The sequence below is a fragment of the Panicum virgatum genome, chromosome 1N (assembly GCF_016808335.1).
Source record: "Panicum virgatum strain AP13 chromosome 1N, P.virgatum_v5, whole genome shotgun sequence".
In the NCBI taxonomy this organism is placed as follows: domain Eukaryota; kingdom Viridiplantae; phylum Streptophyta; class Magnoliopsida; order Poales; family Poaceae; genus Panicum; species Panicum virgatum.
Genome location: NC_053145.1, coordinates 5,032,870 through 5,145,242, shown reverse-complemented (window position 1 = coordinate 5,145,242; position 112,373 = coordinate 5,032,870). Strand labels below are relative to the sequence as shown.

Sequence of the window (112,373 nt, the reverse complement as noted above, 5' to 3'; positions counted from 1 at the left end):
CCATGATTGCTATAGTAGGTCTATGCAAATATTAGATGAGGGTTAATTTATATAGAACCTGAAGCTAAAATAATGAAAGTAAGGAATTACTTTAGTTGCTTTTTCTGCAAAATAAACCACCAGCCAAATGCCTTGCATGTCTAGATATGTGGGCTAAGTATACCCAAACGTCGGGTAAGTCTTGCTGAGTATTAGTTGCTCAGGGTTTGTTGTTTACTCTATTTCAGGTTTATGAGCTAACTAGGTGTCATATCGGTGGGCTCGATGTGGCGCCTTGTCTTCACGTCTCGGTAGTTCTAGAATTATTTAGTTCGTTTTATTGGTCCTCTAGCAAAAATACTTTGTAGGTTAGATTCTCTTCCGCTGCTATCTTTTCTTTTGTAAATTTTAGATTTAAAGCTGTTTTGTAAAAAGCCTTGATATTATTTACTATTTTTGTAAGATTTTATCGTGCTGGTACCTTCTGCGCTCGCCTTCGTGCGAGACTTCTGGTGTGTTTCGATCGGCCTGTGGGTTGGAAACAGCCTGTCAAGTTACACTTAATTAAGCTAATGCGCCAGATGATGGCAATTACGCTTAATTAAGCGTTTTAACTCGGCGGGTCTGTCACAGCTGGTATCAGAGCTGAAATGCACCAGGGGGTACCAGCAATATTATTTTGGTGTTTTCAAAACTAAAAATAAATTTCAGAAATCTACGTTCCTTTGCGATTAAGGGATTAGGAGAGATTAGATCGTAAGCCCTATATAGTGTAGGTTATGTCAGGTGGCTGTAAATATAGTTTCAACTAACTCACAGGCATTAAGTAGGTGTGAATATATATATTGTGGTTTTTCTGCAGGTACACTAACCCCGTTTACGTAGGAAAGACTAATAGTAAACGGCTAGTATATAGGTAGAGTACGTACTGTGCCACCGAAGGATATCCGTATATTGCCATAGTTGGATTGGCAAAAATATTTTTCTTTTGTGAGGACGTGCATGTCATCCATGTATCATGTCATACATTTGTTTTGCTTTGTGTGTCATGTCTATATAAATTTCCTCACATATTACTACATCGCTTTTTATAAGCCGGTTCATAGTCTATGCCAGTCAAGTTTAGAAATGAAATTTGGTTTATGGTTAATATGGTTGAACTCTGTTTTTGTATAGCTGTTAAGAAAAACTTAACGCTTTTCTACGTTAGCTTGGAATCGCAGTTTAGGAAAGTTGGCTCAAATTCGTGTATTACTTAAGGTATTCTAATTTGTGCCAATTTTCATCTTAAAGGTAGTTGACCCAGGAAAAGTGAATCCAGTTCTTGTTGAAATATATATATGTATATAGAACCATCTCTGTCTATTTGCGGGCGGTATTTTAAAATTGTTAACAGTATATGAATTGACCTATGTCTCTTGTAAAACCATCGAGAAATTTGGAATTTGAACATAGGTATTACTCAAGTAAAGCAAAGTTAAACAAAATAAACCGTTGAGTTTGGCAGAACTTTGAATACCAAAGTTTGAGCTGTTTAGATACACCCCCTAAATATGAGAGATTTTGTGTTCACCATTTAGGATGTACGAATTATTAAATCTTGTTGTCTTGAGAATCAAAATAAGGATGCTAGTCTTAAATAAAATTGTTGGTCGTTTTTCTTGATATACCTTTCTCCACCATAATCAGCTAACCATGTCCCATCTGTCGTTCCATGACCATTCTATTTTTATCCAAATATTGATGTTTTCCACTATTTTTGGTCAATGTTAAACTGATATCGTACATCCTTGTCCATAGATCATTCGTTCAAATGCATCAAAGCGTCCTGGTCATTCTTGATTACTAAAACCACCATGTTGTTCTTCTAGTATGAGTATTCGTTATTACTAATCGCCTTGATTCCTATACCTAAAGCGGTTTCGCTTGCATTCTTGCTCAAATAAATATAAATAAATTAGAAACTTGATCACATTCAGAATAGTCATCCCGCACTAAAAAGGGTCCCATATTTGTTGCATGGCAACCACGCTATAGCATCACATCAGATTGCATTGTTGGGACATGCAAAATTAGGAGAAAAAAAAAATTAGTGGTAGTTGGGCTGACCATGTGGATTATATGCCTTTGAATGTATTTTCTGGCTGCTCTCTAATCTCTTTGTATCCAATCATGTTATTCGGGTTTTATTATTGGTTCTTACATGGTGGAGATTTGTCCCACGCCCTATAGTGCCGCGACGGGATCTAGGGCCTCGCGTGTGCAGCCGCCACGTGATTGTGCCACTGGGTGCGCGCTGGTGCTTAAGTGCGTGTGGATGAAACTACATCGACACTTCTTTGTGCAATGTTGGAATCGTTTTTCCTCTACCTTTGTTCTTTAAGGGGGTAGGCCCTTGGGGGTGTAAAAATGCGAATGGGGTGTTTTACGTGGGAGTTTATAAAGTCCACTAACTTGCATAGCATCTTGCATCATGCAACTTAAAAATAATAAACAACTTGGGCGAGAATGGTCTTGAGCAAAAACTTTCCCTGACACTAATGATTCATGTTCCCAACTCAAGAGAATTCGATCCTTTCAAAAACATCCTTGATTTAATCCATTCTAATCAATTTCCATTGAGAGTCTCTTCGTGTATTCTACTTGCACTAACCTGTTATGTTTTCCTGGTGCCGCTTAACCGATGTTCGGTTCCTTGTTTGACCTGGTACAAGTGCCTTTGAGCGTTTTTCCTTCTTCCAAGTATTTCCTTGGTTTCTTTTAAAAATGTCCAACTCTCGTGAATCTTACACAGTTTCTAGAGGTCAATCATCGACCTTTGCTTTCCCTTTAAATCTCGGGACGAGATTTCTTTAAGGGGGTAGGACTGTAACACCCCGGATACTCCGGCCATTGGCCCGGAGACTCCGGGCGTGGAGTTTTCATTTCCATAATTTAGTCATCTGGACCCACAATCATTTAAATAGAATATATCACTCTCTCTCTCTCACTCACTCTCACTCTCTCCCGTGACCTCTCTCTCCCTCATCTCCCTCACGGGCTCTCCCTCTCCTCCCTCTCCCCTAAGCTCTAGATTCCAAAATCTTCCATTTCAACTTGACTTCAAGGCCAAGGGAGCTTCACTCGGCGTGAGAGAATCATCTTCTACAAGTATTCCACCTTGGGGCGACATCGTTTTCAAGTTTTCTTGCAAGAGGAGCTAGCTCAAGGTACTATAAGCTAGGGCTCGCCGATTTGGTTGTTTTAGGATGTTCTAGGTGATTTCCTTTGGTCAATCATCTCCATATGCATCCTTCAACTAGGATTCAAGAGAGTTTCAAATTTGGTGGGGTGGTTTTGTCACAATCAAAATTTCAGTTTTTAGGGCGAAAAGGCTGTCAAGCCCAGAGACTCCGGGTATAAGCCCGGAAACTCCGGGTTTTGAAAACTCCGGGCGAAACTCCGGGTATAGGCCCGGAAACTCCGGATTTGGGAGTCCGGATACTCCGAGAAGGTGCCCGGTTACTCCGGAAAATGTTGTCCCGGATACTCCGGGTATATTCCCGGATACTCCGGATTTTTGGTCTCGAATTTGAACGGTGGTGAATGTAAAACTAGGTTTATTAGCTTTATATTTCCATGCTCGGTAGGATAGAGCTATAAAGTGTGTTGTTTGACAATTTCTACATGTAATTTTAATGGTGCTAGATAAAATACTTCTATAGTTTAAAAATGCATAGTTGGAGTTAGGAGAATTCTAAAAAAAATACAAAACCAGTTGGGTTAACTTTGTGTAGACTCACGTAAGGTTTAATTAACCTCTGCCGGTGTAGTTGTTTATAGTTAGACAATATCGACCTTGTGCTTGTATTGCTCCACTTTTTATTGCATTATCCATGCATTCATACATATGCATCGTTGCACCTCATTTAGGTACGCTAGATGTACGACGTGTGGACGTGAAGCACGCGGTGTGGAGTCGAACCACAAGACGGTGTTTGGCGGATATCTCCAGAAGAAGGAATGGCCCTAAGAAGCAACCGAAGACCCGGCCCAAGGTTGGAAGGGCCCATGGCCTTGATAGCATTAACACTGACTTAGTGTTACCCTCAGGCAAGCCCCGGTGCATGTCCTATTATTTTAAATGATGATTCACTATGTATATGTTTTATCTATTACTTGTGCATTACGTATTAGGGAATTGATTGAAACCCTAGTTGCATAATCCCTAGGTTTACCTTGGGTTTACTAGTAAGTCTAGGTCGATAGCGGTGCTAGGCTAAAAGAGTCCGGTAGAAGTCGAGTGGCTTCGTGTCACTCGCGAGACACAGGAAACTTTAGAAGCCGAGTAATTGCCGGTTACTCGCGAGATACATTACTATCTTTATACTTCAGTATTGGTGGAATGGATTGTAATGGATATGGAGATATGAGACCGGGCGGGGATGATGGATAGGTATGGCAGCAGGACAGGGTTCCTGGGTGTCTTAGCCCCGTCTGTGTCGATTAAGGACCGGTGGATGTGGCAGTGCTGATCGGGGATTGAATTGTACTAACCACATGCCGGGAGTAGGAGGTAGTCGAAACCGGTAAGCCGAGTACTGCCTTGCTTCGAAAGTACAGGAACCCGCACCCAACTCCTGGGGCGAGTCGAGTAGTCGCGGAGAATTGGGATGCATATGTTTACTTTTGGTGGTCTCACGTTGAGCTCGACTGACCATATGTCGTTGGGCTGGTTCCTGTAGTTCGAGGCGGGGAGGGGAATGGTTGGCATGTATAGTCCGACGGGGCAAATACGTGCCGTGTTGGTTAGGTCCACCTTGCAAGGTTAAATCGGATCGATTCGCCGTGTCTCGCGGTTATGAGGGCCTTGGTCTCTTTGTCACACCGTAGCAAAAATATAGAATGTGAGTTAGGTATGTTTATATAAAATATTAATCTCATTGAATTATTTTGCTTGCATCACCATGATTGCTATAGTAGGTCTATGCAAATATTAGATGAGGGTTAATTTATATAGAACCTGAAGCTAAAATAATGAAAGTAAGGAATTACTTTAGTTGCTTTTTCTGCAAAATAAACCACCAGCCAAATGCCTTGCATGTCTAGATATGTGGGCTAAGTATACCCAAACGTCGGGTAAGTCTTGCTGAGTATTAGTTGCTCAGGGTTTGTTGTTTACTCTATTTCAGGTTTATGAGCTAACTAGGTGTCATATCGGTGGGCTCGATGTGGCGCCTTGTCTTCACGTCTCGGTAGTTCTAGAATTATTTAGTTCGTTTTATTGGTCCTCTAGCAAAAATACTTTGTAGGTTAGATTCTCTTCCGCTGCTATCTTTTCTTTTGTAAATTTTAGATTTAAAGCTGTTTTGTAAAAAGCCTTGATATTATTTACTATTTTTGTAAGATTTTATCGTGCTGGTACCTTCTGCGCTCGCCTTCGTGCGAGACTTCTGGTGTGTTTCGATCGGCCTGTGGGTTGGAAACAGCCTGTCAAGTTACACTTAATTAAGCTAATGCGCCAGATGATGGCGATTACGCTTAATTAAGCGTTTTAACTCGGCGGGTCTGTCACAGATTGTGCCGCACCTGCTGAATGCATTGATTCGGTGATCAGAATTTGATTCAGAGCTGCTCATACGAGTATTATATTTAACTGCGGTTCCTTCGTCAGTTCGTCTAGTTTGCCTGACCTAACAGTGATTTAGTATTACTCATGGGTGTATGTTGTTTCAATGATCGAGCCGCGAGTCACGAAGATAATGAAAGAGCAAACACATCTCGGAATAGCTGCATAACGATGAGCAGCGCATATGAACACTAGTTAGTTTTGAGCTTTTGAGTTTTGAGTGCCATTGTTTGAGCACAATTCAAACACCACGGCTTCATTGTCACCAGGATTCAGAGTCTTCTTTCAAAAAACCAGGATTCAGAGTCACTAATCGAACAGGCTGCCTGCCACCGGACTGAGAAAGCAGCACACCCCGGCACACGAGACACAAACGCACACGCACACGCACTCAGCCCAGCGGCGACGGCAAAACGGCAGCGTCACGAGCAGCGAGCCGCCATGAGAGACAGACCATCAGGACCATGTCCATTGTCCAATATGCTTGCAAGTTGCACACACACACACACACCCGCCTCATCATGCCGCTGATTTTGTCTCACTCCATCTCTCCATCTCGTCCCCTCTCCCCTTCTGCCTGCTGCAACCAAGAGACCTTCCAAAACCACTCCTCTCACCTCCTTGCCATGTCCTCCCCGGCTTCTTGCAAGAACAGGCCGGCTGCCCCGTTTTGGTGGTGTGAGAGATTGAAGCTGCCAGCATGATCTGAGGGCCCAAACAACCATCGGTTTTCAGGGTTTAGTCATACCGCAATGCGAGGGGAAGATGCTGGCTCTTAAGGATTAGTGATAGTTTGGTGACATATGGGGTTGAGTGGTTAACTGGAGGAGGAATTCTTGGGTCTTCTGATATGGCTTCTGAATTTGTGAACATGCATGCTTGGTCAGTCATCAGATCATGTTGCAGCTTCACTCTCTCACCACCACCAAAGGATCATCTGAAATTGATTGTGCAAGCTCTTGTCGTCTTGTCTTTTGATCTTGTCTCCATGAATATGCTTGAAAGGTATACAGATTTGCCAATCTTTTACTGTTTATCCACGAATTTCCTTTGCCTTGTAGATCTTTGTCTCAGTCTCATCATGGTATTTTTTTTCTCTTCATCAAGTGGTCTCATGGTGCCTTCGTTTACTGGAACAGCTTATATTGAGAAAGTTTAAATTACTTTGCAAATGTTTTTTTTCTTTCGTTAAAAAAAAGCTTTGTGATTGTTTTCTTGCCTTGAGCAGATTTTTTTCTGGAACAAGTCTTGCCCACAATTCGGTCAATTGTTGTGGTTCTTGTTCCAAACTCACAATGAACATTGTGAGAATTTTGCGGCCTCGACTCTTGTTCCAAACCCCAATGAACATGCATGAAAGGCAGTTATCTTATTCTCAACAATTACCTTCGTTTGATCAAAACATCATGTTTTATCATGGTATTTCTATCTCCGTCGAATGTTTCGTACTGGTGCTTCACTTTATTACAAGACAACGCTGCTTACTTTGCAGATGTTTCTTGTTTTGTCTGTAAATGAACAACACAAAGTGTAATCTACTTCAATTCTGCATCTAGTTCACACTGGCTGCTCAAGCAGCTGGTGGGTCCATGCTTCAATGCTGTTCATCTGTCTCCTCTAGAATTCAGTGCTACCCATCTGTTCTATAGAATTCCGTGATGCTTCAGTGAGGCTTTTTACAGTCCAATAGTTCAGACAGAAATGTGCACACAAGAAAAGAAACAGATATGGCGCAAAAACTACAGGTAATTTCCACAAGTACATCTGAGTCCATAGCATGAGAAACAGTATCGCTGCAGGAAGAAACTACACTGATATTCAGCTTAACCAAATATACATGTTCACGTTGACACTCGATCAGATTCCTTGCCCCCAAAAGGCCAAGCAGCTCAATGCTGCCCTCACTAACAAAAACATGTAACAAGATTCTGGTGTTTGTGCTTAACAGCGACACACATCATGCTTCTCCTTTTTAGGCGCCCTGTTCAGTCGCAATAACACGCACATTCCATGGAAGAGGCTCGGCTGATTCGCTGTGCATGCTGACCCCTGTCAGGACCCGGAAAGCTTCTTGCCTTCTTCCAATCTCAAAGTCACCTGTCGTCGTTCATGCTGGCCATCTGCCCATCTACGGGGGAATCATGCAGAGAATTTTGACTTGTCGGGTTTAAAGAAAAAGGAGGGAAAGAGATTCTTCGGTTTCTTTGTTTAACTCCAGTGGCGTTAATCTACCCTATAAAGATCATCAATTCCTAGCATTTTTCCTCATTTGTTTGCAGGTTTAGGGAGCTCCATTATTAGTTTTGGACTGCACGTCATGAAAAGGACAAGCATGGAAGTTGACTGAAATATTAGATGGTGGCAAAGTTCGCTTTTGGTGGGACAATTGCCGTTACACTAGGTGGTGGAAAATTAGGTCTAGTGTCATCTCTTTTCATAAGTCAAAAACATAGAACATAAATATATCAATTCAAAGGAGGCCATGGATGGAGATTTATACAGGCAATATTAAAGTAACCTAAAGCCCAACGAATACTTAGCAAGTGGAATCGAAATCCAACCGAAGTATAAACGAATAAAATAGGATATCAACCTTATAAGAATTTCGCAAGTAATTTTCTTCTATGGATTTGGGAATGTGAAGATGTGAAAGAGTCAAGTTTGTTCATCTAAGAATCCCAAAGCAGTTATCAGCCTGTCGCCCCACAGAAGAACGAGGGGAATGAAATGTATGAAACCATAAAAAACCCATATTGGCAGCTCATCTTGCAACACAGCCAGAGAAGTTAAGCAACAGCAACATAGAGCTGCAAACTGCAAAACAAAATATCATACACATCCATGGGAGTTTGTTAGTTCCAATTTTCCGAATTCCAATCACTTCACTCGCACCAGCAAGGAAGTCTAAACTTATTCAAGACTCATCTAGCAAAACATGATGCCAAGCCTCTATCTCAGTTCCATCGATCCATAACTTTGCAATGTTACACAATGGTCCAAAACAAAATGACACGTAGGCTGACAGGGGCAGTTGAAGTTCTGAAGTAGCTCCGTAGCTTACGCATCGTCGAGAGCAAGGACACCTGGGAGCGGCTTGCCTTCCAACAGCTCCAAGCTCGCACCACCACCGGTCGAAATGTGGCTCATCTTGTCAGCCAGCCCAGCCTTCTCAACAGCAGCAACAGAGTCACCACCGCCAATGATGGTAGTGACACCCTTTGAGGTTGTAAGCTCAGCCAACTTCTTCGCAATGGCCTGAAGAAAGAAAAATTGCATAAGACACCAAAACAATCAAGCAAACAAAAAGGAGAACCCAGAAATCAATTGATGTATGAGAGGCTATATTACATCAGTGCCTGCGGCAAACTTCTCGAACTCAAACACTCCCATCGGACCGTTCCAAATAATAGTCTGGGTGGTATCCAATGCATCATTGAAGGTTTTGATGGCATCAGGGCCAACATCAAGACCCATCCAATCATCAGGGATAGCAGTGGCAGGAACAATCTGTAAAAGATGTTCAAGTAAGCATCAAAGTTAGATGAAACTACTAGCATGCCATGTGGCTGTACACACTGAACTGCTCATATTCGTAATTTGTTGCACAAGCTGTATAATGATTACTACAGTTTTCACAACCAATCTCAGAAAGTACAAATTTTGCAAGTGCCATGGAGGTTTTAATGTGTAGAAGGAACAAACCTTGCTCTCAGCATCAGGTGCAAACTTGTCAGCGACTACAATATCAGTGGGAAGCAAAAGAGAAACACCCTTTGCCTTCGCCTTTTCAATAAGTGAGGTTGCAAGCTCAAGTTTGTCTTCCTCCACAAGAGATTTTCCAACAGCATATCCCTGTGCCTTGTAGAATGTGTAGATCATACCACCACCAAGAATGAGGATATCAACCTTTGCCAGCAGAGACTCAATGACCCCAATCTTGGTTGAGACCTTGGATCCACCAACAATGGCAGCAAATGGCTTCTTTGGGTTGGCAACAGCTCCGACGAGATAGTCAAGTTCCTGGGATAATCAAAACTATAGTCAAACCCACTTTTTCTTCCAAAAAAAAAACTCTCCTAGACTTCTTAAAGTACAAACAAGATCTCTTACCACGGATACAAAATAAACATATATTCAAAATGCAAGGAATCTATGTAAATTAATGGCATCTTCCTCTGAACTATATGTAAATTATGCTTGCTATTAGAGCATCTCCAAGAGTCTTTCTAAATTTCAATCTCTAAATTATCATTTGGAGAGCCTTGTGCATATAAATGGCTTTCTATATCTTTTCACTCTCCAACCAGTTTCTATATCTTGTGTACTCTCTAGAAAGCCATTTTCGTTATCTATCTTTGGCTAGAGAGAAACGAGGAATGGAGGATGGCTACATTTGGACAACCACTTCGAGATGCTGTTGGAGGGTATTTTTCCATCAAAATCTCTATTCCTAACAATGAGGAAAGATATAGAGTCTCTTGGAGTTGCTCTTAGATGTTATTAAAAAAGGGCGTACCCAGTGCCGTAGGCTTCCCGCACTGTGCGGGGTCTGGGGAAGGGTTGTTTTTAAGCCCCAAGCCTTACCCACACAAATGTGCAGAGGCTAGGGCTCGAACCCGGGACCTTCCGGTTACAGACGGTAGGCTCTACCTCTGCACCAGGCTCTTAGATGTTATTAGACTGAGCATTTTAAACTACATGTAATTCAGGGAGCATATATTGTACATACATTTTACACCTTTCTACTTACAGAAGCAGGACCTTATTATGGAGGCAAACATACCTTGGTATTTTGACTTACAGTGGTAGGGAGACACATAATTAGACTTGGTAATTATAATGGATGAGGAATTTATACAGCAACTGCTACAAGGGCAATAAGAAGCACTCCTACTAGACATGTCAACAGGAAACCCACTTCTACTTTATCTTTTTACTCAAACATGCTGGAGAGGGTGTGTAAACAAATTTAGATCATGAGCAGGGATGAGATTTTATTACCTTCTGCATGAGGAAACCAGCAACAGCAGGCTTCAAAAACTTGGTAACTCCTTCTGTTGAAGCATGGGCTCTGTGAGCCGTGCCAAAAGCATCATTTACATAAAGGTCAGCAACAGATGCTAGCTTCTTAGCAAAATCGGGGTCATTCTTTTCTTCCTCCTTGTAGAATCTGACGTTCTCAAGGAGCAGAACTCCACCTTCCGGCAAAGCAGCAGCCAATTTCTCAACCTCCTCACCAATGCAATCATTGGCCATCACCACCTATATATGCACAATAAGAGCAGCTCTTAGTTAAGGGACAACAGAAAACATAGTGAGATAATGTCAAATCATAGCATACATCAACACCAAGGAGCTCAGATAAGCGTGGAACAAGAGGCTTCAAGCTGTACTTCGGGGTGACACCTTTCGGACGGCCCTGGAAATAACAGCAGCAAAATACATCATAAGAAGTCATGCTTCTTGCCACATTTGAACATAAATGATTGTCATGTTACTGATCATAGAAAACATCACAGCCACAAAGATTGTTTAAGAGCGCATGACCGTATGCTAGTTTCAATCAAAGTTTAAAAAAAAAGTACTATGGGGTATCTTGTTGCCCACCAGGTATCAGGTTCCAAATATACTATCATACAATCTGATGGACAGCATGCTATTATTTCCCATACAGTTCAATGAATCAAATGATGTTTGCAGCAGAGCCAAAAAAAAAATTTAATGATTGATAGACCTGCTTGTGTGAATCAGAAAAAGCTCAAAGATTTTGCAAATGGGCTTGGTTCCGACTAACTATCTACATTTTGGTCTATAAACCAGGATTCAATGATGTACTATAAAAATGGAACTTGCTTTAGCTGAAAGCAACAGCAAAGAGACACACCCATGTATTTGACAAGGAGGAATAAACAATCCACTTAAATAATATACTCCCTCCGTCCCAAGATAAATGTAATTCTAGGACCGAACACGTAAACCAATGTTATGTGCAAATTACCAAATTGCCCCTTGTCTTTTGTAAGAAAAATCTAGACATTGGCTTCTCTTTTGTATGAGAAGTTTCCGGAGACTGTCTTTTGTGGTTGCTAGCTCAAAGTTGCATTCTTTGTGGGACAAATTTTGAACCAAAGAATTGCATTTATTTTGGAACGGAGGGAGTAGCAATCTAACTGTCAACCCTCCATGATGTTAATTCTTCAATATACAGAATTATTAAAAAACAGAATGGTGGCACTAGAATCTGTGTTGGAACATGCTGATCTTCTAATATAAAGGCATACTATCTGTACAACTGCTAGCTAGATTATCTTGAAAGATCGCAACCAGAATAGTGGCCAATCACAAATCACAAAATCAAAAAACAAGACTAAACAGATAGTGCTAATATCATATATCAGCATATAGTCCGTGCTGCATGCTCATTCATCGGCTCATCGCATTTAAGTATTTAACTGCAATAGCTACAATTGTATTAGCCGTAAATGAACTCCAGTAAGGGCAGTTGATCAGCGTTGCAGGCCAAACATAAACTACAGATCCCAAACTAAAACTTGGTCACCTTAGCCTCGAGATCACGGCACACCCATATCTAACCACAGCCGCCACTCATGCACTGCCATAAATGTAAGCACAATACTTTTCTGTCACGACCATGATTTTAAATCCCAAATTGACTAAATCCAAAACTCGGCACTATGATCATGCTAATTGCTAAATGCCACCGCATCCCATCCGCCCCATCCTCCACAGACGGACAGACCAGCACCTCAGTTTGTACAAATCAAAGCATTGAGCAGACGGTACGTGACACAGGTATGTGGGGGGCGGTCAGCATGCTCACCAGGTGGCTTGCGAGGACGACCTTGGCGCCCTTCTCGAGGAGGAACTTGATGGTGGGGACGGACGCGCGGATGCGGGTGTCGTCGGTGATCTTCTGGGCGTCGTCGAGCGGCACGTTGAGGTCGGCGCGCACAAACACCTTCTTCCCCTTCAGATCCGCCTCCCCGAGGGTGCCGACGCTCCTCTTGGTCGCCATCACTCCCTGCACGCACGCACCAAGAGAAAACCCGACGCCGCGGGGATCAGACCCGAGCCCGGAGCCCGACGGCGGCGGATCCGGGGGCAGGCTCGCGATCGGAGGGGGCGACTCACCGCGGATTGGATTGGAAGAACCGGATCGAGTCGGAGGCGAACGCGACGAGGAGATCAGTGGTGGTGAGGCGAGGTGAGCTTTGGATGTGCCAATCAGAATGGGGTGGTGATCGGTTTCTTTACAGAGGAGGAGGTGGGCTTTGTGTCGCCACGGAATATCCGGGGCCGGGACGCCGGGTGCGGGGGTGCGTGCAGCTGACACGTGGGGCCGGGTGAGGCGGGCCCCGGGTGGCAGTGGGAGCGCGGCGTGTCTTGGAGCGGGGGGTAAAGAGGCCAAGCGGGGCGGCGGGGGCGCGGCGCCTGCGGATTTCCTCCTGGGCCCACGGATTGGGGACGGACGGTGTGGATTCGACGGTTTTCACTGCGTTCGGCTGATGGTGAGACTGGAGCTGGAGCTGCAGTGCTGTGAAAAAAAATATTGTTAATTGATTGGTGGCTGGAAATTAGAGTTGGAAAGATATGAGAGGAAAACACTGTAGTGCTGGACCCTCACCACCAGCCGAACGCAGTGTTTGGGACGGGAGGAGGGGGCACGCGGCGGAAAGGAAGAAGGTTCTGGAAGGAGACCGCCGATGCGTGGAACTGGAAAGGCAAGGCCAGATGGGTTGGGCTTGGCCGCTTGGGTGGCCGCTCGTTCGCGCCCGTGGGCTGTCGAGCTGGATGAGGCCGGGGGACCATTGATTTGGCGCCGACTGGCTGCTGCTTCCTATGCCCGGGGCCCATGGGATCGGATTCGCATGCCCCGCCTCGTCGGTCGTGTTGGGATCGAAGGATTAGAACTAATTAATTCAAATAAATAATTTTTCAATAAAATAACTCTTAATATGTTTGGATCCAAGAGTTATTTAGTCTTTAAAGTATATTTTCTTAATTATTAGAATCATATTACTTCTCTTGCTATGGTGGTCCCCACTTGAAATATCACAAATAATCACTTTTTGGGTGGGATAGTTTTTTGAAGCAGCATATTTGAACTAGCCCTCATGTTTAAAAATTTTAAACTATTTTAGTCTATTTTAGGCTAAAAATAGCTTTAAGTCCTTGGATCCAATCACGCCCATGAAAGTCGAGAACAGCTGCCGAGCTCGTCGACCATCGGCAGCCACAATTCTTCTCCGCTGCGCAGTTCGTCGGCGGCGATGTTAGGCAACTGCTCGGGCGGGCTATCTGTTTTGTGAGGTTGATGAGTGAGCACCTTTGGCATCGCGAAAAGCCAGAGGCCAGTTTGCTTGACGGTTGGCTTGATGCCGTGTATTATTTCCACAACAGGTAGAGTCCGTTTGGTGCAGCTTCATTCCTCCCCCAGACATGCACTGTAGCGTATTGCGTAGCACTGTTGTAACAAGAAGCTCACCTTCTCTATCCGTCCTAAAATAACTAGGGAAAAAAAGAGGACGACAAACCGGTGGAGCTAGAAATTGTGACTCCTTCGGTTCCTGCGCGCTACATCACTCGTCTACAGTGGAGAAGCTGGAGCCGGGCGCAGCTGCATCAAATGGCCCTGTAACATTTCCGAATGTCCGAACCAGCCTCCTGGAAATGGGAGGACTCGTTCCATTGAAATATGGATCCTGCCGCATCATTTTCAGCGAATAGATCTCTTTGTAGTGCGTAGAGAAATCGTCTCTAATATTTTCATGCTTGTTTCTATATTATGTTTGAATTATTTTTTGTGGAAAATATAATTAATAATTCTAGCTGCTGTTGTTGTGAGCGAAACATCGGCTCACGCTTGAAACATGTACAAGAAAACTTATAAGAAGCAGCTCAAGTGGATGGTGTTTTATCGGCATTTTGCCACAGAGATATCCATGTCAGAGCATCTCCAGCAGTTTGGCAAATCGAGTTGCCATCTTTGATTTTTGGCAAAAACATTAAAAATACTCCTCCAACAGTTTGGCAAAAGACTTGACAATTTTTGGTAACTTGGGAAAAACCAGCCTCCAGCGCGTAAATATACGCGCGCGGCACGCGGTTGACATCGTGGTTTCTAGTCAGGTGGGAGGGTGAAAAAAAGAAATAAATAACAGAGAAAGTTTCTTGATTTAAGTTTTCAAAAGGTGGAAGGGCATAAATATAATTTTGTTTCTCTCTCAGGGTTCCTGATGTAAGTTAGATCTGGATTTGGCAAGTGAATTATGTCAAACTGTTGGAGATAAGCTCTTTTTTACTTGGCATATCTTTTTAGAAGTTAGCAAAATACAAGATATGCCAAGTAAATTATGGCAAACTCTTGGAGATGCACTTACAACTTTTATTATGCCAGCCAAATAGATCCAAAACGATTAGCAAGGTTGTAACGTGTTTCTTGAAAAGTTTGCAGGAAGGTTGCAACTTTTTTCGTCGAGAAAAGGATTGTATGCAGATTTAATCTTCTCTCCCTTTTTTTATCGGCCAGACGGGACGGGCCTAACTGCTACAAACCCAACATTTTCGGAGTAAAAAGGCCCAGCCCATAATGTAAGCAATTGCAGCCCAAGGAAAAACCCTAGCAGGAAGCACCGTACATGGCCCGTCCCATCCAACCGTCCCAGATCCTCCACCCTCCCCATCGGACGGCGGCCGCGCCACGCACCCGCCTTATAAGAAAGATAACCACCTAGGGTTTGCTTCCACCACTCCTCCCCTTCCAACCCCAGCACCCGGCGGCGGCGGCGAGCGGCGGAGATGACGACGAGCCTGAAGAAGAACCGGAAGAAGCGCGGCCACGTGTCCGCGGGGCACGGCCGCATCGGCAAGCACCGGAAGCACCCGGGAGGCCGCGGGAACGCCGGTGGCATGCACCACCACCGCATCCTCTTCGACAAGTACCACCCGGGCTACTTCGGCAAGGTGGGCATGCGCTACTTCCACAAGCTCCGCAACAGGTTCTCCTGCCCGTCGGTCAACGTCGAGCGGCTCTGGTCGATGGTGCCCGCCGACAAGGCCGCGGAGGCGGCGGCCGGCGCGGACAAGGCCCCGCTGGTGGACGTGACGCAGTTCGGCTACTTCAAGGTGCTCGGCAAGGGGATGCTGCCGCCCAAGCCCATCGTCGTCAAGGCCAAGCTCATCTCCAAGGTCGCGGAGAAGAAGATCAAGGCCGCCGGCGGCGCCGTCGTGCTCACCGCATAGGTCTTTTTACATCTTGTTTCGTCTATCTGTGCTAAGAGAACTTATGAATTTGTTGTGGATTCTGAGTTTTGAGAACCCCCCCCCCTTTTTGTGCACTTGGTAACGAATGCCAGTTCATTTACATTTCAGATTGCCTGAGATCTGTTGCTGCAAGTTATGATCCGTATAATTGATTCCCGATATATCATCCAGTGCTGTTTATAATTCATTACCGTGTCGTGCTGCTGATTGAAACGCTGTGAAACGTCTCATTCGTTCGATGCGTCTAACTCTGCAGGATTGGGTGGGCAATGTTCTGTTCTGCAATCTTACATTCAAAGTAGAAAGCGAATGTTTTCAGTCCTGAGCCGTAGATCTTAATCTCGGTATCATGTTCTAGCTTCCAGTAACAAGACTGCATTTATATCTGGGAGGCATAGTTGGTGGTCTGTGTATGTGATCTGCTGTTGAATTGGGGTTTATTATTACATTTCTGTTATGGTGCCTTTTGTGATATGTCTCGAGATGGCATGACATTTGTAATTTGCTTCTCACAAGTTGTCTCATATGATGCCACATATTTTGTGATGTTGCATTTGTAATCTGTTTGTCATATGATGCCTCTAATTTTGGGATGATGCTTTTTGATTATGCTGTGGCCGAAGATGAAAGCTATTCAATTATCCCTTCAAAAAAAGAAAGCTATTCAATTGCTGATTTGGCACTGCGTGGGATTGTTTGTCTCCTGATAATCAGAAATTCCACAGTGATCGTGCGGGCTGAGGCTCATCCACTCTGAAAACATGAGCTGTGCCCATCGTGCGGGCTGTTTATGTTAAATCTTTGGAAATTCTTCTTGCATTATGTCCACAATGCTGTATTTCTATGCTCGGGGCCGCTTTTTATTTACAAGTTGTTTGACACAATCCTTTCTATGCTGTGGTCATACGCTATGCACAGGCACTCTGAAAGTTCTCCATTGTTCAGCTTTTGTCACTGTAGGCTGTTTATGTTATGATTATCGCCTCATCGGAAAATCAGCAGTGATCATGATATAGTAGTGCTGTAAATTGTGGTTGAGTCGTGGACTCGTGGTTGCCTGTGTTCTGCAATCTACGTAGAAGGCTCGTGTTGCAATGAACTAGAGTGAATCTTATCTTGTTGCATACAGATCATTCTACCGTGCATCGGTGCGTGTATTTCTGATTCGTGCTTGATCTGAACAGAGTTGGCCATTTGCTCGAAATATGTTGCCTTAGCTGCAAACTTGATGTTTACGAGAACTATTCAACTCCCTGGAATCGATCCTGTATTTCCCACCACATGGAAAAGTTTGATGATATGTGGGTATAGAAATCGGTGCCCGCGGACCGCATCACTTGCAATTTCTCGATTCATGAACGCAAAAACGGAAGTCGATCACTTTGCCAAAAAATTTTGAAAGAGAATCTTGCTAATTTGGAGCATTAAATAAAATCTATTTATATTTTTTTTTCACGGATGAGTTGTAAATCGTGATACGAATATAATGAGTCTAATTAGTTTATAATTAGCGAATGATTATTGTAGTGTCACTGTTGCAAATTATGGATTAAGCAGGTTCATTAGATTCATCTCGCGATTTATAATCCGTGCAAAATAATTTGTAAATAGATTTTATTCCAAATATTTGATGTGACGTTTTTTAAAAAATTTTGGAATCTCACTGGGCCTGAAAACATTCAACGAGAAAAGGCACAGCAGGATCCGGCCCACTCGAACAGCGGCGTCCTTCTCCTTCGCCTGCTGCTGGAGCTGGACGACGCCACGTCGAGCACCCAACCCCCTTGCTCCCCTCCGCGGCCGCACCAATGGCGACGCCAACGGCATCTCCCCGCTTGCCCCTCGCCTCCTCCTCCTCCTCCGCCGCCGCCCGCGCCTTCTCCTCCCACAAGCGCTTCATCCGCTCTCCGTGCTTTCCCCCGCGCCGGGGGGCCCGCCTCCGGGCGGGCTCCGTCAAGGAGTGGCGCGAGTTCGAGGACGAGGCGGGCGCCGCGAAGGAGTGGAGGGAGTTCGAGGACGCCGTCAGGAGGAAGGACCTCCCCCGCGCGCTCCGCTTCCTGCAGTCCGTGGAGCCCGCGGCTGGGACCGCGGCGACGCAGGTCGTCGCGGTGCCCGTGCCGCCGGGCCGGGACTGGGAGGTACTCGACGCCTGCATCGACGCCGACGACATGCGCCTCGTCGGCCGGGCCTACCAGTTCCTCGTCGACCGCGGGGTCCTCGCCAACTTCGGCAAGTGCAAGAACATCGGTGAGTTGGGACCTGGGACGCAATTGGGCATTGCCTTCGCAATCTAAACATGGCGTCGAACTAAGTTCAATTTTTAGTTGTTTGTGAAATGGGAGTGTAGGATTTGACAAGTGGTGATTTGGTTGGTGTACTGACTAGTGACTTGTATGATTCAAGCCTTATGAGTCATGATTTGAGCTTGGCTTACGGTTTATCAGTTAACCTTTACAGTGGTGTAGAGATGCTGTCGTTTCATTCAGACTGCCATTCTGATTGATAGTGTTGCATCTCATTTGCTGCAGTTCTAGAAGGACCAAGAGAAGTGACACCAACTGTTTTAAAGGAGATGACGGGGTTGGAAGGTGAGGATTAAGACAGTATCCCCTCACTTCTACTGTATCATCCTTCACACAGTGATTGCATGGTTACCAGTTACAGCAAGGCAGGATGTTCATACTGCAATTTTATTTTCTAAAATAGGAAAACTTGACTGCGACACTCTTTAGCAAAACATAATCAGAAATCAGAACAAGCTGATAGAGCTGTTTCAAAGGTCAGCTCATCTATTGTGACTTACCATCGCGAGGGTATAAATGTTTAATTTTTTGTTTATTAATCTCTTCAGCTGCCAAACTTGCACCAAAGAAATGGGGTCTTTCGGGAAGTTCTCCTTACGTTCTTGTTGGATTTCTTGGAGGTGTATCTTTTCTACTAACTCAAGGGATTGATCTAAGGCCTAAATTGGGTGCTGTATTGGCATTAGCAACAGCTGATGCAATCTTTCTTGGTGGTACTTGTCTCGCGCAAATCTCATCTTTCTGGCCTCCATTTAAGCGCCGAATACTTGTACATGAAGCAGGCCATCTTCTTACTGGTATGGCTTACCTTTTCCTACCTGTTTGTTGCCCCATGTTCTTCTAATTGCTGCCCCTTTCATGATAGTAGTTTTTACTATATAAGTTAGTCAACATGTAATTTGTGATTTATCTGACTTCAGAGATTCAATGTTGGCAATGTTCCTTACTAAATTGAACTTATGTGTAGCCTATCTAATGGGTTGCCCGATACGAGGAGTCATTTTGGATCCATTTGTGGCATTGCGAATGGGCATTCAGGGACAGGTACATCCATTGTTAATTTCAATCCTTGGCTATCTATCTATCATGCATTCATGCTTGGCATTTTGTCTATTATCCAGTGAAGCAGTGTAATTTTTGTCACTTCAAAACTTCACTGCACCTTTTTCAGGGCTACACCTTAATATGAATTTGTGCATGAGGCCTTTTCTGTTTTGCGGTATTTGTAATCCACAGTGCACAAGGTTCTGACAACTAGTGAATTAAAAACAGAAGCGTCTAGTGTTGAAATTGTGATGAATAAGATTCTGTATCTTTTCTGAATAAATACTGTTCTCTTGTTTTTATTTGGCTCGCCTTATTACTTGTAGTAGATTATTAGATTTTATGTTGTACACATGTGGCACATTCCTTTTTCTTCTGAACTCGGCTATGCCACCATTTCCTTTTGCCTTTATCACCTTATGCCTTTCATATAGATATCACACATTATAACACTCTCATGGACTCGTGATTCCATACCTCTGCAGGCAGGGACTCAATTCTGGGATGAAAAGATGGAAAAAGAACTTGCTGAGGGACATCTATCAAGTACAGTATTTGACAGGTACATAGATGGGTCATGTACTCATATAATTGAATATTGGGACTTGGAGTTCTCGTGCAACATTTGACTTTTCTTAAGTGCAGGTACTCCATGATTCTGTTTGCCGGGATCGCTGCTGAAGCACTTGTTTATGGGGAGGCAGAAGGTGGAGAGAATGATGAGAATTTGTTCAGGAGTTTGTGTATTCTACTTAACCCGCCGCTTTCTGTTGCACAGGTTTGTTTGTGTTCCTCTGCTGTTACTACATCTTACGTGATTCTGGATAAACATATATGATCCATGAATATTTAGTACTTATCTACTGCTTATCAGATGGCAAACCGAGCTCGTTGGTCAGTCATGCAATCTTATAACCTTTTGAAGTGGCACAAGAAAGCGCATAGAGCGGTGGTCAAAGCACTGGAAGAGGGACATAGCCTCAGCGTTGTGATAAGAAGGATAGAAGAAGCCATCGCCTCTGACAGATAGCTTGTTGAATTGATCATATGTTCCTATTAACCAAGGTTTCCTCGACAGCTTGCACCAAAGGTTGGTGCGTGTTGAAACAAGACGGTGCTGTTGAAAGCAAGTGGTGCAATTCTCAAGGTGGGTAAGGGAGGTCAAAGCATCTGAGGGACCAACGAGATCAACTGATACATTAGAGATTTGAAGGAACTCAAAAATCCATTTCAATATGTGATTAGTGTATTGCAGATATAATAAATATACATAGGAGAGATTGATTCTTGATGGATATATGAACATAGGTAGGATTAGAAATTGCTGAACCGAGAAGCAGAGAAAAACAGCAGTCAGGATTGTGTCCTTCCAATAACAAACTGAGGATACATTTGACAAAGGAGGACAACAGCAATCTGGCATTTGTATTGTTGCTAAACCCGTGTATGATTCTGCAATCTCAAAAACAATTAATGTACGTACAGTATCTGGCTGATTGGCCATGCATGTTGCTGATGACCATATCCTTTACAATTAATTGTGTTGTGCAGCATATCTCGAAAGATCACGCATATCTGCACCACTACAGTTACTTGTTTATATTCTCCAAAATATACAGCATATATATCTCGAAGCTAGATCGTACGTTTTCAGTATTCACTAGAGTGTAAAGTTTCTGTTCTCCACGTTTGTCCGATGCATCTCTAATCTCATCGGCACATATACCACTACAGCTGAGTGTTCTGTTTCACCATATCTTGAAGATATACAACCTATATTGCTTCAAGATATACACAACTGAGCTGTCTGTGTCCGTCCCCTAATAGGGGGCCGTTTAGTTCCCAAAATGAAAATTTTTGGATGTCAAATCGACTGTTTGACCAGATGTTGGGAGGGTTTTTCGGACACTAATTAAAAAACTAATTTCAGAACTCACCTGGAAACCGCGAGACGAATCTTTTGAGGCATTTGACCGCATCATTAGCACATGTGGGTTACTGTAGTATTTATGGCTAATCATGCACTAATTAGGCTCAAAAGATTCGTCTCGTCGTATACATTCAAACTATGCAATTAGTTTTATTTTTTAACTATATTTAATGCTCCATGCATGTGTCCAAAGGGGAGGTTAAAATTTTTGGGCGAAAATTTTTTGTAACTAAACGCCTAAACGGGCTCTAAAGCATGTCAATTTTTCAGTTATGCTCAACATGTTCCATATAATATATAAAATGTCTTTGAGCCTCTTACATATACAGCAAGGAGGGAGCCAATTCCATTTTTTAATCTGAATCTCTCACACAAAGTTCAGGTGTTGCTGGAGCTAGGGGTACACCAAGATCCAATATGAGGAGCGGCAGTGGGGCGCCTGTGGTGACTATCTTATTTGTTTTTCTCTTTGGATGTCTCGCACTGGGTGTGGAGTGTAAGTGTATATAAACATAAAACCTTCTCCTTTCCTCGTACGAGTAAGCTTAACGACTATGTAGCACACATACATCGCATTAACAATAAGCTTAATTAAACTGTCAGGTCGTTCTCTGTTGCTCGAGGATGGAGGAAGAGGAAGCAAGAGCTACTACCCTCTAACTACCCGGCCGTGCCATAACGACGCTGGCTCCGTCAACTCTACCATGGACGACGAGAGCGAGCTGACGCTGGTGTTCTGCACCTACAAAGGCGTCCTGCAGTGTGTGGGTGAAGAGCCCTGCTATTGCTGCCAGTCGCAGCAGGAGCCACAGTGTGCACAGTCGGCGAGTGCAGGGCCAAGTGCCCTGTCTGCAATCCCCACTGCCCACCTGAAATGGCGGCGGAAGGCCGGTCGTCGTCGCTGCATCTATCGATCGATGATAAAAACCTTAAAATCGTCGAAATAATGGGCAGGGAATACTAGTGTTCATTCATATGTGCCTGCCGAGGGCCTGCTTAGATAGATCTCTGAGATAAAACCGGCGAATTTGGATTGGTGCTCTGAATTTTGCTTGGGAGATCTGGCTTGGTTTTCTTCAAGAAAACGAACAGAGAGGACGTCGTTCATTCGTGTTTATGTTATGAATTCAAAACCTGTCTTGTTACTGAGTTGTGCGTTCATATACGAGTACGACACGTTGCCATTGGCTGTTTCCTTCCGGTAACAGAGTGCCCATTTGTGAAATAACGCCAACTAACAGCACTCTCTGGATTGCTGCTAATAAACATTGTATATATCATTGTACATATTATATAAAATATCTAGTATATTTTTTTGAAAGAAAAAATATCTAGTATATTATTCTACCAATTATATAACATATCTTTGAGATTGATCATATATATACTGCAATATCTACAAATAACTGACGTGTTATTCTCCGCTTATGTCCGATGCCCCTCCAAGTATTCGTCAGCATATCTCACCATCAGTTTAGTTGAGATTTTGTGTCTTTTGCTGAGTGTCTATATATATATATATATATATATATATATATATATATATAAAGATCCGAAGCCATTCCATATGGTCTAATCTGACTCTCACACAGTTCAGACGTTCGTAGAACTATATACTAGGTAAAAAGATCCAACATGAAGGGTGGTAGAGTGTTTGTGATGACCACCTTGCTCGTTTTGCTCTTTGGATGCCTCGCCGCGTGCATACAAGGTAAGTCACACAAAGCCTTCTTGTTTCCTCGTACTAAGGACTGTCTGTGTCTCCATGCTAAGAATGTAAGCATGCGTGGGTTCGTCCTTAAGCCCTCAAACAGTTTTTTTTTTGGTGGGGGAAACTCAAAAAAGATCTACTTGCGGGCTTGTGTGGACGAACCTGTTGTTTGCTTCCATGTGTTTGATACCACACTAATAGTAAAGCTCAAAATGTACCAAAAATAATTTCCAGGCCGCTCCACACTGCTCGACAATGGAGGCGAAACGAAGATCTTCCCAAGAAACAGCCATCTCACCTCCCCATGCCCTAGTTCGAGCACGGGCAACTCGACCTCGCCGGTCGACGACGAGAGCAACAAGATAAAGCTGGTGATGTGCGTCTACAAAGGGCTGCGGTGCGTGGTGGGCGAGCCCTGCTTTTGCTGCGCGCTGGAGCAGCCGGCGCCGCGATGCTACTGCACGCACAGCGAGTGCGAGGCCAAGTGCCCGTTCTGCTACCCCCCGCCGTGCTCGCCTGGAGCGGCGGTGGAAGAAGGCCGGGCAGTGCTGCCAGCCGGGAGCAGCAGCAATGCTACCTAGGCTAGGCCTGTAGTGATCATGGTAGCAGCAGGAGGTTGTTACTTGTGCGTGATCTTGCTGTCCAAGTTTTTGTTGATGCTCTGGATGGAATGGAAATAATGTTGTGGACTTGTGGTGATGCAAAAAAGTTTTTTTTAGAAAAAAAGGATTGAAAGCACCTGTGTCTTTTTTTTTTTCTTTTTGAAAACGAAGGCACCTGTGTCACTGCTTTTGTCTCTGGCGGATATGTCTTTTGTTTTCTGAACATTGGATATTTTTAATTTACTGTTATCTTGTTGATGCTCTTCAGTCCAAGTTGCTTAGCTTTTCTGTTCTGAACAGACCTACTCCCTTCGTCCCTAAATAACTATTGCTTTCGCTTCCCGAGAAATAACTTTGATTAATTTTATATAAAAAATATTAATATTTATGATACATGATTAATATCATTAGATAGATTTTTTAATCTAGTTTTTTAACAAATTTATTTGGAGATACAAATATTGCACGTTTTTTTTCTACAAATCAAGTCAAATTCGTGGCACACACACCAACGACGACAGTTAAAAAGGGACAGAGGGAGTAGTACTTTGCTTTCATATTTGTTTTTGAATTCGAATTCGAAACTGGTATATTGAAAAGATACAAGGAATTACCACGAGAACAGAAAAAAAAGATACTCACTCTGTTCCAAATTATAAGTCATTCCAAAAATCTTGGAGAGTCAAACCATCTCAAAGTTTGACCAAAACTATATAAAGAAACACAAATATTTATGACATCAAATAGATATACTATAAAAATATAACTAATAAATAATCTAATGATACTTAATTAGTATTGTAAATATTATTATTTTGTTGTATAAATTTGGTCAAATTTAAAAAAAAATTGACTCTCCAAAATTCTTGGAACGAGTTATAATTTGGAATGGAGGGAGTAAAAAAATAAGCCTGCCCAGTTCGCTCCTCGGCCTGCGGGAACTGTTGTGGGCCGTAGATAGTCGGAAACTCAGCTCGATCTTCTCGACGGCCCGCCCACGTCAAAACACCGAGCCGAAAATGGAGCGCGCGACCCCTCCGGCCGCCGCCGCCGCCGGCGTCACGGCCACCGTCGACCTCTCCCCTGCGGCCACTGACCTTGGCGGGGCGCACCTCCTGCCCTGCGGCATCAGGCAGAACGGCGGCGCCCCCGTCTCCGACTACTTCAAACCTAGGAGCACAGGTCCGTGCCTCGGAGTCGAACCTCTGGTTTCCTTTTATTCCCCCTTCATTTGGATGAAGTGTTGGTGTCATGGTGTGGCGCGTGCAGGTGTGGAGGTGGAGGGGGTGAGGGTGGAGGAGGCATTCTTCCGCGGGAGGAAGCTGCAGGGTGCTACCCTCGCACTCCCGGATGGCTACCGGGGTGAGGCTCAATTTGTTGCTTCTTCTTTCATTTAATCCTACAAGATGTGTGGGTTTATCATCAATCTGAAAGCTTTTGGGGACTTCTGGTAGATTTCATAGCAAATTAGCAATTGGATTGAATAATAGTCTGATAACACAGTGGTATAGAATCTTTGAAATTGTGACTGGCTGCACCCATATTGCACTCCTTTTAGGTAGACTGGAGGAATTGTTGTGTGTGACACTGATAATATTGAAGCTTTCTGTGCAACTTTTGATCTTCTAGCAGTCCTAAAAATTATTTTCAAGTAAATTGTTCTGATAAGGATTGAATTGCGACTCAAATGCACGCTAAAAACTGTGAAGGAAACCTTTGCAACAAAACCTGAAGTTTCAGTTTGAGTTTGACTGCAGAAGTGTTCCCTGAATGGTGGTATGGTCTCTTTTTTTATCTGAAATATGACCTTCTGGCTTCTTGGTAAAAATGCTAAATGTCTGGGGATACTAGTTTTGCATGTACATCTAGAATCTAGATGCTTATTGATGGTACGTGGCGATTGGTGGTCATGATCTGCTGTTCCAGATCATCGATAGAAATTGTGAATTTGACAGAAGTGCGGAGCTGCCTTATGTTATTGGGGTCATCCGACCCCAATGAAATTTTGCAAAACATGTAGAAATATACTGTTCATAAGCTATGCTGACCCCACTGAGTGATGGAGCAGACCCGGTGGTGATTCTGCCTGGCTTCTCCCCTAGTTTATCTAGTTTATAATGCTTTGAATATTCTCTGTAGGTTATGTATTGGAGAAGAAGAGTGGAGGAAAGGATACACAGAATTCAGAAGGTGAAGTGAGTAATTTTGTATCACGTGCAGAATTCCAGAACATAACCTACTGGAATCATGATACCACACCATCAGCAGAGGATTCCCTCCCAAGGTGCTTTCATTGGCTAACTATTGCAAATGCGGTGAGTATTATTTCTTCACCTCAGATACATCATTCTGTTTCTTGTCCACTTGATATACATTATTTACATTCGTTTGTCTGTCTCTACTGCCTGTGGTTAGGCATGACATATGCTGTAGGCCATCAAAACTAATGACTGAAACAGCTGAAATATCATCACACAAACTGACAGACACTATCCTAATTTTGGTTTCCTGTTCATACAGATGCACAAACCAGTGACAGCTGAAGAGCTGGCTAACATGTCAGCAATGCAGAATCAGGACGGCTAGCTTATGCTGATTATGATTTTCCTGTATGATGTAACTGTGGCACCTGTGGGAAAAGTCTCTACTCAATGTAATATCGGCTTAGCAAACCATCATGACAAGCTATCTACCTGTCTAACAAGTGCATACTTTTCAGCGCATCCACTAGGGTTAACCGTACTCTGCTTCAGGAGATCTGCCTTCAGTAGCATGATAATGCTTGGGGTAATGTAGACTATGTGGAACTATTGTGTTCATTTCTGCAATACAGACATTGAAGTATCAATTATCTGTGATACTGTGGAAGTGCGACAGTGTTGTGTTGCCTTTGTCTGTCTTAATGATATGATTGCAAATAATGATTTCAAAAAAATCAAAACTCCTTTTGAATCTTGATTCTTGAAGAAACATATTTGTAAATGTCAAATAAACATGCATCCATATGCATTTTACTAGAGCTTTCAGTAATCAACTCTTTCATGACCTGAGAAGCCTTGATGCAGTTGAATCACACTGGAATTACTTATAGATTGACCACTGGTGGATTGCTGTAGTATTGAAAAGGCTCAACTTGGTAGTTAATATCGTACGATACTTTGTCAGGCCTCTAACAGATTGCAGCCAGTGGGATTCATCGGGCCCATCAGCGAATATTACACGATGGGCTCAATCATGATACTGAACTCAATTTTCAACAAACTAACTGCAAAGTTACATCAGATTGCAATGTTGCAATATAGCTGCGCAGATACCTCTTTTGACACAAGTCAGGGGATTACAAAACCGTGGACGTTCATGTTCTAACCCAGAGTGCTAAAAGAACAGGCGGTACGTATTTGAATGGGGTAGCTCAACATCTGGTACAAGGCTCTACCACTCTAGCAGAACTAGGAGAAAGAATAAAACAAAAACAAATCTCTCAACACTCTACTTGGGCCGTCTGTTTCTAACCAAAAGAGCCCCAACTGAAAGTGCACGTTCTCTTTTCATTGCAAGCTATCAAAGAAGCCAGGGCCAGCCTTTGCCTTCAGCTCATGACCAGCATCTTTGCCCATAGCAACCATGTCATCAAAAGAGTACGGCCCACTTCTTGTTGTCTCATATACTGTAAACATAATCATAAAAGTGACAAAGTGTTTCTTTCTGTGATAAAATGCAATGAACTTCTTTCAAGATTTTTTTTTCGTTAAAAAAATGAAAATCAAGGATACCTTTAGATCCATCAGGTGAGGCCAATAGACCTCGGAATGAGCAATTCCCATCCTTATCACGATAAGCATAGGCCGCAATTGGAGTTCGGCAGTTACCATCAAGGACCGCCAAGAATTCTCTTTCACATGCAACAGATAATCTGGTATCTTCATGGTTCAATGAGGACAAATACTCCATCTACAAACAAAGGGGCAAATAATGAACTGCGTCAAGTATCTAGCATGACCTATCTAGATGCGTATGATTTATGTACATTGCAGAATAAAACAGAAATGTGTACTCAGAAATTAGACATATTCTCGATGTGCTGTAAGTTATAGTTACAAATATTAAATACTTTTGGAAAACCCAAAACATGCAGCATGGTCAAGAGTTAGGACAAAGCAACGATAAATAAAATGAAGATTTCACTAGGAAAATAAAAATGCGAAGAGTAGCAATAGCATGACAAAGAAAATAATATTTTAAAACAAATCTGTGGTGCCTTAACAACATTATCTGACAAAGTAATATGGTTATGAGTAAAATGCAACTGACATCCTGAAACTTTCCCGTGATTCTAACTTTTTAAGTGCTTCACTCAAGGTCCATTACGGACCCAGCTTCTCAATTTGAGCAAACCACTTAAACAGTTGAAGACCCAGATTCTCACTCTGAGAGTTTATTGGCCTAGGTGAGGATACAGGAAAAGTTTAAGGACCTAAGTGCACTTTATTCATGAACACAAATGGGCACTTGAACTTATCACTTAATGAAAGGTGCATTCGATGTTAGGTGGCGAAAATATAGAAAAGATGGCATCAAATTTGTATATGGAATCATGCAGGCACCTTTTTTTTATCTCATCTACCAGCATACTAAATACTTGACCACTTACCATTTTGTCATCATTGCTACGGCAAGCTATTCCAATAGCACCTTGGGCAACTGCTGGAAGCATTTCATCCACTGATAATAAAGATGTTGCATTTTCTGCCACATTTAGCCGCTTTAGTCCAGCCAGTGCCAACAATGTAGCATGGACCTTTCCATCCTTGAGTTTCCCTAACCGTGTCTGAACATTTCCTCTGAAGTTAACTACCTGAAAACCATTCAACACTCTTAAGATGAATACCTAATCAGATTATCAGAATACACTTCTAAGTATATGTAGAAGACTGAGACTAGAGTCTACAACTGGACATGATCCTCTTTATAACCAAAAACATGAATTGTGAGAATAACTCCAGGCAAAGCATCTTTTTACATGTGCAGCAATGAAAATACCCACTTTAAATCATAGAAATCTAAAATATACATGCATAGAAATCTAAAAAAAATACATGTTTATAAAAGAGTTGAGAACTGCAGTTGACAGAATAGACGAAGAAAGAGCTCAGCCAGCTCACTCTCTACTATATACAAGGAAAAGCACCAAATTCGCGATACTAGGAAGTATTTATAAACACAGTGAATCCGCTAGCACTAAAAATAGTGCTGCTATTTGCATGTCGCATTATTGAAGGCATGGAGCAAAGACACAAGAGGATTCACGATTATTTTGAGAGCACTAAAAGACAAAGACAGTTAATACAGGGGGGGGGGGGGTAATAGTGTGATGAGTGCAACAATCATACTTACTTTAAGTGATGGATATCTACGTAGAATCTGAGATTGTCTCCGCAGGGAAGCACTTCCGACAATACTACCAGCAGGAAGCTCTCCAAGCGAATTTGCAGTCAAGCTTATGAATGCATCTCTGACATCCTCTCGTGGGAGGTTACAGGGCAATATTGTTCCTTCAGGAAGATATGTTGGGACATCTTTCATTGAGTGAACCGCAATGTCAATCGTTCCATTCAAGAGTGCTTCATCTATCTCCTTGGTGAATAAACCCTTTCCTCCAATATCTGCAAGAGGTTTGTCCAACACAATGTCCCCAGTGGTCTTTATGATGACAATCTCAATAGCCCCCTCCTCAGCCAACTCAGAGTGTGCAGCTTTCAGTTTGTCTCGAGTTTCATAGGCTTGTGCAAGAGCAAGAGGACTGTCCTAAATAACCAATAACACGAATGACATATTTGCATATTCCTTGCAAGATACTATAGTCTAAAAAAAACAATTTTAACTAAACACTGAGAGGAACGATACACTTTGACTGTAAACCGTGATTTTGTTGTGGGTTTTTTCTCAAGAAAAAGAAAACATCAAAATGATGTAGGAGTCATACATCACTAAGCCTAAACAAGGACAAAGACTACGACATGAAACTGCTTGCTAGTTTACATAATACGCAGGAACGGCATCTGGCGTTGACCCAAAAATAGTAGGGGCAACATGAAATGTACAATTATGCCGAGCCCATTCCTTAGGGGGTGTTTAGTTGGTGAAAAAGTTTGGGTTTGGGTACTGTAGCACATTTTGTTGTTACTTGACAATTAATGTCCAATTAGGGATTAATTAACGTCATTAGATTCATCTCGTATGAAACAATTAGACTGTGTACTTATTTATTTTTTTCAACTACATTTAATACTTCGTACATGTGTCCGATGTGACGGGTACTGTAGAAAAAAATTGGGAAACTAAACGCTGCCTTAGCTTTATCAAGGTCAACGGCCAGTTACTACTGATCCCGAACTGCATCCAAACGGAGCTAAATACGCATTGCTAAATATCCTCAATACTCCGTGCGAATTCACCCGGTCCAAAGACCCGATAAGTTCAGAGCCACAGCACCAAATCCCAATTCCCAGTGGAACTGCTAAAGACAGGATCTCCCGGACATCTGCAACGCATTTTCAGAACCAAATCCACCTACCAGAACCTAAAGCCACAATTTTTGCCAACATAACCCCAAATCCACTCCCCCGTCCCAACCAAAGAAACCGCAGAAAGGGTCGAGTTCAAACACCTTCCACGCGTCCCAATCCGGATGAGGGAGACCTTGGCCTGCGCGGCGGCCTCGACGGCGACGGCGGCGCGCACGACGGGGCGCGCCCGCCGGCGCGGGCCCGCGAGGCAGGTCGGCGAGCCGAGGAGGGAGTGGTGCGCGGTGGTGCACCTCAGCGACACCATCTCCGGCAGGCTAGAGAGGAGGGTCGGAGGACTGCGCGGCGGAGGGAGAGCGAGATGTGCAGAGGGGATGGGCTCTGCCGAGGGGCTCTGGTTCTGATCTGGTTGAGCTGCTTGTTTATGCTCTCGGCGTGGATGAGGAGGAGAGGATAATGTGTCAGGTTTGGCCAACCACAGCGAGGGCTACTCTGCTCATTTGCACGGCAATCCGCGCAAGTAACGGGACGCCGGGACGGTGTGCCCTCCAAGAAAAGGTAGTTGTATTTAAGGGTTAAATTTTAGCTCTATCGTATCATACCAAATAGAAGGACTAAACTTCGGTTTATAGTTCCTAAATTTTTTATGGCACTACAGTAACTTTAAATGTTTGATCACTAATTAGGAGTATTAAATGTGGATAACTGATAAAACTCATTACATAACCCCCGGGTGAAATCGCGAGTGCTATAGTAAATAACCTCTAATGATGAATTAATTAAGCTTAATAGATTTATCTTGCGATTTTCACTCCATCCGTGTAATTAGTTTATAATTAGTCTATATTTAATACTACTAATTAGTGTTGTAAAAGCTCCCAAAAATTTTGTGGGAACTAAAATATAACCTAACTATAAAACTAATTGTAACACTAGACAAAAAAATAAAATAAAATAAAAACAAAACAAGACCCCACACATCGATCCTTAACGAGATCTAACAGTCCACACATTGGTGACTTGTGCAAATACAAAATCTAAGTCACCTTAAAAGGAGTAAATCTCGAAAACTAATTGTAGAAGTCCAGAATTAATTCACGAGATGAATCTATTCAATCTAACTAATCTATAATTAGCACATTTTTACCGTAGCATCACATCAGCAAATTATAGATTAATCAGATTTAGTACATTCGTCTCGCGAATCATCCTATGAATCCACCCACGTTCAATACTTCTAATTAGCAGCTAAACATCTGATGTGGCAGAGGTAAAATTTAATCCTGCGGGTCTTAGCGAGAATAAATATAGCGGTAAATTCTTAATTTGTTGTTTTGAATTTTCATCATTATTCGTGGATTTTTTTATCTTTGGAAAATAAATTGCCAGCAGAACACCCATTTTATCATCTTTCTGAACAAGTTTTTTTTTTTGCAACACCTTGCGGACCAATATACATTACATATGGATCTTAAAGAACATTTATATGTAGGTATGATGGTATTGTCTTCAAAGAAATTATCATTATATTAAAATATAACACATTACCAGAAATGGTTGCGGCGTTGCCGCATGTGGCAAGTGGACGGGTCATGTTTATTTGGTTTGTTGAGTATGCATTCTTGTTTGTGCATGTACTTATCCCCTCGGCAGGTGACGTGTTATTAGGACTATTTTTTAATTGGAGGGATAATTAATATTAAGCTTTAAATTGTGTAATAAAAAATTGGATATTTGTTGCTATAATGTTCACACATAATTGAAAAGTAGTGGAAGAATTGGTCAAGAACTTAAAGGGCAGAGGATCGTAGTAAATACAGTGATGATGCACCTGTTCGAATGTATTAACAGGAATTGATATATAAGCTGGGAAGGTACCCCTAGGAAGAAGACGAGGAGGATCACAAGGTTGATGTGTTAACACATGAGAAAATGAAGTGAGAATTATTGACGCCCACAATTGATTAACATATTAAGAAAATCAATCAAAGTTGTTTATTAGCACTTGGTAATATGTAGTGAGAGGAACAAAAAAGTCAAATTATTTCACATTGAAATGGTCCATACGAAGTTTATCTATTTTGGCTTGTGTGCTCCATATCTGAACCCCTGTAATCAGAGACCTGTCTACCGAAGACAGGCAAGAAAACCGCAGGAATGTTAGATAGGAATATATATAAGCATGAAGCTTGTGTTATACAACTTTAATTAGGAGATACATACATGTGCTTTTATGTATTACCTTCCCATGATCGCAAGTATCTCAACCTGAATGAATACAAAACAGATAGTAATGAAAATAATACAGCTAGTAGGCTACCATAGTTGTCTCCGATGACTAAGCTGAGGAAAAAATTTTCTCACCTCCAGACAGACAGTAATGGAATTATATGAACTGTGAACTAACCTAAGAACACATAGCGAAGTGAATATGAGCTGTGTATTATGATTGCAGGAGGCCCAACTTCTGCAGATTGCTGGAAATACAAAGACAATGAGGTTCTCAACTTAAGCCATTGATATGATGGCATCACCTTACACAAAATTGTACAGCGGCTTGATTGCCCCCAGTATATCAAATTGAACTTAATAGTATATCATCTATGGGAGATGGTAGCTGTGCAGAGGCAAACTGTCCTATGCTTCAGCAGTGGCGTTTAATTTTCCCAAGGAACTTATGGTCATATCATGAGAAGTACGCTAACACCAGGATATGTCTGAAACACATGTTAGTTTAATGTGCGTCAAAAGTTTCATGTCTGAGATTTTTTTTACCTTAGGCAAGGATAGTAACCTGAATTTCACCGATTCCTATTTTCTTCTTTTATCAGTTAGATTCTTGCTTCTGCAGAAAATCTAAATATGATTATTTGATCAGTAATTGAAATAGCTGCATAGACAAATCATCGAGCACATGGTGTGCATGGAATGGTTGCAAGAGAAATCATCATAGTCTGTGCTCGACTGCACATGGAGCTTATGGACCTCGAGCTCTGGATCTCCTGCACGCACATCCACACAATCCGACGCGAGCGGCATCTTTGCTGGGCGTGTGTTCGGCGGCTACTGAGGCTCAAGGAGAGGAGCGCATCCAGGGTGCTTGAGAACGCTGCAGCGGCGAGACAGAGTCACGGTAGATGTGGCAAGCCGTGCCGTCGTGGTGAAGAATTCCTGCATCGACGGCATGGTGCTAGGTCTTCGACCCGGCGCCGTACTTGCGGTTGGAGAGCGTGGGAGAGGCTGTAAGGAAAATGGTCCTATTAGGCTATTGTTTTGTGATTTTGGTGATTGAGTAACAACGCAATCAATGGAACTAATGAGTTTGTCAAGTGAATAATTATAGATCCCAGGGATAATTAAAAAAGGCCAAACAAAGCTAAACACGAAGAAAGAACTCAAAGAAAGATTGAAATGGACGAGTTCTGCTAAAGTCAGTGGCACCGGATGATCCGATGCAGGGGCACCGGAGTATCCGGTTGGCATCGGATAAACCGACGCCGAGACATCGGTGCAATTTGCAGCACTGGCGAGGGAAGAGCCAAGTGGCACCGGATGATCCGACGAAGCCAAGTTGAAGCGTCGGAGCAATCACTGGAGGATGTACCAAAGAGCATGTCAAGTGTGTTGAAGCCAAGTCTTCAGCACCGGATGATCCGACGGGCACCGGAGTATAGCATCGGAGCAATGACGTCAGCAGACAGCCGAAAATTCCTTCAGCACCGGATGATCCGACGCGCACCGGATGAACTAACGCCACCCCATCGGTTTATCCGGTGCCTTCTACATCAGCTGTCAGAGACCCCAACGTCTACCCTGTGGCTCAGTGTGACCGGATGATCCGGTGACCCACCGTCGGTCTATCCGATGCTACGCAGAAAAGTTGGGTAACGGCTCCCAACGGCTCTCTCCACTTTGTGGCCTATATATATGCCACCCCCCGGCCATTTGAAGTTTAATGAAGTTACTACAAGCCTCAAACACACCCAAGAACATCTCCAAGCCATCCAAATGCTTATTGATCATATCTTTAGTCCTTAGCACACATTTGAGAGTGTTAGTGTTAGGTTAGCTTTTTAGAGAGTGAACAAGCAAGGCTTTGTGTCTTTGTGCTGCGGTTCTCTTGTGAACCGAAGAAGATATCTTGGAGTGCCGGCCCCTTGGAGCTTTGTGGCTCGCCGGCAACGTCAACGACCCTCTGACTTGGTGTGGAGCGGCGTGGACGATCTTGTGCGGGGGATGTAGAGACCCCCATCCTTTGTGGAGAACCTCCTTAGTGGAAATCGGGATCCAGGTGACCGTGGTTGAGTCTGCGGAAGAGACTTGATTACCGAGAAGCGATACTCTTAGTGAGTGCTTCAACAATGTGGATGTATGTGTGCCTTTGTGGCTAACCGAACCACGAGATAAACACCCGCGTCGAGAGTTTGTTTCCTCCTTTCCCGCTCTTTAAGTTTCCGCATTTCATATTAGCAATCTTTGTATGTCTTTACTTTCATAGAGTAGTTTCTTGATAGGAAAGGCTATAGGTTGCTAAACTCTTTTGGAATAAGGGTTTCACACTAGAATAACTTTAGTTGCACATATAGATAGCATGTTTTAGTTTAATATTGTGCAATTTAGTTTGAGCCATAGATTAAAGTTTTAATTTGCCTAATTCACCCCCTCCCCCTCTTAGGCTAGAGCACCCGATCCGGTCTTTCAGAGGCAGTGGGGGACGAAGCAGTGCGAAGCGTTGAGAATCTCGTAGTTCGAGAGGCTTGAGGCGTGCGGGTGTGCTTCCTCCCTTTGGACCTCGCCTCCTCCAGCACGGTCGGCAGCCGGTAGGTGAGGCCGCAGCGGATGAGGAGCTGCCGTGTCGAGTTGCCCGCCGGGTAGCTGCGCCCAGCCGCCGCGGCGCCGTTCCGAGCCGCCGCTGCGCCGCGCCTCCCGCGGTCCTGCCAGGCCCCGAGCATCCTGTTGGGCCGCCACGCCGCACCGCGCAGAGCTGCTCGTCGAGCCACCGGGCCTCCCTTGCTGGGTCGTGGTCTTGCCCCGCCTGCGGCTGCCGCGCCTCGCGCTCCACTTGGCCGCCCCCCGCGGCCGTGGCCAGCCTCGGCCTGGCCTCGCACGGGCCTGGGGCCACCGCGGGAAGGGAGTCGGCGCCAGGAAGATGGCATCGGTGGGTTGCCCGTCAGGGAGAACAATGGCGGGTGCTGCAAGCAGAGGGAGGAGCAGCGACGCGGTTGGCAAAGGCCAAAGGGCGGCAGGCGGCGCGGCAGGCGGAGGCGCCTGAGCGTGTTCGCTACGATTCGCGAGCGCCGCGAATCCTTGGCTTAACAGGCATGAGGTCCGCGCCTAACCAGATCAAACGGTCGATATCACAACTTTACAAGATCCAACGGCCAGTAGATTAGCGGGCGACGTGGCACGATAGATTCGCCCGATTTGGTGCAGGAATCGTATTTAGAGATTATGAAGATAGCATGAGAAGCCATATAAAAATGGTGGTAGAATATTATATTTTTAGCAAGATAAGATCTTATGTTGCTGTGATACTTCATTTATAAAAATAGTGTTGTCAGTACTAGAAATGATGTATTTATATAGGTTTCATCCGTTCTTTTTATTACAAGAATAGAGTCTCATATTGTAGCAGGTTAGTGTGTAAGATAATGTTACCCGTGTAGAAGGAACTGGTGGAACGGGTTATGATTTGATTTAATTAAAATTCGAGAGTTTTTCTAAATAAAATTTTGAGAGCGGACAAGGCCAGGGTGTTGATTTTGTGAAAATTTAAGATTTTCTTTACAAATGTTGGAATGTAGGTTTTTTGTAAAATTATCTTAGAGAGGAGTTCGGACTACGGGTTAATTTCGTTAAAGGTCGAGTACTTTTACACACACGATCTGAACCGTTCGCTTGGCCGATCCGACGACTGAGATCACAAGACGTGGCCACGCTGTCCGGCCACATCTTTTATAGTGCTGGATTTGTAGTAAGAGATATGTAGCATATGTTTGAGATAAATCATGTTTTCTTATCTCTAAGGTGCCTATCTTGAAAAATAATGAAATCGCACTAAGAAATTATCGCAAAAACTACCATGGTCGTTGAAAGTTGCCAATCACAGGATCTAAGATATGGTTGACTCTAATTTTACTTCGATGTAGCATTCATGGTAGAGGTCCTATCATGTATCTTGGATGCATATTTCTGCACTTAGCTACATTTTAGTTTCATTGAATTCAATATTTATAGTTAAATATCAACAGTTGTTTCCCTGGATCAAAATAGAAAATGAAGACGTCAGAGAATGACAAATTCGGAAGTAAGGAAGAAAAATCAAGCTGAATCATAAATCATAAAACAAAGAAAAAGGAAAAAGAAGAGAGGCGGACAGCCGGCGATGGTCACGACTGCCGTCACGGCGGTCGCCGGCGCCGTGCCGCCGCCTCCGAAAGGAAAAGCTGTGACTGTAGCCTCAACACTACCTCCCACCCTCACCAGAAGGCATCTCCTCGTTGCGGGCGCCACCGCCTCCGCCCTCCGCACGGCAGCCGCCTCCGCTGCGCCCCCCAAATTCGCGGAGATCCCCGACTCCGGCGGCGTGAAGGCCCTGGACCTCCGGGAGGGTTCCGGTGAGGTCCCGGCCGACGGCGACCAGGTAAAAGCTCGCCTCTTTGCACTGATTGCTGTTTTAAGCACCATTCTTGCTTAGCCAAATTAACCGGTTTTACACCTTGAAGATGCTCTAGTTTATCAGTTTTCACTCGATGCTGAGTGTTGATTGTCACAAATTCACTAAATATCTGCTTATGATGAAGAAGCTGCAAGCGCATGGAATGCTTATGCAGTACTTTTTTGCATGTATTATTTTTGAGAAATGTGTATGAAAGGCTCTAAGGTTCTTCTCACTTATATGAACTACATAGGTTGCAATTCATTACTATGGAAGATTGGCAGCAAAACAAGGATGGCGCTTTGATTCCACCTATGATCATAAGGACGAGACTGGTGATCCCATGCCGTTTGTCTTCACCATTGGGTCTGGAAAAGTGAGATACAGATTCCATTCCAACTCGATGCAGAAATAGTGAAAAAAAACCCGGAATTGTATATAGAGTATACCATACGCTATACTGCTTCAGTTTTGGATAAAGATCTTACCTGAACTTTGAATTCTTCCACTCTAAAGTCTCTTGGGTGAAGTTTGATATTACACTACTACAGCATAGCATTGATATTCCTATGTTCTTGAAACATGCATAAGGATCCCATCTGATCTTCCATATGTAGGGCTACACTTATTCTATTGTGGAGTATATATATATTTTTTTTTCTCGAACACGCAGGAGAGCTGCGCATCATTATATTAAGAAGAAGAAAAAGAGGTAAGAACCCTTACAACACCCACCCACCCACACACACACCACTAAGCCAACAAACTAGAAACACCTATGTCACAAAAATACATCTGACCTCGACCTGCACAATCACTATTGTGGAGTATATTTATTGCAGGCTATTTTTATTTTGGCATCTCAGTTGCTATGCATCTGTAGGAGCACGAACTATATCTGCTCTTATGTATTTTGAATTCCCTGATAATTGTTCGTGCCCATGGTCTTGACTCTTGACATCTGACAAAAAAATAAATTACATGGGATGTCTTTTTATGGAATCATGCTGTGTTGAGACTCCAGCTATATAATACATTGATCTTGCAGGTTATACCTGGTATTGAAGCAGCAGTGAAGTCCATGAGAGTTGGTGGTCTTCGCCGTGTGATCATTCCACCATCACAGGGATATCAGAACACATCACAAGAACCTATCCCTCCTAACGTAAGTCCCGTGCTGTCAATATTCTATGTTTATTATTATATCATGTACTGGTGATCAACTGAAGTATCTCCAGTCTGGCCAACTCCTAATCAAGTAATCATTACTTTCTGTTGCGTGCACAATTTATTGAAAGATGGCTTCATAGCGGTATATTCCTTGTTGGTATATTCCCTTGGGATGCATGGGCGTGCTTGGATTCAGAAAATACTTCATATCCATCTTTGAAAGATATAAATGGTACTGCTACCTGGACATAACTACTTACTAATTTGGCCTGCTGTTTCATGTGCAGTTCTTTGATCGGCAGAGGCTATTTACTACTATATTCAACCCCACACGTCTGGCAAACGGCGAGGGTTCCACTCTCGGTACACTTATCTTCGACATCGAGCTAATCAACATTAGGCAACGCTCATAGCTGTTCTGCTTTGCAAGGATAGAAGACTGATCAACCCCTCATTGAAATCTTTTGGCTCCATGCTCATCACTCTTGTGACTGAAAGAAACTCTATGCAAGAATTGGTTCATGTTCTGTGCTTAATCCCTTCTGTAATACATGTGAAACACAGTAATATACTATTACTGATACACAATACAAAGAAAAGTCAAGTGAGTGCAACCCTGAAGATCAGATTTCGTTGTCGTGCTCCTGAATGCCCCTTCTGTAATTTGGGGATTTACACGGTGTACACTGCAGCATAGGCTTTCACATCAGCAAAAAGTTGGATTACATGAAAATAACCTATACTGGTAGTTCAAATCTGACTTGCACTGCATCCTCTTATACTTTTTTTCAACAGACTGGTAGTTGCTTTTGAAGAGCAGAATATTGGAAGAGAGATTCCAGTGTAGAACACATGGCTGTTTGATACTATAATGTAGTCATAATTGTTATCGCTACTTCTTTCTCTGATTTTGGGCACAAAAGGAGTAGATGCGTTGTCATATTTTAAGCTTGTTGATACAGCTCTTTCAATTATGTTGCCACATGATTGTCCGGCCCGTGGAACACACACTGACTGATGCGCACACTTGTGTCGATAGGAGGAGGGACGGTAAGCACGAAAACTATGGAATACTTTCAAAGTCTTAGCGGACGCCTTGCAGACTGCTTTTTAATTGGAATTTCCATTTTCAATTATTAGTGGCCATCCTGAAAAAAGGAAGAATTATCTTAAAGTGAAAATTTCTATTTTCCCCTTTTTATTTTATTTGATAAGATTCAGTGTGTTGAAGCTGCATTGCATCCATGTGAAGCTCCTTCAAGACTTCAAGACTTCAACAGACTAGCAGTTGCTCCTGAAGAGCATATTATTTGACAACAGATGCCTCTCATCTAATATTCTTTATATACCCTTTTCAAAGCTATTATAGTCGATGTCATTTTCAAGTGTTTTGAAACGGATTTTTGAAGTGGGATGCGCGCCTGTTAAAGCTACTGAATTTTTTCTGCATATGAGAGAGAGAGAGCAAAACTCCCAATGCAATATGGAAACACACAGTTAACCAGGGGCGGAGACAGGGGGGCGGGCAGGGGCCTGGCCCCTAATGATCCCGTAGCACCATTATCAAAAGGGGAAATTGGTCTGTGGCACATCCCCAAATGGTGATTTTGTGCACAACACACTCCATTCTTTGAAATTATGCACAGCACGCTCCATTCTTTGATTTTTGTCTCCAACACACCGCAGCACATAAAAGGTCTTCTTTGCCCTTGCAAAAACCGGGCCCACCCGTCAGCTCTCTCCCTCTCCCCCGTCAACACACTCCCTGATCTCTGGCCACCGGATCCGAGCCGCGACGCGTCGCCGGGGAGCTTGAGCCTGGGGCGGATCCGCGCCGAGCTCGGCGCCGAAGGAGCCGCCGGCAGGGCGGAGCTGCTGCTGCTCGCGCCACCAGGCTGCCCCTGCTCCGGGTGCGGCGGAGCAGCCGAGGCGGCTCCGTCCACCGCCGCCGCCCGCGGATCCGCCATGGGAAGGGGAAGGAGTGGGAGGATCCGCCGGCCACTGCACGCAAGCTGCAGCTCCGGCGCCCGGCACGTGAGGGAGCGGAGGGGCGAGGCACTCGTAGCCATGCGCTCGCCGGCGCCGCGGACAGGGTGCCCTGCAGGCCGGGGAGGACGAGGAGCTCGCGGGGCCCCTACACGCCGCGCCGAGCTCTGCCGACGCCCCGGGCGGCCATCCGCCGCCGGCGAGGGAGAGGATGGAGGGGGGCGCCGTCCGTCCACCCGCTGCCCCCCGCCCCACCCGCTACCCCGGCGAGCTCCAAAGACGGCGCGCCTCGCTGGGAGAGGGAGCGGAGGAAGGGTGCCGCGGCCCTGCGGCTCGCTGGAGGCCGTCAGGGGCCTGCCTCGCCGAGCGCCGCGCCCACCTAGCCTGCCTCGCCGCGTGCCGCTCCTGCTGAAGCACGCGCCGGACCGTGACGCCGGAGCTTAGGCGCCCGTGCCGCCATGCCGCCCGTGCCTGCCCCGACGGCCTGCTGCAGCCACATCGGCCTTGGAGGCGCCGCCGCCGGCCTTGAGCGCGCGCCGGCCTTGCTGACGGGGGAGAGGGAGAGAGCTGACGGGTGGGCCCGGTTTTTGCAAGGCCAAAGAAGACCTTTTATGTGCTGCGGTGTGTTGGAGACAAAAATCAAAGAATGGAGTGTACTGTGCACAATTTCAAAGAGTAGAGTGTGTTGTGCACAAAATTTGGGGATGTGTCACAGACCAATTTCCCTATCAAAAGTGGAACTTACCCCCAGCAGCAACCTACGGCAAGACTGTTGCCCCCCCAATCACTGCTTGGCCCCCAATGATCAAATTCTGGCTCCGCCCCTGCAGTTAACTAGACTTAACGTAAGCTGTTGCTCTCGCTAGACTTGGATCACGAAAGGTTGAAGAATCAAGGATCCCATCAACATATGCTAAAGGGAGGCAAAAGCTAGCCAAATATAGTCAAACACGTAGTAATAGCGTTGTGTGTTTTCCGGGGGAAGGGCCGAAGGGCCCACTCGCAACAAGAGCATTAATCCAGGGGTCATTTTGGTTAAACTCCAGACAAGGAAACTTCCCTTCTCCACGAAAGAGAGATTTTTGATGCGAAAGAGGGAGAGAGGGAGGAGCTTAGTTTAAGCGGCTGCCTCCCCGTCTCCTGTGCCCCGGCCCCCGCCCCCACGCGCGCGCCACCGCCTCCGATCCGAGCTGCCGGTGAGTCTCCTTTCCATGAGCAGTACCACTTCGCTAGGTTCTTGCCGAGGCCGGAGCGTCCCGCTTGCCCGGTCCTTGGATCCGTCGCCCCGGCGGCGCCAAGCTCTGCTCTGTTTTTTTTCTGTTGCGTCTTGGATGCGCTTGCTTCCCCCTCTCGCCCCCCCCCCCTCCCCTTGTGCCGGTGAATCCTTTTGTGGTGTTCGCTTAGCTCCGTGCTGAGGGAGGATCTCGGCTCGGGGGGTTCACTCGCGGATCACCGGTGGGCGCCGGCGGGGCCTGGTACCGTCCGCCGGCGCCGGCGGAATCGAGCGGACCGGCGCCGCCCCACGCGGCTGAGAGCGTCTCAGCGCCTCGACGTGCCGCCCGCGCCGCGCATTCGTTTCTTGGACTATAGTTTCTTCGGAGAAACGCCCGCTGTTTAGAAATTGAGCATGGGATCTGGAAGAGCTTGTGGATTGTGATGTGGACACCGCGTCTATACTGACAATCAGTTTGCGAATAAATAGTAATTCTTTCTTATGAAAAGGACTATGGTCACTGTTTAGTTACTTGGGATCTGTGTGCTGCATGAAATGAACAGTAGGAATCTGTAGGCAGCGATGCCAATCTTCGTATTTCCTTGGGGGCGGTACGCATAGCCGTAAACTTGTTTTTCACAGGCTGCAGTAATAATTCGAGAGTACCAAGCAGTAGAATATCTGAGTCTCTAGGCGGTGCTGCTAGTGTAGAAGCCATTTTATGTAATATCTTAAACAAGAGCTAGCTGGCTTGCTACCTACCAGTTACATTATAGATATTTGTGCTTGTTCATGTTACACATCACCAAATTGTATTCTTTCTTAATTTGCAGCCTACAGAGTCAGCCCAGGCAACCTCAATGTTCCTTGTGAGATAACATGTCTGAACAGCAGGAACGTGTTAGCAAAAGCTCTTCCTCGAGTATTAGCAGCAGTACTCAGGAGAGTGAGGAGGAAGTGACCATTGGTACACTTATAACTGAAGCAACAAACACAACAAACAGTGGGAAGAGCCTTGGAAGGCGCCTGTCCCACTTAGATTCGATCCCAGTACTACTCTAACTGTTGAGTAATATGTTTTTTTCTGATAATGTTGGCGCCTTTGCTTTCTTGAAGTTTACCTTTTGGATCTACCATATATTCTAATTGCAGAAAATTATTATTGAGTTGTTTACCATAAGATGAAGGGCGGGCTTGGTGCAGCGGTAGAGCCTACCGTCTGTAACCGGAAGGTCCCGGGTTCGAGCCCCAGCCTCTGCACATTTGTGTGGGTAAGGCTTGGAGCTTAAAAACAACCCTTCCCCAGACCCCGCACAGTGCGGAAAGCCTACGGCACTGGGTACACCCTTTAGTTGTTTACCATAAGATATAACATGCCTATGTAGCATTCAATAAAGATATTTGGCAATAATAAACAATGTGGTTTCTTATATAATATATACTCATTTTTATTACAAAAGTGTTCTGTATTTATCAATACAACAATATTATCTATCTTCGTTCTATTAAATCAAACTACTGTTCTGTTAGTTACACTACTACCCCTTGTACCAAGTTTACTTATGTCCTTAATAACAGCACACTCCTCGAGTGAATGGGAAAATTCCAGATTTTAATAATGCGACGATAGATCATGAATCGTTATTGGAAAGGTAAATTCTTCATTATATTCTTGTTTTTATCCTCTATTTTTTGTTTTTAGTTATTCAACTCATACTTTTTTTCTGATAGATTGGGCACGTACGGCTTAGCTGAATATCAGATAGAAGGAGATGGGAATTGTCAGGTTAGCTTTTTACATGTTTGGCAGAATTACTACCTCAATTCTATGAAGAAAATCCAATCAGCGCATTTCTATTATATTCTAAATCAGTCACCTAACTCTCTGTAGATTAATTGCTATATAGTACATTCGTCTCCATTTGTACTAGTAAACTTAGTAGGTCAGCAGGAAATATTGCTTGGATCTAGCCCTTACTTAGGCAGTGATGATTTATTATATCTTCTTCCCACTGAGCGTATCGGAGTATGATATTTCGGTACATCTACAAGGTTGAATTTTATTGTGTCTTCAACCTTTCTCCTTTTTGTGTATGTGTCTTTGTTACAGTTCCGAGCCCTGGCAGACCAGATATTCCGGAATCCTGACTATCACAAACACGTGAGGAAGGCAGTAGTAAAGCAGGTCACATCCCTCATTCCCTCTCTGTTTATCTGATATAGCTGATATAACTTGTTATTGTATTGTATAAGGAAATAACTTGATATCTTAGTTACTATCCTGAGGTATATCTTTCTGTTTTAGCTAAAGGAATTCAGGAAGCACTATGAAGGCTATGTACCAATGGAATATAAGGTTTATCTGAAGAAAATGAAAAGGTTTTGGTCCATCCTGGATTCAAGATGCCTAATAATCAGTTATATGAACCATTCTATTTATTGTTCATGTTTTGATGCTGGCTTTCTTATATATGACATTGTAGATCTGGGGAATGGGGAGATCATGTGACCTTACAGGCGGCTGCAGACAGGGTAACATAGCACTTTCAGCTATGAGTAAAACATTTTATCTACAGGTTTTGGCATTATTTATCTTGTGGTCTCTAGTTCTAGCTGTAGATTCATTGTGATGTTTTCTTAATAGTTTGCCCTAATAAAGTCCATAGACACTTTAATATTCTACTCGTTGCATTCATAAATAAGTGATGTTTTGAGTTGCGTCATGTAGTCCAACTATCTAAATTTTCATTACCCATATCTCTTTACAGGTTAAGATTTTAAAAAAGAATATATAATAGTAGAGGAAATTTCTCACCAAAGTTAGTATCACAAGTATTTTATTTTTTCTTTACTCTGTAAAATATTACAAATGGAGATTAGTGATCGAAGTATCATGAAACATTTTGATGACTGTTGAATGTTTTATGTCCAGAACATCACTTATATGTGTCTGGAGATAGTAATAAATTGTGTGTTTATTTTATGAATAATTCTTTAATCGTTGCTTTCAAAATGTTTCCATTCATCCATTGAGTAAACCAATTGTTAAATTATTAGTAGGCATTATATGTACTTTTTCCTAACGGCAAGCTTTTCTGTTGAATCAGTTTTCTGCTAAAATATGCCTGTTGACATCGTTTAGAGACACATGCCTAGTCGAGATAATATCCCGAGATGCCACTCCCACAAGAGGTCAGAGTTGGATCCTGTTTTCTCCAGTTATCAATTACTCCCTGTGTTCCAAATTGTAGGTCGTTTTAGCAAATCTAGATACATAGTTTTTGCTATTTATTTAGACATAATGTATATCTAGGTACATAGCACATGCAATGTATCTAGAAATCCTAAAACGACCTACAATATGAAATGGAGGGAGTATGTATCAATTTTCTATCATCACTCCAATCTCCTTGTTATCGTGATTTTCTGTGATTATAGAGCTTTGCTAAGTTTCTAGAATACTTTGTGCAGAGCTTTGGCTTAGTTTCTGGTGCGAAGTACATTACAATTCATTGTATGCAATTGAAGGTGACCTCCTAGATACTTGATTGCTTCTATTCCATCAATTTTTACTGAGATTATTTCTTGTCACACTAGTTCATCTGATCTCGTACTCATGCTTTCAGATCTCCCAACACGCAAAACTAAAAAGAAGCACTGGCTGTTCTAAGCTTCAAGCTTTGTAGGCTCCAGCAATTTATTGGATCTGCTCTGGGTCCTCTCTACGTAGTCCAGCAGCATCTGTAACCGTAGTTTTTGTTAACGTTGTGAGCTGAAATGTGATCTGGAAACTCATGTAAGCTTATGTACAGTGAAGTGCAAATTTTTACTAGTGCAGTTTTGGGCTGTCTGCCTGTTCCTGTGTCTACTGCGTTCTGAGGAGTGAGGACTGAGATGTTGATGCTGTGCTATTGCTGCTGCCGGCGTGCAATTCGTGCTGCACTGCAGCTCACCGGCGCGTACAGTCTGTTGGGATACAAAAACTTTTCCTTTTGATGCTAACGCTGAGCGATTTGCTTTGAAGTTTAGGCCATGAACTTTTGACTGAGGCCTCAAATTAATTTCAAGCATAATGGATCGATGGTAATTATCTGTTTATTTTCGGGAAGGATGCATTTGGTTTTCAGATCCATCGTTGAGGATAGCAACAGTTGGAATTGTGGACCCTTCACCTTTGTGGATACCTTTGAACGTGGGCCGTTCTGTTTTATCCCATTTGAGTTTGCAGTTTCGACGTCTCCAAAATGTTCCACACCCGTAGTCCCTTGTTCGGCCTGCAGAAACACTAAGTGTTATGAATGGAAATTCCACTTGATCTCATTGTAATCCTTGTAATCCCCTATATATATATGTAACCTTGAGATCAGTAAGAGATTGTCAATTCGCTATTCTTTTTGTCTCTACAATTTCTATTCATAACACGTTATCAGCAGATCTAAGAAAACTAAGCAAGAAAAAAAAGAGAGGAAGTGATCACTGGCAACATAAAAGGGTAAGATGGCTCGACGTTTGATTCCCCTTGATGCTGGATCCTCCCTCCCTCGCATCCTTCATGCCCGCCATCTTCGTCGCCTCATGCATCAACAGTTCGTTGTACTTCTCCGGGCACCTGTGCATTGTCCTCAACGCGGCAGGGACCGTGGTGCCCCGTCTTCTCGCTATGGCTTCTTCAACCGTGTAGGACGGCGCCACGACAATAGCGCCGCTGCCCGCAAAACCACCTGAGCCGACAGCAGCGACTCGAGCACCCTCGCGACTCGCCACGGACCTCCGATGATGTCAGTACTATGCCAGAATGCATTCTGGTGTAGTCGCCGCGCCATTGAGAGTTCCATGGATGGACTGCAAGGGTGCGGCTATGGTGCCTCTGAGGAGGAAATCCGGCGGTGCAGCCGGTGTTGGAGAGTACAGTGGCATCGCCGGCTTGTAGTCCGGCGAAGGCGATGGTGAAATGGCGCGACGCGGCGAGGCCATGGCGAAGCCATGCTCTATTGATGAAGGACTGTCCTCGCATCGTCCAGCCGTGGCAAGGGCAGTAAGATGTCACCATGTCCGGCACCTCCGGCGGCAGCCCATCGGGCTGTAGCCGCACCCTTGCAGTCCATCCTTGGGACTTGCAAATGACGCAGCGACACCAGAATGCGTTCTGGCGCAGTGCAGGTGTCGGGCATCACCGGAGGACCGCGGTGAGTCGCCAGGGTGCTGGAGTCGTTGCTGTCGGCTCGGGTGGTTCTGCGGGCAGCGGTGTTGTTGCAGTGTCGTCTGCACGGCTGAAGAAGCCATAGCGAGGAGACCGGAGGCCACGGCCCTCGCCGTGTTGAGGACAGCGCACTGGTGTCCGGAGAAGTGCGGCGAGCTGTTGATGCATGAGGTGACGAAGATGGCGGGCACGAAGGTTGCGAGGGAGGGAGAATCTGGCATCAAGGGGAATCAAACGTCGAGCCATCTTACCCTTTTAAGTTGCTGGTGATCACTTCCTCTTTTTTTCTTGCTCAGTTTTCTTGGAGCTGCTGATAACGTCTTATGAATAGAAATTGTAGAGACAATGAGACTAGTGAATTGACAATCTCTTATTGATCTCAAGGTTACATATATATATATATATATAGGGGATTACAAGATGGATGTTATGGCTAACATTAGTGCAGTCCTTGAATTCTCTCTCTAATATCAGCAATAAAGCTCATTCACGCCCTTAACCATGGCTGTTACAATAGCCTTAACCATGGCTTTCATGGCCTCAACCATGACTGCTGTATTGATGAGATCAAATAAAGACATACTGTAACACTAAGCATTCGAGGCAGGATCCTTATGCAAGGAGGTCACTGGATAATGCTGCAGAGTGCAGACTAATAGTTCAAAACACAGCAAACCATCTTACAGCAGAAACACTGACTGCAGACAAACAAATGTGTAGATCTGCTTCTGAAATCATAAAAAAATGAACGTCACAGATACAAACCATCACACAACATTCAGCTTTACTAACTAAAGACTGCCCAATACATGTCAATGCTTTTCAGCACATCGCCCTCAAAAAAATGCTTTTCAGCACATCTATAAACACAGAAGTATACAGACAACTCTTTGCCATAGTCTTTCACAAGTGCGACATGTCGGTTCCAGTTTCAAAATTAGAAGCACCACAAACTGGCTGCACATACTTGTCCTGTTTGAAGATAAAATCAAATTCAAACAAGGATCATCCTCCTGAATACAACCATGTTGAGTCAAGTGTTATGTGTCAAAAGTCAGTGGCATGAGACATTATTCGTTCCATAACTTAGCCTCTGAAGGTTTGTATCGGACATATCCGTCATCCATCTCTGTGGTCCACCATCATCGCCCATGACATTGTATGCATATGATGAAAGACCGATGTTCTCGCCACATGAGCTAGCCTTTCCTAGGTTATATAACCTTTCTGTTCTGGACAGCACTACAAGGATGGAGAACGTCGAGAAGCTATTGCCAACAAACACATCTGCTCTCGAGCACACCTCAAAGTCGATGGCAGACTTTATAAGGTATGGTTGCCTATCATAGATGTCAGTAACTCCAAGTTTCTTCTTCTCATAAGCAACCATACCCACTCTCCACCCGCTGGTTATTGAATCATCTTCAAGAAGGCTGTCAGCTACTGCCAGATAAACGACGACTGGTCGGCGTAGATCAGTGATCTGTGAGACCTTATGAATGATCTCTTCTTTACTGCTGCAGATTTCATGTGACTTGGACCGCTGCTCCCACTTCTTGCAATGTATCATCCAATCCTTTTCTATCCTCATGTGAACAGCAACGTATGGTATAGGCAGATTAGTGGAACCGTCTCTCCTCTGCTTACTATGAGAAACCCCAGCTTCATGTCTTGCTCTTTGGCCCGCCTCTCTAATCTTGGATATGACCTTAACCACTTCGGTTTCTATCTCAGGAACTAAGACAAGGCAATCAAAGATTTTGGCATAGTCTTTGACTGGCCAGTGGTCAGGCCACAAAAACGGATGTTTCCCAACAATTTCAATGACTTCAGAGTCATCCGCCTTGCCCCCTATGAATTGCTGCAGTTGATCCAAGTCTCTCTCTACCGTCCACCTTCTACCACTTCCCTTTTGGAGTTTCAAAGGCTCGCTTCTATTCAAAACTTCTGAATACCGAGCTAACCTTACAAAGCCATGACAACGCGCATTGAACTTGCTAAAGTCAAACACCTTGTCAAAATCGATCGGCTGCAGCAAGTCAACCTCTTTGTAGAAGAGTGAAGCACTCAGGCTTGGCATTAGAAGAGACCTGTTCAGGAATCTTGCAGTCAAGCATGCCCTGGCGAATGCAATTTTCTGATTGTTCAATCCCCATATAATCTGTGGGACCTCAACAAACTTGTCTCGTCTGATTCCAGGAAACAAGTCAGGGACTGTTGACTCAAAAAATTCTTCCTTCTCAGACGAGTTTATGGCAAGAAATGGAGACAAAATTGCTCTCAATACAATAAGGACAATCACTATCAGAAGGCCTTTGCAGATGACAGGCCTTGCGGGCAAGCTAAAGAGCTTGAGATGCTTAAGCTCTAGTAGGATGTTCATCGAAACACTCTTTCAAACTCTTCTCATCCCACGCAGTCCTTTTATCATCCAACCATGAAAATTATGTCAATACCAACACCCGTGCTGCATAATGAATACTACGCAGTCCTTTTATCATCCAACCATGAAAATTATGTCAATACCAACACCCGTGCTGCATAATGAATAACTATTTTCGGAAAATTTCAGGTGAAATGCAAGCGATGCGGCAACTTAATGGAATCAATAGGCAAAGACACTTGCATTTGTAACTTCACTATTTTCCCAAGCCACCGCTGGCAACTGGCAAGTAGGAATCTTTCAAGCATTAGTAGCAGCAGACTTGTTGATGTTTCCCATTGTGAATTTAGTACCTGCTCGACCAAGATACTGCAGATATAGAGGAAACCAAAGAAATTTCAATCCTGTGATCTGATACAATTTCATTTCTAAAGAAAAAAAAAGGTAGCCACATAAAAGGACATTTTTCCTAATTGCATTTACTAATGGATATTAGCACGCATAAGAGCTAATTAATGCACTTATGTAAGCTAACATGGAAAGTAAAAGTTTGAGAAGATGCCCCATGGATCAAGGACCCATTTGAGCCCTTGTGCATGCTCAAGAGCCACCCGCAGCATTGAAAAGCAGCTGGAGTCATAAATTCCTCCCAATTGCAGATGCACTTACACCAATTGGGCGGGAAATTGGCAGAAAGGCACCTACTCGAGTCGAGAACCCAAAAAAAAAAACAGTGCGAAATGAACCACACCCCCCAACGTATAGTTTATGGGTTTCTCACCAGCAGTAGGAATCAGCACGGATGGATCCGCAAGGGGGCTCGGCGAGGAGGAAGAGCAGGACTCCTCTGCCGTCGCACCTCCTGCCGGGCGGCGGTAACCTCTCCTCTCCACGGCGAGCTCGCCCGGCCCCAGAGGGGAGAGGCGGGGTGTGAGACCAGCGGCTGGCGGAGGAGGCGCCCGATCTAGGGGGTGGAGGTGGGTCCGGTGCCCCCAGAGCCGCGACGCGCCGGCGGCGGCGGGGGAGAGGCCGGCAACCAGCGGAGATCGCAGCGCAGGCGTGGAGGTGGGGGCCGAGGGGCTCGAGAAGACGTGGTCGCGTCGCGCGAACGGGACGGAATCCTCTTTACGAATTCGTGTTTCTGTTGCCGTAGAGACTGGCCCGGCTGTCGGAATTGGGAGTGGGGTGGAATCACTCGCCCAGCCGAGCTGGGAATTCGCCTCCGATTCAGCGATTCGGTTGAAACATGAAGGGGGGAGGAGGGTGGGTAGGTAAAGGCAAGGGCTTGTAGGTCACACACAAGTTTTTTTTTTGTTTTTTTTGAGTGCTGAAGAAAAAATTGGCAAGAATTTCAGTGCACAGGTGGCAGTCAAAGATTTCAATGACGTTGAAGAAATTTTCCATGTTCTAAAAAAGCCCCTGTCGGAGTGTCGGTCTATGGTCTTGCAAAGAATTGGATAGGCCTCACGAGGAACACTTTTGTGTGCAGTACCCGAACAATTCTCGTATTTCAAATGAGTCCACTTTCGCTCTGGCTTGTCAGCCAGCAGTGCCTTTCTCTTATATCAAATCAGCATCAGCTACCAGCCACCAGCAGAATTAACAACAAATCAACACCAGCTACTAGCCACAGCCAGCCGAACAAAACGTTTGACGTGGAAACAATTCTCGCGTCCCAAACAAGATTACTTAGTCAGACGAAGGGCCTAGAAATTGCTCTCGCCCTTATCCAGTTGCTGATACGTGTTGCATGAATTGGACCAGACCAACCTCCTCTCTCTCTCTCTTTTTTTTTTGAATTTGATTTAAGCAGTTGGACCAGATCAGCCGTTGAATCCGTCATAAACGAAATCATAAATATGGAAAATTTAAAATGCTTTCGCAAACTCATTGCAAACCTCCTACAAACTTGTTTGCTGGTGATGATGCAAAGGAGAGTCCAATATTCCAAAACAAATCCTTGTGCAAAAAGATAGACTTCCTACTTCTGATGATGTGAGATCCAAAGGAGCATGTCAAGGCAGGGACAATGTACAGCTGAAGAAATGAAGCCATTCACAGACAGAATGTAATCTAACAGCGAAAATGAAGTTTATTGAGAGGGAAAGAAGCTATAAGGCTTTACATATCAACAGAACAATTTGTGTACAGAACAATGGCTATTACAACACTTTTTGTAACCAATTACTCAATTGCATGCTGGTGTGGTCTTGATCACTGATGACCAGACGACCTTGCAATTGCAAGTCATCTGCAGCAGGCAAAGAGGAGCTCCTTTGCAGTCCAGGTCACCTCTGCAAGATCCTGCAGTGACTCGATCGTCTCTTTCTTCAGTGGGAAAACCTTCTCCATGCATTCTGTCAGATTACAAATGGTTGGCTTAAAACGATTCAGCACGCGATAGATCGCAAATATATATTTTTTTAAAAAAAAGAGAGATTGCAAATGCAATGAAAAATGAGTGTTGCTAACTTTGGAAATGTACCTGGATGTCTCACAACATTCAACAGGGACAGTGAAGCAAGCACCCTCTCCTCCAAAACTCTGTCATAGCTTAAGCTATCTAAAAGCTTAGGCGCAAGAATGGAGCATGCTAGAGGCTGGAAATCGTTGCATCCACGCAGTGGTGAGAGGGAGCTGCTCATCCATGTTATGGTGATGAGACAGGATCGACTCAGACTCGGGATTCCATCGGATATGCAGTTTGACAGTGCCATGAGGAACCTTTTGCCCCCACTGTTCAATAACATTGAGGCAAGTTTCTTCAGACGTTCTTCAACCACCTTTTCTTCTTCCTGGTCAATAGCACAAACATGATCGTTAAAAGAACAAGCAAACATAAACTGATTTACTCAGCAAATTGTAAGGTAATCAGAAAACATAGTTTTCAGATATTTGAACATACCGCTCGAACGCTCTTATCTTTGAATATCTCTGTTCTCCTAAAGGATTCAAAGAGGGAATCGTCTAGACCTGCTCTCTTTAGTAGCCATGCTTCTGCTATGGGTTCTCCTGAAGAAGAAAACCGCCCAGCCAAGATTAAAAGCGCACGAGCACATTGTTCTTGGACCTTTCTGCTCTGTGAACTCTGCTCCAAAGCAGCTATCATGGCATCAATCGCCTCCTCTCTGTATACGCTGTACTGCAAAGGATCGCCCTGCAAGAAAACTGCTGTATGGGACTGTACAAAATATTGATAGCTTGTCTGATCAAAGGAAGAAAAGATTCATCTGGAGATGGTACCAGGAGATCAAGCTGGAGTAGCAGGACAGCTGCTAGTGGATGCTGGACAAGAGGAGCCTGCTGGAGATAGACCAGCAGAATATGCATTGTATTCAAGCAGCCACTATTTTTCAACTCCCTGAGGAACTCCACAATTTTGGTTGTTCTGTTAAAAGAAGGATGAACTAGTTCAATCTCAGGGATATTTTACAGATATTTTTCAGAATATTAATGTTACTGCCAATATAAAAGTATTTCACCTATTAAGGCAGACCAGTTCACTCATCAAATTAAGGGCTGCAGCACTAGCCTTCTTTTGATTTCCAACAAGAAGTTGAACAATCGGTTCCTTCTTCAGATTATCGGCTAAGTAGTGTCTACAATTGCCGTCAGCTCGAATACATGTGGTCAAGAGAGCAATGCAGTGTCGGCTCTCGCGAGCATCACCAGCTTCAAGTCTGCTAATGAGGAGGTCCAAACCACCTAGTGCAATCATCTGCTTTGCATTCTCAATGTTTCTATCGACATCAAACCCCATAAGAAGCTGATCTAGGAAATAGAACGCAGCAATTTTTGGTGCGCATTTTACAGAAGACAGAGATTGCACCTCATCACCACACTCCAATATGTGCAGTACTAGTGGTATCCAGTCCAATGATAGCATCTGCTTAGCTTTAGGCTTCATCATATAGAGCACTATAGCGGCCTTCAGGAACAACTCGTTGCTTCTCAGAAGTCTTAAGAAAACCTCAAGCTGTGGATCTGCATTAAGCACAATTTGTCTAATCACCTCGTTACCTAACACCAACTTTCCCATTATCAAGATAGCTGACTCCAGTACAGCATCGTCTTTGGAGGTGAATGTAACCTCGAGAAGCCCTTGAATAAAAGAGGCACATGACAGCAGGTTTACAAGATTAGGGTCCCCTTGCAAGGTTGAACATGCTCTGGCAACTTCGTGCACAGCATCCTCGCACTGCCTAAGGTTGTCTGAATTGGACACCACAGAAATTGCTCGTTCTAGAGTCATTGTTAGCTCGTCATTGTCCAACTCTTTCTCGACAGACAAAACTTCCTTCTTTGCTGTCTTAGGATGATTGATAACATTCCTACTTATATTGCCTTGACAGGAGAATAGTAGAAAAGAGTATGATTTCCGTTGTGTAGGTGCTGTTTCCGGAATAGCACCTTCTTTCTGAGAGCGGTAATGCTTTTCTTGGAGCCCCATTTTACTCTGTCTACTCAAAACAGGCTTAAGTTAAATAACTTCAAAGGTCTATGCAGGAGTAAAGATTCATATTCCATGAGAAATGAGTATTGGAACTTTAGCATGCTTGAAATATAAATGTCCTGGACGATAGAGAAACCATAGGAGACGTTCATGAAGCTTCCATTTACATGTATAATAATGCCTGGTGCAATTGCTACGAAACAGAATTAACAACAAGAATATACTTGTTTTCCTAGTGTTGCATTATCAATACTAGAAATCATATTAAAGTCAGTAAGTCTGCAACATAACGACACAACAAAGTGAACAATAAGATTGGATGAACAGAAACATCTAGAAAAGCTGTTTATCAGACACCAAGAACAGTAGCCAAATTTTAGAAAACACTATATTAACAGTGTTTTTTTCTAAAACAAGAGAAGAATTTGCTATCATCATTTTAATCCAATATGCAAATCTCAAATCAAGATCGAATTTTTTTATTACTACCTGTGAAATCAAACAAGGCACAAAGGACACACTGTTCTTCAGTTCAGTGGAAACTTTTTGAACAGAGCAGTTCAGTGGATGCTAAAAATAGGACTGTGGTCCCTTGCCTACAACCATAAACAACTAGGAATCTAGCCAAAATTTCATTGGACCCACGGCATAGAAAACAAATATGATACTGTACTGAGATCAAATAGCTGTCTCCTTGGCTCCATTTTCAGATTGGTAATCAGTGACCACGATTCGTCACTTGTAACACCCCAGGTATTAATCACCCATAATTAAGACTAAGCCCAGCCATTAGTTTTGAGAAAAACCTAAACGATAAAACTCACTGATCAAATTTTGTTGGCTCAGTTCAGTCGGACCGGTCTGACCGGTCGGGGAGACCGGTCTGACCGGTTGAACCTGTTTTGTGGGTTTTGGGCCCACATCATTTAAATCACTATTCTCTCTCTCAACAACTCACTCACCCTCACCAGAGCCAACTCGAGCCCAAGCTCCCTCTCCCTCCCCTCTCACCCCAAGCCCTAAACTCCTCAAATCCTCCCCTTCCTTTGATTCCCAAGGCCAAGGAAGGATCGAACCGGCGTGGGGGAGCTTCCTCTTCGTGATTCCCTCCCTGGGGAGCTGAGGATCCAAGTTCTTCGCGGGGGAAACACTCACCCAAGGTATTTTAGCTTGTGATGGTCGATCTCTAATTCTAGATGTTTTTAGGTGGTTCCCTCTGATCAAAAACCTCTAAAGGTATACCTGAACTAGTGCCTAGAAGGATATTGGAATTAGTGGGCGATTTTTGCCGCGCCAAGGATTCTAGGTTTGATCTGGGCAGGACCGGTCTGACCGGTCGGAGAGACTGGTCTGAACGGTAGGGGTCCGGACAGTCCGGCCATTGGTTCGGATACTCCGGGTTTGTGGTGGTCTAGACATTCCGGGTTTAGGCCCGGAAACTCCGGACTTGGGAGTCCGGATACTCCGAGTAGGTGTCCGGATACTCCGGATTTTTGGTCTTGAGTCGCACACAGGCCAGACCGGTCTGACCGGTTTGGTATACCGGTCCGACCGGTGTGGCAGTGGCTGAGAGGGGTTAGTAAGGATAGTTAGTGCAAATAAATGAAAACTAAGTTGGGTTATTGATTACTTATAATTTTTGCAAATCATGCATTCATTCTCTCATATCATATGCATATGCACACGTGTAGCAGCCGCAGCGGAGGAGATTGTATACGAGGTGGTTGCGGAGTCACAGGAGCCGCAGGGGCAAGCCCCGCAGCAGGAGGTCCGTGGGGAGTCGTCCCAAGGCCCATCTCACCCTAGCACGGAGCAGCAGACTCAAGGCAAGCCCCGGTGCATGTCCTATTATTTTAAATTATGACATCTATATACGTTTCTATTACTTGTGCATTACGTTTCAGGAGTTGAATTGGAACCCTAGTTGCATGATCCCTAGGTTCCCTTGAGTTATACTAGTATGTATAGAACGATAGAAGTGCTATGCTTAATGGTTCTCGGTAGAAGACGAGTGATCTCTGGTCACTCGCGAGAAATAGGATGATTAGAAGTCGAGTAATTTCCGGTTACTCGCGAGATACAAGATATATTACTATTTCAGTATATGAGTTGTTGAATTTGATATGTAATGAAATGGAGAATTGAGACCGGACGGGAATGATGAGGATATGTAGGTATGGCAGCAGGACATGGTTCTTGGGTGTCTTAGTCCCGTCTGAGTCGGTTAAGGACCGTATCGTTGTTGGCCTGCTGATCATGTTTGAATTTCTACTAACCGCATACCGGGAGTAGGAGGTAGTCTAAATCGGTAAGCCGAGTACTGCCTTGCTTCGAAAGTACAGGAACCCGCACCCAACTCCTGGGGTAGTCGAGTAGTCGCGGAGAAATGAGGATGCATTGTTTACTTTTGGTGGTCTCACGTTGAGCTCGGCTGACCATATGTCGTTGGGCTGGTTCCTGTAGTTTGAGGCGGGGAGGGGAATGGTTGGCATGTATAGTCCGACGGGGCAAATATGTGCCATGTTGGTTAGGTCCACCTTGCAAGGTTAAATCGGATCGATTCGCCGTCAGTCGCTCTCGGATATGAGCATCTTGATCACTGCGTCGCATCGTAGTGTTATGACGAGATGATGAGTATATTTATATACATATGATGATGAACACATTGAATTATTGTTGATTTCACCACCATGTTTGCTATAGTTGGTTCATGCAAATATTAGAATAGAGTTAATTTGTATAGAATCTGGGGCTAAAATACTGAAAGTAAGGAATGACTTTAGTCGCTCTTCTGCAAAATAACCACCAGCCAAAAACCTTGCATGTCTAGATATGTGGGCTAAGTTATACCCACTGGTCGGGTAAGTCTTGCTGAGTATTAGTTGCTCAGGGTTTGTTGCCACCAATTTTTGTTACAGGACACCAGGACGTGGATTTCTGCCCCTGCTGTGTCAAATTTATCCGCCGTGATGCAGAGGGGTGGGAAGTGGTGGAGCGAGACCCCTAGACTAGGGAGTTGTCGGGTTGCACACTTGTGGGCAGGGAGTGCAACCTGCCTGTTTTGTTAGAACCGGTCTGATCGGTCTGTGGACCGGTCTGACCGGTAGTCTCGGTGGGATCCATGCAGACCGGTCTGACCGGTGGTGTAGGGGCAGAACACTAGTATAGTTCTAGGTTCTTTTCCATTTGAAATTTGGCTACTCCATTGTAAAGTTGTAAATTATTTGGTTTATGTAAAGTATGTTCACTATTTGTGTATTTGAACCCAGTTTGTAAAACTCGTTGATTATTATCGTATGTCACCTCTTTGTATTTTCAAGTTTTTGTCATGTTTGTACCATCTGCGCCCACCTTCGCGTGGGACTACCGGTGTTGTTTCGATCGGGCCGTGGGTTGAGAAAGGACCACCAAATTAAGCCGTTAAGCTAATGCGTCCGATGTATTCAAATGACGGCCATTACGCTTAATTAGAGTTTTAATTTGGCGGTTCCGTCACATCACTTTTCTAAAAGATGCCAACACTAATTTGACACGCCAACGAACACATACTACTATGAGGTTAATCATCATGAGAAGTTAAAGGAACTGTTGACTCACATGAGCAAGCTTCTCCGTCTTCAAGGTCACTAAATTATCATTCAACTCCGCATCCAAATCCAAAACCAATTCAGTCTCATCGTCTAGCTTTGCATCTTTGACATCATCCAGCTCCAATGCCGTACCGAAAACCGCATTGTACCTGAAAAAAGAACAAGACAACTTTTCTTTTAAAAAAAACGAATACTAACTGACCGGTTACAAGCTGCAAACTTCTTCCCAATGAAATCACAAGTCGTTGCAATGTTCACCCACAAGTTTCTATTGATGGAGCTCCTGCGCACCGAAGCCGAGTGCTTCTCGCAGGCATGGATATTTCCAGGCACCGAAGGCAATGGCACAGAGGGGAGAGGTGGCGCATCGGCCCCTGACTTGAGCCACTCCTTGTAGTACATTGCAAACTGAGCCGTGCCACTGTCCATGTGATCGTTGTACAGCCTCTGCAGGGTCTTCATCCTCCTGCACCGGTCGGCGGCGTCCCAGTCGGCGACGAGCTCGACCTCCTTGGTGAACCAGACCTTGAGGTGGAGCAGGTGCGGCAGGAAGACGTGGTCCCAGAGGTCCGGGAGCAGGTCCCGGCGCGCGAGGCCCGGCGCGTCGGCGAACACCTGCAGCAGGTGGCGCGCGGCGACGCGGTCGTTGCGCTCCATCCGGTAGACGACGGAGAGGTAGAGCTGCGCGCACGCGGCGAGGTGGGAGTTGGGCACCCCGCAGGTGGTGGTGGTGCTGCGGCCTCCCGCGGCAGCGGCGCCGGGGCGCGGCGAGTGGAGCGAGGCGACGACGCTGAGGAGGCGGATGGAGTTGCGGAGCGAGCGGATCTTGGCGTCGCGCGGGGCCGCGCCGTCGGCGGCGAGGCGCTCGATGCTCTCGATGCCCAGCTCGAGGTTGGCCAGCACAGCGCGCCCGGCCGCCGCGTCCTCCGCGGCGGCGGCGGCGGAGGCGGGCGCGAGGCAGGAGGCGCACTTGTCCCGCAGCCCGCTCCGGAACTCGGCGTCCTTGAGGAACCGCCCCGCGTACGCGGCCAGCACGGCCACCACCGCGCTGACCGCGCAGCTTCTGCCGTCGGCGCCTTCAACTTCGGCCGCAACCACCTCCCGCTTTCTGGCCGGCGGCGGCGGCGGCGGCGACACGTGCCTGCACGACCTCGACCTCGACGCGGCGCGCCGCGGCGAGCGGGAGGCGCGGCGCGGGGCCGGCGGCGCGTCGTCCTCCTCGACGCGCTCCCGCGCGAGCAGGTCGCGGAGGGAGGACGGCGTCGGCGGCGTCATCATGGCGCTTGGGCGCTTGCTGTCTGGAGCATCCGCCGCGCAATCGCTCGCTCGCGCCTGCGCTTGAAGCGGGAGGAGAGGGCTCAGCCTCAGCTCATCGGCTGCGGTTGGCTGCCTGACGAGTGGAGTAGTAAATGGGAGCGGGGGAGGCCGCTGGCCCAAGTTAAAGCGTGGGCCCGACGCTGGCGCCTGGGCCCCACTGGGCCGTGTACCCGCGCATGCAGCGGTGCAGGGCAACGGGTCGGTCAACGGCAACGCGTTCCGTTTTCTTTTTTCCCGCAGGTCCGTATTGCATGGCACGAATAAAACAGTGGTAACGGCAACAGGGAGGCGTGCGACGTGAACAGTGAACCCGGGAGGTGCATTTTGAACAACCGTGACTCGAAGCCAGTGCGCCCTAGCTACTTAGCACAACCTAAGCCTCGATCAACTTGGAGTAAGATAAGAGGACAACTAAGCCGAGTATGGCCGTGTTTAGATGTTGTAAGGACAAAACGCAATTTTTTTGTAAATCGCTTGCATGGTGTACTAAATGTAGTTGAAAAATAAATCGCATTACACAAATGGATTGTAAATCGCGAGACGAATCTAATGAGCATAATTAGGACATGATTAGATACTAAATTGCTACAGCAATGCTACAGTAACATGCTCTAATGATGGATTAATTAGGCTCATTAGATTCGTCTCGTAGTTTACAGACATGATCTGTAATTAGTTTTGTGATTAGTCTACATTTAGTACTTCAAACGTTGAAGTTTCTTTTGCAAAAACACAAAATGCAAAGTGAACTAAACACACTCTATATTTGTCTTCCACTGCCGGGGTTGGAAAATGTTAAAATTTACCAACATTTATATAAATGTTGGTAAATTTTTAGAAATCCTAGAAAATCAATTTATCCGTTCACATCTGAAATTTACAAATACCGGGACGTGACAACCTCGTTGGCCTACCAGGTGATTCGTCGGTGTACACTGTTTGCTCACTGCCATGGAATATCTTTACTTACAAGCGATAGACGGTTTAGTAGGTGATCAAGGCAGCCAGTGCGGATAAAAGAAACACATAATGGAAACTCAGGCCTGAAAATGTAACGAAACGATTCGGAGATGGATCGGGGACACAAGGATACAAGCATATTTTAAGTTAGCTAATTAATTACGATGAAACTTGCACACAACACGTAATGGCACGGGTCTCTCCCCAAAAGATTCAATTCAAGCGCAGATGCACACGCATCCACGCATGCAATGCAAACACGTTTGTGTGGTACGTACGTGCCGAGACTAAACAATCCAACGTTAATTAATTGTTCATGTTACTAACGCGATCTGACGCCAAAGGATACGCCACGCAAGCGACAAGCATGTATGGAGCCTGAGGGGGTGGTTGCTGCGTTGGTTCCCGTCATCGTCACTAACCAAACAGCATCGATCATATCACTACCACGCCAGTTAACAACTAGTAGGACCAGTAAATATTCGAAAAAAAGTTAACAATTATTAGCACGACACGATCGAGGGAGCTCGTCCTGTGAAGCCATAGTGATCGCGTGGTAGCTAGCTCGAGACATCCAGGAATATAGATGAGCAGAAGGCCCGAGGCCCGGTAGCCCGGCCCAAGCACGGGCGACCCGGCATGGCCCAAGCACGGCACGGGCCCGAAGACACCGGGCCCGGGCTAGGGACGGCATGGGTGCCGGGCCGGGCTTGGGCCGCCAGGCAGGCTTGTCGGGCGGCACGGCCCGCAATTAGTGGAAGGCACGGTAGAGGTCCGTTAGCTTATATATAACTATAATTATGTATTTATATATGAACTTATAACTTGTCATTTGTCAATAAGTTAACTTATAGATGTAACTTATGTGTTTTTTTAATATTTATGAACTTAATGATATTTGAGAAATGATATTTAGCTTATACGATTCTTTAAACATTTGTGAAATTGATATCTTCATATGTTTATGGGCCATTTGGGCCGGCCCGGCACGTCATTTTGGCCGGGCCATTTGGGCCGGCCCAGCACGAAAATAGGCCCATGGGCCAGCCCTGGGCCATTGGCCAAGCACGAAGCCCGGGGCAGCCCGGCACGGTGGCACGACGGGCCAAACTTGGCCCGGCACGATCGAGCCGGGCCCGGCCGGGCGGCCCGTTTGCTCATCTATATCCAGGAAGCAAGCGGACAAAGCAAGGCTCGCGCTCCTGCGTTGCAAAAGCAAACCAATGTGCCGCCCGGCCTAGTAGCTACGGCACACTCCGGTCAGCATACACTGGTGATGATGAATTGATGATTGATGAGAGTGTTGCTCACTGGTAGTACCAGGCAGTTGTTTTGTTCTTTTTTTTTTAATAGCAACATCTGCTGAAGACAGTTTGGGCTGCTGCTGGACTCGAAGGCATGTTGCCATATGTTTGTTCACAGCGTTCAGAGAGTGATTTGTCTGGTTGCTTGTCTTGCTTGAGAACTGTGACTTGAGATCAAGGTTATTATTATTCAGGCATAGGCACCAGTGCTGTGCTGGGGGCTGCGAGGCAGATAGATCGAGCCAACAGGTGGAGGACACCTCGGTCGGATCCTATGTTTTTTTTGTCCCCACTCGTCTACGTGCTCCCATCGTTCTAATTTATATTCCAAATTATATATCATTTTTGTATATCTAAATACATGTTTCTCTATATATCTAGACATAATAGTAGCTAGTTGTGGACACGCAAGCAGCAGGAACTCGAACTCCTTTACCTTTTCCTTCCAAAGGTTCGTCGAAGAAAAATAGTAGTTCCATGCATGCATGTTGGCGATGCACATGATGAGGTGGTGGTGGATCGATACGACTCATGGCGATGCAACGCAAGATTACTTCGCCCTGTTCACCGGTTCAGCGAAACCGTGTACCGGCCCGCACCCAACCCAGATGGACCCGCCGTTCCGGTCCCTAGCGTGGGTTGAAGCCGGACCGGTATGGACCCCACATGAAGGAGGAGGTGGTCCACTGGTTTGCGGGTTCGACCCGTGAAAACCACGGAGGCCGCGGAAGCCAAACCCTACGCATCGAGGCTACAGCGACGGGCGGCGACCGGCGGCCGGCGACCGTGACGAAGATGCCGCGCGACGGCCTCGCTCGAGGCCTCGAGGTGGAGGCTGCACTCGCGGCCGAGGCAGCGTGGGAACTAAAGGAGGTTGTTGCATCCATGGATGGGTCCTTGAATATGGATGCGGACTCGACGCTGGATCTCTCCATCGAGCTCGGCGGTGATGGATCGATCTCCGCTGACAAGGTTTGCCTTCCAGCCTTCTTATGTCAGATGGCTTCCTTTTTCTTCCATGTTTGCTCCTTGTTCCAGGATTGTCTTCTACGATGAACCCTAGCTCAGTTCGAGCCCAAGATTCAATCTATAGGAAGTCACTTTCCCTTTCTGCCGTTCATCTAGTAGCCGCTTTGCTGCGTTAGTTTGAGATGCGAAACTAGGTGGGCAGTGATGGGAAGGATGGATTGTGCCTTGCTGCGCCTTTTTTTTTGGGCTTGCTTGGATGAACACCTCACTTGTGAAATTGTTGTGAGATTTTTCTCCTTCTTTGACGAACATTCACTTGTGCAAATTGTTTGGTTCAAGGAATTTGCGCACTGGAAACAGTCCGATTTGTGGAAATGTGTTTCAAAGTTCCTTGCTCTGTAGATTAAGTTGGTAGACCAGTCCAAAGGTTGGCGTGTTGAGCTGATACGTCCTGGTGATGAACAAACATCATTCGTATGTGATGTTGTGTGCTGTTCTGTCTTTTATTAAAACCCTTGAAACTATTGAATCTGCTGTTGTAAGTGGATATAGAGGGTTTCTTCTTTCTTGCTGGTGGGGGATGGATAACTCGTGAAAATGGCAGCTGATGAATATTAGTTGGAGCAGTGAAACAAATTTATCGGCAGGTAAAACAAAATTTATCTGGTTGTCTTCTGTGTTTCAGATCATCAATGTTTGTGATCCTTATCCCTTTGTAAGAACTTTGTTATTCCAAATATGTAAATAGTTAAATGGTCTATGTAACAATGATCGAAAGACCTAGAATTATATATATGTCGTTTTGCTTTTTTTTATTTCTTTATTTGAACATGTAAAATACAATACCTTAAGTTTTCTCTTGCAATTTATGGACTGCAAGGTAAATATATATCACCTTTTGTTGTATGATCAACATTGATATAACATTCTAACTTTTTCTTATTACCTGCACGGCTTCAATATAGAGTCACATGGGGTGAAGAAAGAGACGCAAGCTCAGTTTATCGATTTTGCTCCTCTTGTTTCCCGATGGAAATATCAGCATTGCAGTATCCCCTAAAGGAGAACCTTGAAGCCACAGAGATTAAGGTATTATATTTTTTTTACTTCTCTAGATATGCTGTAAGATTTGTGAACATGATGCTCTGAAAAACATATAACTTGTAATGACTGTTCTTGGAGTGGGGGGATTGTCAGGAACGATGACACAATTTTTAGGCTGAAATTGAAGAGCACGTGGGGACCATCAACCCAAGCAAGCAGAGCTGAAGGACAACACAAGAATGTGCTTAGCCACTAGTCTTATCTGCATCTTTAATAGCTTCTGAAATCTCAACTTGTAACTGATTACATATAATGTTATGGACTTATGGTCGAACCTTTTCGGTTAACGTTGGTTCAGTTTTAGTCTATCAAGACAATTCTAAATCAGTATTTATGTTGTAGGGCACTGTCATTTTCTTTCATGTTGATAATTCAATTATTCATTATTCAGTTTGCTTTTTTTTCACAAAACTGAAGCTGCAGCTTTAATTGCGAAGGGATCTCGGCTCTAAAGCATTCAAGTTTCAGATTTAGCTGCTAACTCAGTTTTGTATTAATTATGTTTACATTCATTTTTCAGGCACCAAGTGCATTAGTTTGGGTCTGTGCCTCTGTGGACTGTATGGTTCCATTTCCTTTTCATTTGATGGTAGAGGGCTTCTTTGTTTAAACATATGAACTGCATTTTCTCAAGTTTCCACTTGCACTTTAGCAACTTCAAGATAAATATCTATCACGTTTTTGGTATATTATCACCATTGATCCAAAAAAAATTTAGTGCCCGCATGGCTTAATTAGTTACAAAAGAGTCACACGGGGGTGAAGAAAGAGATATGAGTTCAGTTTGTCGCTAGACGGATCTCGCACAAACAGCACAGCACGCCAAGCACGGGTATTCAAGTTGTTAGTTAACTGCTACCCGTTGCAATCCATGAAACCAGTCAAACCAACCCAACCTAGCATATTAATTTAACCCAACAGCAACCCGTGCAAATCCAACCCACACCGGACCAATATATCTTCGTTGGGTTGGCCCGGTAACAAACCGGAACCCGGGGAAACCAGCCCATGAACAGGGCGAAGATTACTGCAAGTTGGCGAGGAAACGACACGGGTTCCGCCGTGGCGGACGGATCGATCTGGAATCTGGGCGCGGGCCTTTTCACCGCCTCCGGTTTTGGCCGGGGACGCGCGTGCCGGCCAAGCTGCTGCCACCGCGGCGCGTACCCGTGACCCTGCAGCGCCACTGCCACGGCATGCGATCCGGGGGCCAGAGCTATAGATTATGCAACCATCTGATCAAGTAGGGTTTAACAATCCAATGCATGCATGGGCCTCTCTAGCTCATCGAGTCATGCATCATCGGCTTGCTTAACGATGCTAGTAGTAAGATTGTAAGAAGCACGGTGTCAGCTGGAGAGCTGAAGATGTCATCATCATCATCAGAGCCGAAGGTTTATTTGTCCCGTCATCAGAACTGAACTGTGCATGCAAATGCAGCCATGCGTTTGGTTCTCCAGTCCGCATGGTTGGGGGTGGCCACCAGCCCGCCCACCGTGCATGGACCGCCGGCACCTACAGCTCGGTTGGCCGGGATCGTCCGCGTCCGCGGCCGGTGCGCCCCTAGGAACCTCGTGTTCCCTCGCGCGTCTTTTGCCCCGAGTGGGCGGGCGGGGCGGGCCTGCCCCGCCCCCGATTCGATCTGAAGGTGTCAGATCCTGTGCCCGCTCGCTGTCGCTAGTACTGCCAGTGCGACCTGCCTGCCTGCGCGTCCACCTCCCGTCCCCTACCCATGGTTGGTTCTTGGTTGCGATCCGGCCGTAGCCTGTAGGAGCACCGTTTCGGATGGAATTCAGGTCGATCGGTAATTTGAAACCTCGCCGTCGTCAATACCCGTCGCCGGCCGCCACGGCGTGTTTCAGGCCGGCCGGCAGGGGATGCAGGGACGCATGGCCCTTGGCCTTCTGGGTTGTATTTAGTTCCTCCAAACTTTCCGTCACATCGAAACATTAAATATAGCACATGACGCATGCATGAAATATTAAATGTGGATAAACAAAATAATTTATTGCACAGTTTGAATGTACGTTGCGAGATGAATCTTTTGAGCCTAGTTAGTTCATGGCAGGACAATATTTACCATATAAAAACGAAAAGTGCTATAGTGCTTTTCAACTTCACTTTTCACAAACTTTTTGTATCTAAACACAGCCCTGTTCAGTTGGCGGCGGCGCCTTGAAGGCCGCAGCTACCGTCGATCGGGTGGCGCAGGCAAGAGTGGCAGCCGCAGGCCGGCCCTACCGCGCGCCAGGGCTGTGGCCGTCGTCGTCGTCACGCGGCGTTATTGCAGGCGGTGGTGCCAGCGGCGCTGCAGGTAGATTCGCGGTACATGGCGCCGGCATGCTTCAGTCTGTGGATTCCCTGCGTGACGTGACGTGAAGTTTCCTGCGACCAGACCGCCACCAGGCGTCCAGGCAGGCACTGTGATCCTGTGAGCCAACATCTCCTCTGCGCCCGGCGCTAGCTGCCCAGCAGGCCAGCACGGGTACGGGCCGCGATGGTGGCGTGCGCGCACGCCGACGGCCGGGCAAGGTTCACCAAACTGGTGGGAAGCGGTCCGTTCCGGTTTGGTCCGGTATCCAATTGGCCAAAATTCAAAATTTAAATTTAAATTCAAAAAATGAAAAAATTCCAAAAAATTCCTAAAAATACTTCAAGGTGCAATGAATCTAATAGTGTCAAATTTTCTCAAAAATTCGTTCATTTAGTATAGTTTGCGGGGATTTAAAGTTAAATCAAAAAAAGAAAAAAGAAAAAAGAAAAAAATGGGCCGGCCCATTAAAGCCCACCGGTCAAACCGGCCGGTAAACCGGTTGCACGGGAGCTTTTGAATTTGAATTTGAATTCAAACCGGTCAAAACCGACCGGTAAACCGGTCAAACCGGCCGGTAAACCGGTCGGAACCGGTTGCATGGGATTTTTTGAATTTATTTGAATTTGAATTTGAATTTTGGCCAATTGGATACCGGACCAAACCGGTCAAACCAGTCCGGTAAACCGCTACCGGTCGGAACCGGTTGCATGGGATACCGGACCAAACCGGTCAAACCAGTCCGGTAAACCGCTACCGGAGGACGGCGGTTTGACCGGACCGGTCGGTTCGATTAACCCTGCGGCCGGGAGGGTCCAGTACTCCACCGTGCCTGTCGTTCAGACCTCAGGCTCTGCTACAGAAGTCTGCTGCTCGCGCTATCTGGCAGTGGCAGCTCTCGTCTCATCTCATCTCGTTCGAGATGAGGTAGCAACAGTCCCGACTCCCGACTGACCAACAAGCGGCAGCTCACAACGGATTTCAAGGTATGGCTACCAATCCCATATTTGCTGAAACGACTAATAAAGATGGAACTGGTCAAAAAAAAAAAGACAACGGCGAGGCAGCGAAAACCACAGCTAATTTTTTTTTATTTTGAACATGCCATGGACAATTTTATTTTAAAGAAACGGAATAATGCTGACTTGTATTGACACCACGCACCATCAACAGTTGATGTGGCCACATACACCACTTCGGCCCCCCGCTACAGCGCAAGCTTGTCCAGCGACGAGCGGAACAAATAACAGCCAGCCAAGGGCTGGTCACCGATTCACGAAGCAGTGCTGGATGGGGTTTGGACACTCGATTCTGTACTTACAGATGCTGTGCGCATAGTCGATAAACACGCACCGCCTCCGAAAATTCACATTGAGCTGGGCAAGACCACGACCATTTTTAGACAGTTCATGGTGTCAGGGACGCGCTTCTCCAACTTCTCGCAAAGGCTCTCTCTACTCAGAGTTTTCCTCAAGGTGGATAAGCTTCCCGTCGATTTTCCTGCGAAAAGGTACCACCACGCAGAGCGTTAGTAAATCTAGGTGACTTTTGCTTTGCGGATTCACATGTAATAGTAGGATGTGGAATGTGAAAACTGATCCATGGACCATGGACACCATCTTGTACAAGCAGATGCAATCAGGACTGCAACAGACCTTTCATGGAGCGGTTTCTCATCAGACAAAACCTTCATCAACCTTTCCTCAAACGGCGTGGCATGCCAATTGACTTTCTGGTCCTGACAACAGAAAAGGACTGGGGTAAAAAAAGTTTTGCTCTACTTAACTAACTGCGCTTTTGCAAGGCAAGGCGGGAAATAGATGAAAGCATACCTCCTTGTACTTGGTTGTGGTGTTTGGAATTCCATTACCATCCCACGCCTTGGGCAACACAGGGGTAGGATTGTCATTGTCCCAGTTCAAACCAGAAGCTGTAAAGATAGGCACATCGAAAATGCTCTTCTCAAAGCATAATTCTTTCCAAACCTTGTCTTCAGTGTTAGCGTAGCGGTGGCTCTCATCATCTGCAGATGTTTGCTTTAGCCAATAAGAGAGGCTTGAAACACCATGCTTTCCATGTTCTGAATTTTGGTTCGGTGGCTCTCCACTTTCAAACAGCTGTTGGTTGACATCCTGACCCTTGGTTTCCTCTGGAGATATGACTTCATCCAGCTCTTCACAGCTGTCGTGAAGTGGCAAGGATTCAGATTTTGGTGATTCTGTCTGTGCGGCAGTTGAACTTGCAAATGTCGGCGGAGGATTCTCACTGAAATCTGCGCTCAAATTTCTTCTCTTCGGAGGATTGGATGCTACCACAGGCGACTCAGCTTTTACTTCCATCCACTGTAGCTTATTCTCAATTGGTCTCAGAACAGGGTAAATGAACTGCCTGCTGGCCCTTGCACGCTTTCCAGGCTTTGAAGTCCCCATACATGAAGTGTATAATGTTGCAGGAGTCTGGATGTCAACTCTGAGCACCAAAGGGGTTGGATAAGGTGAATCACTAGAATCAGTCTTCTGGTCAATGATATTCTCAAATGAATGATTGTCCTGTGAGGATGATCGATATTCTGATTCCACAGGCTTTGAAGTCCCCATACATGCAGTGTATACTGTTGCAGGAGTCTGGATGTCACCTCTGAGGACCAAAGGGGTTGGATAAGGTGAATCACTAGAATCAGTCTTCTGGTCAATGATGTTCTCAAATGAAGGATTGTCCTGTGAGGATGATCGAGATTCTGATTCCACCCTGAGAATTCCCTCATCAATGTTCTGCTCATGAATCAGCTTATCAGGCTCGTCAATTTTTGACCTGCATTGAAGGGAGGGGGGGGGGGGGGGGGATGCAGAGTCATAGTAAATACACTAGTCTACAAGGATTCATACATGAAAAAGAATGAAGGTGGTTATTTACACTTCGGATAAGTTCCCTTCGAGTAGGTTTGTCTCTCTCATCACTTGCACATTGATGGATGTGTCATCGATCTGTTTGTAATAAAAAAAAGAGAGAAGATATCAGACTGAGAAATATAGAACAACATTGCAGAGTGCAGACACAGTCCTTACCTCTTTAGTTTCTTCTGAACTACCTGAGCTTGGAACTTCGAGAATTTCTGGTGGAGTTTGTGATATTGTGCCACAAGATTTAAGATAATTTGCCTAGTTATCATCAAACATCATGAAAATGCATTTTACTTGGGTTAGCAATCATGTAATGTATATGAAATTATGAATGTAATTGCATGTGGCTTCAAAATACAAATGAAATCACAAAAGGTGAAAGGTGATAACAGTTATGCAAATAAAAATATAAAACATAAACAAAATGGTCATCCGTAAAGTTTTCAAGCCAGAATATCTTAGCCACAAGTTCACAAGTTACAACTGGCAAGACCCAACCTACATATACTATTATAATCTGATTTGATCTCAGGCAACCATCTCCCACGTATCTATAAGTATAAAAAAAATATATGTTTTAACAAGAGTGCACCAGAAGGGGGTAGTAAACAGATATGCATTGAACACAATATCTTAATATACTATCACAGTGTCTGAAGGTCAAAAAATATAGCAGAAGCTGACTGCGCACATAGGTGTAGGTACTCATGAGGGGAAAAGAAAGAGCTTCTGTAACTCTAGCTTTCCAATTATCTTTTCAGCAATGAGGCAATCACTTTCATTGGAAAAGAAATAGCAGAATATGTCATGGCTTTAAAATAAAAAATAGTGGTAGTATTTTGATCAGTTGATATGTGCGTGTTAAAAAAAAAGAACTTACAGGGCTTGCTGCACACTATTTACATCCAGTAACTTTAATCAGGGTGTCACATATGCTGAATCCTTTCAGAAAAGATCACAAACATTGACTTGGCATAATAGAGGGAAATTTTCTACAGCTAAGAGTCAAAAAAGGCGTAATTCTGGTCCAGTTGTAGTCCTAGCAAAAAAAAAAAAAGAACTTACAGGGCTTGCTGCACACTATTTACATCCAGTAAATTTACATAGGCCAGAGAATCAGGGTGGCATATATGCTGAATCCTTTCAGAAAGGATCACAAACATTGACTTGGCATAGGTCATAATAGAGGGAAATTTTCTACAGCTCAGAGTCAAAAAAAAGGCGCAATTCTGGTCCAGTTGTAGTCCTAGCACTGTATATTCGAACTGAAACAACACGCCATCATCCCAAACTTCTGCATGATAATCACCTACCACCTAATCCTAACTCACACATTCCACACCACTTTGCCTAGGAATACTTGTAGTAGCAAATTAGTAACTCTAGTGCAGGTAAAGTACAGTATGCCTGTAGCATGATAGGCACCTGAATTTAACACCTACAAACTATCCATGACAACAACGGAAGCAGTAAAGACATGACAAAGAAATGGAGTACAATGCATGTCCGATTCAAGTTTCGCCACTACTCGTCTCCAGTAAGGACTGAATCTACTATATTTCCACACATTAAGAAACACAGAAGAGCCAGGCCAGTACCTCTCTCAGGAACTCCTGATTGACTCCTCCGCCATTAGCCGCCTCCACATCCAGCCTTCCACTCGCTTCAATTTCTAAAAAAGATGTTACCAAACCCAAAAATTAAGAATTCCGTAACATACCTAAAGTTCGATTGAAACAACAAAACTTGGCACAGAGAAAACACAAGCCATACTTTTCTCATCATTCAGGAAGGCGTCCCCGAGCCGGCTCTCGCGCACGAGTGGATCCTGCAGAGAGCAAACGCGCAAGGAGAATCAGAATCACATATCACCACCACCGGCACCAATAACCGAACGGAGAAAACCGAGACGCGCGAGGAATTGAGTGGTCGCAGGCGGACTCGCTTACCTGGAGATCGCCGGACCGGTCGGGGCCGCCGCGGAAGCAGGAGAGGAAGCAGCCCATTGCGGCGCCGGAGCTGGGGAGGAATCCCAACACACCGCGCGTACTGACCGCACCGCCGCCTACGCTGAGGGTTCGGGCTGGCTTGCTAGGGTTTCGGGATCGGGGCGCGGAGGAGCGGAACTGGAAAGAGTAGGCGAGGGGCGAGGGGGAAGCCGCCGGTTGGCGGAGGCAGCTGGATTTGAATCGACGCGGAGGGCGAAGAGGGAAAGTGAACGGTAAGATCCAGCCTGGTCTGGGCTTTGTGGGCCTCCGACTGCTGTTGTTCCAGATCAAAAGGATTCATGGCCCAATCGCGAAGGCCTCCGGCCCTTTTACGTAACCACAGTTTTTTTATATAGTTTGGGTAGATGAGAGGGTACCTTACTACCTAACCACTTCGATTAGTCCCACACCGCTTGCTTTGCAGAGAAGAGCGTGGCTTACTGTGTTCTTATGGGTGGGCAACTGCGGCGTCACAACACACGGAGCTGCGTGGTGAGCACAGAGCGAACTATTCTTTCGCCTTTTACTAAAGAATACCGTGTGCTCGCCACACAAAACAGCATACCCTTATTTTTGGAGGGTGCTCACTCTAGCGAGGGGGCGCCCAACAATTCAAAATCTAATTTTTGGAGGTTAATTCAAAATCTTTTTTTTGGAGGTTGAGCGAGAGGGCGCCCAACAATTCAAAATCCAACTTTTCTTTACGTTTTCAATTTAAATATAAATAAATTCGTGTCGTCTTTGGTTTACAGGTCGTGAAGTTGTACACTCTTCTGTTTTTGGCTTCTTGCAGCAGCATCTGGGATGTTTTTGTCACTCACGGTTGTAGGCTTCTCGCAACAGTCTTCAGTGATTGTTCGGTCTGTCATCTGTGATGTGTTTTTGTCACTTGCGGATGGGCGTGGTGACTCAGCTTACGTGCAATGCAAGAAGAGTGCGTTTTGGTTTTGAGTTAGCAGAGGTGAGACGTTAAGGCTATGTTTGAGCAGAGACAGTCAAACATGGAACTGTGCAGCGCAGCATGGGCAACAGATCGGATGCATATCCTCACGGGGCCTGGACTCTGGACCATCCATTGCTTATCCAACTAATGCAATGCAAACGTTTCGATCCCCTCTCGCAGCAGGATGATGCAGCCAGTTGAGGCATGTTTTGTTTGGTTACCCATTGCACGAGGCATGTGTTTTCCTGCATATACTTAAATTTTAGGGGTTTCCATAATAATATTCACGTGAGCCTATCTTATTTATTTTTCAAATTATGTGGAGTTTCAAGCTTGGACATGAAACTTTGTATGGCATCATATCATAACCTCATCCACAAAATGCTGAGTTCTCTAGGAATTTTTATATTGCAATTATTTTTTTATTAAAGTTAAAAAACCAAATGAGGCCTTATATATGATTCTAACTGAGTTTTTTTATTCACATATTCATCCACCTTTGCTTCTCATCTACTCAAACAACAACAAATCATACCGGATGCGCGTTCCCGTGTGTAACTAATATTATGCGAGAGGAAGAAGGCCAAGGGAAAAAGATAAAATCGGTCAAACATTCATGGAGTAATTGAACTCTACAGTTCTTTTATATAGGAAATTCCACAAAACTATAACCACAAAAATATTACCATTTCCTCTCCCCTATTTTCACACTGTGCCGCAGTACAAGGCTGTTGTTGTTGATACTTGGTAGTACCACCCTAGGCCAGTCAGCAACTCATCACCTTCACAAGGCACTCCTCGCAGAAACTCCGGTTATGTCTTCTCGCTGCTTCTCTCTCTTTCTTGCTGCTACAGGAAAAAAGGGAGAAAAGCATGCGACCGCCGTTTCCGGCGGCGATTCCTTCGATCCCCTTCCTCTCCGGTGGCCGGACCGGCACCGGAGATGGAGGTGGATCTGGGAATCGCCGTGCGGATGTGTATAGTCTAGGTTTCTATTGTTCTAGGGCTAGGGTTTGCTCGCCATTTGTAGATGGTGGAGCTAGGGTTTGCCGAGGGAGCGGTGGTCCTCTGCGGTTTGTGTTTCCGGGTGTTGTCGGCGAGGCGGTGGCGGCGGCGACGTCGTGGAATAATGCTCCAACTCCTCCTCGCCCCGGCGGTGCTTCACTCCGGTGCCGCCGGCGAGTTTGGGAGCTTTTGTTCAGGAGTCCGGGCTGGAGCTACGTCGTCCTTCAGGTGATGTTGTTCCTGGCCCTTTTCGTCAAGGATGCGGGGTGTGCTGTGGGTGTTGCGGATGGTGGCCGGCTGGATCTGGCTCGTGTTTCCCATGGCGACGGCGGTCGTCAATGGCGAGTCAAGATCCAGGAGCTGGAGGCGTTGGGGCGCAGCCCCGGTCGATGCGCGACCGCCGAGGGCTTCTTCTATTTCGACTCCAACAAAAGCCGATGTGCGATGGGGACTTCTTCAGCTCACGGGGGCGCTCGTCTTCTTCGACGGCGGTGGTGACCGGCGACGAAAAGCTAGATCGCTGGTGGTTCGCGAGGGATCCAGGGGTGTGGTTGTAATTTTTCTTTTTTTCAAGATCCTTTGTGTTGTTTGGCTTGGACAGCTGTCCATATATCCTCTACGTGCGTATCTGTACCCGTATGTTTTCCTAACCCAGTAATACAGATACGTATTATATATTAAAAAAAACTCATCACCTTCACGGATCGGAGAGCCCACCCACCACCAAAGGACCAGAGGACAAATCCCACCCGCAACCACAGAATCCTCTGTCCACGTGGTCTCATCCCCACCCTTTATTTTACCCCACCCACACGGCCACACTCACCCCAAGCCAAAAGCCGCAACTGCTGCAAGCTGAGGTCGCCACCACGCCCCCCGAGAGCCGCGCGCCATGCCCCCGACCCCGACCCCCGCCGCCGCCGCACCCGGCGCCGCCGTGGCGCCGGAGCAGGCGGCGTTCCGCCTCGTGGGCCACCGCGGCTTCGTCCGCGTCAACCCGCGCTCGGACCGCTTCCACGCGCTCGCGTTCCACCACGTCGAGCTCTGGTGCGCCGACGCGGCGTCGGCCGCCGGCCGCTTCTCCTTCGGGCTCGGCGCGCCGCTCGCCGCGCGGTCCGACCTCTCCACGGGGAACTCCGCGCACGCCTCGCTCCTGCTCCGCTCGGGCTCCCTCGCGTTCCTCTTCACCGCGCCCTACGCGCGCGGCGCCGACCCCGCCACCGCGACCCTGCCCTCCTTCTCCGCGCCCGCCGCGCGGCGCTTCGCGGCCGGCCACGGCCTCGCGGTGCGCGCCGTCGCGCTCCGCGTCGCCGACGCCGAGGACACCTTCCGCGCCAGCGTCGCCGCCGGCGCGCGCCCGGCGTTCGAGCCCGTCGAGCTCGGCCTCGGCTTCCGCCTCGCCGAGGTCGAGCTCTACGGCGACGTCGTGCTCCGCTACGTCAGCTACCCGGACGCCGCGGGCGCGCCCTTCCTGCCGGGCTTCGAGGACGTGAGCAACCCCGGGGCGGTGGACTACGGGCTCATGCGGTTCGACCACATCGTCGGCAACGTCCCGGAGCTGGCGCCGGTGGCCGCGTACGTCGCCGCGTTCACGGGTTTCCACGAGTTCGCCGAGTTCACCGCGGAGGACGTCGGCACGGCGGAGAGCGGGCTCAATTCGGTGGTGCTCGCCAACAACTCCGAGAACGTGCTGATCCCGCTCAACGAGCCCGTGCACGGCACCAAGCGCCGGAGCCAGATACAGACGTTCCTGGATCACCACGGCGGCCCGGGCGTGCAGCACATCGCGGTGGCCAGCAACGACGTGCTCAGGACGCTGCGGGAGATGCAAGCACGCTCCGCCATGGGCGGCTTCGAGTTCATGGCGCCTCCGCCGCCCAACTACTACGACGGTGTGAGGCGGCGCGCCGGGGACGTGCTCTCGGAGGAGCAGATCAAGGAGTGCCAAGAACTGGGGGTGCTGGTGGACAGGGATGACCAGGGGGTGTTGCTCCAAATCTTCACCAAGCCAGTGGGGGACAGGTAAAAAAAAGTCATCTTTTTTCAGCGTTTGCATTGCATGCTGCATGTCGAATTGCAAAAGGAACACCTCGCAAAAAAGAATCGCAAAAGGAACAATTTCAGGTTTTTAATACTCAACTATTGACTGGTTGCATGCATACTAGCTACTTTTTGCATGTATACAGAAAGGTATGTAACATGAGATTCTGCTGGACTGGAACTCCTTTCATGGATTGTGACAACTCTAAAAGGGAACTGAAAACTGAAAGGGGGTGTGCAGAGTGACAAGTATATGTGCGTTGCTTCTTGCAATCATATCCTATCTCTCAACTGATAACATACTAATCATCATCGATGGTAATTTTCACTTTAATTTTGAATCTTGGTTAAAGATGTCAGGGTTAATGCTCTAATATGGGACTCAGTGCACTTCTGTCCACACCAATGCTATTGTCATTTCCTATACCTCTATGTGATTCTGGATCTAATTGGATCTGGAATGCCATACAGGCCAACGTTTTTCTTGGAGATAATCCAAAGGATTGGGTGCATGGAGAAGGATGAGCAGGGGCAGGAGTACCAGAAGGGCGGCTGCGGCGGGTTCGGCAAGGGAAACTTCTCACAGCTGTTCAAATCCATTGAGGACTATGAGAAGTCCCTTGAAGCGAAGCAAGCTGCTGTGGTTCAGGGATCCTAAATTAGGAGCTTGAAGATCACCAGTTGTAGTGCTTTGTATTATGGTGCAAAACAAAAGACGATGCAAGAAATAGATGTTGTGGTTGTTGAATATATGAAGTAACCATGTTATAATCGGTGTAATAGGTGGACGAGAGGAGAAACCATAATATTGATGATACATTATTTAGCATCTTTGTTGTCCAAGTTTGCATGGAAATAAAATGAGGATCAGCATGAGGAACGCTGATTCTGTCCCTGGGATGCTTGTAATCAGCTGGTGCTATTTTTTGTTTATCAGAAGCTAGTTGACCCTTTGCATCTGTCCAGGTAACCCTGCATCCTGATCTACAGCAAATTGCATTCAGCAACCTGAATTCCTGAAAGAAGCTTTCAGAAGTAAAACCATATGAGTCCATATGGCTGGATGTATCAGGTATTAATGTTCTCATCTTGAGTTCTGTGACATTGAGTTGCCTAAAATGGACTTGGCAACTCGTGATTCAATTGCATTTTGCCAATCATCACTCATCATGTGCCATTAAAGACGTCTCATGCAGAGTAACACAAACCTTTATGAAGGTAAGCGACATTTACCAGAAAAGTACCAAACCATGTCCAATGTGGCATGTATGCTTGAATTCTGTTAGAACAGAGACAAAAAGAAAGAGGGTAGCACACCTTATTCGCAGGAGCAAAACAACCTGGAGAACATGTAAGCATGGCAACCCTGCAGAGCATCAAGCAGAGGGGTGGTCTGTGATGACTCAACGACATCACGGTTTCTCCATTTCTGCACCATCCTTTCAGCATCCAGTGCAACCTGGTGCTGCAGCACTGAAGCAGCAAGCGGACTGATCAAATTGAGCCTTGTTGCAGCAGATCAGAAATCATCCCTCTTTCTTTCCCAAAAAAAAAGAACACATCCCTCATTGTCACAAATGTGTGCCAGCTTTGCTGTCTCGCTGTCGAATCCATCCAGTCCACATATCAACCCAAATTTAGGTGCATGGTGAATTGACACGCTCTTAGAACTGAGGAACATCCGCCGAAGATCAGCAACCAGTGCTAGCATCATAGTTAAACTCAGCGACCAAGTACAAGACTAGAATGCAAAAGACATGGAATGGAGATAACCTGTAAAAGTTGATCCCCTAACGCCAATTATCTCTTCAGCATATTGCAGTGGTATCTTCATTGTCTATCTAATCTGAAAGCCAAAATATGTAACAGCAAGTTCTGCAGATGAGACTGGGAAAGATAAACCTTTAGTTTATATTTTCTGAAAAGGAAAATGGCATGGAAACGAAAAATTCAAAAGAATTTGGGTATAACAGCTGAAAATTCAAAACAAACAAACAAGATGACAAAATATTTTAGCTGTAGCTACAGGTACAGCATAAGAACGGTTATTAACTCATCGGTTGCCTGGCTGATATCTGATGGGTAAGAGTCACAGAAAGATGGACCATGTCATACAACAATCTACTGCCTATTGGGTTACCATAACCTCGCTGATAAGATAACAAAAAGTCCTGGTTCACCGCCTGAGGGTAACCCTCGCTACATGTGACAAATTAAGGTAAAAGCAAGACATAAAGTATCACTAATAATAGACACATAAAGAAGACAATGAGAAAAAAACATGTTTGGTGTTGAAATATGCAATGCATACTTGGAACATTCTAGAAGATTGTGAAATTTACAAGAAACTAACTTTGCAATGCATGAGGATAAGATCATGCCAAGTTAAAAAAGTTCTGTAAGAGTGGAGAACAAGTACGAGTAATAGTTATCATACTTCATGGTGAAATTTAGAATTCTCTAGAAGAAAGATATTTGTATGATAGGATAAAGATGGAGAAAATTCTAGAAATGTAGAAGAGTGTAGAAGGTGGACACATGACAATACCATATGAACCATGAAGTCCTACAAATAGGGCTGTCCCTATAAACCATGGCATACCATGGCATAAGAGGTCTCAAGTACGAAATGACAAGGTTGCTATGTAGTGTAGTGGTGTCATGGTAGAATAGCCACATAAAGAGTGTAAGTGTCATCTCGTATTATATCAAATTAAGTTGTGAATAAAGACTTGAGTTCCCTTGTAAGTGTTAGTCTCCCAATCTCTAAATATTTAGTATATAAGTTGTGATCTATCGTAGGCTGTCTCTGCCACCTGGGATCATAGGGTCTGGGCTTCATCGTAGAAAGGCTCTGCTTCCCAGAACCCAACTTCATGTGTTGGTAGGCTCTCCCACCCGGAAGCGAGAAGACGAATGGACCTTATACACTAAGTAGCTATAAATTGAAAAGGCTAACCGACTCTAGATTGAGTTGGTGTGTGTTAGGTGTAGGTACTCAGCTTAGTGGGTATTATGGCCACCTCGATTCCCAACATTTGGTCTTTCCATCCTTGATGCCCTGCCCTCCTTGACGGCGGCACCTTTCTCCTTGCTACCACTTTGTCTCTCCTTGGCACTGTCATTCCTCTCCTTACCATTTTCCACCTTGTCACCTCATTCTCCAGTTCTTCAATAGTGTTCTCATAGTTTGCAGCAGCAACAATATCCTCACCCTCCAACTCTTCTTCCTAAATGTCATCATCCTTGGCAGCAGCAAGAGCAACGATATTCTCATCACTATCACCGAGATCGTAGTCAGGGAGGATTTGCTTCTTTGGGTACTTTGCCCCCAATTCTGCATCCATCGCAGACTTATCCACTGGCTTTGGCTTCAACTTCTGCTTCTAGACCTGCCCGCACTGTCCTGCTAATCACACTCCAGTTGTGAAACATCCTACCATAAAAGTTGCCAACCACTATTTTGTTGTTTTTGGTGAAGGTAGACTGAAGATGCTCCATCCAAGCGGGGAAACGTGCAACTTCCGGAATCACAAACATGATCTGATAAAGTGCATTGACAATGTCGTCACGCTCTTCCTTCACCCGCTTGGACTAATTAGTTAGTGTGTTGTGTGTGTGAAGGAGATCAGTGAACCCAAGCTTCACGGTGTTAATACATCTCCACCATAGCTGTAACAGAACGGGCCAAATGCCAGTTGGGCCGGGTTACTGTAGCGACATGCTACTGTAGCACGACGGCAGTTTAGTCCCGTACTGAGAATAGAAATGAACCCAGACCAGCTTAAATACCAGGCCCTGGGAAGCTAAATAACTCCGGTTGCAACCTTTTGCGCGAAGCGAGGACGAAAGCGCAAGAGAGTTATTTAGCAGGTGTGATTTACTCAACGTGCAGAGTAGATCTTAGCCGTTATCCCAGGGTAGGTCGTTACAGTGGTATCAGAGCCGACTCTCGCGGTTTCACGCCACATACGGGCAGAAGTGCGCGGGCATGAGCACGGGCGCGTGGTCGCAAATGCCAAGGCATGTGGACGGGCGCGTGCGAGGCACGGACGTTGCACAGGGACCGTTGGCACTGGACGCACGGACATGGCACATGGGACCGTTAGCACTAGACGTATGGGACGTGGCCAAGAGAGGAGATCCTGGTGGTATTTAGGTTGGTCTGGTACTCGACGGGGACGTCGAGTCGGGGGATGATTGTAACAGAACGGGCCAAATGCCAGTTGGGCCGGGTTACTGTAGCGACATGCTACTGTAGCACGACGGCAGTTTAGTCCCGTACTGAGAATAGAAATGAACCCAGACCAGCTTAAATACCAGGCCCTGGGAAGCTAAATAACTCCGGTTGCAACCTTTTGCGCGAAGCGAGGACGAAAGCGCAAGAGAGTTATTTAGCAGGTGTGATTTACTCAACGTGCAGAGTAGATCTTAGCCGTTATCCCAGGGTAGGTCGTTACAATAGCCACCTTCAAAGCTGAGCTTCTCCCATTCATGCTTGTGGTCCTCATCCAAGTGTCCGGTGCCTTTGAAGAATCGCCATTTGTTGCCATTTAGGAATCCCAAGAGGTACAGATCATATAAGGAGAAGACGAAGATATCATCTTCTGGCTGACCTGGTGTGACAAATTGAGGTGGAAGGCGCATTATGATTTTAAAGAACCCGCCATCTGTGGTGCGCTGCACCGTGTGGTGCTCACCATCAAAGTCAACTTCAAAGGGCTCAATCATACCCGCTAGCAGCTGAAGAACCCACTGAATGAGATCCTTATGCCCCTAAACCATAGCCTCCGGGTTCCTCCATAATTGCCACACCACGGCTGGCACCTGTTGGAGAGTGAGACATTAGAAATAAAGAAGAGCAAGTTTATTCAGAAGCAATCTACCCAGCAAGCAAAACGTTACCTATTTAGAGCCATATGCTAATTTCAAATGTTAAACTTTAGCGCTATCCTATTTGGATCTAGGCTAATCAAATACTAATAGGAACCTATTAGCCCCTTCTCCACATCTAATATTTTGCCCATCTCCTAAAGACGAAACTTGGACGGAAACTCAAGCTGTCATTGAGGCACGTCGCCTGAAATTCCCTACCGTTAGATTTTACATCAAGTGTGGTGATAACCTGGACATAGTTAGGGGCATGTACCCTTAGCCATCTCTTGACTCTTCTCGCAGCGTCATGCCTTTGCGATTTCTCGCCTCTCGGGTGGCCGGCGGCAGGAACAGTCCTCTTCCCCGCCGTTGTGCAGCCATCCACGTGCCGCCCACCTCCATCTGCTCCTTCCTCCAGTTGTGGCACACAAGTGGAAGAGGCTGTGTCGCATGGCAGGCAAGTACTATCCTTGCCTCCCTCAGCGTGCTTCACTGCCTCCACCTAAGGAATGGCACTAATGCTCTCTTCACAATTCTACTTGGCCCTCAATATTTTTAGTTCAAAATTGTATAAGATTGGAGTCCATCCCTTATATTATCTAGACTAAAAATTAAGACCCTTTACCACCCCTACCTCCTCCGCTACTCTACGTCGTCCGCTCCGAAAAAGCATCCCCACACGAACATATATCCGTGCCCCGAAGCCGAATCACCCTCCACTGACACCACTGCTCAAAGTTGGGAACCGGTGGCTGCAGCAGTGCAGCTGCACGACATGGCATACTCGCAGCACTGGGCTGTGCTGTCATGCATGTGACGGACGCGGGAAGGCATATAGCCAACCATGGTGTCATTAGGAGAGAACAGCAGTGCTTCCCCTCTCCTAGGCATCTCACCGCCCTAGGCTTCCAGCCAATAACCTTCCCCATGACCTCGCCAAGTCCCTGTCTGCCGCTGCACCCACCGCCCGCTTGACGAAATGACGTAACCCCCCTAACACGTTGTAGCAGACCTCTGCTACCTCCTTGTTATCCTAAGGGAACACGCTCGCCATTCGCCAAGATAATCCATGACATGGTGACTTGGTGAGCACCCCTGCGCATATAGCCTGCTGTTAATAAGTCATCTTCGCGCCGGAGATAGTCGTTGATGCTCTCTCCACCTCCAAGCTCCACTTTCAATCTGCCTGCTTCCCACTCTTGTATGAGAGCTATATTTTAGCAGTGTATAATCAGATTTATCCTCACCTGATCGGGACTTTTTGATGGTGCAAATCCATTATGGTCAGAAGCAACATATTCAATGAAATAGGTCAGACACCAGTAGATTTCTAACATGGATGATAGATTATCTCTAACCCATTAACTCTCGTAGATTCAATCTGATATTAGACATTGTACTATAGAAGAATTGCTCGACAAGGAACCTTGCCCCTACGGTGAATTCTGGAGGACAGTAAACTCAAGCTGTAAGTAAAAGATCACCACAAACAGCAGTTTATTTCTGTTAATTATCTTTTTTATGACTTTCAGGGGACCAACCCTGGTAGAGGACCCATAAAAAAATGTTGGAGGAGCCTGTGGATTATGTGGACACTATTGTCAGCTATCTCACCGCGTTCACTTACCAGCTATAGGCTATTGTTATACATAGTTGATCATGTTAAAGTTGGCAATGTATGCTATACAAACCACATTCATATACAAACTATGGAAACCCCAATCAGGACCATGAGATCCTAATCCAATGGCTACTATGGAGATAGGTTATTTTTAGCACTTAAATCCTCCCACCAATCCCTTCTAATCTTACTTTGTGCAAAGGGTCAATTACCTATGTACTATTATAAAAAGTTCACTTTCCCTGTGCACCATCGGAAATTTGGAAAGTTCTTCAGTATCCTCCAACGAAAATTTCTTTCCCTACATACCACTCCGTCTATCTTTCCATCTGATTCTTTCGTTTGCCGTCCTGACATGTGGGCCCGATCTCTACTCTCTCTTCTCTCTGTTGCTTCGCCCCTCCAACCCACGCGCCCGCCGCTCGCTGCGGCCAGGGCAGAGCTCGCGGCGGCGTGGGCGGCTGCGGCGGAGCTCGCCCCCATGCGCACCGGCGGCGGAGCTCGCCACGTTCGCGCTGCGCCAGGCCGACGCCACGGCGGCGCTTACCCCCTCGCGCGCCCGCAGGCTGTCGCCGCCCCGCGTCCAGGTTGAGCAGCACCGCCGGCCTCCTAAGCAGCCGTCACCCCTGCGCGCCTGCGGCGGAGCTCACCCCGACGCGCCCCCGCAGCTCGACGCGGCCAGGGCAGAGCTTGCGGTGGCCGGGGCGGAACACTCTCCGCACGCGCCCGCGGCGGAGCTCAACCTGGACGTGGGGCACCGACGGCCGACAATAGCGGATGCGGCGGCCTGGGGGAGCGGTGGCGGCCGAGCGCGGTGCACGGCCGGGAGCGGGCTGCGGCCTGTGGGTGCGACCGCACGACGGACTTCAGGCAGCGGCGCCAGCGCGAGTGCACGACGGCCGGCGGGCGGCTGCGTGGCTACGCGGCGGCCGGCGGGTCAGTGGGTGTTTGTGCGGCGACCGACAGACGCTTGGGCAGGCAGCCAGGCAGGGAGCTACCTGTTGGGCCGTTGGGCGGCGAGCAACGGAGTGCGAACGCGCCGAGCGGCGGGCGCAGCACGCGTGGGGGCGAGCTCCGCCTCGGGCGCGCGAGGGGGTGAGCGCCGCCACGGCGTCGGCCTGTCGCAGCGCAAAGCGGCCGCGCGTGGGGAGATCTCCACCCAGGCTGCTGCGAGCTCTGCCCTGGCTGCGGCAAGCTTTGGGCATGCGCGGGGTGCGAAGCAATAGAGAGAAGAGAGAGCAGAGACCGGGCCCACATGTCAGGACAGCAAACGGAAGAATTAGACGGAAAGATGGACGGAGTGGTATGCAGGGAAAGAAATTTCTGTGGGATGATACTATAGAACTTTCTAAATTTCTGATGGTACACAGGGAAGGTGAACTTTTTATAATGGTACATAGGTAATTGACCCTTGTGCAAAGCCCCCTAGAAGGATTAGGACGGTTCGGTGCAAAAACTCATCGCGATCTCCTGCCGTCGCCGCCCATCGTCACCCTGCCGAACCCTGCTCCGGCCAGGAAATCGCCTGCAGACCGCCAGGAGCCACTGCTGTAGGGCTCATTGATCTAACCGCCAGAAAAGCTTTGGGCTTTGATGATCTAACCGCCAGCACTAGATGTTTTGGTTGGGTTTTGAGCGATTCGAGAATTCAGAGAGCTTTGGGCTTTGAGCTTTGGTGTCTGAATTTGTTTTGCTGTCAGGCTGTCACTGCTCTGCACTGGGGGGTGACTGCCTGACTGCGGCTGCCGCTGCGCCGCTGGGCTCGGCTCGCCATGCCTGGCTGCGTTGCCTTCCTGGCCAGATGGCGACGTGCTAAGGATGGGCGGCGGCGAACTGGCTAGGGCGGCGGCGGAGGCGGCGGCAGGAGATCGCGATGAGTTTTTGCACCGAACCGTCCTAATCCTTCTAGGGAGTTTTGCACAAAGTGAGATTAGGAGAGAATTGGTGGAAGGGTTTAAGTGCTAAAAATAACCTATCTCCACAGTAGCCATTGAATTAGGATCATTGGAGTTTCCATAGTTTGCATACGAAAATGATTTGCATAGCATATGTTGCCGTTAAAGTTCTTACAAATAATTATCTTTGGATGAGCATATCCGTTATTAAATTTACACTTTATATATGCTTATACATGTATACAAATCTTTCTATTTACTGTATTGTCAGGAAAAGGAAAGTTGATGATAAAGGTTCATGTTTATATTAATGCAGTCTGTTTATTTTCAAGGAAATGCTACTCATTATTTTATTTTATAGGATTCAAACTGGGCACTATTCCGTTCAAAAATAGAACACTTCGTTATTATCAGGTCGGGCCATGGCAATTAACCTTAGTTACAAAGTGAAAAAGAACCATCTTAGAGATTTAGCTATGGTTCTTATTTCTAGTATTTTTTAAGTCTGCCCGGATTTTTGGAGGTGCTAATGCTGAAGTTTAGTATTTTTGTACATTAGCACTGGTCTCCAAACAGACCCTAAAAGTAAAACTCAGTTCGAAAATCCCGAATGCCGATGGTGGGATTCTGACATGAGGGCGGCGAGATCCGACGGGAGGAGCCTCTGCGCGTGGGGAAGAAGACGACTTGACCGCGAATAGCAATCGAACCGTTTTTCCCACTCAACAGTGCCATGATGGATAAATAACTCCAACTCCATCAGCTCCAAGATTTGGTGGAGCGCCTCTTGAGGAGCTACACAAAAAAAATTGAAGTGAAGCCAGCTTTTTGTGGAGTGGAATGGAGCTACCTATTGTATTTGGATATTTTTTATGGAGTGGAGCCAAATTTGGTGGAGCTTGTTAGAATAAACAACAATTTAGGGATGAACAAATTAATTCCGACAATCATAAAAGAAGCAACATCAGGTGACATGGGTGAATAAACTACTGTCACTACACAACCTACTGCTAGCGACATGAAGAAAACAAGATCAATTAGCAGAGATAGTTTAGACATTCTTACAGTGGGCTTGTCGGCACCGAAACGATGCAAAAATAGACGAAGCAGACCTCGATGCAGACTAGCAACTCCGGCTAGAGAAAGCAAACGAACGGCGAGCAGTCGCGACGGCGCTTCCCAAAAACCTTATACGTCCCCTACCCCGTGCAGGGACACGAGGAGACGTGGGCTTCGGAGATCCTGCTCTCCCGACGCCGATGGCACATCGGCGACGGGATGGGGAAGACTGAGGCGGCGCAGCACGAGAGTACGAGGAGGAGCTGAAACAGTGTGTACTGAAGACGACGTCTCGCCCCCAATATATAGATCGTCGCAGCTAAGGAAGGTAATTAGCCGCTTAAATCACAGCACTAACGTGATTGACCTGCCCGTTTAGTCGACCATCGTAATTCAAACAACCACAATTTTCTCTATTCATGCAAAACGTGATTGACCTGCCCGTTTAGTCGACTATCGTAATTCAAGCAACCGCAATTTTCTCTATGCATGCAAAAATATTGAGTAGCAAAAGGAAGCTACGCGCGCATGTCGTGCGCCCGTGTATTTCGCCACGCCACGCGAGGCGAGCAAGCGCGCGTGTGGGGCTTCCTTTGCCTCCCCTCAATAGCTTCAACCAAGTGGAGAATTTTGCCGGACCATTCACGCGCATGTCGTGCGCCCGCGTATTTCGCCACGCGAGGCGAGCAAGTGCGCGCATGTGGGGTTTTCTTTGCCTCTCCTCAATAGCTTCAATCAAGTGGAGACAACTCAACTATTTAAGTTGGTCTCACTCCACCTAGAGTAGTAAGGTGGTACTAAAGTTTCCCACCACCCCATATATATGTGAGTGAGTCTTTGGGATTTATTTGAAATTATTATTTGAGCCAAGCCCAAAACTTCTAACAGAGCCGAGTGCTCCCAAACTACTTGCTGCCATATATAGAAGAATATAAAAGAACAGCATTAATGATTTGTGATAGAGGAAGTCGTGGCAACATGCATGATTGGCAAGCATGCATCATCTGGGGCCGGCACCTGCTAGCACTTGAGCATGACACCCAGCACCGAAATACATCGGATCGATGTTGGTACGTCCATCGGCCACAAAGACGATCCTGATTCTAGTTTATTTTTTCTTTTAAAACGGATAGTTTTATTTTTGAGATTGCAGATTTTTCTCATCCGATCCCTATTGCATTCATGCCATCAATTATCAGGGTGTGTGAGATAGTACGCTGGATAAGTAAGCTGTCCAATATTTTAGGGTTATATCGAGCGTCTTACTGTTAGCATTACCCAGGATGTAAAAATTAAGCCCTCAACAAGCAAGTTCCACGCACGAAGCTCACCTTCTGCACGCGCTCCCGCGGTGTCGCTGCGATGGACGCCAAGAAGGGCAGCGGCTGCGCGCGCACGTAGTACAAGTTCAGCCAGCCCGCCGGAGCCGGGTGCGCCGTGCGCGTACGCTGCCGGGAGGCGATCGAGTTGGCCGGCGAGAGCCCGACTCGGAGCCACCCTTGCGCGCGTCGACACCTCCTAGATGGCGATGCGGAATGAAGAGGCGCCCGGAGCCGATTCGATTCGTTCACGGCTCACCCCGTCGGCGTCGGGCATCCTGGGCCTGTGGGTGTGGGCTGTCGGGTCCGGGTCCTTTTTTTCACAGAAATCCTCCTAATCCCGCATAAACAAACCCTAGATCAAGCTTGCTTGTTTAATTTGTTCCCGTTCTTCTTGTTTGCCCAATCTTCCCATCGTCATGGCGGAGGCGGAGGTCGAGGTGAATCCAAGGGCGCCTACCTGGGCAGAGGCGCAGGCGCTGAGGAAGCGCTTGTCGTTGATCTTGCAGAAGGCCGAGGACCACTACACGATGACAAAGGATGAGAAATTGTTCTCAGGCCTGACCGAGGCCGAGCGAGAGGCCAAGCTGGCCTTGGTCATGGAGGAGCGAGATTTCTTGTTGCGGCAGTACGTGCGCCTCAGCTGATAAGGACCCCGGACTTCTCCGGCATGACCGAGCCCGACCGAGCGGCGGAGGCGGAGAAGCTCAGGCAGGAAGCGCTGGAGGAGGCCCGCCGCCTCAAGATGGAGTGGGACCCTGATGTGGGTTCGCGGCACGAAGGCTGGGCTCGCATCATCGACTTCGATCCCAAGCAGAAGGGACTCTACTGCACCCAATGCTGCTTCGTCAATCTCGCAACATTCGACCACGACGAGGAGTGTAAGTCGCCCTTCGTCCCCTTTTGGGAAACAACTGATATTTGATTGTGTTTGCACCTTCAACTAGTAACTTGAATTTAATCTGCCCTACTACAGCGCCCCTTAATCCGATGAGATATACCACTACAGTCAACAACACAGGCGAGACTTGGGACGCAGTAAACATCTTATCTGTGAAGATAGCCAACTTGGATGTTGGTTTCCCGATCCGAGTCTACGGCACTGTCATTGCGAGGGACTGCCTCGATCGCAAGTGTGTTTATATCTTCCGCCGCAGTAGAGACCGTTGCCAACTCATCAACTCAAAGGGACAACTTCTCCTTCCTAGTACTATGCAGTTAGCTATCCTTCCTACTATGCCTGATGCATAATCTCAGGTTACACCTTTTTTTTGGTATGGAGAAAAAGCCAAAATCCTCATACCACCTGCAATTGATTCCTATTGATTTTCGATTTGTCCGCCAGATGTTGTCAAGTGCGTTTGAATTCATAGAAAGGTGGAAGTTGAAGGTTTAGGCACCACTAATTAATCATCATAATTTTAGACGGTATTCTAATCATTATGTCACTAAAATACATATCTTCAGAATGAAGCATATTGCATATACATGCCATGCGTATGTTTCTTGTAGACATGGTGGGCTGGCTTTCTGTATGTTCATGGAAGTACTGTACAACTAGATGATCCATATTGGTTTGCTAATTGGGCACTGAACAATTTAAAGTTTCCTCATCTACAGAAAGGTCTTATGTGTGCTGCGTGGCTGAATTTTCTCCTTGTTCAACACTATATATTTTGAAAAATATGCCACTAACCTGTCATTTAAACCTTTTCGCAGGATGACCCACTGATCTTGACTGGCCCAAGACGAGGACTTGCATTGCTTGCTGGATGATAATTATGTCGAGATTGATCTGAAGATCAAGGATCATCAAGGGCAGGACAGAGAACTCAGTAAAGGATTCATAACGATCAGGGGCACAGCAAACAGATCGTTGGAGAAATGTGAGGTTGAAAGGAAGTCTCTTGCTACCAGGCTCAGTACTGTGGATGTGTTGTACGCTGTTGTCACAGATGCCGTGGAGGCAACTGTTGCAATTAAAGTTTTGCGGGGAAATTTTGAGGGAACAATCACTGCCCACACTAGCAGCATCCAGAAGAGAATTGTGCTTTATGATAGCAAAATTGCTGGTACCAGGACTCGTGATGGTGGATTTCTCCGACTTATGCGGCATGCTGCATCTGTCAGCCTGAATGATGAGCTGATAATCGAAGCAAAGACTGGTGATGGTAAATCTGTACGGAGAATTGATTTTACTCCAAAGGGCAACAGTTATTCTGAGGATACGATCACTGTTGGTACCACTATGGTAAGTGTGGTGGTTGCCTGGTCGTTTATGGAACCCTGACTGAGACTTTTCGAACGGTTTGTTAAGCATATTTGGCAGATGCGTGTGTTTTGGTGTAACCAATTCTTATTCAATGACGCTGTTACAATTGAGTTACGCGATGCCCTGGTGGACTCCAGAAAAGTAACAGCGTGCACAAATTATCCTGTTGATCTTGTTATGTTGAACTACTGTCTCCAACTCTAACTTTCTAGGCTTGTTATGCGATGAACTTATTGCAGTATCGTGTTACACTTATTGTTCTGTGCATTGTTTGCTGTTATATGTTCTAAACTGTACTGGTTTGTCTGATGACAGCTGTGGGTTGTTTGCTGTTATAAGCTTGGGTAAAACAAGCCATAGTCATGAGCCCCAATTGCTAAGGTGCTGCTGCAACTAAACCTTGAGTAGTAGGTTTATGAAAGAGAGTCTCAATTGGTAGGTTTATGCTTTGGTAGAGCGATGACTAATTACTATGTTGGTAGCCCTTCCACCACTCGTAGTGTTCTGGTGGTGTGCTTCTTGTATGAATATTTCAGCGGCTTCTGGTCTGCTTCCCTGCGAGGCTGGAGGCCGCCGGCGCCATGGCGCACGGTTGGTTCATTTGCTGCTTGTGAGAAGCAGCAGCGTTGTTTCACCTGAAGAAACACGGATGCAGCAGTTGGATAGTGCGCGTTGCGGGAAAGAACTACTCCAAGCTTTGACGTTGGCCGCCATGGACACTTATAGTTGGCCAAATGGGCCAGGCTGGATGGGCCGGCATTGGCACAGACCGAACAAGAACGGCCCGAGAATGGTCTAGCCCGTGACTGATCGGGCAAGTGCCGGGCCCGTGCCAGGCCCAGTGCCGTGCCGAGGCCGCATTTGCGACACGTGGCCCGAGCACGAGAACGGCCCGCTTAATGGGCCGGTCCGAGAGCGGCCCGTTTAATAGCCCAAAGCCCATGTAAAGTTATAAACCCTAATCTCCACTCCCTCCTCTCTCTCTTGCGCCACTCCTCTCTCTCGCCGCGGCGCTGCTCCCCCAGTCGCCGCCGATCGAGCCTGCTCTCTCCTTCCTCCATCCCTTCCTCCCGTCCATGTTGCAGGTGGCCGCGTACCCGGGCTTCGCCGCGCTCACCGCCATCATCACCGGCGCCATGCCGGGCATCGGGTCCTCGCAAAGCGCGGCACACGGGTCGTCATCCCGGCGCTGATGACATCCAAAATTGGCACCAACCGGTTTGACCGGTCCGACCGAGCGGTCTGACCGGTCGAGGCACTGTGGCCAGTCCGGCAGGGACCGACCGGTAGGACCGGTGGGTCTGACCGGTCTAATAGGAGTCCGAGTCAATTAAGGTTTTTTGTAGATCTAGATCTGTAATAGGGATTCCTTGTGGGATAAATCCACCCCACCCTATAAATATAAAGGGTCACGGCCGATTGAGGAGATCCAATCGATCAAAATCAATACAAACTCTACTTTTTATCTTTTTACTTTTTCTCCAAATCTAAGCTTTTCCAACCCTAATCTGTTGTTCTTCCTTCGTCTCCGCGATGTCTGAAGGTGTTCTAGGTGGCCTGCCGATCCTAAAACAATCCTACATGCGCCTGTCCTGACGGGGTCCCTCCCGGGCTAGCGTTCGTCGGTCGTCGTCAATTTCACACCGGCGACCGGTCTGACCAGTCCCTTAGACCGGTCTGACCGCTCCACGCAGGAGGTGCTACATCGAGCCCCTCCTCGCGCCGCACGATCTAGTGCGTTCGTGTGTTGATCTGTAAAAAGCGTCAACATATTTTTGGCGACTCCACTGGGGAGAAAGATCATGGTTAGCAAAACCGATCTAATCTACCCTGAAGAAGATGGGCTCTACTACCGAGATCGACAAAGACAACATCATCCCTGCGACAAACGAGCATCTTCCTGAGGACGTCCATCTAGTGCTGGAGGAGCGCAAGAAGAAGCGTGATGATGAAGATCTACTAGCGGCGCTTGCGAGCATCAAGGTCGATCGACGAGGCAAGGTCACCAAAATCAAGGAGATCGACTTCGCTTCCACCTCCACGGATGCATCTACTGAGGTAACACCTGCTGCAAGTGCTCCATCTTCTGGTGTTACTATGGAACAAATTCAGAAATTGCTAGGTGAGCGTGATGTTTATTGGGTTAATTGGCTTGGCTTTAAGGAAAGAGAATCGGTTGGTAAGAAACCAGAGACAGCCGATGAACCTCCATCTGTTTCTACTTCTGAATTATATGTTCCTCAACCATTGGCAGCATCTCCTACGAGTCAACCTCAATATGGGATGCCAATGAATTATTTCAGTGGTCAAACTGTGACACCCACATACATTGATCTCATTATGAGTATTCCTGGTTCGGCCAACATTAGCCGAACAAACGAGCTTGTTTCGTACATACCACTAGAACCTCCTAGGAACTCAGTGCCGTATATCGGTCCTATCTCCGACGAGATGTTCGACCGATATGTACAAAGCTGGCAAAACCGACAGAGACCGGTCAGACCAACTTACCAGTCCGGTCATACCGGTCCCCCCCCCCCACCGGTCCGACCGGTCGTACCAACCGGTCCATCCGGTCAGTTTGTTTCAAACCAGCGTGAAGTATCTACATCTACGCAGCCAAATTCTTCAAGTAATTTTGACAAAGCACTTGCTGATTATAAGAATGATTTGGCTAATCTTCTTAGAGAAAGTTTTGGAGTGGATGTTAGAAGCAAAACTCGCATATACCAAAAGTCGTATCCTACTTCGTTTGATTCGGTTGCATATCCTGCTGGTTTTAGGTTGCCTGAATTTGTCAAATTCAGTGGGGAAGATACTAGAAGTACTTTTGAGCATTTTAGTCAGTAGTTTGCCCAATTAGGAGAAGGTGGTTCAATAAACGAGTTGAAAGTGTGTTTATTTTCTTTATCTCTAACTGGAACCGCTTTCTCCTGGTTTTCTTCTTTGGCACCTAATTTTATTGGCTCATAGGAACAATTAGAGCAGAAGTTCCATGATCACTTTTTCTGTGGGCATGATGAGCTTAAATTGTCTCACTTGACATCGGTTAGAAAATCGGGTGACGAATTTGTCTATGATTACATAAGATGATTCCGCGATACAAAAAATCGATGCTTTAGTGTGAATATTGCAGAAAAAGATCTAGCTGATTTGGTTTTTAATGGCTTGCGCTCTCATATTAAAGAAAAATTAGAGGGATATGATTTCTTTACTGTCACTCAGATGTATCAAAGAGCTTTGGCTATAGAAAGCCAAAGCAAAGAGTCTCAAGAATCTCATAGGCATCATCGTTCTAGTGTGCATGCTTTAGATTGTACTTCAGATTGTTCGGGCGATGAGTCTAATGATGTATATGCTGCTGAGTTTGCTTGGCCATCTCAAGCCAAACCATTTACTTGTTCTGCTCTTAAGCCGATTCACAAAAATCGGCAAGATGAGAAATTTACTTTTGATGTATCCGAGTGCGAAAGAATATTTGATGAGTTATATAGGATTGGATACATCAAGATGTCACATACTGTACCGCCGCTTAAAGAGTTGAAGCGGCGAGCATATTACAAATTCCATAATACTTTTTCACATGCTACCAATGATTGCAATGTGTTACGTAGACAGATTCAATCGGCCATTAATAAAGGACGATTGGTTATTCCTACTATGCGGATTGATCAAAATCTTTTCTCGGTGCATATGTGGGAATTGAATAATCCCAAAGTGCTAATTTGGCCGGGTCAAGCCGAATCAACGAAGGGGGAAAATATAATCATTGGTGATGAAAGACCTGAAAAGAAGCTGACACAGAAGACCCATCAAGTCACAAAAATACTTGGGGGGCAAGACAAAAAGATGAAGGCCGACAGCAAGTCGACCGGTTTGACCGACTACAGTGGCGGTCTGACCGTTTCGACCGGTCTGACCGGTGCGCCCAGTAAATCTGGGAACTCCTCCAAAAACAAAACAAGGCCGAATTTTAAGGAACTCTTGGTCAAATATGAGAAGGAGGGGATTACTCAGAGACAGAGGGGGCGATCAAGCAAGGTCGAAGATACAGGACCATCATCGAAACATCAAGAGCAATCGAGTCAAGATAATTATGCTTCGTCTAGTGGACTGATTGCTCCTTGGTATTGCTGGTATCCTTATTTATATACACCTATGGATTATAGTAGGATGTATATGTAATCATATTATATTATATTCAATATCCTACTATGCATCCAAACCATGCTTCATCACAGAGACCGGTTGTTGCTAGCAATAATCTGGTCAAAAAAGATGTTAATTGTAGCAAAGCGGATGAGAAGGATGCAAAGCAGCCGAGATGGTGCCCCTCAGGCTTGACGCACACTTAGAAGCGAAGGCTGCAACGTATGTGCAAGAAGGAGGCAATGGAGCAACAAGTGGAGACCGTGCCAAATACGTCAGCAATCACGAAGAAGGTGTGGCGGCCGAAACAAGTGGTTTCAACATCGACTTGAATAGATCAAGATATGGCCAATAATTGTTTATCGCCCTTAACACAAAAAATGGCCGATGAAATATTAATCATCCCCCTTAGACAATTTTTGCTCAAAAGAATGTTTTTTTGGCAAGCAAGCTTTACCAAAAAACAGGAGCCATATGTTGACAGCTAAAATTGGCACCAACCGGTCTGACCGGTCCGACCGAGCGGTCTGACCGGTCGAGGCACTGTGGCCAGTCCGCCAAGGACCGACCGGTATGAACAGTGGGTCTGATCGTTCTAATAGGAGTCCGAGTCAATTAAGATTTTTTTGTAGATCTAGATTTGTAACAGGGATTCCTTGCGGGATAAATCCACCCCACCCTATAAATATAAAGGGTCACCGCCGATTGAGGAGATCCAATCGATCAAAATCAATACAAACTCTACTTCTTATCTCTTTACCTTTTCTCCAAACCTAAGTTTTTCGAACCCTAATCTACTGTTCTTCCTTCGTCTCCGCGACATCTGAAGCCATTCTAGGTGGCCTGCCGATCCTAGAACAACCCTACGTGCGCCTGCCCTGACGGGTCCCTCCCGGGCTAGCGTTCGTCGGCCGTCGTCGATTTTACCCCGGCGACCGGTCTGACCGGTCCCTTAGACCGGTCTGACCGCTCCACGCAGGAGGAGCTGCATAGAGCCACTTCTCGCGCCGCACGATCTACTGTGTTTGTGTGTTGATCCGTAAAAGGTGTCAACAGGCGCGGAGCGTCAAGGCCGCCGAGGACCCGACGTCGACGTCATGGTGCTATCGCTCGACCTCAGCTCGCTCGCCTCCGTCCGTGCCTTCGCCGACGGCTTCCTCGCTCTCAGCCTTACGCCGTCGCCCCCAGCCGCCACCGTCGCCGGTCGTCCCCGCCTCCCCACACAAGCCGCCGCCGCTCCTCCGGCCTGTCGTGCCTAGGGGCACGGCACTCCGGCTCCCTCGTAGGGCCGTGCCTGGGCCGATGCCCCGGCACGGCGGCACTACGCGGCACGGCACGGCGGCGCTGCCGTGCCACATCGTGCCATGCCCCGTCGTGCCGGGCTTCGCCGGGCTATTGCCGTGCCGTGCCGTCCCGTTTGGCCAACTATATATAGACACTATATCTGGTCCGCGCGCAGCAACGATGCAACGAGACGAGAAAGAGGCGCATATGGTGTGGCCAGCAGGTAAATATGTGCAAAGTTAGCCTGCGTTGTGGCCATGTTCCTCTTTTTTTTTTTAAAAAAACTGCATCGGAAGTGAAGAATCTGTTCACGAGTGCTCGTATCCACTTCATGTCATTTATCTTTACTTCCTCCCAGGTAAAATTGTGCGCAGAATATGGAAATACGCAGAGGGGGGAAATTGACGGAATAGGTCATCAAGATATCTGGATGGGTTAACCATTTAACCGTGTTGAAGCTGTTTTTGGTGACCATTGAATGGCAAAAAATGGACTTGCAAATTCATAATCTACTTGCATTAAAGATTATCAGAAAACGATTTGGCGAGCCTATGTAGGAGTAATGCACACAGAAACCTGAAAGAAGGTGAGAAAAAAGCATCATAAGGCCATCTAGACATTTGTTTGATGTATCACATGTTCATCTTGTTTTCTGTGACCTTGAATTGTACAAAAAGGACTTGGCAAGCCTACTCCATTCCATGCCGCTCCAATCCAAGCGCGTTCCGGGTCGTTCCGGGGCAAAACGAACGAGCCCTTAAAGATTACAAATTTACAATACACATGCCCACAGCAGGATCAGGCAAAAGTTAAATGAATTGCTCATCAGGTCCTTGTATATCACTCAGCTGAAAGCATTTCCTCATTAAGTTGCATCGCATTACTCCCTCCGTCCCAAAAAACAAGTCATTCTATGATTCGAAATTTGTCCCACGAAGCAAGTTATCTTACCCTATTTAGAAAGTGTATATACATGTAAGAATCAATTAGTCTCAAATATGGGAAGTAAATAGGGGCAAACATGGTTATTTTACTCTTTTGTTAATTTATCCTATAATTTCTAGAATGACTTGTTTTTTGGGACGGATGGAGTAGTCACCATTCGTCGCATAAGTTAACTGAATTCATCAGAATAATACCAAAGCATTATTGGCGCTTTTATCATAAAACTGATCCATGTGGTGCCCATGTTTGAAGATCATTTGATCACGTAAAAAGTGACAAAGAGAGAAATGATAGCACATTGCACTGTCAAGAGCAAAACAGCCTGGAGAACATGTAAGCATGGCAGCCTTGCAAAGCATCAAGCAGAGGGGCAGTCTGTGATGCCTCAGTGACATCACGATCCCTCCATTTCTGCAGCATCCTTTCAGCATCAGGCGCAACTTGGTGCTGCAGCACTGAAGCAGCCAGCGGTCCGATCAGATTGAGCCTAGTGGCAGCAGAGAACACATCCCTCATTGTCACAAACATGTAAGCCCGCTGCGCCATCTCACTGTCGAATCCAACCAAACCACATATCAACCCAAACATAGGTGCATGGTGAAATGACACGCTCTTAGAACCGAGGAACGTCCGCCGGAGATCCTGCAGCGCTTGAATCTCAGTGAAGACAGATGCAGCCACTCTCAGCAGCGCTGAGCCTTGAGATGTCGACGCCTTTCTGCCAACTTCATTCGTCAATGTAGCTTCCAGCAACTGATCAAGCTTGACCCATGCCGCTGTATCAGGAGACTTGCTAGCACAGTAAACAAACGGAAGCAGAAGGCTGCCAGTGTTCTCCAGGACCTGGATGACAAATGACCTCAAATCTTCCTGATTGTTCACCATGCGAGATTGCATAGCAGCTTCAAGACCATAGGAGTGTGCGAAACCGCCAGTAGGGAGGATGGAGTCCAGTATCTGCCACTGGGTCCAATACAGACTCTGATTCACATTCACTGCATTGGAAGGTGCTTCCTCCATTGCACAATCTACCGAGTCGACCAATCTTGATTTCTTCGGAACTGGGCCATCCGACTCCATTAGCATCAACAGAGGGGGATGGGCCAATCTTCAGTACTGAAAAGAGCAAAACTGTAGTTTCTAAGGTCACGGTCCCACAAAGAACACAATATCAAAAAGAAAACACTGACAATTTGCAGGCAAGCATCTACAAACTATTTAGAATCTAGACATTTCCCACAAGCAATAGATTTGCCATGACTCGTTCAATGACGAGTGATCAAATCAAGAATGAGTTCGCAGCCAGGCATTCCATCAAACACCCCGGGACGCCAGTCATATACCACAATCTGATGCACCAACTTGAGCTAGAATTGGCTAGAACATACGCAAAGCTTTGCGGCACAGGCCACAGAGAGAATCTTTGGAACCGGCTGGAACAAGAATTGGCGAGTACCTTAGTTGTTTGGACAGAGATATTTGCTCCAAGAGACCAGACGCCGAAGGTCGCCAGCAAGCGGTTGCGAGGGCTATCTCAGCTTAGAGGTCTCCGGGGAACCAAAAAGTCGCTGCGTCGATCCACTGGACAGGGAGCCCTCGAGGTCGATGACCGGGGTTGACGCCTCCCGCGGCGGCGCTGCGAATCAGAGAGAGGGGAGGAGAGGAGCGGACTGCGGAGAGAGACGCAAGAGTAGTATTTTTTTTTGGAGGACGCAAAATTGCTGAGTTGTCGCATGGGCCTATACCTAATCCAGCCTGGTCTGATCCAAGCGCTTTTTTCTTTTTTATATTTAAAAAAATTTCAAAAATATATGTCTGTTTTGCAATATTTCAAAAATACCCCCGGTCGCCCTCTATTGGGCGACAGGCCCAAAGTGTAATTTTTTTCTTTAAATTCGCAACGAGATCCTTGGAGAAAAAAAAGGGGGCCTGTCGCCCACCCCTGGGGCGACAGGGGCCTGTCGCCCGTTGGGGGGGCGACAGGGTCCCCTCCTCTTTTATAAGCCCTGGCCGCCATATGCCGCCATTCCTTTTGTCATTTAAGTCTAAAAATTCAGGAAAAAAGCTGGAGTGCTTGCCGTGTTGTCACATCTTTTTGAAATGGTGGAAGAGCACTACTATTGGGTCACGTATGTCTGGGCAAAGAATGCGATATTTGGGAAACCCATGATCACCGTGCTGAGTAGTGGCAACCTGTAATCTCGTACTCGCAGCTAGATACACTATGGTTCCTATTTTGAGCTATTCGAGCGTGTAGTCGTCATCTCGTACTAGCAGCTAGATACACTATACTTGAAACTACATCTTGCTCGACATATCTGTATATCACATAATACTTATCGAGTTATACTCTTTACTTCACTACCTTATTCAATAATCTGTAAAAACTAAGTATGAAATTCAACTACAACGTATAAGTATTCATAACTATGTGATGACACTCAAATTCTATATTGCATATGCCAAATTCTATTCTAAATCATAATTAATTTATAAACACGTCTCTAATAGTACTGCAATTGTAATAATAAATGCGTAGTACTAATTTTCTAAACTAATTTACTACTACGTAACTACAAACTAAAGTATCATTAAACTCCTATTTATATGGTTCTACTATAGCACTAATTAAATTAAATTACTCACCCCTACTTAAATTACTCATACTTAAATACGTAGTACTTAAATATAACAATATATAAACTAAATGTAATAACCTGCAGATCACAAGTGCTGAATCCGGCAGGGCTTCGCCGCTTTCCTTCTCCTCACTCCTCTCTTTTTTTTCTGGATTTTTGGTGGAATTTTCGGGCTCAAATGAGGAGGGAAGGGGAGGGTTGGAGGTTATATAAGGGGGGCACACCCCGGTCGCCCGAGGGGGGGGGGGGGGCGACAGGCCCCCCTGTCGCCCGGGGGGGGCGACAGGCCCCCCTGCCGCGCCCGTGGGCTGGGCCCAGCGGTCGCCCGAGGGGGGGCGACAGGCCCCCCTGTCGCCCGTTGGGGGGGCGACAGGCCCCTTTTTTTTCAGGGACCTCGTTGCAAATTTAAAGAAAAAAATTACATTTAGGACCTGTCGCCTTTTGGGAGGGCGACCGAGGGGTATTTTTGAAATATTTCAAAACGGACATATATTTTTGAAATTTTTATTTTTTTTAAATATAAAAAAGAAAAAAGCGCCTGATCCAACCCATCCATTCTTAAACCCAGACAGCCCAATGTTTCGAAAAAAAAACCCAGACAGCCCACCAGGACTCATCAGGCTTCAGGCCCATTTAGCCCACAGCTCACCACCTTCCAAGGCTCCTCTTAAGCCCAGACCCTACCTAGGCTCCCCGCGTTCCCCAGTGTAGCCGAGCACGCACCGCCGCCGGCATCTTCCCACCACCGCTCCGCTGCCCGCCGGTGCCGGATCCTCGCTCCACACGCCGCGCTCCGCGCCGCCGAAAGCCCGCTCAACCTCCGCTCCAATCGAGTGGAGTTGAGCGGAGCGAAGATCCGTTCGCACGTCCACTGGTTTCGTCGTTCGCCGGTGAGTAACCCTAGCTCGCTCGCTTTGATGGATGCCCTTGTGCAAAGAGGGTGGTCATCTGCTCTTCTCTGTGGCATCCGAGCGTTGCTCGGTGCAGTTAGTTGCGGATGTGAGCGCTGCGTGATGCCGTGCGCTACTTGTGTAGTTCAATCCAATCTACCAGTGGTTCGATCAGGTGTTCTTCACTGGTGTGCGAGATCGGCATTTAATGCTACACATAGTAGAATACCTGTTGGTACCCTAGATGTAGTTGCAGTTCACTTCCCACTGATTATTTTGGGGTTTTGGTTCAAACAAAACTCCTAGGCCCCCTACATTCAATTTGCCCATCCTGAGTCAGGTTGGCCGAATCAGTTGCTGTAGTTTGTATTTATTACACCTATAGCTTAGAGCGAGTATTATAAGAGGCTGAGAACTGGCTGAAATCCTACGTGGAAGAAAGAGAAAGTAGGAAAGAGAATGGAACGAGCGACTGATGAGAGGGCATGCGGCACCTGCTATTGCTATTGGTGATGGCTCCCTGCGATGCATTAAATAGCAACGGGCCCCACCATCATCAGCCATCGTTGCAGCCCGCTGCCGCCGTATGCAATTAGCCTTGCTCTTATTTGTGTGGCAACTAGGAGAGTCCGTCCTACTCCCATGTGGTAACGCTGGGCATTGTTAGCGTAAGGTGTTAGTGTTACCATGATTGCTGATTGCATACGTGTGCCTATGTTAATTTTTGTTGGTTGCCGACTGCAAATGGGCAAGTGTCAATGTCTTGTCATTTCTGCCTCATGCATATTATACATGTCTTCTTTGTCGCTCTCTACCGATAATATGATTGTCACTTCATGCATAGTTGAAGGACAGGCCTGGCACAGTGGTTAAGTCACCCCACTGGTGTGAAGTGGTCCTATGTTCGACGTGGTCTCTCAGGGTAAAGGCTTGCCTCATATAATTCCTTCCCCAGACCCCACTCACGTGGGAGCTGCCAGCGCTGGGACTGTCCTTTTTAAGTTGCCACTGTAATGTAATGATATTGTTGTTTGTACAAATAACAGTACTCCGGCTAAAAGGTGCATAGCATCGCAAAATTTTCGGTGATTACTGAGCATGACAGTGGAGTTAAATAATCATATCCTCGTTAGGATTTCCTTTACCAAAAAGGGTTGTGCTCATTAGGAGTGGCATTTGGTTGGGCGCCGCTTCCAGCCATGCCAAAAGTTGGGCGTTGACCGTGGCCAGGTAGGTTGTTTGGATGTTGGCCATGATTTGGGTTACCCTGAACCCCATGCCCAGGCTCATTTGATTTCTGTGCCCTTCTCTGGCCAAAACATCGGAGGTCAAATCATCGACCAAATTTTGGCCGGCCAATGCTTGGGCATGGCAAACAAGGGGAAGCATCCAAACAGCCTCTATGGTCTTAAATTAACTTAACCATTATTCAATGTCTCCTGACACTGCCAAGTGCTATATCTATACCAGAAGATGCACATTCAACAATGAAGATATGTTCGTTTAGCTTGTCTGCTTACCCAATTTGTTTTCCAGTAGGACATTGGTGAATAATCTGAAGAGCGCCATTGGACAGGCTTGCCAAAATGGCAAATTTAAACATAACTAACATCTTGGAGAAGGTAATCATTAATCTAATTTGCATTAAGTTAGATTGGATATCCTTTGACTTCTAATATACTTTGTTAAATGCTCTTTCAGATGACAGGGAAGGATAAAGATTACAGATATATGGCAACATCAGATCTGCTTAGCGAATTGAATAAAGAGAGCTTCAAAGCTGATCAAGACCTTGAGCCAAAGTTAACGAGTACTGTTCTTCAACAACTGGAAGATGCTTCAGGAGATGTCTCTGGTTTAGCTGTTAAATGGTATGTCTTCTGCAGTTGTTTGCTCCAATTAATATATGTTTTCTTTTGGTATTTCTTAGTTTTCAAGTCTGTGGTTGATATATCTTGTGTATAAAACAATAAATTCGCATTTGTCTATATTGTTTGTCGTTGGTGTGCAATCATGCATGTTAAAGATCTTCCTATTGTAGATTGTCCTATTTAAGGTTAGGATTTGGTGGCATTTTGATATTGCTACATACAGTGTTGAATTTCTCTCAGCTGTGTAATGTTGTGATTTTTTTTTTATAAAACATACATATGCTTGTTATTATGTTTCCTTTTGTCATTTCTCTGTAATTGCATTTCTTAAGCACTGATGCATAGAATTTTGCTTTTAATTGTTTTAGTTTCCCCCCACAATTCTCTTGTAATCTCGTCTTTGTAGCTTGGCTCCACTTGTCAAGAAGGTTGGTGAGGACAAGGTAGTGGAGATGACCAACAAACTTTGTGATAAATTGATCAATGGAAAGGAGCAGCATCGTGATACTGCTAGTATAGCCCTGAAAACAATCATTGCAGAAGTTACTACACCATCACTTGCTGAAAAGATTTTGATTTCTATTGCCCCACAGCTCATCAAGGGTGTCAACACTGTAAGCTTTCTACTTTGTTTCTCAAATAACAAAATTGTGCATTTCAGGCCATTGTTTTCTCAGACCTACTCGATATGTTTACGGTGTGCTAATTAAGCTTTGATTTCTGACCTTTCTAATTATGAGTTGTATGTTATGTTCATTCATTTGTCCTGTATGTCTTGCAACGATAATGAATTCTCTGGAATATTCATTTGGACAGCAATATAAGTATTGACATGTAATGTTGAAGCAAGTTATCTTCCAGATAGCAATATTAACTGGCGGTGTTAACAGCAGTGCAACCTAATGGATGTGCCTTTTCAAATCTTTATTTTAAGTTACATTTTTAGAAATTATATTTATTATATGGTGTGCTGTGTACCTATAAAACATGTACCTATAAGTTTTTTCAGCTTGATTATCATAGCTAAACCACAGAAGTTTTCAAAATCTATCTGTTTAATTCAGTAATACCAGATTTTCTAGATATTAGAAATTAGTGTTTAGCCACTGCAATGAAGGTTGTATGATTTCCTGATTTACAGTATATAAATGTAATTCTTCATTCGTTGGCAGGCAAAAGGTGCTGAAATTAAATGTGAATGCCTTGATATATTGGGGGATGTGCTTCATAGATTTGGCAACTTGATCACAAAAGATCATGAGTATATGCTCACCGCACTTTTATCCCAGTTGGGTTCCAACCAAGCAAGCGTCAGAAAAAAGTCTGTTTCTTGTATTGGTAAGTCAATGCACTGAATTTTCTGTATTCAGTATGCTTTTCATCTCCTGCAAATGGTTTCTGTAGGTTTTACAATCTTGCAGGTCTAGGTAAATGTAACCACCATTAACACTCCACTCTGTTTTGCAGCATCGCTTGCTCCAAGTTTATCAGATGATTTGTTAGCAAAGGCAACTTTGCAAGTTGTCCAATTGCTAAAAAATAGAAGTGCAAAATCTGATATTACCCGAACAAATATCCAAATGATTGGTTCTCTAAGGTACATGTTTTATCTTGAAACTTTTGCAGGCAAGGAATCCCTAATAAATTTAGGGATATATTATATTCATTTGTTCATGCTAGCTTTTGAGGAAAATATTTTGTTAACTTTGAATGTGGTTTGTATCTGCTATGTTAATTAGTTTACTAAATTTGCCAGTCTTTCCTGCGACTTGCCTTCTAACATTATGCGTTTTTGACTTGCAGTCGTTCTGTAGGATACCGTTTTGGACCACATCTTGCTGAAACTGTTCCTTTGCTTATAAGCTATTGTACAAGTGCATCCGAAAATGATGAAGAGCTCCGTGAATACAGCTTGCAGGTGGGGTTCTGTTTTTATTTTCTGAACATTTGTTTTGTATGACCCTTTAAATTTGCTCTATCTTTTTTTTTCTGCCATACAGGCTCTTGAGAGCTTTATGCTCAGGTGCCCAAGGGATATATCACCATATTGTGAGGGCATTTTGAATCTTGCTTTGGAATATGTGAGCTATGATCCTAATTTCACTGATAGCATGGAGGAGGATACCGATGAGGAAGGCCAGGAGGATGATGATGATGAGTACGTCACTAGTATGCTTAATTGCTTACAGAACTACCTTGTAGATCTATTAGCTCAAGATCATGTAATTAATGCTTTTCAACATGTTTACCCCAGTGAGAGTGCAAATGAGTACACAGATGATGAGGATGCGAGTTGGAAAGTCCGTAGGGCATCAGCGAAGTGCCTATCTGCAATTATAGTATCTCGTCCTGAAATGCTATCGAAGATGTATCTGGAGGTTTGTTAACATAAAAAATTAAACCTACATGTGATGAATTGGCATATTTCTTTTTCTATGAAAAACATCTTCTTATATGAACTGTTGTTACAATGTTTTTGAGATGTTTATGATTATAATTTTTTGAAAAATTTACAAGCTTGATAATATGTCTTGAATACTATCAATTTTGCTTGCGTTCAATTTGATAAGTATTTTATTTTTTGCAGGCTTGCCCAAAGTTAATTGAACGGTTTAGGGAAAGAGAGGAGAATGTGAAGGTAAATATAAGGCATCTAATTGGTATATAAAACCTGAGTTGTCTTAGTTGCCAAATCTTATGAAGCTTCCATCTTATTCTAGATGGACATCTTCAACACCTTCATTGAGTTGTTACGCCAAACTGGTAATGTAACAAAAGGACAAGGTGACATCGATGAGTCGAGGTGAGGTTGTTTTTCTGTTTTTGTTTTATAGCATTTTTGTCAGTTTCTCATCAATTCCACTGTACTTAGAAGATCTTGTGAAGTTTGTTCGTTCATTCTGATTAGTACTTGGAATGGTCTGTTATTATTCTGCTTAGTAGATGTGTATACGTGTTTCCTTTTTTTATGCTTTGCCAAAAAGTGTGCATTTAGACTGCATGCTCTATGGTCTGTCCCCGTGCTTCAATCTGTTCTTATTTGCAGTCCTCGATGGTTGCTAAAACAAGAGGTGCCAAAAGTTGTCAAGTCTATCAACAGGCAGTTTCGTGAAAAATCTATCAAGACAAAGGTTTGTTCTTCAACTATCCTGTGACTCATGGTTTTGGGATGATAAATCTGATCATATTGCCAACATTTTCAGGTTGGGGCATTTTCAGTATTGAAGGAGCTTGTTGTTGTACTACCTGACTGTCTTGCTGATCATTTTGGCTCACTTGTTCCTGGGATTGAGAAGGCTTTGAATGTTAGTGTCTTTCATTCCCTTAGAATGTTGTTGTGAAAACACGTGCTAACTTATTAATTTGACAGGATAAATCTTCTACCTCGAACCTGAAGATTGAAGCCCTTGTATTTACAAGGCTTGTTATGGCTTCACATTCTCCATCTGTGTTTCATCCATACATCAAGGTACAGTTGCTTCTATTAGTATACAATAATACTTAAAGACAGTTGGAGTGGTTGCTGATTGCAAATCAAATTTTCAGGCACTTTCTGCCCCAATATTATCAGCAATTGGAGATAGATATTATAAAGTCACTGCTGAGGCTTTGCGGGTGTGTGGAGAATTAGTCCGTGTCCTTCGTCCAAATCTCGAGGTTAATCTTGTATTCCTTGCTATGCAGACATGAACGACTGTTATGTTTTTTTAATGTTATCTTTGTTATTTTGTGATGCAGGCAAGCGCTGTGGATTACAGGCCGTATATTGGTCCAATCTATAACGCTATACTGGGACGCTTGGCTAATCAAGATCAGGATCAGGTTTGGCAGAATTCCCCATCCTCCTCCATCTCTAGTGTGTTTGTGGTGCATCGGCATCCACTTATGCAAATTTTATGTTCTCCCAGGAGGTTAAAGAGTGTGCCATATCGTGCATGAGTCTGGTGGTCTCCACTTTTGGTGATGGCCTTCAAAGAGAATTACCAGCTTGCCTTCCCATACTCGTTGATAGGATGGGTAATGAAATAACAAGACTTACAGCCGTCAAGGTAAGTTATTGACTGCTTGTATAGGATGCAAACTTAAATTAAGATTTAACATCATGGAATGCTAGTTTATGGTATTTATATAATGTTAAAGCTCATACGCTGAAACACTGTTTCGAGAATTGTATAATAGAGAAATTTGTTAGTCATACTTATACATTCATCCATAGTGTATCAACGTATTCTGGTCAATCATGCAAGAATACATGCAAATGTTCTGATCTGTCATTCAGTCTTGACATCTGCATGGAAGAGAAATTGTTACACAATGGCTATGTTTCTTTAGTCAATTATCGCTGGAGTAAAGTTAATTTAGTTCTTTTCGTTTGGATCTGAGTAACACTATTTATATTTTGTACCTTATTTCATCCACTGCTCCTACGTGTCTGAATTTTCTGTCTATTCTTTACCTGTTTCCTTTTTCGTGAACCATTTAAGTGATATGACTAGATATTGTTTCCCTTAGGTGTTTTGTTGTGGTACTTAACTGTTTGTAACACTACAGGCATTTTCAGTTATTGCAAATTCACCCCTTCTTAATTGTTTGTATCTTTACAGGCATTTTCAGTTATTGCAAATTCACCTCTTCGTATTGATCTCTCGTGTGTTCTGGATCATGTTGTTTCCGAGCTCACAGCTTTCCTTCGTAAGGTGACAATATACTTTTACTGACCTTGTTCTGACTTATTTTCCCCCTCTCAATACCATTAGCTTTGGTAATGAACTGCAAGACTACACATTAGTTATTTTAGTTATTTTCTTCCTTATGTAACAGGCCAACAGAGCTCTTAGGCAGGCAACATTGGGAACACTAAATTCTTTGGTTGTCACATATGGTGGTCAAATTGGCTCTTCTTCATATGAGACAATAATTGCTGAACTTTCTACCCTCATAAGGTTTGCTTTCTAGCTTTCTTTAAGCTGCATATGCCCTGCCATGACAACTGACATTGACTTATTTTATTTGTGGCAGTGACATGGATTTGCATATGACTGCTCTTGCATTAGAACTTTGTTGCACAATAATGGTTGACAGAAAATCCATTCAAAATGTTGGTTTAGCTGTGAGAAATAAGGTTTTGCCTCAGGCACTTATTTTGATCAGGAGTGCCCTTTTGCAAGGGCAAGCACTGCAGGTAACCCACTCAACCACCACCACCACCAGCAGCAGCAGCAGACTTGAACATTTGGTTTCCTTTTAGGCGGCTACTTACATATGATGTTATTTACAGGCTCTTCAGAGATTTTTTGCTTCGCTAGTCCAATCTGCAAATACTAGCTTTGATGCTTTGTTGGATTCCCTTATTTCTGCTGCTAAACCGTCACAGTCAGGTGGTCTTGCCAAGCAAGCACTGTCTTCTATTGCTAAGTGTGTTGCTGTTCTCTGCTTAGCAGCTGGTGACCAGAAGTGTGCAGCTACAATTGAAATGCTTAAAGGCATTTTAAAAGATGACAGCACTTCTAACTCTGTAAGTTTTTCTTGCTCCTGATAAAGAGGATTTATTCCTTGTTCAGCAGATTTACTCGTTTTCATCCATTTTTTGGAGTAAAAAAATGTATTAGTTGTATCCATAGGTGTAACTAGGTGGACAGCGCGATGCCATTTGTCAATTGTGATACAGATGCCTTCTATTTGTTTCAGATATTTTTTTTGTTTCGAAAATTGCTGGATGCCAAGTTGTATCTTTGTTTCTTTAAGGTCAAAAACAATCTTTGTAACATAAAGTATCTGCAAATCTTGCTGATTATCTGCTGGCGATCGTTCTTACACCTTTATTTGGTAGTAGGGAAATCCATAAAAAAAAACTTTAGTAGCAGTGCATTAACCGTTATGAACATTACTGAATTAGACATTAGATTTCTGATGGGCATACAACAACAACAACAACAACATAGCCTTTTTTCCCAAGCAAGTTGGGGTAGGCTAGAGATGAAACCCGAAAGAAATAAGTTCAAGGTTTAGGCACATTGATAGCTAGTCTCCAAGCGCTCCTATCCAAGATTTCTGATGAGATGTAAATAATATTTGTGGATGTTGATTGCATGGTTTTGTGAATGTAAATAATAGTGTTTCTCATCTGCTAATTTTGCATGATCTTCATCTCAGGCTAAACAACATATGGCCTTGCTATGTTTGGGAGAAATTGGAAGGAGGAAGGACCTCAGCAATCATGTTCATATTGAGAACATTGTCATTGAATCATTTCAATCACCTTTTGAGGAGATTAAATCTGCAGCGTCCTATGCACTTGGAAACATTGCTGTTGGCAACCTCTCCAAGTACTTGCCATTTATTTTGGATCAGATTGACAATCAACAGAAGAAGCAATATCTGTTGCTTCATTCGCTTAAAGAGGTTGGTTGCTATTCGAATCCAGATTCTAAGACCCATCTAACTGCTGCTTAACGTGTGTGCTAATATTTAAAACCTGTCAGGTGATCGTGCGGCAAACTGTTGATCATAATGGCCAGAGCGAGCTCCAGGATTCAAACATTGAGAAGATATTAGCATTGCTCTTTAATCACTGTGAAAGTGAAGAGGAGGGAGTTCGGAATGTTGTTGCAGAGTGTTTAGGAAAGATTGCACTTATCGAACCAAAAAAATTAATCCCTGCGTTGAAGGTGTGACATGGATAGCAAAGCTATTATCCATTATGAAGTTTGTTTGCTTTGATAGCCTAATCGGTTCTCTCTCTCTCTCTCTCTCTCTCTCTCTTTTTTTTGTGCTTAGGTGCGCACATCTAGCCCAGCAGCAAACACAAGAGCTACGGTTGCCATTGCTATCAAATATTCAATTGTTGAACGGCCTGAAAAAATAGATGAAATCATGTACTCTGAGATATCTACTTTCCTGATGTTGATTAAAGACAGTGATAGGGTAAATGATACTTTACATAATCATTAACCATTATACAGTGATGGTGGCAAGATGGCGAACTTATTGTTTCATTTTGCATGTTCTGTTTCCAATTCACAGCATGTGAGGCGAGCAGCGGTTCTGGCTTTGAGCACAGCTGCCCACAACAAGCCAAATTTGATTAAAGGTCTTCTTCCAGAATTATTACCTCTTTTGTATGACCAAACTGTTATAAAGGTATTTTTCTTACTTTATATTGTTTGAGCTCTTCTTAACAGAAGACGTTGCATCATAATATGCATTCCACTTCAAGATGTTAACCTGTATCTCATCCATCCTGAAAGTAACGATGTCCCGTCTTTGCAGCAAGAATTGGTCAGGACGGTTGATCTTGGTCCTTTCAAGCATGTTGTAGATGATGGTCTTGAACTTAGGAAAGCTGCCTTTGAATGTGTGGACACGTTGCTGGACAGTTGTCTTGATCAAGTGAACCCATCATCCTTTATTGTACCTTTCCTCCTATCTGGCTTAGGTGGTAAGTATGGTTTTGTCACTTTAGCCACAACTGCATTTTGAATCCAATGTCAGACATGCCTTGTCAGGTGTGATACCATTATCTGTCTTTCAAGTTTTGTGTATACCACAGGATAGAAGTGTTTGTCTCTTGTTACTTTTACCAGTATGATAGAAGGAACAACTTGAGTGTTATTGGATTTACTTGTTTCGTTTGAATGGAATATAAATATAGCTGGCCTAGTATCTAGTTATTTGAAAACTTGAATCGAAGAACGAATCAAATACTTTCTTGTAATTATGCAATGGACAGGCACCTGTCATGGTGAAGCGCTACCCAGGGGGTAGCTTGTCCATTCAAGCCTAAGTACTTTGCCATTCTGTTTTTTCTGTAAAATAAATTAATTTGACGTAAACATTCCTTGGTGACCTTTCTTGAATTTTTCTGCATCACTTGTTGCCTCGAATATTCCACCCTTAGAAATGGTTCTTGCACTCTTAAGGTTTCAGGAATAATATTGCAGCACTGTGGCATGTTATGGTGTGATCATCAACATATATTGGAATTTATTCACAGAATTTCTTTGGCTCTGTTTTTCTCAACATGAGTTGTCAATAGCAATTCTTTTAGTGATGCTCATTCTAATGCTTAGTGCAGATCATTATGATGTAAAAATGCCTTGCCATTTGATTCTCTCAAAGCTAGCAGACAAGTGCCCTTCTGCTGTTCTTGCAGGTCTGTTGTAACTTATATCCTTTAAGTGGTGTTTCGCATGTTGCAGCTGCTCTTCTGATACTGTTGATGTGCCATTTCAGTTTTGGACTCCATAGTGGAACCTATTGAGAAAACTATTAGTCACAAACCCAAGGGCGATGCAGTGAAGCAGGAGGTTGATCGGAATGAAGACATGATTCGCAGTACTCTTCGAGCCATATCTTCTTTGAGCCGCATAAGGTCAAGTCTTGATTCGATCTTAGCTTCTATTGTTCTCTCCCAACATTCTCCGAGCGTTTTATTTTCACATCTTACCATTTAAAAAAAAAGACATTTATATTATGTTTTGCAGTGGCAGCGACTACAGTATGCGGTTCAAGAATTTGATGAACAAGATTGTGTCTACTCCTGCACTGGCCGAGAAGTACAATTCGGTGCGCAGTGAATAAAATCTGGATTATGTATATGGTAGAAATTAGGTTAAACTTAAAGTGGTACATGCTTGTCAGTCATGCCTTGCTCCTTTCTGTAAATTCTTCTTCCTGGGATAGCCACAGCTGGGAGGTTTATACATTCCTTTGCCCCTTTCCGCATGATTGCGAGGGTTTCCTAGAACCTGCAAGCGAAGTTCTGGTACCGGTGGTTGTCATTTTGAATGCTGGGCATTGTACCTGTACAAAATCTGGGTGGTTATTCAGTAGAAATGAGACTAGACATTTTACTACTGTCTCTTCAGGCATTTGCTTGTGAAACTTTAGTTGCGGCTCGGGCGTAACTTGGCAATGGCACCGTTGCTTACATCTGGCTGGTTTCTGAGGCTTTGCTTGGCAGATTTTAGCATAATCTGGGCTCGAACCAAACTTGCTCTCGGCAGGCGTGACCATCCACCTCAAAGCGCAAGTTTTGCCTGTCCGCACACCCCCTTTGGACTTGAAGACAAGCACTTCCCTGACCTTGCTTCCGGTTGTGGCGTCAAGATCTTTCCATCTCCAGCCGCAGCAGCTCCTCCGATTCGCTTGTCCGGCTGCTTCCAAGACGAGGTGCTGCCCGTCCGGCGACCCGTCGATCCCTTCGCCGCTTGCGGCGCCGGCGAAGTCACGCTGCGTGCTCCCGCCACCATGCCATGTGGTTCCCCTTTCTGCTCCCGCTCGTTCTGAAGCCTCTCTCTGAGCCTGAGGTCTGTCTGAGCCCATCATGTGCTGCCCACGGCGCTTTGACCGGGTGGCGCTGCCGTGCCGCTGCTGCTGCGTCCACCGGAGGCCTGTGCTGCGCTTGCACGTGACATGCAGCTGCCCAGAGCCTACCACCTGCCGAGGTAGCCTAGCTACGTGCTAGTACGCAGCAGCTTCAGCAGTTATGCTCCTCCCTCGGCGCCATTGCCTGCAAGGATGCAATGTTTCCCATCTCCTTCAGAGCTTCCCTTCTCATCACTCTTGAGCCCTGCCCATGGCTTTGTTTGGTTTTGTAGCGTGCTAGTGAATAGTAACATTTTGACTGCTTATTACAGTGTCAAATAAAGTCAGTTTACCAAACCAACTTCAGAACCCCGCGCTAGTGACCCTGAAGAATCTAATGAGGCTTTTGACCGCGTGATTAGAGGATGGTTACTGTAGCATCACTGTAGCAAATCGTCGATTAATTACCGTCATTAGATTCGTCGCGAAAAGTTACACACATTCCTAAAAAGATTTTGCAAATAGACTTCATTCAGTCCTTCATGCGGGAAAAATTCTCTTCTAGCACTAGGATTCTAGCGCGCATCCAAACAAGCCCCGTACCTCCTTTTCCGCTCTTGTGCAAGCACGCTAGCACGGCGGGCAACACCAAGGGCGCGTTTAGTTCCCAAAAATTTTCACCCAAAAAATTTCACCTTCCCTTTAAACACATGTATGAAGCACTAAATGTAATTAAATAACAAAACTAATTACACAGTTTGGATGTACATGACGAGACAAATCTTTTAAGCCTAATTAGTGCATGATTAGCCATAAGTGCTACAGTAACCCACATGTGCTAATGACGCGGTCAAAGGCCTCAAAAGATTCGTCTCGTGGTTTCCAAGTGAGTTCTGAAATTAGTTTTTTAATTAGTATCTGAAAAGTCCTCCCGACATCCGGTCAAAGTGCTGATTTGACCTCCAAAAATTTTTGCCGAGGGAACTAAACGCGCCCCAAGTTGCAAGGAGCCATGGACGTGGAAACCTCCTGGCGCACTCCATGTGGCGATTCCTGTAACCAGCCCTTCGGTCGTCGTCTCTGCACTCCACATCAATCAGAGAGCACTCTGTTTAGGGTCAATCGTGGCATTCAACATCCAGTTGTAGGAACACTCTGTTGGTGCTAGCCTAGAATATGCATTTCTTGCCCCCTTTTTAATTGTCATCTGCTCACCTGCTGTGCGCATGATGGTGTACGGCAGCACGATTAGTATAATCCGGGCAGGAGATTCAGGAGGAGCAGGTTCACATTTGTGCCTCTGGCACAATGATTCGGAAGCAGATCAGTTTCTTTGGGTGCAAGTAGGTAGGCCGAAGCTATGCTGAATCTTCCCTCCGACTCTCAGAGCCAGGCCACAGTTATGCTACGCAGTGCAGCAGTTGTTAGTTGCCATCCGTACTGCTCGATATCTCTCTGCTGCACATGGGGCTGCTTGCCTGCTTGTGCACAAAACAGCCCATCCCGTCCATCAGATGCTGCCTTGCTCATTTCCGTCTCTTGAATCTTGATGCAATGCGACACGTTCTCTACTGTTCCCGTGGCGGTGCAACACACCTGCATCCTGAAATTTCAGAGAAGCCTCCATTTGAAGAAGAAAAAAAATTGGAGCACCAGTACTTTTTTACTATTACTTGCTGCGACTGATAGATTTAAAGGATCAATACTCTTCCTAGGAGGAATTGAACTGCTTCCTAGGAAATTCTAGGGTTTTCCTAGGGTCCTTAGCAACGGGTGCATCTGGTCTAAGAAATAACAAAAAACAATGGGTGCATCTGAGGTTATTTGAGGTGTCAACTTGAACGCCTTCGCATCAGGGGCGTTTGACACTGACGTTCCATGGCTTGATGCGGGAACATGACAAGTGATCATTGAGGTAATCAGGCTGCGCCTTTTCTGCTTCAGTTGCGCCGAACAAAACCATCCCTGTACCGACAGCCTGACGCTCAGTTCAATGCCGTGGCAGGAAGGGACTACGCTTGCTCTGCTCCCATCTCGTCCGTGCAGAACTATTATTCCAGACCGCCATTCCTACGAAAGCTTCATCCGTTTCTTTTTTTTTCAAGGAAAATCAACTCGGTTAGTGTTTTAAAGTGAAGAAAGTGCCTTTCTTAGTCTCCTGGGGATTACATTTCCTATGCATGCACAATCTGTATAATTTGAAGTATCAAATCTTGAAAAACAACTCGTGGCCGTTTTCCATTCTTTTTTGTGCAGTTTCTTCAGAGTACGATTCAGAAACTTCTGGATGCTGAATTTTCAAGCTCCATGGATGATGGATGCTTCAAATATCTCGCTGAACTAGTAGATGTACGACTGGCTGGAACGCGCTTGTCTTGACGCAATGAAATTGCCGTCTGTACTGTTGCCCGGGACGCCTGTGTGGACCGAAGCGGCCAGGCAGCAGTGCCCAGCTTTCTTTAGAAATCTCGCTTAGATCGGGTAGGTTTGCTATCCTTGCCCGGACCACCAACACATTCTTGGCACAGCAGCTTTAACCCTGGCGTACGTGAACGACGATGAGGTAGAGACGGCGAGAGGGGAAGAATTGCAGCCCAAGGGTGATCAGATTCACTTGAATGTGGATGGTTCGTCTTAAATTTTAAGCGAAATTCGTGCATTTCAATATCCAAATAGGATGAAAGTTGTAGTTCTCGACCAGATCTTGTCATATGGAACGTGCGACTAGTCGGAGGTCGAAAACGGAGAGAGATCTTTACAATGTAGTGAGAAAAACTACTACCTTAATAATATGGCATGAGACTAGCCTCAATCGAGGATTACATGTATGGTTAAAAGTGAATTCCCCGGAATCCCTAGCACACTAGACACACTGCGAGTCTAGAACTAGAAGGGGTAAAAAAATGACACCCGTAGTTCTACCATCAAGCAGCTACTGCTACAGTGCTACTAGTAGTATAGCACTAGCTAGTGGTAAAAAAATCCAAGAGTACCAGGAGCCAAATCCCCGTGCTGCCCTCCGCCCTGCCTCGGCCTCTGTACATTCTACGCAGGGGTAAACCGGTAAAAACGGAGACGGCAAGGCCGCAATACCGCGGCGGCGGAGGCAGGGGAGGGGCGGGGCGGCGGGCGGTGCGCCTCGCCTAGCAAGGCTAGCAGCTGGCGGCGGCGGCGGGGTCGTCGCCGTCGGAGAGGCGCAGCAGGTGGTGGCGGAACTCGGCGGCGGTGCAGGGGATGCGGAGCGCGCCCGGGTGGGCGTACCCGTACTCCTGCGCGGCGGCGCGGAGGAGCGCCGCGAAGGCCGGCTCGCCCAGCAGCTCGGCGCGCACGGCGAAGCGCTCCACGGGCCCGCCCTCCTCGCCGACGCACACGGGGACGTGGCCCTCCGGCACCCCCTTGCCCTTCTTCTTCGCCCGGACCCGGCGGCGCGCCGCGGCCGGGGCGCCGCCGTCCTCGGCCGCCGCGACGGTGCGGGACAGCCGCCTCAGCAGGCGCTTCATGGCTTGCCGGTGGAGCCGGAGCTGGAAGGAACAGCCGGTTTCCTGGAGCGGAGGCCGAGACGGCGGGGGAGCCGGGAGGTCAGAGGAGCTCGAGGACCGAGGCGTGCGGCTGCGGGCTGCGGGCTGCGGCTGGGACTGGGCGAGAGCGGTGGCGACCGGTGCGGTGAGCTCCGCGCGGCGCGCTTTATAAAAGAAGCCGAGGAGAGGAGGAGGGGTCGTACAAGGTGGTGGTACCGGGCTGTACCCGGCGGGTACACGGGCGACAGGAAGACGGTGGGCCGGGCCCAACTTGTCGCCCGGACCCAAGCCGGCCGGCCCTTTTAACGAGCCACCCAGTCCCACCCACCACCGGTCACTCGCTGCCCCTGCTGTGTCTCGGTCAGTGGCCTGGTCGTCTGGTGGTCCCCCGCCACGCCACCAGCCTGCGCGCTGCTGCGGCTTCGGGCGGTGCGTGGCCCAGCCGGAGCGAGCGCGGCGCGAGCCCGACCGCGACTGACCGGCGGGACGGCGACGGATCCCCCCGTTCCGGTGCCGTGCGCGAGCGAGCCAGCGACCGGCCGTGCCGCGTCCGTGGTCCGGCGCGTACGGCCGGGGAAGCGGCCGCGGCTGGGGCGGCGGTGGCGGCCGAGCCGAGCGGGACGCGCCGCGACCGCGACAGGCGAGGCAACAGGCAGGCAGCAGCGCCGAGCTGGAGCTGGACATGGGTCCGGGATCGGCGAGGGTGACGCTGGCGGGGCCCACATGGACCGTTGTTGGTGCAACTCTTCCTCTCTTTCTCTTTTTTTTTTCTTACTTTTTTTTTATTGAGGCCGTATCTCCCCCCATTTCGCTTTCCGGTCGATCCGGAACGGAGCTGCTAGATCTTTTTCTACGGCGACGTACGTACGCGTCCGTTCCCGAGTAGAAATACTTGTTCGCACGTCCGGCGTGGGTCGCGTGGCCAAGGTGGGTCCGTGGGTGGCAGAACGGTCATTGCGGATGCAGACAGCGGTTGGAGGAGGGATCCTTCCTGGATTCTTGCCCGTCTCTCTTTCGGGCCAGGCATCTCGATCGGTGAATTCAAGCTGCTGTCTGCTCGGAACGGGGAGCAGCAAAGTATAGTAGCCTTTATTATGTGCAACGACGACCGGTCGCCATCGTTCTCCGTCGTCTGATTGTAGCTAGCGAGAACATGCAAGATGCACATCGGGGTTAAAAGCAATGGAGATTTTGCACAGTAGCTTGGACCCAAGTGTTAATACTAGAAAGTGTTAAATTTTAGTCCTAATT

General features: G+C 45.8%; 15 protein-coding genes and 1 non-coding gene across 24 annotated transcripts; 9 read left to right on the top strand and 7 right to left on the bottom strand.

The window, feature by feature from the left end:
* Positions 1–8,373: 8,373 nt before the first annotated feature.
* Positions 8,374–12,896, bottom strand: LOC120654766 (phosphoglycerate kinase, cytosolic). The gene is made up of 7 exons (XM_039932403.1): positions 12,740–12,896; positions 12,429–12,629; positions 10,929–11,006; positions 10,589–10,849; positions 9,290–9,607; positions 8,936–9,094; positions 8,374–8,842 (listed from the first exon to the last, which is right to left on the bottom strand). The coding sequence occupies exons 2-7, from the start codon at positions 12,621–12,623 to the stop codon at positions 8,645–8,647; spliced, it is 1,209 nt and encodes a 402-aa protein (XP_039788337.1). The 5' UTR covers positions 12,624–12,629; positions 12,740–12,896; the 3' UTR covers positions 8,374–8,644.
* A 2,416-nt stretch (positions 12,897–15,312) lies between these two features.
* Positions 15,313–16,442, top strand: LOC120654765 (60S ribosomal protein L27a-2-like). The gene is made up of 2 exons (XM_039932402.1): positions 15,313–15,850; positions 16,128–16,442. The coding sequence occupies exon 1, from the start codon at positions 15,407–15,409 to the stop codon at positions 15,848–15,850; it is 444 nt and encodes a 147-aa protein (XP_039788336.1). The 5' UTR covers positions 15,313–15,406; the 3' UTR covers positions 16,128–16,442.
* A 1,133-nt stretch (positions 16,443–17,575) lies between these two features.
* LOC120654764 lies at positions 17,576–20,756 on the top strand. The gene is made up of 7 exons (XM_039932401.1): positions 17,576–18,118; positions 18,400–18,459; positions 18,723–18,971; positions 19,142–19,218; positions 19,704–19,780; positions 19,864–19,996; positions 20,093–20,756. The coding sequence occupies exons 1-7, from the start codon at positions 17,680–17,682 to the stop codon at positions 20,246–20,248; spliced, it is 1,191 nt and encodes a 396-aa protein (XP_039788335.1). The 5' UTR covers positions 17,576–17,679; the 3' UTR covers positions 20,249–20,756.
* A 3,646-nt stretch (positions 20,757–24,402) lies between these two features.
* On the top strand, positions 24,403–26,329 carry LOC120654763 (ribonuclease H2 subunit C-like). The gene is made up of 4 exons (XM_039932400.1): positions 24,403–24,643; positions 24,731–24,823; positions 25,601–25,776; positions 25,982–26,329. The coding sequence occupies exons 1-4, from the start codon at positions 24,481–24,483 to the stop codon at positions 26,045–26,047; spliced, it is 498 nt and encodes a 165-aa protein (XP_039788334.1). The 5' UTR covers positions 24,403–24,480; the 3' UTR covers positions 26,048–26,329.
* Positions 26,330–26,696: 367 nt separating this feature from the next.
* On the bottom strand, positions 26,697–30,523 carry LOC120654762 (porphobilinogen deaminase, chloroplastic). The gene is made up of 5 exons (XM_039932399.1): positions 30,129–30,523; positions 28,856–29,261; positions 28,113–28,316; positions 27,235–27,412; positions 26,697–27,128 (listed from the first exon to the last, which is right to left on the bottom strand). The coding sequence occupies exons 1-5, from the start codon at positions 30,290–30,292 to the stop codon at positions 27,010–27,012; spliced, it is 1,071 nt and encodes a 356-aa protein (XP_039788333.1). The 5' UTR covers positions 30,293–30,523; the 3' UTR covers positions 26,697–27,009.
* A 5,778-nt stretch (positions 30,524–36,301) lies between these two features.
* On the top strand, positions 36,302–38,456 carry LOC120654761 (peptidyl-prolyl cis-trans isomerase FKBP17-1, chloroplastic). Its single transcript, XM_039932398.1, has 4 exons — positions 36,302–36,628; positions 36,897–37,019; positions 37,692–37,808; positions 38,101–38,456. Exons 1-4 carry the CDS (start codon positions 36,371–36,373, stop codon positions 38,224–38,226), a joined length of 624 nt encoding a protein of 207 aa, XP_039788332.1. The 5' UTR covers positions 36,302–36,370; the 3' UTR covers positions 38,227–38,456.
* A 2,374-nt stretch (positions 38,457–40,830) lies between these two features.
* LOC120654760 (OVARIAN TUMOR DOMAIN-containing deubiquitinating enzyme 11-like) lies at positions 40,831–44,878 on the top strand. The gene is made up of 10 exons (XM_039932397.1): positions 40,831–40,995; positions 41,846–42,062; positions 42,591–42,664; positions 42,744–42,798; positions 43,123–43,197; positions 43,318–43,391; positions 43,496–43,544; positions 44,120–44,204; positions 44,484–44,540; positions 44,639–44,878. Exons 2-10 carry the CDS (start codon positions 41,892–41,894, stop codon positions 44,680–44,682), a joined length of 684 nt encoding a protein of 227 aa, XP_039788331.1. The 5' UTR covers positions 40,831–40,995; positions 41,846–41,891; the 3' UTR covers positions 44,683–44,878.
* Positions 44,879–46,824: 1,946 nt separating this feature from the next.
* Positions 46,825–49,772, bottom strand: LOC120654759 (O-fucosyltransferase 23-like). Its single transcript, XM_039932395.1, has 2 exons — positions 49,377–49,772; positions 46,825–48,964 (listed from the first exon to the last, which is right to left on the bottom strand). The coding sequence occupies exon 2, from the start codon at positions 48,593–48,595 to the stop codon at positions 47,267–47,269; it is 1,329 nt and encodes a 442-aa protein (XP_039788329.1). The 5' UTR covers positions 48,596–48,964; positions 49,377–49,772; the 3' UTR covers positions 46,825–47,266.
* Positions 49,773–50,555: 783 nt separating this feature from the next.
* LOC120654758 (putative E3 ubiquitin-protein ligase LIN-1) lies at positions 50,556–58,018 on the bottom strand. Its single transcript, XM_039932394.1, has 7 exons — positions 56,901–58,018; positions 56,646–56,787; positions 52,078–53,051; positions 51,839–51,983; positions 51,501–51,752; positions 51,081–51,390; positions 50,556–50,952 (listed from the first exon to the last, which is right to left on the bottom strand). Exons 1-7 carry the CDS (start codon positions 57,914–57,916, stop codon positions 50,843–50,845), a joined length of 2,949 nt encoding a protein of 982 aa, XP_039788328.1. The 5' UTR covers positions 57,917–58,018; the 3' UTR covers positions 50,556–50,842.
* A 2,761-nt stretch (positions 58,019–60,779) lies between these two features.
* On the top strand, positions 60,780–62,682 carry LOC120654756. 4 transcript variants are annotated; one of them, XR_005667176.1, is made up of 3 exons: positions 60,793–61,191; positions 62,154–62,277; positions 62,371–62,682. XR_005667176.1 is itself a non-coding variant. In XM_039932392.1 (2 exons), exons 1-2 carry the CDS (start codon positions 60,886–60,888, stop codon positions 62,246–62,248), a joined length of 324 nt encoding a protein of 107 aa, XP_039788326.1. In that variant the 5' UTR covers positions 60,780–60,885; the 3' UTR covers positions 62,249–62,682. The 4 variants fall into 4 exon arrangements, 2 of the variants coding, with proteins under 2 accessions (XP_039788326.1, XP_039788327.1); XR_005667177.1 differs by having other exon boundaries at positions 60,795–61,191; positions 62,386–62,682; XM_039932392.1 differs by having other exon boundaries at positions 60,780–61,191; positions 62,231–62,682.
* Positions 62,683–65,664: 2,982 nt separating this feature from the next.
* Positions 65,665–69,699, bottom strand: LOC120654755 (protein JASON-like). Of its 3 annotated transcripts, XM_039932391.1 has the most exons (9): positions 69,453–69,699; positions 69,277–69,331; positions 69,102–69,175; positions 67,669–67,761; positions 67,517–67,587; positions 67,203–67,414; positions 66,436–67,034; positions 66,259–66,341; positions 65,665–66,103 (listed from the first exon to the last, which is right to left on the bottom strand). In XM_039932391.1, exons 1-9 carry the CDS (start codon positions 69,507–69,509, stop codon positions 66,058–66,060), a joined length of 1,290 nt encoding a protein of 429 aa, XP_039788325.1. In that variant the 5' UTR covers positions 69,510–69,699; the 3' UTR covers positions 65,665–66,057. The 3 variants fall into 3 exon arrangements, with proteins under 3 accessions (XP_039788325.1, XP_039788324.1, XP_039788323.1); XM_039932390.1 differs by having other exon boundaries at positions 66,259–66,335; positions 66,436–67,414; XM_039932389.1 differs by having other exon boundaries at positions 66,436–67,414; positions 69,453–69,697.
* Positions 69,700–69,974: 275 nt separating this feature from the next.
* On the top strand, positions 69,975–70,089 carry LOC120657892. The gene has a single exon (XR_005668424.1). It is a non-coding gene; the product is annotated as a U5 spliceosomal RNA (small nuclear RNA).
* A 2,174-nt stretch (positions 70,090–72,263) lies between these two features.
* On the top strand, positions 72,264–74,391 carry LOC120654754 (4-hydroxyphenylpyruvate dioxygenase-like). The gene is made up of 2 exons (XM_039932388.1): positions 72,264–73,461; positions 73,951–74,391. The coding sequence occupies exons 1-2, from the start codon at positions 72,332–72,334 to the stop codon at positions 74,135–74,137; spliced, it is 1,317 nt and encodes a 438-aa protein (XP_039788322.1). The 5' UTR covers positions 72,264–72,331; the 3' UTR covers positions 74,138–74,391.
* An 18,663-nt stretch (positions 74,392–93,054) lies between these two features.
* On the bottom strand, positions 93,055–94,622 carry LOC120654753 (urease accessory protein F-like). Of its 2 annotated transcripts, none has more exons than XM_039932386.1 (2): positions 94,355–94,622; positions 93,055–94,029 (listed from the first exon to the last, which is right to left on the bottom strand). In XM_039932386.1, the coding sequence occupies exon 2, from the start codon at positions 93,982–93,984 to the stop codon at positions 93,205–93,207; it is 780 nt and encodes a 259-aa protein (XP_039788320.1). In that variant the 5' UTR covers positions 93,985–94,029; positions 94,355–94,622; the 3' UTR covers positions 93,055–93,204. The 2 variants fall into 2 exon arrangements, with proteins under 2 accessions (XP_039788320.1, XP_039788321.1); XM_039932387.1 differs by having other exon boundaries at positions 93,055–94,014.
* A 1,605-nt stretch (positions 94,623–96,227) lies between these two features.
* Positions 96,228–107,158, top strand: LOC120654752 (cullin-associated NEDD8-dissociated protein 1-like). 3 transcript variants are annotated; one of them, XM_039932384.1, is made up of 30 exons: positions 96,233–96,427; positions 97,272–97,349; positions 97,964–98,049; positions 98,129–98,298; positions 98,705–98,912; positions 99,471–99,636; positions 99,766–99,895; positions 100,102–100,216; positions 100,299–100,456; positions 100,553–100,676; positions 100,886–100,936; positions 101,019–101,101; positions 101,345–101,429; positions 101,502–101,603; positions 101,669–101,767; positions 101,845–101,955; positions 102,037–102,120; positions 102,207–102,347; positions 102,903–102,995; positions 103,120–103,241; positions 103,318–103,480; positions 103,577–103,813; positions 104,452–104,700; positions 104,781–104,966; positions 105,076–105,222; positions 105,322–105,438; positions 105,568–105,736; positions 106,373–106,450; positions 106,531–106,669; positions 106,782–107,158. In XM_039932384.1, exons 3-30 carry the CDS (start codon positions 98,014–98,016, stop codon positions 106,876–106,878), a joined length of 3,660 nt encoding a protein of 1,219 aa, XP_039788318.1. In that variant the 5' UTR covers positions 96,233–96,427; positions 97,272–97,349; positions 97,964–98,013; the 3' UTR covers positions 106,879–107,158. The 3 variants fall into 3 exon arrangements, with proteins under 3 accessions (XP_039788319.1, XP_039788317.1, XP_039788318.1); XM_039932383.1 differs by lacking the exon at positions 97,272–97,349 and having other exon boundaries at positions 96,229–96,427; XM_039932385.1 differs by lacking the exons at positions 97,272–97,349; positions 106,373–106,450; positions 106,531–106,669; positions 106,782–107,158 and adding an exon at positions 106,218–106,282 and having other exon boundaries at positions 96,228–96,427.
* Positions 107,159–110,306: 3,148 nt separating this feature from the next.
* On the bottom strand, positions 110,307–111,330 carry LOC120654751 (auxin-responsive protein SAUR71-like). The gene has a single exon (XM_039932382.1). It carries the CDS (start codon positions 111,102–111,104, stop codon positions 110,757–110,759), a length of 348 nt encoding a protein of 115 aa, XP_039788316.1. The 5' UTR covers positions 111,105–111,330; the 3' UTR covers positions 110,307–110,756.
* Positions 111,331–112,373: the final 1,043 nt, after the last annotated feature.

Bases quoted from the DNA above. Each gene is read 5' to 3' on its own strand.
- LOC120654766 (XM_039932403.1), bottom strand. From the start codon at position 12,623: ATGGCGACCAAGAGGAGCGTCGGCACCCTCGGGGAGGCGGATCTGAAG. The intron at 10,850-10,928 runs GTATGCTATGAT...GTGCATATATAG, and splicing joins CTGAGCTCCTTGGTGTTGAT to GTGGTGATGGCCAATGATTG. The intron at 9,608-10,588 runs GTAATAAAATCT...TGATTATCCCAG, and splicing joins CTGGTTTCCTCATGCAGAAG to GAACTTGACTATCTCGTCGG.
- LOC120654765 (XM_039932402.1), top strand. From the start codon at position 15,407: ATGACGACGAGCCTGAAGAAGAACCGGAAGAAGCGCGGCCACGTGTCC.
- LOC120654764 (XM_039932401.1), top strand. From the start codon at position 17,680: ATGGCGACGCCAACGGCATCTCCCCGCTTGCCCCTCGCCTCCTCCTCC. The intron at 18,972-19,141 runs GTATGGCTTACC...ACTTATGTGTAG, and splicing joins AGCAGGCCATCTTCTTACTG to CCTATCTAATGGGTTGCCCG. The intron at 19,219-19,703 runs GTACATCCATTG...ATACCTCTGCAG, and splicing joins GAATGGGCATTCAGGGACAG to GCAGGGACTCAATTCTGGGA.
- LOC120654763 (XM_039932400.1), top strand. From the start codon at position 24,481: ATGGAGCGCGCGACCCCTCCGGCCGCCGCCGCCGCCGGCGTCACGGCC. The intron at 24,644-24,730 runs GTCCGTGCCTCG...TGGCGCGTGCAG, and splicing joins CTTCAAACCTAGGAGCACAG to GTGTGGAGGTGGAGGGGGTG. The intron at 24,824-25,600 runs GTGAGGCTCAAT...TATTCTCTGTAG, and splicing joins ACTCCCGGATGGCTACCGGG to GTTATGTATTGGAGAAGAAG.
- LOC120654762 (XM_039932399.1), bottom strand. From the start codon at position 30,292: ATGGTGTCGCTGAGGTGCACCACCGCGCACCACTCCCTCCTCGGCTCG. The intron at 27,413-28,112 runs GTAAGTGGTCAA...CTTTGTTTGTAG, and splicing joins GTAGCAATGATGACAAAATG to ATGGAGTATTTGTCCTCATT. The intron at 27,129-27,234 runs GTATCCTTGATT...TTATGTTTACAG, and splicing joins CTCACCTGATGGATCTAAAG to TATATGAGACAACAAGAAGT.
- LOC120654761 (XM_039932398.1), top strand. From the start codon at position 36,371: ATGGTCACGACTGCCGTCACGGCGGTCGCCGGCGCCGTGCCGCCGCCT. The intron at 36,629-36,896 runs GTAAAAGCTCGC...TGAACTACATAG, and splicing joins TCCCGGCCGACGGCGACCAG to GTTGCAATTCATTACTATGG. The intron at 37,020-37,691 runs GTGAGATACAGA...TTGATCTTGCAG, and splicing joins TCACCATTGGGTCTGGAAAA to GTTATACCTGGTATTGAAGC.
- LOC120654760 (XM_039932397.1), top strand. From the start codon at position 41,892: ATGTCTGAACAGCAGGAACGTGTTAGCAAAAGCTCTTCCTCGAGTATT. The intron at 43,545-44,119 runs GTAACATAGCAC...CTGTTGAATCAG, and splicing joins TACAGGCGGCTGCAGACAGG to TTTTCTGCTAAAATATGCCT. The intron at 44,541-44,638 runs GTGACCTCCTAG...TCATGCTTTCAG, and splicing joins TTCATTGTATGCAATTGAAG to ATCTCCCAACACGCAAAACT.
- LOC120654759 (XM_039932395.1), bottom strand. From the start codon at position 48,595: ATGAACATCCTACTAGAGCTTAAGCATCTCAAGCTCTTTAGCTTGCCC.
- LOC120654758 (XM_039932394.1), bottom strand. From the start codon at position 57,916: ATGATGACGCCGCCGACGCCGTCCTCCCTCCGCGACCTGCTCGCGCGG. The intron at 56,788-56,900 runs GTGGGTGAACAT...TTCTTTTTTCAG, and splicing joins AGCTCCATCAATAGAAACTT to GTACAATGCGGTTTTCGGTA. The intron at 51,391-51,500 runs GTATGTTCAAAT...GCTATTGACCAG, and splicing joins AAGATAAGAGCGTTCGAGCG to GAAGAAGAAAAGGTGGTTGA.
- LOC120654756 (XM_039932392.1), top strand. From the start codon at position 60,886: ATGAAGGAGGAGGTGGTCCACTGGTTTGCGGGTTCGACCCGTGAAAAC.
- LOC120654755 (XM_039932389.1), bottom strand. From the start codon at position 69,509: ATGGGCTGCTTCCTCTCCTGCTTCCGCGGCGGCCCCGACCGGTCCGGC. The intron at 67,588-67,668 runs GTAAGGACTGTG...TATTACAAACAG, and splicing joins GTTCAGAAGAAACTAAAGAG to ATCGATGACACATCCATCAA. The intron at 67,415-67,516 runs GTAAATAACCAC...CCTTCAATGCAG, and splicing joins GAAGGGAACTTATCCGAAGT to GTCAAAAATTGACGAGCCTG.
- LOC120654754 (XM_039932388.1), top strand. From the start codon at position 72,332: ATGCCCCCGACCCCGACCCCCGCCGCCGCCGCACCCGGCGCCGCCGTG. The intron at 73,462-73,950 runs GTAAAAAAAAGT...AATGCCATACAG, and splicing joins ACCAAGCCAGTGGGGGACAG to GCCAACGTTTTTCTTGGAGA.
- LOC120654753 (XM_039932386.1), bottom strand. From the start codon at position 93,984: ATGCTAATGGAGTCGGATGGCCCAGTTCCGAAGAAATCAAGATTGGTC.
- LOC120654752 (XM_039932383.1), top strand. From the start codon at position 98,014: ATGGCAAATTTAAACATAACTAACATCTTGGAGAAG. The intron at 101,768-101,844 runs GTACAGTTGCTT...TCAAATTTTCAG, and splicing joins TGTTTCATCCATACATCAAG to GCACTTTCTGCCCCAATATT. The intron at 105,439-105,567 runs GTATTTTTCTTA...CCGTCTTTGCAG, and splicing joins ATGACCAAACTGTTATAAAG to CAAGAATTGGTCAGGACGGT.
- LOC120654751 (XM_039932382.1), bottom strand. From the start codon at position 111,104: ATGAAGCGCCTGCTGAGGCGGCTGTCCCGCACCGTCGCGGCGGCCGAG.